This window comes from Rhinolophus hipposideros (assembly GCF_964194185.1).
Source record: "Rhinolophus hipposideros genome assembly, chromosome: 3".
NCBI classification, from domain to species: Eukaryota; Metazoa; Chordata; class Mammalia; order Chiroptera; family Rhinolophidae; genus Rhinolophus; species Rhinolophus hipposideros.
The window spans coordinates 66202136-66346314 of record NC_138049.1 but is presented as its reverse complement, the minus strand read 5'-3'; the positions used below and the strand labels follow the sequence as shown (position 1 = coordinate 66346314).

The following is a 144179-nucleotide window of genomic DNA, read 5'->3' as shown; positions in this document are numbered from 1 at the left end:
ACCTTTCCTCGCGACAGGGGCTTATCCAGACTACGGGAGAGGGGCAGCGTTCACAGAAGAGTGTTCTACAAAGCTCAGCTCCTCTTGGTCTTGGCGCCCTGGAGCTGGGGACGCGGCCCCCGCACCCCGCACCGCCTCCGGTCGGGAGCGCGCGTCTCCGCCCAGCGCCCCGCAACGCCGGGAGCGGCTGGCCCGCCCCGGGCGGCTGGAGGAGGCAGCGCCCGCAGTGCTCGCGCACCTCGGAGCAGCGGCGCCGGAGGACTGGGGCGCACCATCCGGTACCCAGGGGCGGGAGGGGGCGCCCTGGGATGCGCAAAGCTGGGGTGCGAGGTGCGGGGGTGCGTGAGGCTCCGGAGAAGGCAGTTGGGTTCGATTGGGTTTGGGGTGGGTTTCAGTTTGGGGTTTTGGGTGGGAGGAGGGGAGGACTGGGGTTTGAGGGTGCCCAGGGTAAGAGTGGGGGATCCATGGAAAGCACCCAAGTTTAAAACCTTCTTCGCAGCAGCCGGGTGATGTGAGTTTCCCGCTGGAGGGCGTTGGGAAAGGCTGGAAGCAGCGGCGCTTGGGGGTTTGAGTGTGTTTCTGTCTCGCTGCTTAGGAGGGGCCGAGTCACACCTTCTCCGGAAGGTGAGAAACTTTCCACCCCCTGCCTGCTTGCCACCTTTGTGTCCTGCACCTGGGAGACCTAGGTGCGGGGTCCCTGCCAGTCCAGGCGAAATGCACGGTCCTCTGGCCTGGGATTCGTGGCCCTGCAGTGGCAGGATTCTCAAAATGAACCCTGCTTGACAATGAATTCATTTTGTTTCCACTGGGGAGCCTGCCCACAGGTCATTTTACTGATTAGAGGGAAATACTGGGTTTGCTTTTCTCCCTTCTCCATCCTTTCTGGGCAATTAATTAAGGAAGACAAAGAGAGTCACCTCTTTAGAAACTTGTTTTGAGGTTCTGTGGTTTCCACAGCGGTTTCGGTGACGTGAGGAATCTGATATTATCCTGGATTTAATCTGACGGCAACGTAATACTCAATGGTGTTCTGAAAGCAAAGGAAGCTTGGGGAAAAGCATCCGTGCTACTCCAGGGAAGAGAAGGGAACTCCCAAATATAACTTAATTCTTAAGAAAACCTCAAAGGTAAGTGGTAGTATTTCTAGTTTACTCATGAAGAAAATTAAGTTGAGCTAATAAGTTTTCCAGCTGAATCCCCCAGTTAATAGTGGGGAGTAGCGGTCTAGAAACTAGGACTGTGCGGCTTGTGTCCCTTAGACACATCAGGTAGGGTGCATTTAAAAGAACACAGAAGGACAGTGGCCGGGGCCTGAAAGGATAAGGTCCAGAAGGCAAAAGGCCGCCAGGAGCTGGGGTGCCCACAACAGGGAGTTTTCTTCTGATCAGCAACATAATTCAGGTTTACAGAAGATATTAACAGGTGACAGAAGACAGGGTTGCTCCTAGTCTGTTTCTTTCTTTTCAAAAGGGAAAGACCAGCCCAAACCCCTTTAAGAGAGTCTTGAAGCCTGGCACTGAGCTGTCTTGTTCAAGACCCATGTAACAGGCATCCTAGAGCGGGAACGCGTTCACAATAACCTTTGAGCAGGCTTGAGAGATGAGAGCAGAGCCAGGAGACTTCAAAGGAAGGAAACCTTAAATCCAGGCAGCATTCCAAAATAAATTCTTAAAGAAGATAGCGCAAGATCACCTCAGAAAGAATTTATGAAGACAATTTGTGGCAAACTAACTTTTTATCTCTTTTCTAGCGGTCTGTACATTGGGGCATGCCATATCCATTGTTTTTCAAATGTGGTTTATGACGCGTTAGGGTAATGATATCAGTGTAGTGAGTGGCATCAGCATTTTCAAAACATAAAATCAATAGAGGGGAAGAGAAAATATCAGAGTGTATTGTATGTGCAAGGCTACGTATTGTTTTGTGGTGTGTATGTGTTGTTTTGCATTGTTTATCCTGCTGCCTCTGCTTGGGCATGCATACCTCTCCCTGGCTGCCCCCTTTGGTCCTTCCAGGCTAACCCCACTTTGCTCACAATGGGAGTCACCTTCTTTTACCTTGCAAATTATTTCATCACCACATTCTGGAAAATGTAGCCTTCCTCCTCCCCATCTTTCTAGGTCCCCAGATGTTGAGGTAGTTTGCCAATCAGAATTCATCTCTGAATCCTTTATGTTTGACCTTTTAATGTCTTGGTGTGACAGCAACTTGGCTCACAGCTAGTGGCTGTTGTTATTTATATTTTACAAACGGAGGTTCCACAGTTAGGGACCTACAAAGAATTCAGTCCCTGACCCCCTCCCCATCCTGGGCAATCTAAAGCCTGTCCTTCCTTTGCAGAGGCATCTGATGAAGTCTTATACTGTCCCTAAGGCAGGGGAAGAGTGGACAGACAACAAGGCTCTGTCCCTGGTCTTCCTTGGTATCCCTCATCAGCAAAAAGACAGAGGGGAAATTTATCAGAATTATAGCAACCACAAATCTGGGAGGATACTCTACAAGACCCATTTTAATTGGACAAGAAATGCTAGTAGTGGAATGCGGAGCTCACAGTAGGCTTGAAGGTCTAGTTCCGCATTTATGTTCCAAGAGTCAATTTAAAAAGTAAAAGGTGGAGTGGCCTCTCTGAGCAGTACTTCACTTCACGTGAGAGAAGAAACCTGGGGGTTTCGATAGCCCACCAAGTTCTGAATGAAACATAGTGTGAACTAGCTTCTACATAGCAGACTTGGGTTGTACTGATAAGGACAGGACTATTTAAATCGACACTTATGTGGAGCTCATTATATGCCAGACATGGTTATGCATGTTTCACAACTTTATCTCAATCCCTGTAACAACCCCATGAGTAGGGAATATAATTATCACCGTTCCTATTTATCAGATGAAAAGGCTGAGGCACAGAGGGATTAAGTAATTTTCCCAAGATTATATAACCAATAAGCAGTAGAGTTAAGATTAGAACCTGAGCACATAATCACTATTATCTGCCCTCAACCTGTGGCATTTGTATCAAAGGAGCCTTGGTCCACTCAGTGACTGATTCTGGGTGGCCCCTTTATAGAGGACAGGGACCAACTTCAGGGTATCCAGGGGAAGGTGACCTGAACGACATGAGTCTAAATACCAGACCATATGAGGAATAGGAAGCATTTAACTTGGCAAATAGGAACATTGGCCAGTTATAAGGCCAGTCTTCAGACATCTGAGGAAGAGGAAGTAGGTTTGTTCCTAGAGGCAGATCAAGCTGAAGCTGGGTGATCTTTTTTTAAGGACTGAGGTGAGGATTCTGTGCTGTAGGAGGAGGTGTTGAATTTTATGTGTCTGAGTGCCCCTTTCAATGCTCAAATTCCTCAATTTTATTAGATATATAAGAGCAAAATGAATTTTAACAATAATTGGAAATTTTATGTGTGTATAAAAAATAGGGTACTAAATCAAAGATCAAAGTTTTGACTGAGATACACATCCAAGTTATGTGAAATTCCAAAGAAAAGTGCCAGACCACCGAGAAGAAATTTCAATGTAGATATTTGGGAACTTTTCCATAACTCCCAAACCATTGGTCACTTCAAGAATAAAGAAGAACAAAGCATCTGAGAGCAGAGACTTTGTTAATGACATTTCTTCGAAGGGATCTATTGTCACATCTTTTGTCCCAAGTCTCGTGTGGGTGGGGGTCTTTTGTGAGACCACAAGTTGAGCTGTATATGTGTTTCCTGCATTGGGGACTCATGTGTCCTGGGCAGCAGGGCCCCCCACTTTCCCAGAGTTTGTCAGGAAAAAGGATGCCTGCGGCTATCCTAAGGACCAGGTAAAACCATGTGGGAGACAGGGCTGGCCCAGGGCCCCTCTAAGTTCATCACAAGGGTGAGGACACTCCAGCAGCTGGAGTTTCCAGAAATCCAAAGGCTAAGATAGGAGTGAGCAGTCAGTTGAAGGAAAGAAAAGGAGTATCAGTAAAGCACCCATAAATAGAGTCTGTGAAGACAATTAACACAGACCCATCCTCTTGCTTTCATCTCGGTGGGGTGACAGACTGTTTAGCAGTTGGGCATCAGGTGGAGAAAGAGAAAAGAAGTAAACTGTCTCCCAACCCCTGCAGGAGACAAATGTGCAGTGGGACCAAGCTGGCATAGGACAGGAGATTTAGTGTTATATCCAGGTTGGAGTTCTTTTATTTCCAAACTACACATTTTCATTCTTCTGGGACTTTGAAGGGGATGCTTGAGCAGAAAAATCATGGGACCTGCTCAAATGTTCATCTGAGGGCAGGGAGGATGAATCCACTGAATGCATTTTAAGGGGTAGTGGAAGAGAAAAGTAAAATTTGGTTAAATCCCACAAGTTGTGCTAGTTCAGTATATGGGTTATATATGATTCGATTGAAATAGTAAAGAGTAGCAGTCCGTTTGCTTGATATTACCTGTACTTGAGACAGTGGAAGAATTAGAGGTAGGAGCATTCAGAAAAGGAAAGGAAGTGTTGACTTGATGAGAATGCGAGGGAGTCAGGCTTCAGAAGCCAGGCTCATCAGATAAAAACACAATCACTACTTGAAAGAAAATACCCCATAAAATCAAGTGCATGTTAGTCTGTTGTTCTTAGTTGAAAACTTTCTCACATGATTATCACATTCCCCAAGCTCATGACTTATCTTCAGACATTCCCATAGCATACAATCAGGGGAAACATTGCTTTTTTTTGTTTTGGTTAGGGAATCCAGGCTGATGGGACTTATTCAAGGTTTTATTATTTTGGAGACCAACTTTTAGACAGGATTGTCATATTATTTTTAGCTTCTTTCAAGGTGCAAACTGATATTTTTCCTGGACTGAACTATGAAAAGTGCTTAGTCTTATCAGAAAGAAGGGAAAGTATGTTTCTTTTTTGCTTTTCCTTTCTCCTTCTTCTTCTTCTTCTTCTTCTTCTTCTTCTTCTTCTTCTTCTTCTTCTTCTTCTTCTTCTTCTTCTTCTTCTTCTTCTTCTTCTTCTTCTCCTCCTCCTCCTCGTCCTCCTCCTCCTCCTCCTCCTCCTCTTCCTGCTCCTCCTTCTCCTTCTTCTTGCAAATGTCATTCTTCAATCCATTATGGTGCTGCTGAAATGTGAAGTAAAAAAGTACAAATTCCGAATCTATGAGATGCTAAAATTCAGGATGTTAAAGTCGGGGTTTAATTACTGTTTGTATTTGTGTTACCAAGATCTATGTAATTTTTGCCTGATTAGAGAACATTATTAAGTTTCATAGCCCTTCAAGTGAAAATGATTTATAAGCTTCAAATAATGATTCTCTTCAAAGGTGCACTTGTTTTCCTGATGTATATCCTCGGGAACAGTAAAAGGGACAGTTAAAGACAAAGGTGGGACAGGCGGAGGGAGCAGCTGCTTGCAGATTGGCTCTGGGTGATAAAGCCGACTGGTTGTTAAAGTAGCAAGAAAAATTAGGAGGTGGGTGAGGATGTGTGCTTGTAAATGTCACCGGCTTTTCTATAAACCCATGTGTAGATTTTCCCAGAAAATATAATTCTATCTTGTGGAAAAAGAGAGAGAGAGAGAGAGAGAGAGAGAGAGAGAGAGAGAGAGAGAGAGAGAGAGAGAAATTTAAGATGAAGATCTGTTAACTGTCATGTAAACCTACATATATTCCTACTAGAAAGTCTTTAAAATTTCCACTAAATTACCTCCACAGGAGAAGAGCGTGAACGTCTATTTCTGGGAGTCTGAAGCAGAGGCCAAGGCTTTCAGAAAAAGGTGTATGATTATCTTAAACATTCATTTGATATTTGCAGTTTATTCTGTAACATATCTGTCCTTACTTAATATAAAAATAGTCCTCTGAGTCTTCTCTTAAAAGTGGTGCTCCAGGAAGACGCATCAGGTATGCTCGAGGCTGTGAGGTTTGTTTGGCCTCCTCCGTCTCAGGCAAGCAGACAGGGAAACCTGCTTTGTGCCCCTCGCTTTACAAGGCCCTGTCTGGCTCTCTTCTGGCAGACTCCTCCATGCACGCTGAGGAGGTTCCCGGGTGCCTGGAGCGTGGCCGCCCTGGCTCTACCAAGCTCTGGTTTTCAGGACTCGTACTAAGGTGCCAGTGGGTAGGGGAGGTGGAGAAACTAGAACAGACACACTCCCTAGTTTAAAAATCCCAGACCTAGAAGGATAAGATAATCATTAGAAAGTGTAACTTTCCTGCTGCTCTGTTTCCGGCTCTTAAATAAATCACTGCCTTGGTTTAAATTTCCTTTTCTGTAGAACAGCAGTGGAAATTCCCAGTTTTTCTCCTTTTTTCTTGGTTGTCAAAAGAATGATTCCACTCAGGGCTATAAAGAACAGTGTGTGCTGCTTGGAGACAGAGCCCATGAGCAGTAACTACAAAGTCGGCTGGTTTGCCAACTCATCCTCTGGGTGATCCAAGAGGCTGCCAGTCTCACTCTCCTGAGTCTTATTGTGCCAAGCGTTTCAGAAAAACTCCACTAATTAAAATGGAAAGGGTGGATGTTTCCCTAGTATCATTAAAACGCTAATTCACTGGGCTATGATGTTTTATAATAGCAGCTTGTAAACTTCTGAGAAGGTTCAGTGAGAGGCAAAGTCTGATCCTTAAGGGAGTCTGATTTATACTCTCTCCTTATTAAAATGAGAGTTTCAAGTAATCCATGTGACACAGTTTGAAAGAAGGGACAGAATCCTTGTGGGCTGAATAGTTGGGTGGGTCTCTGTATGGTGACTGCGCCCTACCCTCACAGGTAGACAGGAATCTGGAGAGGGCAGTCCAGACTGGCAAGTGGAATAGAGTGGGAAGGTCTCAGAGGACCATCTTGGAGGGCCCCTTCCAGTTTCCTATGCCACAATGAACCCTCCCTTTCATGTCATCAGGCTTTTGTGTTGCTCCTTAGTGCGCACACGTGTGTGTATTTGAGTGTGTCAAGTTCAAGGCGGGGAGAGGATGGTTCCAAATACAAGCCTGAATTCTTTGAGGGTACAGGCTTTGACTTTTCAACCTCTAATAAATCTTTCATAGTCAAGCTCATCGTGTTCAGAATATTTGGTGGGGCTGAACTGACTCTTCCTAATTTTAGCATGTTCAAAACTAGTGTTCTTTCTTCTTGAAGGATATGTTGATGAGAATGTAATAAATGTATTTGCTGAAGGGGGCATATACTGGAATAGATTAGTGGCATTTTGAGAACAAGTTTTCCTTACCAAAAAAAAAAATATATATATATATATATATATATATATATATATATATATATATATATATATATATATATATATATATATATTGTTTAGTTACAGTAAGAGTCATTGGCATAAAGTAAGTCATTTTTAATGGACTTTCTTGGACAGTTTATATAACTAATTTATTAAAGAGAACATTGTTGTTTAAAAATTAATTTCAGCAGTTGTATTAGTTTCCCAGGGCTGTCATAATAAAATACCAAAGAATGAGTGGGTTAAGCAACAGAAACTTATTTTCTCATTGTTCTGGAGACTGGAAGTCTGCGATCAAGGAGTGAGCAGAGTTGGTTTCCTCTGAGGGTCAAAGGTGAAGATCTGTTCCAGGGCTCTCTCCTTGGCTTGCAGATGGCCATCCTCTTGCTGTCTCTTCACCTGGTTGTCCTGCTGTGCACAAGTGACCCTGGTGTCTCTCTCTAGTTCCTCATCGCCTCTTCCTATAAGGACACCATTCCGATTGGATTAGGGCGCACCCTAATGACCTCATTTTAACTTAATTACATCTTTAAAGACCTGTTTCCAAATAGAGTCATATTCTGAGGTACTGGGGATTAGGACTTCAACATATGACTTTTGGGGACACACTGTCCATATTGCACCACACACACACTCACACACACACTCACACACAAATTTTTTACAAATAGACTCACACCACTGAGTTTGTAATAAAAGTAGAAAGCAACTTGGTATTTTATTAAGTTAGAGTCGTAGATCTGGAAGGGAATTTCACTACATCCCTTTCAGTCCTTTCCCTTTGTTATCAGAGAGAATGATGTGTATACCATTTCTGGCAGCTGTCGTGTGAAAGCAGTTGACAGAGGCAAGGTAATGCAGACCTATGTGGAAGTATCGGCCTGCAATGACAATATTGACGTCAGAGTGCTACTCTCTTTTCTTCCAGACAACTGCCTATATTATGACATTCTATCTCCCCAACTTGGAGGGTGCTTAACATGACATTTTGTCTAAAAAATGATAATTGTTAATGATAGTCGTTTTAGAAAAATGTCCTTATTTGGCAAAATAAAAATGTCAGCAATGCTGTTTGTTTTCTAGGTCCATGGATTCTAGCTGGTCTCCAGAAGACATTCCCCAGAGACTGGAGCCAGTTTTGTAAGATTAAGATTTGTAAGATTTGTTTCCTCTCTGTCATCAGGAAGCACCTAACTCAATGTAATCCACAAGAAGGCTCTGGACATTTTGGAATGATCACTTGTAATGAATTTCTGCTGCAATGAAGTGAACTAATGACAGGGACAACAGAAAGTGAAGCTTGTTAAAAGGAGAGTTTGGGAAGCAGTGTATTTTCAGGACTAGTCAGGGTGTGAGGACCCTGGCTGGCTCAGCACAGATGTTCTCCCAGCCGTCCAGGGTTCTCCCTGGTTTCTAAAAAGTGATTCCTTACCGCCCAGACAGAGTGAGTATTCCTTTTACATGGAAAGGAATCACCACAAGCTCTTGAAAAGAGCAAAGCTGGATCTTTGAAGGTTGGTCATGGAAGAAGGACCCACATGGGGAGGGGTGCCAGGATGTGCCAGCACCATCTTTGGCTTTGGGGAGCTCTCAATTACCCTCCCCCCAAGTACGTTGGTCAGGAAGTACTGATTTTTATTTTTTCTTATTTAAAAAAAATTTAGAGCTTTTTCAATTTTGGTAAAATATCCGTAACATAAAATTTATCATTTTTTAAGTGTACGACTCAGTGGCATTAAGTACATTCACCTAGTTGTGCAACCATCACCACTATCCATGTCCAGAACTTTTTTATCATACCAACTGAAACTCTGTATCCATTAAACAATAATTCTCCATTCCCTCCTTCTCCCAGCCCTTGGCAACCACCATTTTACTTTCTGTTTCTATGAATTTGAATAGTCCAGGCATCTCATATAAGTGGAATCATGTAATATTTGTCCTTGCATGCCTGGCTTATTTCACTTAGCAAAATGTTTTGAAGGTTCATCCATGTTGTAACATATATTAGAATTTCCTCCCTTTTTAAGGCTGAATAATATTCCATTGCACATACATACCACATTTTGTTTATCCATTCATTTGCCAATGTACCTTTGAATTGCTTCCACCTTTTGGCTATTGTCAATAGTGCTGCCGTAGATACCGTTGTACAAATGTCTATTGGAGACTCTGCTTTCAATTCTTTGGGGTATATATCCAGAAGTGGAATTGCTGGAACATAAGGTATTCCATGTTTACATTTTTGAGGAACTGCAGTACTGTCTTTCATAGCAGCTGTACCATTTTACATTCTCACCAGCAACACACAAGGGTTCCAGTTTGTCTACATCCTTGCTACCACTTATTATTTTGTTTCATTTTTTATAATAGCCATCCTGATACCTCACTGAAGCACTGCTTTTTGATAGTTTGTTCTTGACTTGACTCTACCATTTTTAAAGATACTTTTACCTGAAGGCTCAGGAATAGAGCAAAAATAAATAGACAGTGTTGGGAATCCAGAAAATGTAACTATAATAGAGTGGTCGACTTGGGATTCAGCTGGAGTCCTCATCATGCCTAGAATTTTTTGAAGTCCAGATCAAGAAAAGCAAGGTCCAGAAGAAGAGAGGAGTTAGCCCTACGACATTTCTGTGATGGAAATCCCAACCCCACCATGGGCCTGACCTCGCTTTGTGGCTGCAGCAGGACATCCGTGTTGGGATACAAGACAAACAAGTGTAGTGGGGTAGCAGAGTAGAGCCCTGTTTTATTGTATTCCATAACTCCTTTGCCCTGATTCTACATTAACCAGCTGCTCCTCTGATCTTAAATATTGTTTTCCAGACCATGTAAGACATGTGCTCTGATCTTCCTGGCCATTTTATTCCTTCCTGTAATTCAACAAATTGATGCTCTAGTTGTGAATCATTCTCCTATGTTTGGTCAGTGTGACTCAGCTCATAAAGACTTTCTCACCCCTGGAGGACTGTGGAAACCCAGTTTCCTAAATCTGCAAAGCTGGGGATGAGATGTGCTGGCTGGGGGCAGTGTGCCTGCCATCCCCAAACATATCTCAGAGCCATGCTTCATCGCTTCTTGAGAAATTCTTTTCAGACGAGGTTTGACAGTTTCTTTCAGGGTTTTTGTTTTTGTTTTCCCCTGTGTGGGCATGATGTTATTCACGATGTCCAACTAAAATCTCTGTTAGAATGGGAGAACTCTGCTCTCAGGTTCAGGGTTGAAAAAGAGTAAAAGAAGATAATTTTGTGACTTCTCCACATCATGAGAAATTGATTCAACAAACAAGTATTTATTGCATGTCTGCTATGAGCCAGACCTTGTCTGGGTTTCTGGAAATACACCAATGAGCAAGCAGGGGAGGCCGAGTCTAGCTGGTGCTTACAGAAGAGAGGCAGGAGGAGAGAGATGACCACTAGAGGACTGGTCTGTGTAGTCCTATGATAGCCTGTACTATGGTGTATTGCAAAGATCCGTTACTGTCTGCAAATATCTCCAAATGGCTCAAGGACATTGTGTCCCAGCACTTAGTTAATGCAGTAAGCATTTACTGCACTGAACCAGGGAGTACACAGAGCCAGGAAGCGCTAAGTAAAAATTACTTTCTACCTGTTCGTTACTATGTAGGTGCCCAGGGCATAACTGGAGGAAGCGGATTTAGGAGTCTAAACTCATTCTTATTGTGACACAAATTCAAAGTGGAGGAGAAGAACACCTACTCATTAATTCAGCCTCTCATTTCAGGTTTTGGCTAAATATCTAGCTCTGCAAAATATTAAGTATTTTTTCTGGTTTTGGAAGTTGTCCTTCTATTGGCATTGATTCGGACTTTAAGACAGAGGAAATCTTCAGGCTTGGGAACACTTCTTGTCACATTTTTTGCACCTAGAAACAAATTGCTGATGTATAGTGAAGTGGCAATAGACAGGAAAATGTACCCAGAATTTCTCAGACAGCTGTCAAGTCTGACAGCTGGCTTATTTATTGAGATCTGAATAAATAAGTACCTTCTAGGAAATATCAAGGAATTGCATTAAACTTGGTAGTGTAGAGAAATTTGGGAAGTATGTCCATTGGAGAAGGGAGAAGGAACCCAGTGTGTGTATAGCCAGAGTGTCAGACTTCAAAAGTAAGATGCATACTCAGGTCAAAAGAGGAGGAGAAGCCTCTAGGGTCCTAGAAACATGACCTCTTTGTTTGGAGGAAATAAAAGTCTACACCCTGTGAAAGGAGTTGCTGACTTAAAATGGATTCACTGAAAAGGAATCTGCAAACCTGAGGATTACAGTGACAAGTGCAAGTACATGGTGGTGGTTTGCACAGAATTTATAAAAAGAAGAAGTAAGTTGGGGAAGAGACCATGTCAGTGCTTTTTAAGCACAGCCCTAGGAGGACACTGCAGAGACTCTGATTTCAGAGTATCAACTATGGTTCTTTGCTGGGATATGTTGCTGTATAATGCTTTAGAAAAATCCAATTGACTCTGACCAAATCATGAGCCCGACTCATCACCTTGCAGTCTCTCATTTAATCTCTGTGTGGTCCTACACACCTAGATGTAGGTAAGCTGGGTACTCCATCAGTTCTGATTCGGGTACGTGGTCACGTTTTCATGCAACAAAGGAATTAAGCTTCTAAAGTTGTGATTCTGGAGTTCTGAACTTGGCTTCTCATCCACCAGAGTGTGGCCTGGTGGGACTTTACCTTTGGTTTCTCAGAAGCCTTTGCTAGAGAGAAAATGGGTGACAGATCATCTAGGTGACTTCTCTGTGTTACTTTAGGGACAGTTGTTCCTGGGAATAAGGAATAGGAGAAAGAAAGACATAAGAACAGGTAAAGGGGCCTTTATGGCCTATGCCAGAATAGAGAGGTTGGTGTTCTGGGTGGCATATCCAACTTTGGAGTTTGCAGATTGAAGAGAAGGGAGATCAAAACACTGCAAATTGGGAATTTTTATCTCAAATCTGAATGGGTCATTAAGTCTTCCTCTGTACAAGCTGGTGACTGTGGGTCTTGGGACCTGTGACATTGGCTCATAGCTTCTGGAGTGCCTTTCTGGCTACTCCTTCTAGCTGTGCTGGTGTGTGTGTATGTGTGTGTGTGTGTGAGTGTGTGTGTGTGAGTGTGTGTGTGTGTGTATAGTTGTGTGTGCTCATTATTCAGAGTTTATGGGCATCTTTTAGATCTTTCTTTAATATGCTAATTCTGTGACTGAGGTGGCAGTCACTTGGAAAACTCATCTGCTGTTATTTACCCCTTAACATGGAAATAAAGCTCATCCAATTCCAAAGAAATGTCCTCCTTGATGTGTGTACCCATCATAACCCACCAGTGATACTGATGAAGAGCCTTTATTTACTCCATGGAAGGTTCCATGTCTCAGGACATCTCCCTAAATTCTGGAGATGGATAGAATTCCTTGAACTGTCTTCAAGAAGAAAAGAGAGTGGTGTGGAAGCCTGGGTTGGAAGAAGAAAGATTAGACAGTTGGAGGAAGGGATGAAAGTGTTGGGAACGTGGATAGGAGAAGGGGTGATGTTTAGATGGCTGTGAAAATTGTCTGGTACCTGCTAATCGAGCTTTTCTTTTGGGGTTTAAGATACCTTTGCCCCCTCTACCTCTACAGGCTCGCCTAAACTGTTCCATGTACTGGTAAACCTCCTTTTCAGGTGTGACTTTGGGGTGTGGTCATAATTTTTCATTGTTGTTGTTGCCAAATGTGCTTTCAGCTGCTCAAAAGAGCAATTAGTCTCTCTCTCTCTCTCTCTCTCTCTCTCTCTCTCTCTCTCTCTCTGTAATTAAAGTTTATTGGGGTTAGTAAAGTTAGTAAAGTTACATAGGTGTCAGGTGTACAATTCTGTAATACATCATCTGTATATCACATTACTTGTTTACCACCCAGAGTCAGTCTCTCAATGCTGCTCTAGTCATCTTGGTTAGGATGTTTCCTCAGGATGAAGTTATTTTTAATGATGCTGATATCATGAAGAAGTCCAACATTAAGAAAATCTGAGGAAGGGATGCTCAGAAAGCAGCGGCTCCTCCAAGCGCTGCATTTCCTGTTTGCTGTTTTCAGGAGAGAGCAGCTGCCTGCTCTTTAGCACCCCCGTGAGTAAGCCTGTGCTGGGCGCCTCTCCCTCCCTGCCTGTTAAGACCCAGATGTTCCTCAGTGTGGTGAGGATATGAGACTGTGAGGGCTGCTACCCAGACATGCTGGCTGTTTCCAAATGGTGAAACAGTGACAGCTTAGACGTTTCTGCAAAATTCAGAAAGACAACCTCGGTCTTCTGTAATGGACGTTATACAAAATACCACCTTACTACAGCCTTCTGCTTGTTTGTCATTGTGTATTTGATGGCCCCGTCTGATTAATTTGAAACTTGGATGAAAAAAATATTGCCTCATGGACTTTTTCAAGGGTGTTAGGTGACTGCTTTAAAGGAGACGCCAGAGGCTTTGTCCTCCAAACCTATCTTTAGAATTAAAGGACTGAGAGGAAATAGTGGTAGAAACAAAAGCCCTTGAAGGCTACCAGAATAGTGGCTGCTCCAGGAGAGGTTGTCGAGCATTTCCTTCTGCTTCCTTGGAGAACCTCTGGTAGCCTGTTATTCACTCACTCTTGTTTCCAGGTATTCGTTTGTCAAGTCTTTGCTCCTCTCTTAAAGGACAGGCTTTCCACTTTCAGGACCTTGGCACATGTGACTTTCATTACCCTTTGATCCTTAAATGGTTCATGAATAGGAATGGAATAAGGGGGGAAAAAGAAGGAATGAAGAAACACTTTCTGTATGGTAGGTGAGTGGTTGATATTTTTTGATAGCTGACTTCTTTCACAGATATATTTTATTTGCTAGTTCCTGGCCAGCCCGGTGAGGTGATGTTAATGCTTCTTTCTGACCTGAGAAAGGAGCAGGGAAACCTGATGGTCCCATGGGCCTGGGCTGCCACTGACGGGGGTCACCACTGTGCACAGATGTGGAGAGCATCAGAGCTGTGGGGACACCTGCTTAGACAGGACATGGAAAACACTGTCCCAGCTTCATTTTCTTCATTGTTTTATGCACTTTTTGCTATTTTCTGTTATCTGTTTTGACACTAGATAAAGCCTGGTGCTTCCCTCTGCTCTGCTTATTACATTGTGTGTAATGTTGATTTCCAATAAAAATGAAATGGTGAAACCAGATTTCATCTTATTTCCCTTAAACAAAGAGAGAGAGAGAGCGAGAGAGAGATTATTGCCATATTTTTGACTTGATAAATCCATGAATTCCGTGGTGTATATGTTTTTCATTGTAACTTTTAAACAATCTAAATGAATGCCTTCAAGTTATTTTTTATTATAATTTTATTCATTTGTCTAGAGCCCATAGATTAACTACATGGTGAATATGATAGGAGCTGGCTGACAGGGGAGCTGGTGATGTCTAAAAACAAGCCCAGGCTTTTCTATCTCAGGCTACCCTTTTCTTAGCTAGTAATCATACTGCTGGCTACTAGTTATTGTTCTTAACCTGGGTCCTGGCTACTTATATTTCCTGCAACATCATAGTTAATCTATTTATATTTCATGTAACATTAAAGCAATTCCATGAAGCAGGTGCTAAAATCATATTCATTTTACTGATGGGAAAACTGAAGCTCAGATCTGCCCCCTCCCCCACCACCAACCACTACCATGACTCTATAGGTAGGGTTGGCAAACTCTTTCTGTAGAAGACCAGAAAGTAAATATTTTAGCCTTTGGGCTACACTATCTCTGGCACAACTACTCAGCTCTGTTGTTGTAATGCTAGAGAAGCCATAAAAAATACAAAAACAAATGAGGGTGGTTGTGTTCCAATAAAACTTTATTTATGGACACTGATATTTGAATGTCATAATTTTCTCATGTCATGAAATATTACTATTATTTTGTGGTTTTTTCAACCACTAAAAAATGTAAAAATCATCCTACACTTGCAGTCTGTACAAAAACAGGTGGTGGGCCAGATTTGCCAACCCCTGATGTAGATGAGGAGAATATACAGGGGAGGAGGAATGGGTCAGGATGGTGAGGTAGGAAGGACACTCCTGCCAGAGAGAATAGCATGCGTGCAGGTAGCAGAGAGCATCAACTATGGGAGGAAATGCAATCAATAGAAGTGCAGTTTGATAGGGTATATGGAAAAACAAGAGGAGACGGGGGGCTACCAGGTCATGACCTGGTAGGACATTTTAAGGATTTTGGACTTTGTCCATAGAAGGCATTAAAAATATTAAGTAAAGGAATGACAGGGGCAACTTGTCTTTTTAAAAGATCATTGGCTGCCCTGTTGAGATTGGATTGCAGTTGCTTAGTAGAGTAGAAGCAGAAAAACCAGTTTCAAGAAGTGGGCCAGGTGAGGGTTGATGGTGGCTGTTAGTGACCATAGCTAGAACCGTTGCCTGACCACAGCATCTCTGGGTAGCCTGGATGGTCAGTTTTGCAGATGAGGAAAATGTGTCTGGGAGAGAGGAATGTCTTCCCTGGCTACACAGCAAACGAAGGCAGAGCAAAAGATGAAGACTCTGGTCTCCTAACTTTAAATCCAGTGCCTTTCCCTATAAATTCTTAACTTTCTGAAATGGTAATTACGGTTGTTTTAATCAGCCATTTACCTCTAAGCCCTACAAATGAAAAGTTACTCCCCTCTGGCTCATAAAAGCTCATAAATGAAGACAGTGCTTCTTCGTAGGAGTTGTTAATTTTCATTTCCTGAGGAAATTAATTTTATTCTTGAGGGAAATAAGCCCTTGTCCAAGAAATAAATAGAAAGGCCAAAGACAATACTGTGGTAATAGTTTTATTTTTGTGCTGACGTCAGAAAGATTGCTAGTTTAATACTTACTTAAAGGTCAGCTTTTCTTAAAATCCGTGTAGGTCTCTGTCCCAAATGAGAATTGGTATATTCTCTTCTACCTTTGGAGAAATGAATCATCTTACTGGGCACTCAGAGTCATGCTCCATTTCTGACACTGGCACACATCTCTGGATCAGAGCACTCCATCTTTTGAATAATATGATACTGAGGGCTTGTTTGGAGTCTGTTTTGATGGGATCCAGGACTGGGAATGGGGAAGAAAGGAAGAGGCAAAGGTAAGACTCATGCCTTGGGGCAAAAGGGTGCTGATAATTTTGTCTCAGCTTGTCTGGGTGTTCTAGAGGCAGTGGTGGGTGATACTGACCCGTGGTGGGGTTGGGAGAAGGAGAAGTTCAGAAAGATTTTGGTGGGTGGGACTGAGTGATGGTAACTTCTCAGTGAATCTTGGTTTCAGCTGGTATTTCATGCAGATTTTCCCTAATATTACTGTTAAATTTCACTTTATATTCCTTCCCCATTATAAGGGAAGGTCTGTGAGGTCCTAGTCTGTGTCACAAGCATCTCCTCCTATCTCACACTGTACAGTGTTTTATATACAGTAGGTGCTCAGTTTTCGATACTGGCTCTGTTGAGTTGTTACCTTTGGCATCCATACTGCACACTGCAACCTCTTCTCGCAAGGCAACAAATTTCTAATCTAAAATCATCATAAAGAAGATATTTGGGACATCCTGAAAATAGGACAAATTTCAGGAGTAAACAGTGGGCGAGAAATGGACTTCCACTGAGGATCTTCTCCCATTATGCGACTCGTATTGTCCGTGTCTCTTTACCCCATTTCATTAGATTTAGGTTACATATCTTTATGGTTGCATAGTAGGTGCTCAGTAGACATTACTGAGCTATTTCACTTCTGATACTATTTGTTCTCTGTAGGCTCTTTACATACTCACACAGGTATAGGTGGTGAGGCTGAAGTTATAAACTCACAGTTTGATGTACTCTCTCCCTCCTTCTCTTCCTTTCTTCATCAGTTATTAAAAGTTGATTATGTGCCAGGCACTGGGTTAGGTTCTGGGGGACAACAAAGAAGGAAACTGTGGTGTCTGATTTCAAATACATTCCAGTTTAGGGAGAGATTAAAGGAAATAACGGGCACTTGGTCTGAGATATGGGCAGCTGGTGAGGGCCTCGTAGATAGGAGGCCTTTGCCAGCCGAACCCCTTTACATGGTCAAGAGCAAGTAGAGTACCTGTGCACTTATGGATGAATTAACAGGTTCTATACTTGCCTTTCTCCATTTGTGCAGGGTGGAGATGTCTGCCCCGAGGTTAATTTCTAACAGAACGTCTCAGCAATCTACATCTAATTCTGATTACACCTGGGAATATGAGTATTATGAGATTGGACCAGTTTCCTTTGAAGGACTGAAGGCTCATAAATGTAAGTTTTATACAATTCTCCAGTGTAAGCATAATATGCATTTGTCTTAACCGGTGAAATCCCCAGTAATCACTTTTTCTGAACATTCTATATTTTTACATAACTCCGCTCTCTACTCCCCAAACCCCAGAAAACACCCTTCCAAACAGGCTGATTGCTCAGTGATGGTATTATCTACATGAGGGCTTTGGTGATTCTGAGTGACAAAGGACTTGAAAGCTTTCCTTAGTGGGGGAGCGTGAATCAATGTCTTTCTCAAATTGAGATATTTTGTTAAAGCATTAACAATTCCTGCTCTGCTAAACTGTGTGAACATTTGGACCATCAAACATGTGACAAAAGTAGAATCTGGAACTATTGATTGAAGAACCTTCTTTTGTAACACATAGTCAACAGCATTCTTTCAGCGTCATTGGTTTTCTGGAGCTGTGGAGAACAGTGTGTTATACTGATGGACGAGAAGAGTCTGTGATCGTTCCTAACTCTGATGTATAGGCATGAATTGTGTTTCATGTTATTGGGGTGATTAATGATCCAGCACACAGCAAGGGAATATAATTCTGCGAAAGGTTCATGTGCATCTACAATCATACTGACTGGCCCGCACAAAGCATCTTCTTTTTCTTAAGTACAGTTGGCATAACAAGCAGGGACTGCTGTCCACTCCCAGGTCCTGTCGTGGCTACCCCATAAATATTCCAGAGATGTTTGGTTGTTTCAGAATGAATTATCTGCAGCACCACCAAAATTTTAGGTTGTTGCTGGTTCAGATTAAGGGGTCAGATTAGGGACTATAAGGGAGACTAGAATTGGAATGCAAATGTGGCAGAGGAAATGCTTTTGCTCCTTTGGTGTTTCCTGGCTGCCACTGCTCTGGGTGAATGGCTTGGCATTCATGATCCCTGACACCAACTTGTTGCTCCCTTGCAAGGAGGACTTTCTATATTTTTTCAGCTTTACTGAGGTATAATTGACAAATAAAATTGTAATACATTTAAAGTGTACAAAATGAGGGGTTGATATATGTATACATTGTGAAAGGATTTCCCCCCTTTGAATTAATTAACATATTAATCACCTCAGGTATTTCTGCCTATCTCTCTATTTGTGAGAACATTTAAGTTCACTCTTGCAAATTTCAGTTATGCAATACAGTACTATTCTATACTCACCATGTTATATGGCAGATCCTCAGAACTTATTCATTTTATAACTGAAAGTTTATACCCTTTTTCCCATATCTCCCTATTTCCCCCACCCCTCATCCCTTGGCAACCACTTTTCTAGTCTCTCTTACTATGAGTTCAATTTTTTGTTGTTAGATTTCACATATAAGTAATACCATGAAGTATTTATTTGTCTTTCTCTGTCTGGCTTATTTCACTCAGCATAATGCCCTCCAGTTTCTTCCATGTTGTCATAAATGACAGAATTGTATTCTTCTCAAAGGCTGAATAATATTCCATAGTGTGTGTGTGTGTGTATGTGTGTGTGTGTGTGTGTGTGTGTGTGTGTGTGTGTGTGTGTCACATTTACTGGATTAATTCACCCATTGATGGCCACTTTAGGTTGTTTCCATACCTTGCGAATAATGCTGCGATGAACATGGAAGTAGAGATATAATTTTCAAGATAGTGGTTTAGTTTCCTTTGGATATATACCCAGACGTGGAATTGCTGGATCATATGGTAATTCTATTTTTCATTTTTTCAGTAACCTCCACACTGTTTTTCATAACGCCTGAACCAGTTTATGTTCTCACCAACAGTGTATGAGAATTCTCTTTTTTTTTTTTTTTTTTTAATTAATTTTATTGGGGTGACAATTGTTAGTAAATTTACATAGATTTCAGGTGTACAATTCTGTATTACATCGTCTATAAATCCCATTGTGTGTTCACCACCCAGAGTCAGTTCTCCTTCCATCACCATATATTTGGAGAATTCTCTTTTCTCCATATCCTCACCAGCATTTGTTTTGTCTTGTGTTTTTGATAATAAACATCCTGACATGTGAGAAGTGATACCTCATTGTGGTTTTGATTTGCATTTCCCTGATAATTAGTGATGCTGAATACCTTTTCATGTACTTGTTGGCCACTTGGATGTCTTCTTTGGAAAAATGTCTACTCAGGTCCTTTGCCCATTTTTTAACTGGGTTGGGTTTTTTACATTTTTATTTATTTATTTATTTATTTATTCATTGCTTGCTATTGAATTGTATGAGTTCCTTGTACATTTTGGATATTAACCCCTTATCAGATGTATGATTTGCAAATATTTTCTTCCATTCCATATGTTGACTTTTCATGTTGTTGATGGTTTCCTTTGCTGTGCAGAAGCTTTTTAGTTTGATGTTGTCCCACTTGTTTAATTTTGCTTTGGTTGCCTTTGCTTTTGGTATCAAATCCAAGAAGTCCTTTCTAAGACCCATGTCAAGGAGCTTACTCCCTATGTTTATGACCATTATTTTGAACTCTGTCAGTTAAATAACTTTTCTCTATTTCATTAAGATACGTTTCTGGAGATTTATCTTGTTCTTTTGTTTGGAACATATTCCTCCATTCCTTCATTTTTCTTGACTTTCTGTGTTGGTTTCTGTGCATTAGATACAACAGCCACCTCTCCTAGTCTTGGTGGGGTGGGCTTGTGTAGGAGATGATCCTTGTCATTCAGCCAGGGCTGAGCTCCTTGTTCTCTTTCAACCTTTTATGATTGTCCAAGCAACCGTGTTTGTTCTTAGTGGCTCTCAGTAGCTGACGGTGTTTTAAGACCTGTCTGTGTCCCAAAGGGATGGATCAGGATCAGCACCTACCTAGATGCCGTCTGAGTAGAAGCCACATGCTTCCAGGCAGCAGCTGGAAAAGTATGTAGTTAAACCCTTTCCAGGGAGAAACTGACAGATGGGCATTTTGTCTGTGCCCTCTGTGCTGGGCCTGTTGTAGAGCCATGGAGGGGTGCTGCTGTGCTTGCTGGGAACTGCTTCTTTGTTTACTATAGTCCTATGAGACTCATAAATGCAAGCCCCATTTCCAGTCGGAGCCAGGAGATTGGTGGCCTGTCCCTTGGGTAGCCGCTGCTAAAGCTGGGGTGCCAGACCTGTGTACAACCTCCTTCTAGGGAGATACTGCTTTTATTATGGGGTGAAGGGAGTGGGGTAAAGGGAGAAGGCTGGAGAGGTGTTCAACAGAGCTGGTCTCTGGGAAGGAACAGTCAGGCTTCAAATGCCTGCTAAATTAGAAGTCTGGCCCTCAGGCAGCATTTTTTAAGGTAAGCATTTACATCCTTTCAACGAAACACTGGAAATGGGTGTTTTTGCCTGTTCCCTCTGCACTGAGCCCTGGGGACGTAGCCATGGGAAGACTCATGTGCCCTTTAAGAACTGCTTCTTTGTTTGCTATAATCTTTGGGTTCTCATGGCTCTTCAGAGCTAGATGTTTTAAGGGCCGATCTCTCTATGGGAGTCTTAAAAGTCAGAGCTCTAGATGTACGGTCCAAACCCTTCCTTCCTAAGGCAGAAAGTGGCAGTTGGGGGTTCCCTCCCAATTGTATGTTGCTGGGCTAGGGGTGTGGTTCATGGCAAGAATGTGTCTCTGCCTTTCCTATCCATTTAGCTGTGGGTATTTTCTCATTTGCCAGATATGTAGGAGTTAGCTGCTCAGCTGGTTTCTGGGTCTTTTTCAGAGGGAATTACTCCATATGTAGCCATATATTTGGTGTGTCCCTGGGAGAGGGGGAGGGCAGGAGCCTCCTGAGTTTCTATCTTGGTCAACTCCTCATTTCAGCTAATTGAGTGGTTTAGCCTTTGTCCCCTCTCCCCTGTTGCGGGAAGGACCATCACAGCCCAGGCTTCATGTGCAGGTCCCGAGGGCTCAGATGCCACTGTTTGCTGGGGCCTGTGACAGAGCATCTGATGGGGCAATTAGAGGGATAGAGGCAGCAATACTCCTGCTGGTTCCCACTTTCTGGTCTCCAGCAATGACTCTTAAAGGGTTTCAGAGCTGCTCATTTCCTGGATAGAGGGTTTCTATTTTTAGTCTTTAAAAAAATCATTAAGTACTTATCCTTTACCTCTGAAGTGAATAGTAATAATTAAATGTTTTCACTCGTTCCTTTATTGATGTCTGTCTGCTCAGTAGTTCTTTGTGGAAATTTAAGAAAGCATGTGGAATCCATTAGGATATGTTGTCACTGATTATCTGATGGAACACTGTTGCTGTCAGGGTGTGCAATCATCCTCCTGAGTGTACTTTAATTCTTTACTCTGTAGTTTTTCTGGAACAATCTTTAAGTAAGAACACTTGCTTGTTAAGATTTCAGTGGAATGAAAATGACTGGGCAAATTGCCATATTTCCCTGTAATATGGGTTTTTACATTTTGGTGACTCAAATTTTATTTTTGTGTCAGTTTGCTCTGGCCTCTTTTCCTTAGTTTAAGTGACAAAGAAGACAGACCTGATGCTGTAATTTTGGTAGTTATATTTCCAGAGATGAAAATTAGTATGTATTTTCATACTAATTTCATTAGTGTGAAATAAGTATATTTACATTCTAGAAATGATTAAAGCTAGAAAAAATTCCTGCAAAATATAGGCAAAAGTGTAACATATCACATATTTACCTACTATACCATTAATAAGGAGTGCTTTGGTTAGTTTTAGCATTCACACCAGGAAAAAACAAAAATGCCTGGGTGAGTCCTTACTGTTCTGATCTAGAAGATCTGGTTAAAGTAGAGGTCCTTAGCTTTAGGAACCTGACAATATATGAGAGACATAGAAAAGAATAAAAAAACAAATTAAAAAAAATCTCCCACACATACAGGAAAACAAAAAAAAATTAAGTCAACTATTACAATGTCTACTTTGGTATAGTCTCTTCTTTCAAGTGATATGACTCTGATCTTCAAGTGTGTCTCTTTGTTTTGCCAAGCAAAATTCCAAGCCAGTCAGGTACAAGTTCAAAAGAATAGAAGCAAGACATTTCAAGGTCAGGATAAGGATGACCACGCCAGTTATCTTCATTTGCTTTACCTGTAACAGATCATACTTGGCAACAGCTCTATCTAAGTTCTCCTACCTGCTGAAATTAAGATTCCTACCTTCAAAGGGTCTTTCATGTGACAACCTCTGATGGTATTTGAATTTTCCTTTCGCCGTCAGTTTTTAATCTGGTGTTAAACCTTATAATGTATCAAAAACGGGCATGGATATGATATACATTTGGTACCAGCAGAATGGACATTCATTCAGCACGTATTTATTGAGCACATGTATGTACAGTATTATTTTAATCACTGGAGATACAACAGTGAACTAAAAGACAAAAATACTTCCTTTCATCGATCTTGCTTTCTAGTGGAACACACAGACAACAAATTAAACAAATAAACTATGCCAGATGGTGATTTAAGAAAAAGGAAAAACAAGTGGAGTGTGGAGTGAAAGTATAGATCTCTATCTTTGAGTGGCCGTGGAAAGCCTTACTGAGAAGGGAAAATTTGGGAGAAGATTTGAAGGAAGTGAGAGACTGAGCTATAATACATTGGGGAAGAACATTGCAGAAAATACTCCATGGCAAGAGTGGAATGGAACCTGTAAGGAACATTCATTAGAGGTTGGGTGAAGGGTAAATTATTTTGTTATGACACATTCCATTGGGAATTCCCTGGGCAATGTGCTCTCCTCCCTTAGTATAAGGCTCTCTAAGTAGCTCTGTTTCTAGGCAGGACAGAAGTGGCTGATTGGCTCTGTTAGAAACCCCTTTGGAAGATTCTCTTGGTTTCCTTAAGCACTGGCCTCATTGGAGTTTCACTTCAAGGTAAAGCTATATTCTTACTTCCTGCCAAGAAAGGATGTTTTGAGGAAGATGAGCAGCTGCATGGTCACCATTTCATGACAGTGCCCATGCCCATGAAACCTGGCATATAAATAAAATTTCATGAGAGTTTGGATATTCCTGAAAGAGACTCATGGTGAGAAAGTGCCCTGGGGTTGGGCTACATGGCAGAGAATTAATGGAAATAATTTGAGGAAGCAGAATTTTGTTTGAAGGGTGATGTGAATAAGCAAAGCTACATAAATAAGCAAAGTTAAATGAAACATAGTGATGAGAAACAGAGATGCCACATTATCGAGGCAACATTTGGAAATGCTGTTGGATCATGGGGATTCTCACATTCTAGCCTACGCCTTCCAATCCACACTCTGCTCTCCCATGACTCCTTGAGGGCTATGACCCTCCCAGGCCCCACACTGTTGTTGCTTTTTGATCATCATCCTGGGGCACCAGAAGGGTACAGGGAAGGGACTGGGCTGCATTAACGGCACCCCTCCTCCACCTCTGCCCACCCTAGGTTTGGGAAGTGCAGGACTGATGGGGATGCAGCCATCATTTGCAGTGTGAAAGCTGTCCTTCCTAGTAAACAGATTTGAAAAATGAGCCAGTATGACCAGATTAAATTCTTAATTGAGGATTTAAGTATAATGCTGGTGTGTCATTTTAGAATTTGCTTTTACTGTGCAGGCAGGTGAAGTACAGTGTCCTGTCATTTTTCTGCCCAATGATGCTTTACCGTCTGTGCCCTCATAATTGACATATTCATTGACATGAATAGCTGCACTTGCATATGTGTGTTTTTGGTATTTGTCCTTATGTCTTCTTTAGTCCTCATTTCCATTAGATTATAAAACAAGGTCTACGATTTCTATTTCTTTGGCACTCTTAATCCCAGGAAAGATATATTAGTTTTGCATCCAGAGTACTGAATAAATGTTGTTAAATAAAAGTTGTTAACCTCTAGGCAATAGTACATGTAAAGTGAAAGTATCCGATTTCTTCACTTTAGAAAAAATGCTATGTATACATAATTTAACTAGAATAATGCTTTGCATTTAATCACCTTTAGTGTATATGCTGTATTTTTTTTTTTAAATGCTAGACATCCTCACTGTACTCCCACATAGGTCAACTTCATAGGCCAGAAAATGTAAAATAATTCAACTCTGTTGACTCCCCCAGATTTGAAACCCTATTATGTATGTGCCAGGTTTTGCAGATTAAAAAAAAAAAAAAATTTGTCTCAGAGACATATACTGTGTCACAGAGTCCCAGAGACTCTTAACCAAGTAAGGGCCCATGGAAAGAAGTACAGACAAAAAATGTCATGGGGCTCAAAGGAAGGAAAGAGCACATCAGTCGGGAAAATTAGTCCAGGATTGGTGAAGGAGATGGCATAAGGAATGGGCTTTGAAGGATGGATGGACTTTCATCAGCTCTTGGTTGAGGAAAGCTTTTCCAGCCAGATAAAGGTAACAGCCCCTGAAAAGGCTTAGGTTTTGGGAAGCTGTGGCTAATGGTCAAAGTAAATACAGTGACAATATCCCCTAGTCTGATTGGAAACCTAGGTTTTAAAGTAGGGCTGATCTGGGAGAAAATGATAATTTTAACAATAATGGAAAATGTGGGGTGCCTTCGTCTTAGATGCCAGACCTTATATAAAGTGATTTACGTATGGAATCTCTTTTAATCTGGAAAAGGTCAGTTCCATCTTTGTTGAAGAGTTTTTCATAAAACAGCAATATTATCAGAGCTGTGATAAAGCAGGCTCATACAGAGTTGAAGCACACAGAAAACTAGAAGACGGGAGGGCATGCAGGAGGCTGTTCACATGTCCTCAGCAAGAAGTAGTGAGGATCTGAACTATTCCAGCATGAACAGAATTGAAAATACAAAATTGGGTTGGTTTGAATCAGAATTCATTTAAAACTTTATATAGCAGTCTCTGCTGAAAACTGTATTCTCTAAATCAAGCCAATGCAATGGAATCTTGAAGACCTAGATGGCCTATGTTCTGTCCTAAGTTCCTCATTGGGATATGGAAACAAGAGTCAGTAAGGCCAAAGTCTCTCCATATTATTTGAGACAGAAACCCAAAAGTGGCCCAGACATTTCCCTCTCGCTCATTCCCTATATCTTATCTGTCCCCAGTTGATGATGGTTCAAGATTGTGTCATAAAATCACGAATGTTGTTGCATATATCAGCAGTTCACCCATTTATACTACAGTATTTTACTGTAGTATTTCACTGTGTGAATAGAACCACAATTTGTTCATCCCTTCACCTACTGATTTACATTGTTTCCAGTTTATTTGTTTGTTTGTTTTGTGGAGGGAGGGAGCAATGATGAATAAAGTTTCTATAAACATTCTTCTACAAAAAAAAATTGTCTCATAAGATTGTTGATGTCCTCTCTCATTTCATGTACCAAAAAGCTCAAATTCCTTGAATGTTCAAGTTTTCAGCTGCTATGAAATACTAATCCCAGTATTAACTGTCTTACAGATTCCATTGTGATTGGATTTTGGGTTGGTCTTGCAGTCTTCGTGATTTTCATGTTTTTTGTGCTGACCTTGCTGACTAAGACGGGAGCCCCACACCAAGAGTAAGTCTGTGCTCTTCCTTAATGGCTGGTAAGCCCCAGTGCAAACTGAAGAAACAGAAATAGCATCCAGGGCTGGTGTTACTTTTAGTGGGTAGAGAGAAGGGCCTGCTTATGGATTTGCTGCCTGGACCCAGGTTCCTGTGGTGGGATCCATCTTCTCCTGGCATTTTGCTTTTTGCCTCTGGGACTTGCTTTGAAGTGGACCCTTATGAACCTGGGTTTTTTGGTCCTTTTGTATAGTCTTAATGCTGATCCAGGCTTGATTTTTATATTGAGATATTTAGTAGTTAGGATGGATTTCTTTTTCGTCTCCAAAGAATTTAGATGACTCAGCAGACTAAAAACAGTAAAAAAGACAACAGCAAAACAGGATGAAAACTAGTTTTTAAAAACATTTCAAGGAACAGAGAAGTAGTCGTTGCTGCATACTCAACTGAATTAATCATTGGCAAAAACACTGAGTTCAACACTGAGTTTCCTTGAAACTACTATAAAAAGAGAAACACTAAAGATTACGTGATTCTTTTCTTTTCTTTTTAATTGGGGAATATTGGAGAACAGTGTGTTTTTCCAGGGCCCATTAGCTCCAAGACAAGTCATTGTCCAGTCGCCATTGAGCCCACCATCCCATGTGGGAATTGAACCGGCAATCTTGTTAAGAGCTCCTGCTCTAATCAACTGAGCCATCCAGAAGCCCCACTGGTAGCTCAGCGGTAGCTCATTGTCTTCAATCTAGTTGTGGAGGGTGCACCTCACCGGCTCATGTGGGAATAGAACAGGCAACCCTGCTGTTAAGAGCTTGTGCTCTAACCAACTGAGCCATCCGGCCACCCCAGATTATGTGATTCTTACAGCAGGATAAAGAATATTTGTGTTGGGCTTTGGAATTAAGGAGAAAATTATTATATGGGTCCTTCAGGAATGTTGAATAACATCAAAACGTGTTTGTTCAGTTATGGTCTGCAAAAATCTCGGAAATATTTTAGAGATTTTTTTTTATCCCAACTCTTTAAAAAGGGAATAATAACATGTTGAATACTTTTTTAGTTGGCCCCAGCAGGCACAGCTAGCACACTCAACTTAAGTCATTAGAAGAGCTTTTGATGGAGGGGCTATTCGCAAATTGTGGCTAGGGAGAAGGACAACCCCACAGGATAGGCGGCACCCCAGGGCTATCAACACTGAGGAGTAGCTACCACCCCAATCTGAAGGCGGCCTGACTGGAGCCCAGAGTCTTGCAGAGTGAGCAGCTGAGAGGAGCTGGGACACAGCTAGCTCCCTCAGGGAGGGAGCCATAATATAAATACCCAGACCTTACTTGACTCCCTCCTTCCCATCTCTCACCATTGCTCTCATTGGCTGAATACAACACCACAACCAGCAGCCAGAGCTCTGATCAAAAGTCTTTCCCAGGACACAGAGCAAAATGGGGAAAGGAGGAAAGGGACCTACTGGAGTAAACAGAAGAAATTTAGCACATATCTTAGCATTTTGCATTCACTGTCTCTCTTAATTCTTACAGCTTTGCAGCAAGCAATATTCTTATTGTTGTACTTCATCATACAGTCTCCAGAGTCTGTTCAGTCTTCAGCCTGCACTTGAACTATTTAACAAATGCCTGGATAAAGGGAATAGTTCTGCCCATAACTCAGCTGTTTCCAGACATCAGGGTCTGGGGGGAAAAAATTAAACACATTTTAAATGAAAGGAAAATGCGATTTTATTGCAGCATATGGAGACACATGGTTGAGAATCTCTTTAACAGCCATTAAAAAGACATGAACTTTCCCCTTTCTCCATGTCCTCATAAACATCTGCACATGCCTTTGCTTCTCTTATATTGGTCCATGGGATTTGGTACTTTGGTGTGGATTGCAATAGTAGTGAGAGATGCTGAGCACAAAACTCAGATTAGGGCACATCTCATAGAGTGGTCAGGTTATAAAAACACCCTATTATCTTCTTTTTCTTCAAAGGAACAGATGGATTTTGTCAGAGTTATTGAGATGGATTTGTTTGATGTAGGATGCCAGTGATTTTACTGGATGGAAACACCCCAGTCCAAAATAGAACATGACTTCCTGTGATGGTTAATTTTATGTGTCAACTTGGCCACGCCATGGTACCCATATATTTGGTCAAACATTTCCCCATATGTTTCTGTGAAGGTGTTTGTTTTCTTTTTTAGATGAGATTAACATTTAAATCAGTATTCTTTGGGTAAAGTAGATTGTCCTCCACAATGTGGGTTGTCCTCATCCAATCAGTAGAAGGCCTTTCTAGAAATAGACTGACTTACCTCAAGAAAAAAAGGAATTCTGGCAGAAGACCCTTCAGGGTTAGACTGCAACTCTGCCCTGGGCCTCCAGCCTGCCAGCCCCCCTGCAGATTTTGGATTTGCCAGCCTCTGCAATCTCATGGACCAATTCCTTAAAATAAATGTCTCCCTCTCTCTCTGTAGACAGGAAGGAAGGAAGAAAGGAAGGAAGGAAGGAAGGAAGGAAGGAAGGAAGGAAGGAAGGAAGGAAGGAAGGAAGGAAGGAAGGAAAGAAAGAGATGGATGGATAGATAGATAGATAGATAGATAGATAGATAGATAGATAGATAGACAGACACACACACACACACACACACACATCCTGTTTGTTCTGTTTCTCTGGAGAATCCTGACTAATATGTGTCATGGTGACCCTGGATAGCTGAGGCTTGCATTTCTAGTCTTTCAATTGGTAGTTCAGTCCTACTGCTTTTGATGGTATTTCTGAATGATCTCAATCAGAACACCGGGGTCATTGAAACTCTACATGCTTTCAGTGAGGTTAAATAGAAAGTCTAACCTTTTCTTACTTTCAGTAAAATAAGGAATCAGCCCTCAGGGCCACACCTTAAATGCCTTTTTGAGTCTGAAGCACTGTAAGATGGCATTTGGTTGTATTATATCATAATAGAAAACTGAAAGAAACAGACATGTGGAAAAATCTCTAAAGGGATCAGTTACAAAAGGCTTTTAAATCTTAGTAAATGACATTCATCTGGCAGGAATATTCTCTAACATAGACATTTTTTCCATTCAGCCAACTTTAATATAAAAACCGATTTTGAGTTTGCCTGTGATAATTAGGCATGAAGGAAAGAATGATAAATCATTGAGAAAAATAATATGAATCTTTTTTTTTGACGTTTACCATATGCCAGGGTCTACTAATAACTTTATATGAATAATCTTACTAAGTCTGCACAGGAAGATGTGGTAAAGCTTTTAAGTGTTCCCGCTTTACGGACTAGAAAAATGAGGCTGAATCACTTTTCTCAGGTCTCACAGGTGAAACAACGGTAGAGTGAGGCCTCAGACTAAAGCCTCTTTGACTCTGAAGCTCCTGTTATTCATCACTACATTAAATTAACTCACCTTTCTGATCACAACATATTGATCAGAAATTCACATAACACACGAAGTGATAATCCCAACAAGTCTGCTACCCACCCACCACTGTACATAGTTATCAGAACATTATTGACTATATTCCCCATGCTGCACAACGCCTCCGTGTGACTATTTTTTAATTGTAGTTGACATCCAATATTATTTTATATTAGTTTCAGGTGTACAGCTTAGTGGTTAGACATTTATATAATTTATGAGTAATTTCCCCAGTAAGTCTACTACCTATCTGACATTGTACATAGTTTTTACAATACTACTCACTGTATTCCCCATATTGTACTTTACATCCCCATGACTGCCCTGTAATTATCAATTTGTACTTCTTAATTCCTTCACCTTTCTCACCCAGCCCCCCTCCCATCTAGTAACCATCAGTTTATTCTCTCTATGTATGGATCTACTTCTGTTTTGTTTGTTCATTTATTTTGTTCTGTAGATTCCACATATAAATGAGATCATATGGTATTTGTCTTTCTCAGTCTGACTTATTTCACTAAGCATAATACCCTCTAGGTTTATCCATGTTGTAAATGGTAATATTTCATTCTTTGTAATGGTAGAGTAATATTCCATTGTATATATGTACCACAGTTTCTTTATCCAGTCATTTATTGATGGGCGTGTAGGTTACTTCCATGTGTTGGCTATTATAAATAGTGTTGCAGTGAACATAGGGGTGTATATATCTTTTCAAATTAGTGTTTTGGATTTCTTTGAATAAACACCCAGGAGTGGAATTTGCTGAGTCATAAGGTAGCTCTATTTTTAATTTTTTGAGGAAACTCCATACTGTTTTCCATAGTGGCTGCACCAATTTACAATCCAATCAACCGTGCATAAAGTAGCCTTTTCTCCACATCTTTACCAACACTTGTGTGTTGATTTATTGATGATGGCCATTCTGACAGGTGTGAGGTAATATCTCATGGTGGTTTTTATTTGTATTTCTCTGATGATTAGTAATATTGAGCATTTTTTTATATGTCTATTGGCCATCTATGTACATCCTCTTTGGAGAAGTGTCTACCAAGTCCTCTGCCCGTTTTTTAACTGGATTGTTTGTTTTTTTTGGTGTTGAGCTATTTGAGTTTTTTATAAATTTTGAATATTAACCCCTTATCAGATGTATCACTTGTGAATATCTTCTCCCATTCAATAGGATGTCTTTTTGTTTTGTTGAGGTTTCTTTTGCTGTGCAAAAACTTTTTAGTTTAATGTGTTCCCATTTGTTTATTTATTTATTTGTCTTTTATTTCCTTGCCTGGATAGTAAAAATATTACTAAGGTTAATAATGTCTGAGAGTTTACTGCCCTTGTTTTCTTGTAGGATTTTTATGGTTTCAGGTCTTACATTTAACTCTTTAATCCATTTTAAGTCTATTCTTTTATATGGAGTAAGAAGATGGTCCAATTTTGTTTTGTTTTGTTTTGTTTTTTGTATGTATGTATTCATCCAGTTTTCTCAGCACCATTTATTGAATATACTGTCTTTACCCCAGTGTATATTCTTGGTTCCTTTGTCATAGATTAAGTGACCATATAGGCATGGATTAATTTCAGGGCTCTTTATTCTGTTTCATTGATCTATGTGTCTGTTTTCATACAAATACCATACTGTTATTATTACTATGGCCTTATAATATAGTTTGATATCAGGAAGCTTGATACCTCCAGCTTTGTTCTTCTTTCTCAAGATTGCCATGGCTATTCAGGGTCTTTTATGGTTCCATTTAGATTTTAGAATTATTTGTTCTAGTTCTGTGAAAAATGTCATTGGTATTTTGATAGGGATTGCATTGACTCCATAGGTTGATTTGGGTAATATGGACATTTAACTATATTAATTCTTCCAATACATGAGCATGGTATATGCTTCCATTTATTTATATCTTTTTAAATTTCTCTCATCAATGTCTTATAATTTTCTGAGTATATGTGTTTGGCTTCCTTAGTTAAATTTATTCCTGGGTATTTTTTTTATGCAATTGTAAATGGGATTCTTTTCTTAATTTCTGTTTCTGATTGTTCGTTATTGGTTTATAAAAATGCAACCAATTTCTGAATATTAATTTTGTATCCTGCTTCTTTACTAAGTTCGTTTATCAGTTGTAATAGTTTTTTGCTGAATCTTTTTGGTTCCTTATGTACAGTATCATGCCATCTGCAAATAATGACAGTTTTTCTTCTTCCTTTCCAATTTAGATGCCTTTTATTTCTTTTTCTTGTCTGATAGCTGTGGCTAGGACTTCCAGTATTATTTTGAATAAAAGTGGTGAAAGTGAACATCCTTGCTTTGTTCCTGATCTTAAAGGAAATGCTTTTTGCTTTACCCCATTGGATATGATGTTAGCTGTGGGTTTGTCATACTTATATATGAACTTTATTATGTTGAGAAATTTTCCTTCTATTCCCAGTTTGCTGAAAGTTTTTATCATAAATTGATGCTGGATTTTGTCAAATGCTTTTTTCTGCATCTATTAATATGATCATATGATTTTTATCTTTCATGTTATTTATGTGGTATATCACCTTAATTGATTTGCAGATATTGAACCAAATTTACATCCCAGGAACAAATCCCACTTGGTCATGTTGTATGATCTTCTGAATGTATTGCTGAATTCGGTTTGCTAATATTTTGTTGAGGATTTTTGCATCTATGTTCATCAGGAATATCGGTCTATAGTTTTCTTTTTCTGGAATGCCTTTGTCTAGTTTTGGAATCAGGGTAATGTTTGCCTCGTAGAATGAGCTTGGGTTTTTATTGAGTTTTTTGGAATAGTTTGAGAAGACTAAGTGTTAATTTTTCTTTGAATGTTTGGTACAATTCACTAGTAAAGGAATCTGTTTGTTTGTTGGGAGCTTGTTGATTACTGATCCAATTTCATTAGCAGTAATCGGTCAGTTCAGATTTTCTGTTTCTTCTTGACCCAGGCTTGGAGATTGTATGCTTCTGGGAGTTTATTCATTTTGTCCAGATTATCCAATTTGTTGCATATAACTGCTCATAGTATTTTCTTTAAATTCTTTGTATTTCTGTGGTATCAGTTATGACTTCTTCGCTGTCATTTCTGATTTTATTTATTTGGATCCTCTTTTTTTTTTCTTGATGAGTCTGATTAAAGGTTTATCAATTTTGTTTATCTTTTCAAAGAATGAGCTTTTGGTTTCATTGATCTTTTGTATTTCTTTTTTTAGTGTCTATTCTATTTACTTCTACTCTGATCTTTATTTCCTTCCTTGTACTCACTTTGGGCTTTATTTGGTGTTCTTTTTTCAGTTCCCTTAGGTATAAAGTTAGATTTTTTAATATGGATTTTTCTTGTTTCTTGTGGTTCTACTTGGTAGAAACTACAAAGGTATATGCTATTAGTTGCTGCCTGTGTTGTATGTGGAGGCATGTGGGGGTTGCTTTACTATGGATCAAGGTTGACTGCCCCCAGTATTGGGCCTGGGGCAGCTTAACAAAAGATCCAGAGCCTCCCTAGGCCGGTTGCCACCTCCCGGCTGCCCATAGGACTCAGCGGCTGACAGAGCCTCCTTAGGTGTGTGAGCTGGGCTGGTTTACCTGGTGTTGACAGTGCCCCTGGTGATGCCACCTGAGTTGGGTGGCATAGGTTCCCAAGGAATCACAGGGTGTGGCCAGTGGTTTTCACAAAATTAATGCAAATTCAATTCTTGTGCCAGTACTGAACCTGTGACCACTCTGCAAAACGCCCAAGAACACCATGACCAGCTGCTATTTACCTCAGGCCCGCAGATCCTGGAGAGCTGCCCGAGAAAGGCTGCAGTGTCAGCTGGCGCTGACTGCCCACCACCAAAACTTTCCCAGGCTCCTGTGGGCCTACCACTGCTGTACAAGTCTCCCATAGATTGCAGGGCAAAGCTGGTTGCCCAAGAGCTGAGGGTGACTCGGGCAGTGCCACACTGCCTGGACTGGGTCCAAGGGAATCACCAACATGGTGCACACACAGTGGATTTTATCAGACCAATGCGATCTCAGATTTGGCCCTTCAACACAGGAAAGATGGCACCCTCCTGTAGGTTACATGTGAGGCAGGCTCCACTTAGAGATAATGGCAGCTGTCTGTAGCCCTCACCTTGAGCCACACAACTCAGCCTTTCCCTGTATGTTTCTGGCACCTCTTTAGTCACCATCCCTCTGCCGGAGCCCAGGGTGAATGCCTGTGAGCAAGTAAGTCTATGTGAACTAATGCCTGTGTTGCTGCTGGCATATGCTGGCCTCACGGTGGCACTCAGTAAAGATTAGTCCGCCCCTTTGATGCTTGTGGAAGTCTGGTGAGAGCTGAAGTGTCTAGGTAAAGAGTAGGAGGGAGAAGAAGAAGAAACCTATCCTCCCGTGTCAGAGCCAGGCCTTAAGCATTTACGTATGTAGCATCTACACTTGTCAAAATGTTGCCTCATTCTACCCCAGCTTCAGCTTGAGTATCTCTCTCAGTAAAACAGTAGGATGAATTTAGAAAGGAGGCTAAGTAGAGGACCTTGGTGATGGGTTGGAAGGACTGAAATGTTGGAATTCTGACTGCTTTGTATATCAGGTTCTCTGGGTAGTTTGTCACAAAGATCAGTTACTTCCCCAAGTAAGATGTCAGGTAGCATCCTTTTAGAATATGACTCCAATCTGGCTAAGATACCTGATCAAGTCTTCAAGCTCAAAATGGACTAGTACTGAATCTACTACTTAATTCTGTCTTTTTCCCCATGGGGGCATCTCAGGGCGGGGCTGAATGGCTCACTAGGATCTCATCACTGCTGACACCCTTTGATAGGAGTGAGACCCAAGGATGGCAGAGACTACCATCCCTGCCTCCACTCCCTATGCCCTGTCCATGATAGACATCACTAATTGATTGTATTCTCTTCTCTGGGTAGCCAAGATTTTACCTCAGAATCATTTTCAAAACACCACTGCAGGCAGCCTTCAGGAATCAATCACAATTTACCTGAGAGGGAACATATATTTGCCATCCCTGGCTGGACCTTCATTGAACAGCTTTGGATGGAAGGAGTTGAGATCCATTCAACTGTACAAAGCCAATGACATCACAATAAAATGGGCAAGTTTTTTTCACTAAAGTTTTCAACTTGAGATCATATTAAGATAAAAACTTCAATTCTGGAATCACTGACTACTCAGTGGCTTCTGAAGGAGGGAACATGCAATAATCAGACTAGGTTATGAGACAGTAACCAACAACAATCAAATCTCAAGTATAATACAACACAGGTTTATTTTTGCTCAAGTTACACATCTGCCAAGGGTTGGCAAGGGCTGGACACAGCCTCTTCACTTATAGCTTCAGTGTCTCCACAGCTGCACTGTGACTGGAAGAAAATGCCTGGAGATATCACCCCTGCCCTTCCGTTCTTCATCTGGGTAAAACACTTCCCCTCCTCTCACACCCACTTGACTGCCCAGGCTGGGAAGAACAATCTGTGCCCAGAAAAAGTGAACCAGGTATTGGTGTGCATGAGTGAAGTATACTGCAGAGGGAGAAGTACTCTTATAAAGCTGACATCACCTTTCTTAAAAGCTTTTAGGCCCAAGATATAACTTTAATAGGGATTATTTCCCTCATGGAATATTTGCTGTTATGTGTGCCGGGGACAGGGGGAACCTCTGACCTGGGTCCTTTATGGACAGTGCACATAAAAGAACCATTTCCCCTGCTTTCTCAGTGAAGGAGCACTTTATTCTCTTGGCTGTCTTGTTAAAGCATTGTAGCCCCATTATCATCAATCAGCCAGAGAGATAGAGTAATAGGAAAGGCTTGGATCACATTTTTATGTTGAATATGTTGGAATTCTTTTAAAAAATTATCCAACCCCAGACATCATATACCTCAGATACCCTCCTTTGTAGCCTTTGCTAAGTGTAGTGGTCCATCCAGGTGGGGATGTTTTCCCTTGAGGGCTGAGTGCAGGGTTGCTCATGACCTTGTAAACATGGAAATTACGTTTTACCTTGAGTTGTGGTTTACCTGACTATGGCACTTACTAAAGGATATAGTGCAACTAAAAACTAATAGCAGGACAACATCAGTACTCAAGGTGTTTGGTAATGACCCAGACCATGAGAACTAGCTAACACAATGCAGGTGCAGTAACCGGTTCCCAAGGAGTCCTGTCATTCTGAGGGCTCTACCACTATCAACAGGTAGAAAATCTGACTATTTTATATCTCTGATTCAATTTATACACCTTTGTTGAGGAGTTACTTTTAATTAGCCATCAGTTATGAGGTATTTGCTGAGTACACAGCCACAGGCTTGCCCAGGACTGTGCTGAGGGTTGTTCTAAGGAAGTGGAGTCTTCTTTGCCCTAGAGAGACTGACATCTTCCTGATAAGTTAGTGCTACCAAATAAAGCAACCAAAGGTGCTTCCACACACAGAGAAGTGTTTTGTTGGTGCCTCTGCTTGGGTTTGTTCCATGAGGTAAAGCTCTGAGCACAGGCTATGTTAATGGTTATCTCAGGTTGTTAAATATAGAAGCTTTCACTTTTATTAGGACTCTTTAAAAGTCCACTGGAAGTGACTGCTGGAAATACCAGGTGCCCGCAGCTGGTCTGCCCACTGATTTTCATGAGTGGGGCAAAGCAGAGGGCAGTTGTGGCCATGCGAAGACTCATACAGCAGCAGACACTTCATTTGAATCTGGAAAATCATTAGGGGAATAACCCAGAACATTGTGGGTATTTTTTGTCTGCAAATGGAGGTGGAAGGAGTCTTTCCCCCTGAACTGATTTGTCTTTGGGTCACACAGGAAGGAGTATTTTGCTAAGCACTGGAGGAGGCTGTGCCTCTCCCAGGAATCAGAGCTTCAGACCTCCCTGCAGATTCAGCCATTCGGTCCACTGATTGGAGGTCTAATGGCTGAAGGCCTTTTGAGAGATGCAAAGATGAACAAAATACAGACTAGCAGGATATAGGAGAGAAGAGACTGTACACAAAAATAGCTTGGACAGGAGGCAGGAAGGGATACATCCTGTAAGAGAAGGTCAGTAATATCCAGCAGGGCACAGAAAAGGGGCAGATTCCTAGCTGGTGGGAGATCAGAGAGTCTCCATGAGGCAGTGACATTTGAATTGGACAGTGAAGAAAACATTTGATTTTTATAGACAAAGAGGAATAGAAGTAACAGCACAAGCAAAGGCACAGAAAGGGACAGTCCTGAGTGCATTGGGGGACAGTCAGGCCCCATGTGGCTGGACTTTAGGAGAGGACTGGTGGGACAGGACACTAGAAAGCCCAGATGATGTGAGGGTGGAGGGTCTGAAATATCAGGCAGAAGAGTTGGAGGAGTCAAAGAAGGTTTGTGAGCAGGGGAGTATCACTGAAGTGAATGATAGTCCCCGAAGATGCCAAAGAACTGGATGGATCCTCACATTAGAGGCTGTCTATTCAGGTACAGATCGTTCTACAGGTAGAGAGAATACATGACACGATCCATGGTGAGGGAAAAGGACCAAGAATCAGAACAGTCTGAACAGTCTTTTTATTCTGGCGGGTGGAGTTCAGTGCTGTTGTAGTCAATAGGTTACGTTCAAATTGCATTTCTTATAACAAGCTGAAAATGAGGAGTACAAATTCTTAAAACAAATGAGTGAAACAAATACTTTCAAGTTTCAAGGTTCTATCCAAAGAAATAATTGTAACTTATGAAAATTTAGGGTGACACAGGAGAATTTGTAAACATACTAGCTAGATTTCAGTTTCATGATGGCAAAATATAGAATGCGTAGGACTGTGACAAAAATAATTAAAGGCGCTAATATTCTTGGTGAGTCTACATTTTCTGAAAAATTATCTTAGTCTGTTCAGACTGCTATAACAGAATACTATAGACTAGGTAGCTTATAAGTAACGGAAATTTAATTCTCACAATTTGGAGGCTGAGAAGTCCAAGATCAAGGTGCCAGCAGATTCAATGTCCGGTGAGGAACTGTTTCCCAGTTCATAGATGGCAATCTTTTCACCATGTCTTCATATGGAGGAAGGAGTGAGTGATCTCTCTAGGGCCTCTGGTATCAGGGCACTCATCCCATTTATGAGAGCTTCACCGTCATGACCTAATCACCTCCCAAAGACCCACCTTCTAATACCATCACATGGGGGATTAGTTTTTAACATATGAGTTTTGCAGGGACACAAACATTCATCTATAGCACAGATAATTCTTCAGTCTTCTTTCTTTTCTTTGTGATACTTCTAACATGGTTTTCATTGCTAGCTCAGTCAACATTTCACATTTTCTCGTTCTTGTAATGTTGCAGTTGTTGAAGTTTATGGCTTCTGGTTTTAACTACAATTTTAATCAAAATGTAATTTAAGATGTTTGGCCCTTGTAATTTTTAATTTTCACAGGTGTAACCACAGCACATTCTTTGTTAAATTTATTCCTAAGTATTCCAATTTTTGATGCTATTGTGAATGAAATTATTTTTCACTTTCTTATCGTTCATTAATAGTTTGTAGAAATACTACAATGAAAGGAAACTTTTTTTTTTAAAAAACAATAGTGCTGGGACAATGGGATAAACATAAGGAAGAGAATGAACCTTGACCTCTGTGTCAACGTAGGTCATACACCCAAAGTAAAAGCTCCTAGAAGAGCTCTGTCAGATAGAACTTTCTGTGATGATAAAAATGTTCTCTGTGTTGTCTAATTAGGTATCTGCTAGCCACATGGGGCTATATTGAGTACTTCAAATGTAAGTAATAAAACTGAGAAATCAAGTTTTAAATTTTACTTAATTTAAATTTAAATAGCCACCTGTGACAAGTGGCTACTGTATTGGACAGTATGGTTCTAGAAAAAAGCATAGAATATCTTTGTGATATTTAGAGTTGGCAGTTATTTCTTAAAGAGGATAAAAATGCAATAAACATAAAAGGAAAAATTAGTAAATTGAACTTAACTGAAATTTAAAGCTTCCACTCATCAAAAGACATCTTTAAGAAAATGCAAATACAAGTCACAGACGAAGAGAATATGTTTGCAAAGCATGTATCTAACAAAAGACTTGTATTCAACATATATTACACAACTCAAGAGAAAATGTTTGGAATACATATATCTGACAAAGGACCTGTATTCAGAATATGTTACCAAACTTCTACAAACCAGTAACCAAAAACAAACAACTCCATTTTAAACATGGTAAAAGACTCATACAGACCCTTCATAAAAGAAGATAAGCCAACAGCCAATAAGAAAATGAAAAGATGCTTGATATTATTAGACATCAGAGAAATGCTCATTAAAATCACAATGAGATTCCATTTCACTCCCCTGAGAATGGCTAACATTAAAAGGACTGATCACACCTAACGTTGGCAAAGTTGTGAAACAACTCTGATTCTCATACACTGTGGTGAGGGTGTAAAACGGCACAGCCACTTTGTAAAACTCTGTCGCTTCTTAAAAAATTAAGCACACGTCTACTATGTGACCCAGTAATTCGAAGGCATGTACTCAAGAGCAATAAAAACATATATCTACGAAGAGACTTTTCAAGAATAGCAGTTTTGCTCACAACAGCCCCAAACTGGAAACAACCCAAATGTCCTTTAACAAGAAAATGAATAAACAGATTGTACTGTATTTATACAATGGAATTACACTGAGCAAGTACAAGGACAAACTTGTTATGTGCAACAGATGAATCTCAAAAACATTGTGCTGAGCAAAAGAATCAAGGCTGTACATTGTGTGATTCTATTTGCATGAATTTTAAGAACAGGCTAAACTAACCTATGGTGACAAAAATCAAAACAGATTGCCTATTGAAAGTGAAATTGGACTGGAAGTTAATAAGAACTGGCAAAGCTAATCAATGGAAATAGAAATCAGAGCAGTGTTACCTAAAGGGGGTGGAAATTGAATGGAAGGATAAAGGAAATAGTCAGTGTATCTTGATTGCGGGTGGTGGTTACATAGGTGTATAGATTAATAAAAACACATTGGCTTTTATGCTTAAGATCTATGGATTTCAGTTTCAGTATTTAATTCTTACCCAAATGATAGGATGACTAGAAATGTCACTGAAGCAAGCTGTGTCTGTGATCACAGGTATTCACATCCCAGTCAAGGAAAGAAAAGAATAAAATATTTCATGTTTACCAGCGTCTAAGAGTACACAGATTAACGTTTCCCTTGTTCTTGGGGAGGAAGAATCAGGCAAATCGACCTGTTATCACACTTCAGGGATGACTGGGAGACAACGTCAGTGGGAGGGGGTGGGGCAGGGGAGGCATGTCAGTGGGGCCTGAATGCCCACTGCCATGGCTCTGCCCCGGGAGGGACAAAGTGGGTTCCTGTGCCTCCATTCTTCGGCAAGGGTGGTCAGTGAACCCAATTCTTAATCCTGAGAAAATGCAGCCTGTGTTACGGAAGAGCTGCTGCACACAGATAGGCTTTGGGGTCTGTTTTCACACCCAGCTGATGCTCCAGACAGGCAGAAAAGCTGTTACTCAGAGCTCCTCAGCCTGACCATTGGGGAATGTTGGGCGCCCCAGCAATCTTAATTATGCTTTCCGCCCCCCCAAATGTGTTAAGCCCTTCTTGTTGCCAGGTAAGATTTTAGGTCACAGGTTGCTGACACACCTCTGTTCTCAAATGTTTTAAACCTGAGTGAAGTGACAATGAAGGAAAGAAAATGACGTACTAAAAGACAAGACCACTTAAAGTTGCATTACAGCAGAAGTCATTAAGTCGCTCTAAAGTGATTTTTCTCTGAATTCTGAATACATGATCTACTGAATGTTGTACTCTTATGTAAATCAATAATCTTCACATCACCTTTGCTCAGCAGGCAATGAGATTTTTCTTCACCAGAATTAATACTCAAAAGGAAAAACTCAGGCTTCTGAGAGGAATTCTTTGTCTGATATCACCAGGTAATCACGGTAGGAGATGGATTTGATACAAAGGTCCCTCAGTTGGCTGGATTGCAAAGTTTCTGATCCCTGAAATCCAGATGATTCTTGATAATTTGGAGGTTTGTATACATGATCAGATTTTCCAGACCTATAAATTGAATCTGTACTTCTCCCAAACTATGGGAATTTGGTCATCAGCCCTTTAACCTAAATGATAGGATGGGAAGGAAGAGATTTAAGAACTAAAATCATTGAGAAGATTTACAATCTTTGAACACAGACTCGAGCCTAGTTTTTGTTCAGTTCTGTTATGGATTTTCAAACATGTTCAGACATGATTTGTGCCCTTAAGGAATCACTACTTGTATGTGAGCAACCTTTATATAAATCTGGGAAGGATGGGTATTAAAGTACATGGGATATAAGGTTATTCAATTTACCCACGCTCTTTCTTTTTTCTTTCTTTTATTTTTTTTTGGGGGGGAAGGGAGAGGGTGTGGGAAGTTCTCAGTTATCTCTATTTCTTTCATTGGGAAAAGGGTGTATTAAAAATAATAGCCCTGTAACTTTAGAGGGCTGTAAAGATAGCTATATAATTTAAATTTTCCTATGGCATTAACTGTGTTAATTTTCTGTTCTTTTTTTAATAATTACTTAGCATGTCATAATTATTCCATATATTCCTAGTACTGATGGTCAGAAAACTACTTCAAAGCAATATATTTAACTAATATTAAAAGTTTAGGACCATGCTCTTTCTTTCATGAATTTGAGGGACTAATTGAGTTATTTTATTCATTCATTCATTGAATTATTACCATTGAATTGCTAACTTGTTCCACACTAAATTAGGATTAGGAACCTGGATTTTATTCCCACTCCTGTCACTAACTGGTTGTATGACTCAAGTGGGCATTCTGACTGCCCCTTACTTTAGCTTCTGCATTTGTAAATTTGGTAGAGTGATTCTTGCCCGAAGTGACCGTACTTGTCAGTTTTGAGAATCGAATGAGATAAATGGATATGACAGTGCTTTGACAAATATGAAACTCACCTCTGTGAGGTAACACCATCATTGTTCAGGCTGGCCTGATGTATGTCAGTGGTTCTAAACTTGAACATGAGTAGTGCTCCTGGGAGATCCTATAAAAATACAGATTACTGGTCTCTACCTCTGGACAGTCTGGGGATCTGCAACTCAGGATTCTGCATTTTAAGAAACACTTCAAGTAATTCTGATGCAGAGGATCCAAGAGTCCCACTGAGAAAAACTAGTGTATGATGTAGAATATCAGAAGATTCTTCCGCAAGATGTCTCTTTCCAGGAAGCTCCAGGGGCGCTCATCTTGAGGGGTTTGCCTAGGGTTTATTTGTACATGTTCAGAAGTGATGTCTCTCAGTTCCGATGTTCACACATTCTGTACAGGGACTTGCACTAAGTATGTGCTCAGGGGAAATACGCCATGCTTCCCTCCATGCTGTAAACCACCGTTCTGTAGGAGAATGAGCTCGAGTGTAAGCAATCTTTTATTTCCCTTTTCTTTACAGCAATTCAGAATCTTCAGAGAAGAGATTCCGAATGAACAGCTTTGTGTCAGACTTCGGAAGACCGCTGGAGCCAGATAAGGTGTTTTCTCGACAGGGCAATGAGGAATCCAGGTCTCTCTTTCACTGCTACATCAATGAAGGAGAACACTCGGACAAGGCCAAAGCTTGTCACCAGACCACGGCCCTTGACAGCGATGTTCAACTCCAGGAAGCCATCAGAAGCAGCGGGCGACCAGAGGAGGAGCTGAACAGGCTCATGAAATTTGACATCCCCAATTTTGTGAACACAGACCAGAACTCCTTTGGGGACGATGATCTTCTGATTTCGGAACCACCTATTGTTCTAGAAAATAAGCCAGTTTCCCAGACCTCACACAAAGACCTGGATTGAGAAACATGCTCTGTAAAGTGTCTTCCTGAAGATGTTGGGTCTGTGTTTGTAAAACAAGAAATCTCCATTCACCAAAATTGTGTGTGTGTGTGTGTGTGTGTGTGTGTGTGACAGAGAGAGACTGAGACACAGACAGACAGAGAGAAAGACAAAGAAGAGAGCTGATTTCACTGAGTTTTTATGCCTTTAAACACATTTAGGGTTTTTTTGGGGATAAAGTGTTTACATGGTCTCATCTTCTTGTTGAAAAATTTGGCCACGTACTCAGTGTCAGTGTTCTTGAATGGGGGTTATCATACTGTGTTCCAATCTTGTTCCAATCTGGCCCTGCCACTACCATGCTCTACCTTTAGCAAGTAGCTTTACCTCTCTGGGCTGCCACATTTTGAACTATAAGGTGAATCTGGAGTAGCTAATCCATCCCATCTCTAATATTTTGTGAATTTATGAGTTTGCATCCAGATGACGCTGGACTAGACATAAAGCATTATCCACTAGGGCACTGCCTCCTAGTTTTTATTGGAGAATTCCCCCAAGTGTTTGCACATTCCAGTCATCCCTTTTTATCCCAGCTTTTGTCAGGGGCCTGCGTGTCTGCCAGGATGCTAAGAGATTCGTCTCACATAGTCACTGTGGCCAACATTTCTGTTGGTTGTGCTAAAACAGCTCTTCTGAGAACCCCTGGCCACTATGCTCAAACCTGGGGACAGACCTCCCCCACACACACTAAAGTGAGTACCAATTCATGCCACATCCCATGGCACTCCTGTCCCCAAGAAATGTAGGAAAGGTGATCAGCTGAGAGAGGTGACTTTTGTGTGTCTCTGTGTTGGTGTATCTGTGTCTTGTCACACTGCTGTGCCAATGGCTACTAAACAACAAAAGTGACATTTCCCATGCTATCTATTTACTTGGTAGATGTGTAAGTGATTGTCATCTGACTAGTATGTGGCTTTGAGCTGAGTTGGTGAATGTTGTAAATACCCTACCAACAGAATTCAGAGTGGCCTGGTGAAACACAGAGTTACACCTGCACACTGGCTTTGGAAACAGTTTGGTTTTGTAGACCCAGTCGGCTGTATGCATGGCCAGCTGTTAATCTCTGGCTGGCATTTTCATTATGAATTTGTCCACCACCTGTCTTGCTAAAGCTAAAAAATAAATGCATTTGATTGCACAGGAATTTTCTCTGGTTCTTTGTTTTCACACATCCAGTTTTTTCATTGCCTTCTTAAAATGATTCCTTATTTATAATGCCTCCTAACTTCTGTCATCTCTAGGGTCCCAGTGGTCCAAGTCATGTACCAGATTTCATTTAGGAATTATTCCACCAAAATAAATCCCTTTCCTATAATGTCTTTTGAGGAAAACATTATTATTTTAAGACTCTAATACTAACCAGAACAAGGAGTGTAATATTTCTTGTAATTAAAGTTGTTTTAACTCATTCTTGCAAATAGATACTTGCTATTTTTATGGATATTTTCAGGAAAGAGAGCAAGGGTAGTGAAGAATGCTGAATTTATTAACTTCTAACATGAATAGTGTTCATAATTTATTTAACCAAACATAAACCTTGGACTATTTCTTATTAAGATTTAAAGCGATTTAAATGGTATTTTATTTAGAAATAGATTTATTAGGAGACTGAAGGATATTTAAAAGTTGGGAAAATACCCATTATTATTATTTTTATGAACTAAATATCCAAACCTGAAGGACGTAGGATTTTACCCCTGTTGGCAAGCTAATAAGTGAGCCTGGCACAGTTTCATGGGTTCTGGCAAAAGACACCAGACTCCTGGGTCAGAGACAAAGAACTTCATTAGAGCACAACAGGCAGTATGTGCTTCATGTGCATATTGGTTCCTGAATTTATTTCCTATTGCTGTTGTAAAAAAAGTACCACAAACTTTGTGGCTTAAAGCAAAGCAAATTTATTCTCTTAGAATTCGAGAGTGCAGAAGTCCAAAATCAGTCATAGTGGCCTAAAATCAAAGTGTCGTCCGGGCTGCGTTTCATCAGGAGAGCGTAGGGAAGAATCCATTCCCTTGCCTTTTCCAATCTAGAAGCTGCTCACACTCCTCACACTCCTTGGAGTGTCACTGCAACCTCTACTTCTACTTCTACTTCACATCTCTGTCTCTGACCATCCTGCCTCCTTATAAGGACTGCTGTGATTACATTGGGCTACACAGAATCATTTCCCATCTCAAGATCATTAACTTAGTCATATTTCCCAAAGTGTCTTTGGCCATATAAGATAACATTCACAGATCCTGGGGAAAAGGACATGGACATGTTTCAGAAGCCATTCGCTTTCACAGTCTTTCCTTTGGTCCCAAAGATTCACATTCATTCCACATTCAAAATACATGTATCCCATTCTAACATCTTCCAAAGTCTCAATTATTACAGTATCAACTCAATGTCCAATGTATAGTCTAAATCATATCAGCACAAAAGTCCCAAATCTCATCATCTTAATCATATAAGTGAGATATGGGTAAGACCCTGGGTATGATCCACCTTGGAGAAAAATTTTCTATTTGTGGACCTGTAAAACTAGAAAACAAAGTGTCTCCAAATATGTGGAGCACCCAGAGCCAGAGAAAACCCACACATACAAGGGGAGAACTGCAAACTACACACAGTGGCCCTGGCCAGGAATTGATTTTTTTATTTTCATCAATCTTTGAACTAAACAATGTTGAACAAAATGACATTATTCGAGGACTCACTATATCTAATCATATTTCACAGGTGAGAGAACTAAAGCTCTGGGACATTCAGTATTTTGCTCAACACAGAGGTGTAGTAAGTGTCAGACCAAGCTGGGTTTCAAGTAAATAGGGAACCCATGGAAGGCTTGAAAAATTCCTTCTGTTGGTTAGTATTTATCTGGTATATCTTTTTTCTATCTGGAATTTTTGACCTGTGTATGTCATTCTTTTGAACTTTCAATCTATTTTAAGTTTTAATTTTGCTTTGTTTCAGGTAAACAAATAAAATCTGTAAATCTATCTTTCAACCTGCTAGTTTATTCCATCTTAACATATTGTGATTACTGATGTGTCATTTCTAGCATTTTATTTTGTGATTTTTTGTTTTTTTAAATTTACTTTGCTCTTTTTTTTTTCCTGTTTTATACCATGCAGTCATGGTCAAGAGCATGGATCTAGAGATAGTCTATCTGGGCTTGGACCCATCACTTGCTAACCATGCAAGTCCTAACCAGAACATCTAATCTCTTTGAGATTCAGCTTCCTTATATGCAAAAAGGGATAATATCCACCTTACAGTTTGTGAGTATTAAGTGATAAAATATATAAAGCATTTAGAATAGGGACTGGCTTATTCTACATGCTCCATTTTAGTATCTTTATTTTTATTCTCTTTTTAAACAAGTGTTTTTAGAGATTATTCTTGAATTTTTTTAAATTTATTGGGGTGACAATTGTTAGTGAAATTACATAGATTTCAGGTGTATAATTCTGTATTACATCATCTATAAATCCCACTGTGTGTTCACCACCCAGAGTCAGTTCTCCTTCCATCACCATATATTTGATCCCCCTTACCCTCATCTCCCTCCCCCCAACACCCTTACCCTCTGGTAACCACCAAACTATTGTCTGTGTCTATGAGTTTTTGTTTCTCATTTGTTTGTCTTGTTCTTTTGTTGTTTTCAGTTTATATACCACATATCAGTGAAATAATAGGGTTCTCTGCTTTTTCTGTCTGACTTATTTCGCTTAGAATTATACTCTCAAGATCCATCCATGTTGTCACAAATGTTCCTATATCATCTTTTCTTACTGCCAAATAGGATTCCATTGTGTATATATACCATAACTTCTTTATCCATTCATCTATTCTTGAATTTTAATGAATGTAATAGATATTGAAAGTTAGTCTATTGTTTAACATACCATTGAATTTTATATATCAATAGTTATATATATATATTTTCCCATAAGTTCTGTTTGGTTCTGTTAAAAAAAACATTGATCTGTACTTTTATCTTGATGTCCTAGCTTTTTAGTTACATTTTCTATGATTTATTTTTCAAATGATTCATCTGTACTTGCTTTATACTCTCTTTTAATTGTTTCATAATTTTCGGTTCTGGAATACTAATCATCCTGGGGTTTTGGAGTTTGCTACTTCTACTCCCGGCTAATTATATCCCATTGTTCTTAGTCTTCTAAGTGTGTGTGTGTGTGTGTGTGTGTGTGTGTGTGTGTGTGTGTATTGTGTGAGCTTCTCTTCATTAACTTTTTTTCCCTATGATTGTCCCATGCACCCTGGTTTATAAAGTTTCCCTAGAGAACAAATTTGTGCTCTTATCGTTAGACTCCAAGTGAATTACGTGGGGCCTGGAATTACATGAGTTGTTTTTGTTGTTGTTTGTTTTTTGCTTGAGGATTTCTGTATCATAAGTGGAGTATAAATTTGGATCCCACGTCCACATGAAGAACATGCTTGGAGTTTAGATTTCCTAAGGGAAACTATTATTTTCCTAGAGACCCTGATACACCACTTTTCCTCACCCCTTTCCTGTGTCAGTATATGGAGTTCTTTGAGTCTCCCTTTCATTGAAGTGGCAGCCCTCCCAATAACTTTCATGCAGGAGGTCTCAGTAAAGCAAGAGAATCTCTATATCTGGAATGAACACGTTTTTTTCTGAGTGGATATTATGACACCATTCACCATGCAGATTAAAACCCCTCAGCCCACAAGCTTCCCATTCTGTCTTTAAGTTTCTTGTTTATTTTTGTCACCTGGGAACTTCTATTTGCTTCATGATTAGCTCTATATTATTTTTGCTGTTGTATTTTATCCAGTATTACTGAAAGTTTTATTTTTAAAAGGGACCCAAATTAGCTCAGTTCACCATATTTACAGACTGAAAACTTCAGTTCTAGAGTATTTGATAGATTCTTCTTAAAATTACATCCCAACATATTTCTTTGGTGAAAATCTTTATACTTTCATCTATTTTGTCCATCATTACCTCTATTTTATTGAACATATTAAAAGTAATTACTTATAATCTTTATTTGTTAACCCTAATACCTGGATCATCTCTGGGTTTGTATTTGTCTAATGTTTCTTATTATCATATGATCAATCATACAGTCTTGACATTTTGCATATCTAGAAATTTTTTATTATTTGACAGACATTGCGAATGAAAAAATCTATTGACACTACATGTGGTGTCAACTTCCATGAGAGAAGTTTGTCCCCTTCTTGTTAAGCAGATAAGGTGAGGAGCTGATCTCATTCCAGTCCAGCATTAAGGTAAGTGCGAATTTAATTGTATTTTTTAAAAACAGCCTTGAGGTATACTTGACAAAATAATTTTTACATACTTAAAATGTGCAATTTAATATATTTTGACATATTTATACACCCAAGAAATCATCATAATCAAGATAATGAACACATCCATCACCCACAAAATTTTGATCATGCCCTTTTGTAATTCCTCCTTCCCCATCCCTTCTCCTGGAAACTATTGATCTGCTTTCTGTGACTATATACTGTTCTGCATTTACAAGATGATTGTATGAATGCAACCATGCAATATCTACTCTGTTTTGTTTCTTTCATGCAGCATAATTATTTTGAGATTCATCAGGTTATTGTATCAATAGTTCATACCATTTTATTGCAGAGTAATGTTTATTTTTATCAATATACTATACTTTGTTGATCAATTTACTTGTTGGTGGACATATAGGTTATTCGCAATTTGGCTATTAAAAATAGAACTGGTGCAAATATTTGTTTAGAAGTCTTTGCATGGACATAATCCTGTTAATTTTCTTAAGCGCCTAGAAGAGGAATGTCTGAGTCACATGGTGCTATAGTGTTTACCTTTTTAAAAAATTGCTTAACATTTTCCCCAAATGGTTGTATCTTTTTAAATTCCTCACAGTGTACATGAATTCTGGTTGCTCTGCTTCCTTGTCAACACTTTGTAAAGTCAGTCTTTAATTTTATCAATTCTAATATGTGTGTGTAGCAGTATCTCATTGTGGATTTCAGTTGCATTTCATTAACGACTAATGCTATTCAGCATCTTCTCATATCCTTACTTTCCATCCGGATATCTTTGGTAAAGTGTCTTTTCAAGTCTCTGGCTCATTTTTTTACTGGGGGTGTTTGTATTGTTATCGAGTTTTGAGAGTTCTTCTGGATATAAATACATCAGATATATGATATGCAAATAGTGTATTTCAGTCCATGGCTTGTCTTTTCACTTGCTTAATTGTCTCTGAAGAGTGGAAGTTCTTCATTATGATAAAGTCCAATTTACCAATGTAAAAAGAAATAGATTATACTTTTGGTGTTAAAGAAATCTTTGCCAAACTTCAGATCATAAAGGTTTTGTTTTCTAGAATTTTTATAGTTCTGTTTCCTATGAAGTTCTATGATCCATTTTGAGTTAATTTTTATGTGTGTTGTGAGATGTGGATCAAAATTCATCTCTTTGCTTATGGATAGCTAATTGGTCTAGCACTATCTGTTGAAAAGATCCTTTCTCCACTGAATTGCTTTTGTGCCTTTATTGAAAATCAGTTGTCCATATATGTGTTGGTTTATTTCTGATATTCTATTCTGTTCCAATGTTGTATTTGTCTATTTTATGCCAATGTCAGACTTCCTGATTACTGAGCTTTATAGTAAGACTTGAAATCAGGTAGTGTAAGTCCTCTAACTTTGTTCTTCTTGTTTGAACTCGTTTTGGCTATTTGCATTTTTTCCATTTCTATAGGAATTTTAGAATCAGTTTTTAAATTCCCTTCCTTATATCCTGTTTTGCCCCAATTCTGCCTATTTCTTAAGATTCATCTCCAAAACCACATTTTCTAAAAAAATCTCTTCAGATCTCAGGCGAAAGGAATTTTTCTTCTGTGTTCCGTTCATACTTCATAACACTCTTATGGTATTTATTCATATTCGGCTATATCTACTTGTCTGATCTTTTCTGCCATACAGTGAACCTCTCCAGATCAGGAAACTTGACTTGTTCCCTCTGTGTGCTGAAAAAACTTGCTTTGTATTTTAAAAGAGTTAGTCCTTAATTAAGAAAGGTCTGCGGAAGACATCCAGCTGATCTTTTTATGCATATTGTCAAAGAATAAGGAGATTTAGAATGGTTTATTCTGTTTTTCTGTTATCTCCAAGATCTCTCAGCCTGTATTATTGCTATTACTTCACTTTCAAAGAAAATGGGGTAATTATTTTCCAAATATCAAAATATACTCTAATTGCTTGTGATGATAATTATATGCAGCTGTGTCTTAGTTTATTTATTGTTTATATACTCCCTCATCATTGAACTCTTGGGCGAATGTCATATCTTTTAACATATCAATGATATCTTTGGCTACCGGGGCATAGGTACCTAGAGTCAGACCTAATATATTTCCTGTCTGCTGGTCGCTTCCAGCCCTACTGTAGCCCTCCACTGGGAGATGGGGGGTTGCAGTTATGCTCTTGCCTCTAAAAGCCTATATTCTGAGGAAGAATTTTTGTATAGAGTATAATCACTTCCTTTCTATGAGAGAAATTCAGCCCAGTGTTCTGGCAGCATGGGAATGAATGTGTTTAGGCTGCTTTTGTAGAGTCTAAACAGTTCCAGACTTATTAGGAACAAATACAACGAGGAAATTGTTTTAGCACCCAACAAATTAGCAGCCTAAATATATGAGTAGGAAAATCAGCTTTCTCATTACACTCAGGCATTATGTCATGTGACACCTTGGGTAATGGTTTCTCCTGTGAGCAATTTAAGGTTCAAGACACTTATGAATAGTTTTTGTTTTCCTTCCTTAGTCTTTCCACACTCATTACATCTGATGAGATTATACGAATCCTGTTTGTGTAGCACAACACTAATTTTTATTAAAGCATCGTGTGTTTAAAAGGCTAGTAGACAGTTTGTTAGAAGTTCGAAATCCTGTTAGATTTCTGTCCTAAAGTAGAATCTTGATTAGTGGTTAAACAGAATTCACATTCAAATCTTAAGTACAGTGACAAAATTTAAAAAATGATTAACTATTAGTTAATTGTATAAACAAACACTATAGCAGTTATTTACCTTTAAGCCTGTTTCTGTGACAGCTTTGCAATGATTCGTTCTTTATTAGGATGCTTGACAGGCCTGTGTCGTCATTGCCAATGTCATGATTGTCATTATAATGGAATTGATTCCTCTAGAAGAGCTTACAGGAAAAAAGAGATGAGTAGGTATAGGGAAAATAGAATTGGTCAGCCTCCCTCCCTAGCCATCTCCTGGCCCTGACCCAGTGACCTGCCGGCCTGATAAGACGGAATGTAGCGCAGGCCCCATTCATCCTGAAGATATACTATAAATACCCTTATGTAAGCACCCAGGCTGTGCGCCACTATTGTCTCTGCACAGTATAAAGGGGTCCAGCCATTTTACAAGGCAGGCTGCTGAGACATGGGGGGCTGCTGAGAAGGAGGCTGCTGGCTGATTGTGCCCCATAAGTCTGTGAATAAAGTATATCGACTCTGCCTTTGGCTGCACACATCTTCTTCCAGCTCCCTGAGTCACAGACACCTTACCCAGGGACCTCCACCCACTCAGACACTTGGCACAGTGAGCAGAGTCCCGGCCAGATAAAAGAACTGTCCATCCTTGGGCAGGAGAACATGTGGCTCTCACCCAGTGTGTGGTACCCGGTGTCCGCTGTTCTCATGAGCTGGGATGGGAAGACGTAGATGGTTCTCTGGCCAGCATAGAAAAGGCCTTCCCCATTTAACTGAGCAATTGCTGGAACAAGCAAATGTTGCTGCCAGCTGTGTGGGCTGGCTGTTCCTCACTGTGCTCGCTGAACTGGGCCGAGTGCCTGATTCTCCCTCCCCAAGTGGCCCGAGTGTGGGCCCGAGTGCAGTCTCAGGAGGAAGCGCTGGAGACCCCAGTCCGCCAGCTCGAGGAGGACCTCCGCACTGGGGGGTCTAAAGCAGATGCCGCCCCGGAGTTCCCGACAGAGGACACTGGGGAGGCCAAAGACGTCCCACACCCCCACGTTCAGCCCATTGTGCAGCAGAAGGTAAAACATGAACAACTTTTATGGCCTGGGGGTGTTGCTGCCAACAACCCAGCAGTGACTGAGTTCACAATTTACACTCCCTATACTCCCTCAGAGTTGTGAGACTTGGGGAAGCAGTGCCCGCAATGCCCCGGAGAACCGCTCCCGGCTTGGTTGCTGTGTTTGTGGGACAAGGGAGCAGACAGCATTCTCTGCTCTCCAGGTGAAAGGGAGAAACTGGCCTCCGAGAAGGAACATCCGTATCTACGGCAGCAGCTGCAGAACTGCCACAGGTTGGCTCAAGGCCAGGGCAACCTCTCCCTGGTGGAGTGGTTCACTGCTATGGTTCGCAGTGTGGGAAAATGCAGGCAAGCTGCCTGAGACTGTAAACGCATGACAATCATATGCCAAACTTGTGCAAATCATCCGTGAAATGCGTATGAGATATGCTACGTTTGACCCTGATACATGGGGGCCGGATGATGAGTGTTTTATGGCTAGCATGAGAGGTTTGGTTTTGGGACTACCCTTGCAAATGCCTTTGGGTCCTTGATTGTTACCTTTGCGCCCTATGTGGGGTGGCGGATCCACGAAGTTGCAACTGCCATGGCCACGCTGGGAGATGTGGAAGGCCGGCAGCAGGGGAATTTAGGGCACAAGGTCCATGAAATCAAGACAAGGAAGTCCAAAGTAGAAGTACAGGATGAGCCAGAGGGCCCCAAAAGGTGACACGCATACTGATGTGGAGGGATCTCATAGCAGCGGGGCTTGATCAGGAAAAAATAGACCGACAACCCAATGCAGTCTTGTTGGAACTTTGGAAACAGTTACATCCAGAATAGCAATTCCGGCAAAACCCCAAGGGGAAGTCCAGGAAGGCGCAAACCCACGGCTCTCCAAGATTTTATGTGGTCACCTGAGGTCAGCTCCTTCCAGTTTGATTAGCAGAGGGGCCAAGGTACCAGGTCAGAGGGGATGAGTGGGGACGGGAGGCCCCATGTGGAACTGTCCATACATTCGTGTCCCTCTAATGTGCAGAGGGTTTTGGCCCTTGTTGACGCTGGTGCAGACTGAAGTCTTATTTATGGGAACCCAGAACTGTTCCCGGGACCAGCAATCTGCATTGACAGCTACTGGGGAAAAGACTGTGAAGGTGCAAGCTGTTTCCTTACCACTGGGTATAGGAAGGCTCTCCCCACCCTCGCCGTACTCACACGGTGTATGTCTCCCCCATCTGGAATACATTCTAGGAGTGGGCGTGCTGCATGGCCTCAGGTTGCAGACTTCCATTGGATAGTTCCGCCTCCGGGTTCAGGTGGTGTAGGAGGTGATTCGCAGACATGCTCACCACTTCCCTCAAGTGTTGCCTCAGCCCTGGCGTGTGGTCACAGTGCAACAGTACCGCCTGCCAGGAGGACACGAGGAAATTGGCTGCACAACATTAGAACTGGGGAAAGCACATATTGTGAGACCAACGCACAGTCCCTTTAACTCCCCAGTATAGCCAGTGAAGAAGCCAGATGGGACCTGGCAAATGACTGTGGACTACAGGGAGTTAAGGTGACACCACCTTTGCACGCTGCAGTGCCTTCAATCCATGATTTGATGGACCACTTGACTGTTTGCTTGAGAACATATCACTATGTAGTGGATCTGGCAAACGCCTTCTTCTCTTTGATATTGCACCTGAGAGTCAAGAGCAGTTTGCCTTCACCTGGGACGGGCGGCAGTGTACTTTTCAAATCCTTTCGCAAGGTTATTTGCATAACCCCACTGTTTGCCATGGGCTTGTAGCCCAGGACTTGTCACAATGGGACCACCTATCCTCTGTGGCCCTATTTCACTATGTTGATGATGTATTACTAACATCTGAGTCTCTTTCAGATATTGAGCAAGCAACTCCCTCTCTCCTCTGCCACCTGAAGTTACGTGGCTGGGTGGTGAACCAGGAAAAGATCCAGGGCTCTGGCTTATCTGTCAAGTTTTTGGGTGTTCTGTGGTCGGGTAAGACAAAGGTTATACCAGATGCTGTTATTGATAAAATACAGGCATTTCCCCCACCGACCAAGGTCTCCCAACTACAAACGTATTTGGGTCTGCTTGGGTATTGGCAGGTGTTTATACCCCATTTAGCACAGAGGGTAAGACCCTTATATTCCATGGTGAAGAAGAGTGACCCATGGGATTGGACAGAGGTTATAGAGCAAGGCTTTGTTGCCACAAAACAGGCAGTGCAGCAGGCACAGGCTCTACAAGTAGTAGACCCTGGTCTCCTGTTTGAACTTGATGTTCACGTAACCCAAGAGGGGTACGGCTGGGGCCTCTGGCAATGGCAGGAGCATCTCCAGTCGCCAGTGGGGTTCTGGTCCCAATTGTGGAAAGGAGTGGAAGTCTGCTACTCCCTGGTAGAGAAACAGTTGGCTGCTGTGTACGTGGTTTTGGTGGCCACAGAAGCCGTCACAGGAACGGCACAGGTGTTATTTCACACAACATATCCTGTCCAAGGTGTGTCTGTACGTGGACCCAGGGACCCAAAATGGGGGTGGCACAGACCATCACCCTTGCCAAGTGGGGGGCTTACTTGAAGCAACATGGCACCCTCGATTCAAGCCCTATGAACACAAGTCCTGGGGCCTATTGAGCTCATAGCCCAGGCCACGCCAAGCACTCCACCCACTGGGGAGGACTTGGAGCCTTCCCCCTACAGAGAAGGACAGCCCCCAGTACCTGAAGATGCCTGGTTTACTGATGGCTCTAGTCGGGGGGGCCGCTGCCCTTTGGACGGCTATTGGAGTTCAGCCCAGATCAGACACCATTTGGTTTGATACTGGGGTTGGTCAGAGTAGCCAGTGGGCTGAGCTGCGGGCTGTGTGGATCATAATCAGCCATGAGCCCGGGCCCTTGGTTATTTGCAAAGACAACTGGGCAGTGTTTCAGGGCCTGACATTGTGGCTCCTCATATGGAAACACCAAAACTTGTTGGTAGGACACCGTCCGCTGTGGGGCCAGACCATGTGGCAAGATCTCTGGGATCGAGGGCAAGGAAAGGAAGTGACCCTGATGCATGTCACGGGTCACTCCCCTTTAATGTCCCCAGGTAATGATGAAGCAGATGCCCTGGCATGGGTCCTGTGGTTAGAACGGGCCCTTGCCACTGATGTGGTCCATTGGCTGCATAGGAAATTGCAGCACGCCGGAAGCTGTACCATGTGGCAGGTGAGCAGACGCTGGGGGCTGCCCTTGAAATGCAGGAGATAGAAGATGCCTGCTGACTGTGCCGTCTGTGCCCAGGACAGCCCTCAACAGTGAAAACTCCCTTGGGAGACACAGCAGCTCGCCTGAGGGAGGGTACCCCTCACTCACTGGTAAGTAGATTATATAGGACTCTTGCCCAAAGCTCAGAATGCCACATACGCATTCACAGCAGTAGACGCCACTACACGGTTATTGTTTGCTTGTCTGTGTCCGGCTGTGGATCCGTGGCATACAGTGGTCACTCTTACATGACTATGCACCCCCAAGTCATTGAAAGGGACAGGGGTACTCATTTTATGGGGCAAGAAGTGCAGTGCTGGGCTGCCAGGATGGTCGTGCAATGGTTGTTTCACACCCCGTACAATCCACAAGCTGCTGGCATGACTGAACGCTACAACAGCCATTTGAAGCAAGGCCTATGGGTGTCGAAACAGCCTCCCACGATGCACTACTGGGCCTCACGTCTGTGGGACGTCTTGAGAATCCTGAATGAGAGACCACGGAAGGGAGGACCCGCACTAGTAGTAGCTCTGCTACATCGAATGGCGGCTCCCATTCAGTTACAGGTTACCACCAGTGAGACTCTGTTAAAGCTGGCAGAAATGGAAACATTTTGCTGCCAGCACCTACATGCTTGAAAGCAGGGGAACGGCAGCAATGGACTTCGCCCTGGTGGGTCAAAAGCCCCCACTGTCAGTGGTTGGGCCTCATAGCCCCATAGGGGGCTGTTTTGACCCATGATTTACAGGTGATGCCAGAGGTGGTGGCCGAGTGGCCACCACAAGCAACTATGGTATACGGAGGTCCTGATTCCAGGATCATTTTGCAGGGAACCTGTGTGCTCTCGCTATGGCCTCGCTATTATAGGGTCCCCCTGTTCTGCTACATGTTGAGAGTACGCAAGGGATCCCAAGCACTGCCATAAAGGTCTGGTACCACACACCGGGAAAGGTGCCAGTGGCAACAACCCTCCTTTCCCAGGACAAAAAGCTGGCATGCATCCTTCCAGATGGAAGGGATTTGCCATTGTTGGTTCCTAAGGCTATTTCTTTCCGCCTGTAGGTAACTATAGGCTAATACGGCACAAGGCCCCTCATGGAAGGCGCTTGTCACGTAGATTGTGAGATTAGACTCTGGGGGATGGATTTTGGGGCCAGAGTCCCAGAGAGCAATTTCCAGGCTTTCGGCCCAAGATGCTGGCTCAGGTAGTAGATGGCCATCAGCTGTGACTAGTTGGCCATCAGCTGTAACCAGTTAGCCAATTAGCCATTGATGTAACTTCCGCGGCTAGGCTAGGCGTTGTTTATTTCGCAGAGAAGCAGACGGCAGGCTGCAGATCGAGTGACTCCTGCTTCCTGTGTCTCCAACCCAGTCGCCAGCGAGACTATAACGGTATGACTCCTCTACCTATGGCTCCGTGGGTGTTCCTTTTTAGCCTCACCATATTCTGTGTTCTGGTGCAGGGAGCAGGACTAGAATCCCTTGCATGACACTCCCAATGCCAGGATGATTTTGCGGGGAACCTATGTGCTCTTGCTGTGGCCAATTAGGGGACCCCAAGCAGTGTAACATGTTGAAAGGGACCCCAAGCACTGCCATAAAGGTCTGGTACCACAAACCATGAAAGGTGCCAGTGGCAGCACCTTCCTTTCCCAGGACAAAAAGCTAGCGTGTATCCTCCCAAATGGAAGGAATTTGCCATTGTTGGTTCCTATGACTACTATTTTTTTCCGTCCGTAGGTGCCTATAGGCTAATATGACACAGGGCCCCTCATGGAAGATGCTTGTCACGTAGATTGTGAGGTGAGACCCTGGGAGGGGGGTGAAGTGTGGGGACAGAGTCCCAGAGAGCAGTTTCCAGGCTCTCAGCCTCACGTGGAAAGGTGTTGGCTCGGGTAGTAGATGGCCATCCGCTGTAACCAGTTAGCCAATTAGCCACTGATATAGTTGCCGTGGCTGGCTTGGTTGGTTGGTTGATTGGCAGAAAAGCAGACGGCGGATTGCTGCTAGCAAGTGGATTACATTGCAGATCATGTGGCACCTGTTTCCTGTGTCTCCAACCCAGCCTCCAGCGAGACTATAGTGGTATGACTCCCCTGTCTATGGCTCCACTGGTGTTCCTTTTTGGCCTCACCATACTCTGTGTCCACCCGCTGAGAGTGGGAGCCAGACCAGAGACCCTGAATTACAGATAGAGATACAAATCCAATGTTATCCTGTTATCCTGGTAGTGGTAGTTGTGCTGAGTATGAGAGTAGATATGATCTCTGGGGATTGGAGGGAGGAGAGAGTTGTTTTTATAGACGGAGGTCAAGGGACAAAAGAAGGTGATTTGTTTACTAAACCCCTCCTCTGTGGGAGGGACTGGTCTGCTGTGAAGGCTCCAACCCCAAGCAGGAGAGTGAGCACCTGGCTTTCTATCAGGGTTCCTTGCATATGGCCATGATAATGAGCAAAACAGCTAAGACAAGGGCATGCATATGTGTGATTATTTACAGTGCCTGCAGCTGGTGGGAGCAAAACAAAGATGCGTCATTTCACTCAGTGCTCAATTTAACGCTTTTATAAATATTCTTTCTCCCATGACTTCTTTTGCCTTCCTCACAAATCCTTCCCCCAAATCCCTTCCAGACTTTTCTCCAAGGAGTTACACAGACCACGTGAAGTTCTACTTCTAATCTGTCCTCTGCATTAGAACCTTTTCACTGTAATATAAGTACCCTAAAGTGGGGCCCCATTGGCAGGCGAGGAGGGGTTCAAGTGCAGAGCAGGCTTACTGACACCAGCTCCACTGGGCCAGACTCCTGTTGTGTTCACTTCTGTGCTCCAAGGATGCAAACCCGGTACAATTGCCTTTTTTTTTGTTTTTGTCTGCTTCTCCACAAAGTCTAGTCCGTTTCTCTTGTTCTTAAATTTACTAACAACTCATTTTATTCTAGTAATGAAGCCCTATGTCTTTCTTCCTGCTACAGAATAGAGTTCCTCTCTGATTAATACTGCCCTTCCAACCTTTTTCTTAGAACAAGGTGTAGGTGGGAAAGAATGTTTCCTCCTATTCCTACTATTTAGGTGGCTGTGATTGAAGCTTTCAGCAAACCTGGAGAAATAAATGAAGCTACTATGGTTTAAACTAGAGAGGAGGAAATAGGTTAATTAGGGCTAGGACCTACCCTCACCAAGGTGCAAGTGGTGCTGAGAAGAAATGTATAAGCTTTTGATTAAAGACTTCTATATAGAGAATCCTCACCCTGTGGAGGGCAGGACTCCCTCCAGCCAATCGCAGCTCGCGGCTCGGCTTGGGGGCGGAGCTGGGTGAGTCAGAGGCCAGACGGAGAGGCGGAGGGAGGCTGGCAAGGCGCCTGCCCAGCACCAGAGGGTGGCAAAGCGGCTGAGTTCCAGCAGGTAGTCTTTGTGAGCCTCCCAGCTGAGGGGATCATGGTAGGAGGCTTGAAGAGAAAACACTCAGACTTGGGGGAGGAAGAGGATGAGAAGTGGGAGTCGGGTCCGGCAGGCCTGCGAGGCTACCAGCAAGCCCTGCTCCGCATCTCCCTAGACAGAGTCCAGCGAAGCCTGGATCCCCCGAGCACCCAGCCTCACAGGCATGTGCTCATCCACAACACCCTGCAGCAGCTCCAGGCCGCGCTTTGTCTAGCTCCAGCAACTGCCCTGCGGCCTGAGCTCCTTTTCCTGGGTGAAAACGTCTCCCTGTCGCCCACCATCAGCTCTGTTCTCAGGGAGCAGGAATTCCAGGGATGAGACCAAGCCCCCCTCAGAATCCAGTGGCGCCCCTCATCCCCAGAACGAAGGGCTGCCCTAGGCGATCCAGTCTTCCTAGAACCTCTGAGCTCCGATACCTGGGGGACTCGGGTGTGGTAACTTTTTTCAGGACCTGGACACATCCGCAGTGGGGAAGGAATCTGCACTGGCCCCACTGGAGCCTTCTCGTCACCTCTTCTGTGTCCCAGGGTGCTGGAAGTGGAATGCATACCCGCTAGAAATTATTCTGGGATCCGAAAACTTTGATGGTGGGTGCTGGTGAGGCTTCCTCCACATCTCAGCGTCAGTGGGCTGGGTCCCTGGATACAACTGTGTGTGTGCGCGGGCGTGCACGCGCGTTTTGGGGGGTGCTCTAAGCAGTGACTATGGCCTCCTTTCTTCCCGTTTCAGGGTTCCCCAAACTGTCTCGTGTGTGCGCGCGCGTGTGTTACCGCAGACTTCTGTGAAGGTGGGTCTTCCTGAATTAATTTATCTGTTCCAAATGCCTTAATGAGACTGTTTCTGGGTCTGATTTCCCACTGCCACATTTCTTCTGCTTTGCGCTTCAGTTCCTACTCCCCTTGTGACCACTGGGGCCTCAAGGAAGATAAGCTGGGCCTGTCAAAGGATGACAGGGATGGGCTGCCTGGTTGCTATGGAAACCCAGGCTCTGCCTCTTCTACCTCTAGTGTGTACCCTTTCCCCAAAAATAAGACCTAGCCGTACCACCAGCTCTAATGTGTGTTTAAGAGCAACAATTAATATAAGACCCGGTCTTATGTTAGATAACACAGGGTCTTATAGTATAATAAATAAATTTTTGCTCCATGGTAGGAGGAGCTGCCTCCTCCCCACCAGCTGAACCCCACCTCCTTGGCAGGACCACAGTCCCAGCATCCTCCTGATTCATAACCAGGCCAGAACATGTGCAATAGGGTGGAAACCAAACTGCTTCATGCGGCATTATTTAAAAGAAAGGTGGGTTTTGTGGTGTGTTTTTTTTTAATTGTAATTATTTTTTAAATGAAAGTATTTTTTGGGGGAAAAAAGACCTTCTATCGAAACTGAACCGGAAGGCTATAATGGTTCAAATACTAAAACAATTATCAGTAACTTGGAAGGATTAGAAAATACTCAGAACTTCACTCTTCCCCATTCACTAATGAGCTCTTCAAAGCAAGATGGCCACTGACTAGCTGTGTAACTACAAAGTGTCTTACTCTGAGTAAGATTACCTGTTATTTCATGTGCCTGCAGATCTTGGATGTGCCTAATTAGTCCTTAGTAGGTATGGGTGGGAAAGAGGAATGTTTTCACCTTACAGGCCTGTAGTCAGAAATTTAGGATGTTTCAATATGGAATGGGACCCTAATACTAACGCCTGGATTTCCAAGGGTTGATAGGTAGATACTAGCTATAGAATGCTATAGGCTTACTGGTAGTAGATCTGATCAGAAATCTCTCTGCACAAAAGCAGTGATGTTGGCTGCAAACCATATATTCTGATAAGGTTCCTGTCAGGAAGGCCTGTGGATACAGGTGTCATATGACACTGAGGGGATGGAACTGGTAGGAGAGGATTGGTATTTTCTGGAGTTTAAATCTTCCTAAAAACATTCCTATTCAAGATAGTCTAAATGTGTCTATCGTCTGTGTTCTCATCCTGGACCCTTAGTGCGATGACTAATGAATGAAGTATGGTTCCTGAGGTTTTCAGTTGTAATTGATAGTTTTGATAGTACTAATGCATCTTTAATCTGTAAATACAATTGAAGAACTGCCATGTGCACAGCTTATTCCAAAACAATACAGAATCCTCATCAAAGCAGAATGTATGTTTGCTATAAATAATTGTCTGATGCTTGCACTGCCATGTTTGTGCCTGGAGAGAACAGCCCAGGAATAGTCAAAAGGACAAAGGGAGGGATGGGTGTAGCTATAAATTAATAGGCTTGCAGATTAAAAATACACAAAGCACACTCAAAATAATAACCAAAATACTTTATAACTTAAATAAGATTTTTCACATAAAAAAATAGCAAACTATAATTAACTAGTACTTTTTCTACCCTCTCAAGAAAAGGACATCATAAAATGCTGGACATTAAGACACTGCATTTCTTATATTTAATATCTACAGTTCACATTTGCCACCCATAATTTCACTGAGCTCTGTCACCTGTCCTTTATAAAGTATTTCACTTTATATTATTCTAGAATTGCATTTATTAACGTGGTTATTGAGCACTTACAATGTGGTTAGTACAAATTGAAATGTACTATAAATGTAAAATACATCAGAATTTGGAGACTTAGTACGAAAAAAGGAATGTAAAAGCTCAATTTTTATATTTTGGATGTATGAGATTAAATTACCAAAATTAATTTACTTTGCTTTTTTTAATCTTTTAAAATGTGGCTACGATAAAATTAAAAATTAATGTGGCTTATATTATACTTCTATTGGATAGCATTAGGCTAGAACATTTGGAAACAAAGTGGCTACAGCTTTAATTACCAGCATCTTATATACTCACTCTCTGCTTTTGGAAATGGGAATTGTAAAATAAAATAACAATCAGGCTACTTTTATGCACACTTTTAATTTTTTCTAATGAACATGTTACTTTTTAAAGAAAAAGTAAAAATGTTATATTGTTTATAATCTTAGTTATGTGCCAAAAAACTGGCATTTAAGACATGTAGCATAAAAGATTAAAACAATGAATAAATCAAATTCCCCTACTACTTATGAAATATATTTCGCACCTACATCAGGTGCAAAAATGAGGCACCTAGAGGTAGGAATAGAAATCTGGGAAACAAGAGTTCACCGTCTACCTGTACAGAAGGTACAAATTCTCACTGAAATTATTGTGAAAGCTCCTACTTGGGTGTCAATGTGACTGTCAATGTGATTTTCCAAGCCTCCGGGCTCAAATTCCTTTCTGTGTCTCTGTAAGAGGAGCTGTTTTTCTGGCACCAAGGAGGAAGAATACACTTAGTCACCAATGGCAGACTATGCGCAATTCTCTTTTCTTTCCGTATCTAGCATATACGTGAGAATTTTACAATAAGTCTCACTAATTCTAATCACCTGACATAAAGGGACTTGTCCATAAGTTATTCAAAATGTGATTGGTTAATGCTATTCAGTAAAATACACCATAATGTTTTTGGTTTCTTTCTTTTCTTATTGGCTAAGGGCAATTTATTTTGAAATGTTGCTTTGTGTTGTTTGCTTTTGGAAACATACTGGAACACTTGTTTTCAAAAGCCTCCTTCTGACAGTGGCACAATCCCAGCCATCATCCACCTTCAGGCCTTTCCCAGAGGTCGCATGAAACATGAGTTTCTAGTAAGACTCTGGTGCATTCATTTCATTTGCTAAAGCAACAGGTACAACCACCCCCTGCCGGTGCAGCTCTCGGAGAACATCTAGTATTGAGTCTAATTCCGTGCGGAACTTGTCCAGCTCATGATTCTTCAACTGTGCTAGTCTTTTCCATTTCTCAATTTCTTTGTTTTGCTCCGTTTCTACTACTTGGTGTGTTTGCTGTATTACCTGTAAATATAATAATTGCATTATTATTGTTACAGTTCATAGTGGGGGTGAAGAATATTTAACAATCTCAAAAAGCTAAAGTGGGACAATGCCGACTATGGTAAACCAGTGGCCTATATATGTCAGCAGGGAGAGAGGGGAAGGTGGAACCCTACCTAACCATCTCCATTGTGTCAATGAACATGCCTGCTGGTGAAGAGGGTAAAAAGTGGCAAAATTGGTATCTAATTCTAATAGGGAGTTAGGGAGTTTTACAGTCTTTATTTATTTTATATATATATTTTTAAAGCTGTGAATAGTAAGAGTACCATTTAAAGCATCAGACTTTCTTTTTCTTTTTTTTAATTAAATTTATTGGGGTGACAATTGTTAGTAAATTTACATAGATTTCAGGTGTATTACATCATCTATAAATCCCATTGTGTGTTCACCACCCAGAGTCAGTTCTCCTTCCATCACCATATATTTGATCCCCCTTACCCTCATCACCCACCCCCCAACCCCTTACCCTCTGGTAACCACTAAACTATTGTCTGTGTCTGTGAGTTTTTGTTTCTCATTTGTTTGTCTTGTTCTTTTGTTGTTTTTGGTTTATATACCACATATCAATGAAATCATAGGGTTCTCTGCTTTTTCTGTCTGACTTATTTCGCTTAGCATTATACTCTCAAGATCCATCCATGTTGTCACAAATGTTCCTATATCATCTTTCCTTAACGCCGAATAGTATTCCATTGTGTATATGTACCACGACTTCTTTATCCATTCATCTATCGAAGGACATTTTGGTTGTTTCCATGTCTGGCCACCGTAAACAAAGCTGCAGTGAACATTGGAGCACACGTGTCTTTATGGATGTTTTCAGATTTTTTGGGTAGATACCCAGGAGAGCGATTGCTGGGTCATATGGTAATTCTATTCGTAATTTCTTGAGGAACCTCCACACTGCCTTCCATAGCGGCTGCACCAGTCTGCATTCCCACCAACAGTGTATGAGAGTTCCTTTTTCTCCACAGCCTCTCCAACACTTGTTACTATTTGTCTTGTTGATGAAAGCCATTCTGACTGGGGTGAGGTGATATCTCATTGTGGTTTTCATTTGCATTTCTCTGATGATTAGCGATGTTGAGCATTTTTTCATATGTCTATTTGCCATTTGTATATCCTCTTTGGAGAAATGTCTCTTCAGGTCCTCTGTCCATTTTTCAATTGGGTTGTTTGTTTTTTTTGTTGTTGAGTTTCATGAGTTCCTTGTATATATTGGATATTAGCCCCTTATCAGAGGCACTGTTTGCGAAAATCTTCTCCCATTCAGTTGGTTGCCTCATTATTTTGTCAATAGTTTCTTTTGCTGTGCAGAAGCTTTTCAGTTTCATATAATCCCATTCGTTTATTTTAGTTTTTACTTCCATTGCCTTTGGAGTCAAATTCATAAAATGCTCTTTGAACCCAAGGTCCATAAGTTTAGTACCTATGTTTTCTTCAATGCAGTTTATTGTGTCAGGTCTTATGCTTAAGTCTTTGATCTATTTCGAATTAATTTTGGTACATGGTGACAGATAGCAGTCCAGTTTCATTCTTTTGCACGTAGCTATCCAATTCTGCCAGCACCATTTATTGAAGAGGCTGTCTTTCCTCCATTGTATGTTTTTAGCTTCTTTGTCAAAAATTATCTGTCCTTATTTATGTGGTTTTATTTCTAGGTTCTCAATTCTATTCCATTGGTCTATGTGTCTTTTTCCGCCAATACCAAGCTGTTTTGATTATTGTAGCCCTGTAGTACAAGCAAAAATCAGGGAGTGTGATACCTCCAGTATTGTTCTTTTTTTTTTTTTTTTTTAATATTGCTTTGGCTATTCGGGATCTTTTGTGGTTCCAAACAAATCTGATGATTTTTTGTTCTATTTCTTTAAAAAATGCCATTGGGATTTTGATGGGGATTGCACTAAATCTGTACATGGCTTTGGGTAATATGGCATTTTAACTATGTTGATTCTTCCAATCCATGAGCACGGAATGTCTTTCCATTTCTTTGTGTCTTCTTCAATTTCTTTCAAAAATGTCTTATAGTTTTCAGCATATAAATCCTTCACATCCTTGGTTAAGTTTATTCCTAGGCATTTTATTCTTTTTGCTGCAATTGCAAAAGGAATTGTTTTTTTTCTATCTCTTTTTCTGAGATTTCATTGTTGGTATATAGGAAAGCAATGGACTTTTGTACGTTGATTTTGTAGCCAGCAACTTTACTGTATTCATTGATTGTTTCTAATAGCTTTTTGGTGGAGTCTTTAGGGTTTTCTATATATAGCATCATGTCATCTGCAAAGAGTGACAATTTAACTTCTTCATTCCCAATTTGGATGCCTTTTATTTCTTTCTCTTGCCTGATAGCTCTGGCGAGGACTTCCAACACTATGTTGAAAAGCAGAGGTGATAGGGGACAACCTTGTCATGTTCCTGAACGTAGAGCAAAGGGCTTCAGCTTTTCACCATTAATTAGGAGATTAGCTGAGGGCTTGTCGTATATGGCCTTTATTATGTTGAGGTATTTTCCTTCTATACCAATTTTAGTAAGTGTTTTAATCATAAATGGATGTTGTATCTTATCAAATGCTTTTTCTGCATCAATTGATAGAATCATATAATTTTGTCATTTATTTTGTTTATGTGATGTATCACATTGATGGATTTGCGAATGTTGAACCATCCTTGTGCCCCGGGGATGAACCCCACTTGGTCGTGATGAATAATCTTTTTAACGCATTGTTGTATTCGATTTGCTAGAATTTTGTTTAGGATTTTAGCATCTGTATTCATCAGAGATATTGGTCTGTAGTTTTCTTTTTTTGTGTTGTCCTTACCTGGTTTTTGTATCAGGATAAGGTTGGCCTCATAAAATGAGTTAGGGAGTACTGACTCTTCAATTTTTTGGAAGAGTTTGAGCAGGATTGGTATTAGATCCTCTTTGAAGGTTTGGTAGAATTCACTGGTGAAGCCATCTGGTCCAGGACTTTTGATTTTGGGAAGGTTTTTGATGACTGATTCAATTTCGTTACTGGTGATCGGCCTGTTTAGATTTCCCAGTTCTTCATGATTCAGCTTTGGAAGGCTATATGTTTCTAAGAACTTGTCCATTTCTTCTAAGTTATTGAATTTGGTGGCATATAGTCCTTCATAGTATTCTTGGATAATCCTTTGTATTTCTGTGGTGTCCGTGATAACTTCCCCTTTTTCATTTCTGATTTTGTTAATTAGTCTTCTCTCTTTTTATCTTAGTTAGTCTAGCCAAGGGTTTGTCAATTTTGTTAATCTTTTCAAAGAACCAGCTCTTTGTCACATTAATTTTTTCTATTGTCTTTTTGTTCTCTATTTCATTTAGTTCTGCTCTGCATCAGACATTTCTAATACCTTGGTATGAATCCAAACATCCTCAGAATGCTGTTCCTTTTAAGAACAGCACTTGAAATGCAATCGAGACAGTTTAATATACAACCCATGTTACTACATTACAGCACTAGAAATGAGTTCTATCTTCTTGTTGGACTGGTCCCTTTATTATTATGAACTGCCCTCCTCTGTCTCTTGTTACAATCTTTGTTTTAGAGTCTATTTTTATTTTGTCTGACATAATATTGCTATTGCAGCTCTTTTTTTCATTTCCATTTGCCTGAAATATTTTTCCATTACTTTCTGTATGTCTTTTGATCTGAAGTCGGGTATCCTGTAGGCAGCATATGTATGTTTGTTTGTTTGTTTGTTTTTAAATCCAGTCACTGTAAGTCTTTTGTTTGGAGCATTTAGTCCATTTACATTTAAAGTAATTATTGATAGGTATGTAGTTATTGCCATTTTATTAATTGTTTTCTAATTGTTTTTATAGTTCTTCTCTGTTTCCCTTGTTTTCTTCTATGTTCATGACATTTCTATAGTGTGCTTGGATCCATTCTATTTCTTGTATACCTCTTGTACAATCTTGGTTTGTGGTTGCCATGTGCTTCATATATTACCAAGCTATTTTTACAGCAGTCTATTTTAAGTGGATGGTGGCTTAAGTTCAAACACATTCTAAATTCCCTGTCCACATTTATGTTTTTGTCATTATTTTTTACTTGTGTGTGTTTGTTTGTATCCTATAATTTATTGTAACTACACATGATCTTCCTACATTTGCCTTTTGACCTTTGTACTGTTTTATATAGATGGTTGACCCATTGCTTTTACTGTTTGCCTCTTTGTTAGTGAGAATGTTTTTCTTTTATTTCCTAACTCATATTTTTAATCTTTTCTATTTAAAGAAGTCCTTTTAACATACCCTGAAATATTGATTTAGTAGTGAACTCCTTTAGCTTTTTCTTGTCTGGGAAAGTCTTATCTACCGTTCAATTCTAAATAACCTTGATGGGCAGGGTCATCTTGTTTGTAGGTCCTTGCTTTTCATCACTTTTGAATATTTTGTGCCACTTCCTTCTGGCTTGCAAAGTTTCTGTTGAGAAGCCAGCTGACAGTCTCATGGGACTTCCCTTGTACATAACTAACTACTTTGTCATGCTTTTAGGATTCTTTCTTTATCGTTAACCATTGGCATTTTAATTATGGTGTATCTTGTCGGCCTCTTTGGATCATGTTGTTTGGGACTTTTGGTGCTTCCTGGACTATTTCCTTCATAAGGTTAGGTAAGATTTCAGTCATTATTTCTTAAAATAGGTTTTCAATCCCTTGTTCTCTGTCTTCTCCTTCTAGTATCAGTGTGATGTGAATGTTGGTATGGATTAATGTTGTCCCAAAGGCCCCTTAAACTTTTTAAAAATTCTTTTTCCTTTTTGCTTTTCTGATTGAATGTTTTCTGCCAGCTTGTCTTCCACATTGCTGATTCATTCAGTCTTCTGCTTCATCTAATCTGCTATTGATTCCCTCTATTCTTCATTTCAGTTAACAGTATTTTTCATTTCTGACTGGTTCTTTTTTATGGTTGTATTACTCTGTTGAGGTTCTCACTAAGTTCATCTATTCTTCCCTTAAGTTCATTGAGCATTGGTATAACCAGTGTTTTGAACTCTTTGTCTAGTAGATTGCTTGTCTCCATTTCATTTAGTTCTTTTTTTGGAGCTTTCTTTCTTTTGGGACATGTTTCTTTATCTCCTCATTATGGCTGACTCCCTGTGTTTGTTTCTATGTGTTGGGTACATCTACCATGTTTCCCGAAAATAAGACCTAACTGGACCATCAGCCCGAATGTATCTTTTGGAGCAAAAATTAATATAGGACCTGGTCTTATTGAAATATACAGTGGTACCTCAGTTTTTTAATGTTTCCGTTGATGAACATTTCAGTTTACGAGCACCGTAAATTTTATGGATGTATGGTGTCATTAGATAGTAAAATGCATGCTAAATTTGCAGTTTTAGGGGTTGGTTTTAAAGGTCTGGAATGGATTAATCCATTTTGCATTGCTTTCCATGGGGAAACCATGCCTTGGTTTTCGAACGTTTCAGAACTTGAACTGTCTTCTAGAATGGATTATGTTTGAAAACCGAGGTACCACTGTAATATAAGACCAGGTATAATATAATAATATAACATAATTAATATAATATATATTATATACAACACCCTATATATAATATATATTTATAATATATTATAATGTGTAATATAATTGTAATATAACATATATAATACTGGGTCTTATATATATTAATATTTGCTCTAAAAAACGCATTAGAGCTGATGCTCCGGCTAGGTCTTATTTTGGGGGAAACAAGGTATGTCTCCAGTTCATTCTGGAGCCTCTTAGGAGAGACTGTGGTGTATGTAGGCCAAGATCAGCTGCCATTTGTGCCCAGCTTGAGGCCACCTGGTAGGAGCTACAAAGTGATCTGTGCTGTTTTAGTCTTAGAGGCGCTTGGGAGAGGCTATGCTGTGAATCAAAGCCAGTTGCCCCTAGTGCCATGCTTGGAACCCTTTAGTGGGCACCACGATGTGAGCTGAGGCCAGCCACCAATTGTGCTGGGCTTGTAGCTACTTAGTTGAAAGTGTGTTCCAAGCCAACACTGGCCACAGCTTATGCCAGGCTTGGGATCACCTGATGGGAGTTAGAATGCAAGCTGAGGCTGGTTGATGCTTGTGCTGGGCTTGGGACTGCTCAGCAAGAGGTATAGGGTATGCTGCAGCCAGCTGCTGCTTGTTTAGCATTTGTGGATGTATGAGAGATTTTAGAAAAGACTTCAAGCATGAGCTGATGCAGGTTGCTTGAGTGGAAAAGCTGCTGGAAGTGTCTCGGGCTGGGTGCAACAATTGGGTAGGGTGGGGCCTCAGGGAATCACTAGGGTGGGTGAACAGTGTTAGCCAGGTTGATGGAGAGTTAAATTTAGTGCCCACTTAAGCCTGCCAGCTGGGTGCGATGGGGCTCAACAAAGGAGCAATAGTGTTTGCCAGAACTTCTGTCCCCAGATAGAGCTGCCCTAGCCCCTCCCCCTCCAGTCCTTGTCCTGAAGCTAGTCAATTCAGTTCCTGGCTATATGTCCAACATTTTTTGAGTTGCTCTGTCTGTGCTGGAGACCACAGTGAGTGAATTTGTGAGCCAGTGAGTCCATGTGTAAGCCCCTTAAGACTCTATTTCATGAAGATCTTTTCCGGAGGTTTCATCTTGTTTTTTCTTTTGGAATGTATTTCATTGTTTCTTCATTTTTCTTGACTCTCTGTGTTAATTTCTATGCATTAGATAAAACAGCCACCTCTCTCAGTCTTGAAAGAAAGTGTTGTGTAGTAGATGAACCCAGTCCTATCTTCTCTAGTTCTTGGTTCTATCTTAAACTTTGTAATAGTCTGAGCAGCCTATTTTATTTTTAGTGGCTCTGGGGGTTTGTCAAGCAAGACCTGTCTGAGTCTCAAAGGAGAGGATCTCAGTCAGAACCTAGATTTAGGTTTACTGGAAGCCAGACCCTCAGGTAGCAGATTTTAAAGCATGCAAATATATATTGTCCTGTGGGACTTCAAACGTAAGCCCCACTGGCCACCAAAGCCAAGTGATGTATAGGTGTCTCTTGGGTGTCAGGCACAAAAATTGAGGTGCCAAATGAGGGTACAAGCTCCTTTCTGAGAGATACTGGCAAGCTGTAGTGAAGGTAAGAGGGAGAGTGCAAAGATGGTTCCTGCTATCCTCCATCCCCAGAGAAATTTTCAGTAGGCCCCTAGATGTGTGTTATATTAAATGCCTGCCCCTCAGGCGAATGCTTTAAGATAAGCAAATAAGCCTCTTTCACAGAAAATGTGGGCACTTTCTAGTCAGTGGTCTCTGCACTGAACCCTGGGGTAGGTGTATAAACTAGCCTTTTAAGAACTCTTTCTCAGTTCACTGTAGCCTTGAGGGTCTTGTGGATACCAGCCCCATTGCTTTTCAAAGCTACATGTTTTGGGGGTGCTAATCTCTCAGCTGCAGGTCTTAAAAGTTAAAGTACCCAATGTGGGATTTAAACTCTGCTCAGGGAAAAGCTCGGGGATTTGAGCTCCCTATTGATTGTGGGTCCAGTGCACCAGAGGTGGGGAATTATGGTAAGACTGTGTTTCAGCCTCTCTTACCCACTTCGATGTGGGTTTTTCCTTGTTTACCTGATGTGTAGGAGTTGTTCAGCTAGTTTTATTTCCCCCAGAGGAAATTGTTCCATATGTGGCTGTAGATTTGATTTGGTGTGTCCATGGGAGGAGGTGATTTCAGAAATTTCCTATGTTGAAACCTTGAAATGGAACCTATCTTTGACTTCTGATGAATTAATCACAGTGTCTTGATGTAGCCCTTTTTGGGTTCTATTTCGGGTCCTTTGGGTCTCATGAATCTGGATGTCCCCAGGATGTCCCCAGGTTTTGAAAGTTTCAGCCATTGCTTTAAATATACTTTCCATTTTTCTTTTTCTTCTGGGATTTCCATAATGGAGATACTGTTTCTTCTGATGCTGTCCCGTAAGTTCGGTAGAATTTCTTCACTTTTTCATTCTTTTTTCTCCTCTGGTTAGATAATTTCAAATGACCTATTTTCTAGCTCACTGATTCATTCTCCTGCTAGGTCCAGACTCCTGTTAAACCTCTCTATTGAATTCTTCAGTTCTGTCCTTGTATTCTTCAGGTGCGGATTTTTTTTTTTTTTTTTTTTTTTTGTTTAGTAAAGTAAAATGTAGGGTTTTGCACGCCCTTTTGTTTTTAAATATTTTTAAGGTTTAAAAGTGTTTAAAGTTTGTAATTCCTAGTAGGAAAACATTATCTGAACAAATACCCTGTGGCAAACCACTGTAAAACGTTACAGCTGCATTTGGGGCAGAGTGGTAAGGATTCTCTTCAAAGCACCCCAGCTTTCTTTATGAGAGGGTCAGAGGTACACTGGTTTGTATTACTGTGACACCCACTGGGTGATCTACATTGCTTTTCCTTCAGCAAGGGCTTTATTTGTCAGAAGGGCATTATGCTTGACCTCCAAATTTGGCGGACAATTTACTGATGAGATTCATTACCTTTGGTTTGCTCTGATATTTTGACGGGGTTCTGGGCCACATCCTGGAAGGCCACCATAACTTCTGGATCCTGCATGGCTGCAAGAACCTCTGGATCACTAAGAATTTCATTGAACCCAGGCATTCCTGCCATTCCAGGCATGCCCCATCCCATTCCAGGCATTCCTCCAGGAAAATTAGCAGACATTCCCCCAGGAAAGCCATACTGAGCTCCTGATTGTCGTCTGGCTTCTTCCTCCCTCTGGGCTCTCTCATGTTCTTCCCGAGCCTTCTTAACCCTTTCCCTTCTTTCTTTGATCTCTTGCTCTTCACGTTTCCGCTCATACTTTCTCCGATGTTCTGCAATTTTTCTGGGCCGTTGGCTGAACTTCAGCACCGCACTGGCGTCTTCATCATAATCCAATTGACATGCAAGGGCAAGATCGTGGGCTGCTTCTTCCCAATGACCCAGAAGTCTGTGTGCTTTCCCTCGCCACCTGCAGGGCTGAGCTGAATCAGGATTTATTTCAATAGCTCTGTCACAGTCTCGATAGGAGCATTTGGCTTCTGTAATTTGATGAAGACTCTGGCTCTCTTGGCATGCAGGATGGCCAAACGAGGATTCAGTTTGATGGCATCTGTGAACAAGTCAATGGCTCTCTATAGGTCACCATCATTTAGGGCATCAGTGGCAGCCACTTTTTTATCATTTGCCTGATCCATCATCTCCTCGGTTATATATATTTTCATCTCCTATTTCTTGAGGGGCATCAATGTCTGGTTCAATCACACCTTTACTGTCAATTTCTACATCACTTTCCTCACTTGATGGTTCATCTGTCTTAGTTTTCCTCCGCCTTCCTTCTTACTATCTGCTTTTTCTTGATATTTTCTTCTGATTTAGTTTTACGAGTAGCAGCTACTTTTTTACCCCCTCCACCCACTGCTCTCCACTCACTCCCTCAGGAAACACATTTCCTTGATGTGCAGAACACTCAGATCTTGCTTACACATTTTCACGAAGGCTTCATGGTCGGGAGGCGGCGGGCATGGCTGAGGCTATGGCCCGAATCCAGGCCTGGACACTAGCTTGGCATGAACATGTGGAACTAGAATTTGTTTTGATGATTTCTATTTCTTTGTTGAGCTTCTTGTTTTGCTAATGCATTTTTTTCCTATTTTGTTAGTTTACCTTTCTGTGCGTTCTGTAGTTCACTGAATTTCTTTAAGAGGATTATTCTGAATTTTTGTCTGAGAGTTCACAGATCTCTATTTCTTTAGGGTCAGTTACTAAAGCCTTATTAGTTTCTGTTGGTGGTGTCATGTCGACCTGATTTTTCATGATCCTTGATTTTTGTGTGTGTGTGTTGGTATCTGTGCATTGGTAAATGGTCTCTTCTTCAGTTTTACTTTGGCAGAGACAGTTCTTTGTCAGTCAGCTAAGCTCGGGGTTTTGTACAGGTCAGCAGGTAGCATCCTTGCCAGGTAGGGCTCACTATAGGGGGTCTCTTTTTTGGGTGAAGTCCTGACCTCATAGCTTGATTCTACAGATGGACATAAGTCCTGGTTGGTATCTCTACTTGGACACTTGTTCAAGGAAAAACTCAGTTTTCCAAGATCTCAGAGCTGGTTGCTGCAAGCCCCACCACCCTTTTTCTGTCATGATTTGATCTTCAGTGGTTGAGCCCTAACAGATTCACCCTAAAATCCCCATGATGTGAGACCTGAGTGTGACTCTGGTTAAGCAACCTAAAATGGTGGGCAAGTTACTGTTCTTAATGCATTCCTTCTTGGTCTCTGTGGTCCAAATGGGGACTTTAGCCTCACCTCTGTGTTCTGAGATTTTTTACAATTGTCTTGTTTATGGATGGTTGCTAGTTGGTCTTCTTGTAAAAGGAACTGAAGTTGAAATGACCTATGTCACCATCTTGATGACATCCTAATTTAGCATTTTACCATGCTGTATATGAAAGTGAAATCCATCACCTTCTCTATAAATCAAGGATGCCCTAAAAGTCCTACACTTTTGCTTGGGCAAATAAAACAGCCAAATTGAAATAGTATATACATTATTTATATACACACACACACATCTTATTAATCACACTTATTTATAACAACACCACAAATCATTTGTCATAAGGCATAATATAGTATGTGCTTATAACAAGTAAGGAAGTGAATATTAAGCATATTTATCAACAATTTACAAGCATTTTCTAAAATAGTTATTATAAAATGACATATAAAGGTAGGCTCTGGTGAAACAGTGATACATTGTGATGTCTTAATTCTATGGATGATGGTATCTCAATATACAATGTGTTTTTAAGAGAAGTCCACAAATAAAGGTCAATAAGTAAAAATGAAAAAAATTTCATTAATCTCTTTGTTCTCCATTTCATATTGTAGTTCCTATAATGATTAAAAGCTGGAATCTTGATATGATTAAATTGAGGTAGGGTTTCTTTGTGGAATTGAAGTCTACCATAAAGCTTCGCTTGTATGTAGTATTTTTTGTTTTCAAAGAATATATAAATTTACATTGTTTTAGACTGAATGCTTATATGCCCCCTCATCAGATGTTGAAGCCCTAATTGTAGTGTGGATGTATTTGGAGTAAGGAACTAATTAAGGTAAATGAGTACCAAGGGTGGACCCCCAAACATGATTAGATTATGGTAAGATTAGTGTCCTTATAAGAAGAGGCATCTGAGATCTCTCTGTCACTCTACTTCCCCTCCCCTACCTCACAGTGCACATACCCACGTAAGGCCATCTACAAGCCAGGAAGAGAGCTCTCACAAGAAAATGAATCAACTGGAACCTTGATCTTGGAAACCTAGTCGTCAGAACTGTGAGAAAATTTTCTGTTTTTAAGAACACCAAGTTTATGATATTTTGTTGTGCCAATCCAAGCCAACTAATACAATTTTCAAGCAGTTAAACATCAGCACCAAGGCTAATGCCTAAAACACATCATGCCCTTCTGCCATTTTAAATTTCTATTAATTTCTCTGTTGTAATTAAATATAGTAATCATACTACTAGTACAAGTGCTAGGCACATAATTTAAATGATCACGTTTTAATGTAAATTTATTTCATATGAATATTTAAGAAGTAAGTTTTACTAGGGATGACAAAATTGTAGCAATCTGGAAGTACTTAAAATGTGAAGAACAATACAAATGTTACATGTGATTTACCACCTTACCTGTTGAAGTTCCTGCTCTCTTTGTTTATGTCTCATTTCCATCTGTTTAATTTTCTTTTCTAAGCCCATGAAATGTTTCATCTCTGGTGTATGGTTTTCTTTGGCCTCTCTCAATTCTTCTAAGAGTTTTGTAATCTAAAATTGAGGTATAAAGTATGAGAAACTATGATAACAAGGAATTAATTCATTTAAGAAGAACGTTTAACGCATCTTCTTTAGATAAGAGGCTCTTGCTAACAAGTATATCTTGAGTTTTTAGAATAATTAATAGCTTTCATGCCCTAGGTTCAGGAAGTAAAGGCTCATTTTAGTTCTGAACTGACCTCACATTCCAAAGGATTTCAGATAATTGGATCAACTCCTCCCTCCCGTATATGTCAGGCTGGTTTATGGCCCTCAAAATTAAGCTGTGCACTTTTCTTTGGTGTATTCAGCTTTGCTACAAACTAATGGGGTGATTATTTTTAGGACTCAAAATACATTTTGTCAGTTCCCTATAATTCTATTTGTAATCTTCTGGCTCTTATCACATTATAATTTATTACACAAATGTACGCATATAAAATAGACGCAGTGAAGTCATGAACTCTTCCTGTGCTTGCTGCTGACACAGCTCCTGAGGTTGCAGAGGTGAGAGACACAGGCGTTGTCTTCACTGAGGTTGCATCTAGTGCAGTCCCTCCTTTTTCATACCAGGGCCCACAGAGAACATGGTAATATTTTTATATCACCAGGGAGTTAAATGGAGGGGATGTGAGGGATCTTTATATTGGGCTTGATGAAACAATTGTACCTTCCTTGTACCATATAATTTGCAAACTGTTAACATCAAAAGGCAAAATAACTTAAAAGCTAATGAAAATGGATAAAATTAACAAATTCAATAATGTTTTACATGGAAACACCCAGTAGCGAATAACTGAAAATACTACATATATGTGTATACACATACACACACACACACACTCTCTTCCTAAATTAGATAATTTGTCTGTATTTTTAAGTCAGAGGCTTAAATATTTTAAATGTGGAACATCTCTGACAAAAATAAAAATATGCAAGCTTTAATTGGATGATTTGTAGAAAGGTAGGGAGAGCCTTACAGAAAATGCAGTGGTGATGGGTGCTGGACATAAAAATCTTGTATCACAACGATTACTAAACATTGTAAACAAAGAAACAAAAATGGTTCTGAACTACAGAAGTTGCCAAAGGCATTGTCATACATGTAATGGTCAAATGTCACCAACTTCTGTCAACTTTCTAATGACTGAAAAATCATTTTGAGTTTCACAACATACCAGCATAACTATCTTGTGATCCACAGGTAAGCATTTTCTGGTACACTGCCTGGGAAGGTTTTGTTCAAGTGAATGAAGGAGCTGAGTGAATTAGAATTCCAGTATTATGTGCTATGATGGAGAGATGCCCAAGAAACAGTGACAAGTGAGAGACACATAACTTAAAAAAGAGCTAGGCAGCAGGGTTCTTAACCTGAGACGTGTATTTGAATCAGTCTTAAAGTACAAGTAGTAGTGAGTCATGACGTTATCATGTACTAAGCACTATTAAGTACTTTATAGATGTTGTCTTAGTTAATTTTATTTATCAATCATTATATTTACTTACTGTCTGATTCCCCAAATAAAATGTAAGCTCCATAAGGGCAGGGATTTATCTACTTTGTTCTACTCACTATTCCTAGCACCTAGAGCTGAGCACAACAGAGTAGGTGTTTAACAATTATTCAACAATTAATGAATTCACCTTTCAATGATTAAACATTCATTTATAAATTACATAAATTCAGAAATTTGGTTCTAGACAAAGAATATAGAGAACTTCCCTTCATTTGTATTTATTTAATAGCACCTTTAAGAGTATAATTAAAATTAAATAACTTTTTAAAAAAATTCTTGTATTTTAGTGAATTTATCCTACGAAGGCAATTGGATACCTAAGCAAAGATGCATGATCGATAACGCTTCCCATTTCTTGAATACTACAGAAAAAAATCGTAACAACCTGAGTGTCCAATGATAGGGGCTTGGTAAACTCAGGCAAGTATTTCATTTTTCTTCGCATCAATTTTTTCATGTATAAAATGGGAAAAATAGTACGTACCCCTTGGGGTTATGATGACAACCACACTGAACATATATTACAGTGCCTTGTACATACTAAACACTTTTATAAATGGTGTTAACAAAAGTGATAATAAAGATATATTACTGACACAGAAAGAGTGATGTCACCAACCTAGTGAGAGGTGGTTCCTGACTTCGCTCCTCCTCCTGAGAACAACCACCAACAACTCTTCATGGACAAGAAACCACTGAGAGAATTGCAGAATGCCAAGGTAACTCTAAAGCACCCTCCACTCCCAACCATAGAGACCAAGACAGATGGCATTAGGAGGGTATGAGAATAGCTACATGTTGGGTACTGCCACTCCCCCAGGCTGGCGCAGCACCACACCTAAAGGACTCCCTGACTGAGCCTACGGTTCCTCCCGTGGAACAAGAGAACTCAGGGTGGACATCCAGCTACCTCAGCACGGTGAGTCACTTCTTGGGAGTCTCCACTCCAGTCTGGCCCCACGGGGATCGTAGGGGACTGTGTGGGGCTTGGACACTGGGAATCTGATTGAGACAAAGAAGCAGGACGGGGTATGTCACAACCAGCACTCAGACTTGGCAGATACAGTTCCTACCTGCCCAGCCCAGGTAGGAATCCCAGCCAGCAGTTCTGCTCATATGCAGAGCAGGTCTGACTAGGGAACCTGGTGGAGTGCCAGTCTGCTTGATGGAGAGCATCAAATCAAGAGGTTTGCCAGCCCAGGAGCCTGGTCTGTGTCCGCCCAGGCAAGAGAGCTGAGTCTAGGCTGCCATACCGTTAGGTGAAGCCCCACCTAACCAGAAAGCCTGACTAGAACACCTGGAAACCTGTGTAGCCCAGCCATAGGGCAGACAGTCTGGCAGGCAGAGCTGATGGTCCACAGAGCAAAGCCAGTGGCCTGTTTGGCCACGGAGCTTGGTGTACTGACTGGCTAAGTCAACACCATAAAAAGCTTTAGCAGTACTGGAGCTGGTTCTCCCACTGTGCCTAGGCAGGTATACTAATTCGCAGCCCCTCCCACTGCTGAATTAAACAGCTCTCAGTCCCTCTGACCAGGAAATCTAACCAGAGCACTGGCAACTGAAGAGAGCACAGCCTGTGGGTCTCCCTGCCTACACAGTAAAATAGATGGCCCCATCTGGCCAGAGGATTCAGTGCGCAGTCTTGTCTGATTTGGATCCCCAAACAAAAAGCTGAGCAGGCCCTGGGGCCTGTCCTGCTGGCCTGCCAGGGAAGAGAAGCTAATTCGTAGGCCCATCTACTGCTGAGTATAATATCTAGTCCTGAGTAACTAGTAAGCCTGACCAAAGAACCCAGGCCACCATGGGGCCCCCATCCTACAGCCTGGCTTTTACAAGGCCAGCATTATCCTGAGAACAGCCAGAAAAAAAAACTACCAGACTAATGGAATAATATTCATCCACAAAAAAGGAGAAAATCCTGGCATTTGTGACAACATAGATGGACCTTGAGGACATTATGCTAAGTGAAACAAAGCTGACAGAGATAAATACTTTAGGATCTTATATGTAGAATCCAAAAACAGAAAACAAACAGCACCCCCCCCCCTCACCCCATCCCACTCAGAAATAGAGATCAGACTGTGGTTACTAGAGATGAGGTGGAGGGAGGGGAAACTGGATGAAGGTGGTCAAAAAATACAAACTTCCGGTTATAAGATCAGTAATGCACAACATGATGACTATAGTTATAGTTATAAGTGAAGCTGTTAAGCAAGTACATCCTAACAGTTCTCATGACAAGGAAAATAGCACTACTTTTACTGTTGTTGTTTTTTGTATCTATGAGATAATGGATACTAACTAAACTTACTGAAGTAATCATTTCATGATATATGTAACTCAAATCACTATGCTGTACACTTAAATTTTTACAGTGCTATATGTCAATTAAATTTCAATACGAAAAAATGAAAAAAGATACTGACATGGAAATATTTATACATACAATATGCTTTAAAATCATATATGCATACATACATACACAAATAAACATGTATTTTGCATGTGTGCATGTATGAGCACACACTCACACTATTTCTATATCTCTATATATGTATAAACAGAAAAAACCTGGAAGGATATATAGCATAATAAACATCTAGGTGGTGGGATCAGAGGCAATTTTATACCTTCTAATTTTTCTATGTTAATATGTATTAATGTTAATATGCAAAAGAATATACTGAATATTGAATACATGCTCAACAGGAATAGAAATGAGTAACACTAACAAGAATAATTTGGCTGTTTTTCTGTTCCACCCACTAGAAAGCAAGGTCTTCAGGTATTTTATTCATTACTATACCCCAAAAGCCTGGAATAGTGACCAACTCCTGTTCACTGAGTACTTAAAAAATGCTAGGAAGTGGAGCATATTCCATTTAATAGCTTTAAAAAAACCCTGAGGCTGAGAGTTTAAAAACACCAGCAAGTTAGTGGATATGGGTAAAGGATAAATATTCTTCCTTCTGCATGAGAGGCTGACTTTGATCCAGTTAACTTTCTAGCTCTGTTCTCTCAATAAAGATGGATGTCTGTGTACCAGGCATACTGCTTGTGGTAACAATGCCCCAATTGGTAAAATTACTTGGGCTTGGAAGACTTTGGACTTCCAAGTCTTCAGTGTGGACTGAAACACCTGGTGTGGAAAGGATTACTCTAAGATCGTTTCGATACCTGGATCAAATCAAAAGGATCTTAGAGTAATAAAAATGGTGAGTTTCCAGAAAGATGTATTTCATATAATATTACTATTGGTGATCCAGCATTAATGTCATGATTGGTTTACCTATTTCTTAACCAAAAGTCTTAGTACTTAATGTAGAAATGGCTTTAACCATCCAATTTTACTGACAAAAAAATTAAACAAAAGAACCAAACAATCCCCATTTCCCCACTGCCTAGAAAGTACCTACAACAAATACAAACATATAATTTAATATCTGAGCTTCATCTGGGAAAAGCAGATTTTCCATAAATAAGTTAATATTGTCTTGACATGTGATATATTTTCATGTCTACTTGTACATTTCACTTAAGAAAATTATGAAATATGAATATGATTGAAATGGCTAAGATAAGCTTATTTTAGCCCGTTTTCGTTATTTCTTACCTCTTTCTGTAGGATTTCTTCTCGAACTTGAGAAATAACAAGAGACTCTTGTTTACCCTGCAGTTCATTAACTTGATTTTGGAAATGTTTTATAAGTACCTAGGAAATTATGTTAGAAGTACTGAGTTAATAAATCTCTTCCTTGAATATTATTTGAAAACCATAAGAAAGCCAGCTAATAATTTTTGTTTGTACTAAAAAGTAAAAAGGATCCTAATGTTTTAAAATCACAAAGTTTTAACATAAATTCCCATAGGAATTAAGTTCATTGAATGAATTAAACTTATTGAATAAATGCACTGTTTTGTTGTTTTCAACATTTAATATAAAGTATCATACATATTACAAATTAATGACTATGTAACTAGTTGGCTTCTTTAGTACTTTTCTTCTGAAGACCTGAAAATCACCTTTTAAAATAAACCTCTATAAAGTCAAAGCATTTTAAAGAAAGTGGCCAATATTATCTTTACATTTTGTCATTAAATAGAATAGTTTTTATTAAAGACTATTGACTAAGTAAAGATAACACAAGCCTAATATCTATGAAATATCAGTCTCATATTTTTAGACAAAGAAACTGAAATACATAAATACTTCCATGAAGGAACTGTAAAAACAGGAAAAATTCATATCTTTTATCTCTAATACTTTACTTTTATTGTTTTTATGATCAGACTATACTGACTTCCATTTAACTCATAATTTCCAATATGACATTTAGAATTCTGGGGAAAATAACATATTTATGGCACTATGACATAATGATACCACTTTTCTCACCTCTCCTAGACTGCTCCTTATTATACAATCATTTGATGTAATGTTTACATTGCCCACTGACACTCCACTGCTATTGGGGAAGAAATCTAGAGAGGTTATCTGGAAGGCTGTATAATGGTTACTTTTGAAAAGCACAAATCTTTTTCATTGAAGTATTAAAAATAGTCAAAATTCTGTTTCTGAGCTATCTGAGATTAAATTACAGACCTCATTACATTTCACACTTAAGTAATCCCAAATAATAAGGGCATTTTCTCACAAGTAATCCCAAATAATAAGGGCATTTTCTCACAAAACCACAGTAACATTTTATACCTAAAAGTTTATAATTTCTAATATGCAGTCCATATTCAAACTACCTCAACTGAAGGATTTGTTTTTAATTAAGATGCTATTAAATAATTATAGGTAGGAGAAGTGGTGGTGAGATAATTATTTCTTGAAGTTTTTCCCCCTCAGCTTGTTTGTAAAATTAAAACCTATACAAAAGATGAAGAGCAAAAAGAACATTCACATATTCTTCAACTTGAATTACCAACTGTTAACATTTTGCCATATTTGCTTTATCTTTTTTCTTGGATATACCTTTTGAAAGTAAGATGCAAGTTCTATTTCAATGCTGTTTGTTCAACTTACAACCACCATAGATGGGTCACACAGTAAATATTCATAGATATTCCAAGTAGCCATACATAGTATCCAAGAAAGACACATGAGGACATGCAGATGAGCTGTCAGCATACCCGGTCATAATTCTTAATACCGGGTCATAATTCTTAAAAAATTATGCTTCATATCTTAAAAGATTACACATCCAAGACTGGCTTGGGATGTGTATTTCTATCTCTCTGTCATTATTTTATCCCCAGTGCCTGACTGTCTATAGGTCCAAATCATTGTTTGTTTAATGAATAAGAGGTAAGGAGGCAAGAAGAATGACTAGGATAATTACTTGGCACTTGGGACTTTGGTTGGAGGGAGACGGTTCAACATTCAAGTACTAAGGTCCCAATCACAGTAGACCTACCTCTCAGCCATCCATTACAATCTATTTAGATGAAAATCTATTTGAGAAATGTAGGGACAAACCTGTACAAACACTTATTTAGAGGTATAATTTAAAATAGTTAAACACATGATGGCATCTTCTCATATAAAAGCAAAATCAAGACAACAATAATTTACCATTTCTATCACCAACTTCAAAAAAGTGAAGTTAAAATATTTCCAAATGTTGTGTTAGCAGTAACTGAAAAAAAAAAAATCACATTCAAGGCATCTACCTCTTGAGTTGCTATTTTACGATTTAGTTCAGCTACTTTGGAAGAAGAATTTTCTACTGCATTTTGGCAAAGGAGTTTCTCTACTTCCCTCTGGTGAGATTCTTTGAGAGATGCGATGTGTGCTGCAGTATCTTCCTTGATCCTTTAGAGCAAACAAAAGAAAACCAGATATACACGGTTTGAATTCACAGTTAGCACAAACATAGTGTAAGAAGCCTGGAAATTAAAGAAGGGAGGGACAGGACCATTATCTATCTACCGCAAAGACTTAGGGCTTTTACATTATTGCCTGTGAGTTCTTATAACCACTCCCTGAGCTCACTATTGACTGAACTTTATAAGGGCAAACATGAGTTCACTGATGTACCCAGGGTCCCAGATCAGTAAGTTGCAGAGCTGGGGTTTGAGCCCAGCCAAGTCTAGGCAGGGCATTCCACTCTACCTCTAGACTGCGCCTGCACTTCCTGAGGGAATCAAAGGTTCTAAATGTTCTATTAATACTTGAAGTTAAAGCAAAGGACCTGTCATTTTGTCTTTTAAGATAAACTCAGATTTCTTGCCCAGATTCTTATTTGGATAATCAAAGTTGTTCCCTTTAGAATCTCTAATGCTTTGTCTCTAGGCAACATTCTCCAGTTTTTCGTCCATATGACTCCAGGCTCAGCTGCAGGTTGTGAGAATAAAATGATCTTTCCAGTAGTTCTTAGGACACAGGGTAACTGAACCTAATTAATTTGGGGCATGACAGACTATTCATTTGTCTCTGATAAAATTTATACATTCAAAGGCAGTTTAGTAAATGATAAAGATGACTAAAGAGTTGATACATTTGTTATAGGTATTTCCTGTCTTATTGGAATATTTTAAAATGACAGAATTTTAATCAAAACAGATATTTAGTAAATCACTGTTGATACTTATTAATACAACAATTCCCAAACTAGAAACAAATGTTAGCTGCTTATTTGACTATGAATATTCACAGAAATAGTGTGATTAGGGTCCTAAAAAAGATCTAAAGCACCCATGATATAACTAACAAAAAAAAAAAAAACAGCCTAAATCCTGGGACTAGAAAAGGTTATTACTCACTTCTCAGATGCAGAGAAAAAGATTAATACTAAAAATTTATGTACAGAAAAATTTATAGGAAAAACCTGAATTTTAAATTATTTTTAGGAGTGAATGTGATTCTTTCCAAATAGCTTTACTGCCTCTATCTATCACATTCAGGTCTAAAGAAACAAAGTTTCAATTTGGAAGCAATATGGTTCCCATGGTGACTCAATGAGACATGCTGCCAGTCAATCAATAAGCATTTGTTAGGCGCTTCCTATACTCATTCTTCTAGTAGAAGCTCTACCAGGTCCTAACTATTCCTTCCTTCAGGCACTCATTATGTAGTATTCTGATGCCTCCGACTCTGTGTGCCTTTAGTTAGTCAAATATACTGAAGTCCTAGCCTTTGACAGGCAGAATGTTATATATTCTCAATATATGTTATATTTTTCATTTCATAATATGTTGCCTCACAAACATTAACTTACACGTTTTTATACACCCCAAGGTATTTTAAATCTCACAATCAAACCTATAATTGTTTGCAGGTTGCAAAAGAAGTATAATCTTATATCAGTTCTCAAGGAGCTACAAGGCAGTGTTATGATTAGTGCTTTCTTGGTGCATAAATTATATAGGAGTTGGAGGTAGAAACAGGAAATTTCCTGGGAAGCTCTAGGAAGTATTTTGTGGTAGGACTTAAAACATGAATGAGCAAAAGGCAGTGAAGAAATTTGGCAAGTTAGGCACAGCAAGTCAGATTTTTGAGAAGAGAGAATGAAGAGGAGTCAGGAGTCAGTTAAAAGGAACAGAAATAAAGTTTACTAGTCAGAGCTGCCAAAACATGGACGTTAGGGAGGAAACCACTTAAGGAAGGCAGTATTATCAATGATGTCAAGAAAAATGGGGATGGAGAAAACTCCACTGGACCGGGAAAGGTCATTACTGAGAGCAGGTTTAAAAGAATACTGAGGATGACAACCATATTTAAGAGGAAGTGAGATGGAAATAAAAGAAGAGGCTAATTGTGGAAAAAGTACAGAAAGACAAACAAAGAGAACCAAAACTGGTTTGATCAGGTGAAAAGGCATGTTAGAAGGCTCAGAGGAAAACAGGCAGTAGATAGTACTTGGAGATTCTGAGAAGGAAAAGGATGACTTTAAAAGTTCAAGGCATGAAGGGATGTGATTAACAGGTTAATTTGAAGAGGTATTTTGGAAGAAAGGACCCCTTCTTCTTATAATGTCAACTAGTTTTCAAAATAGCTGTTTTCTGACAGCACTCTGTCTATGGCAATCGAAACTAATTTGCAAGGAGGCCCACTGGATCAGCTTATTAACACCATTTGGATACATGCAGAAAAACAAGACTGGTCAAACCAAGGACATGGCTTGGGTTGACATGGAGATTCAGGTTCATCAGAATCTGGGCTTCCCACAGGTAGAGAATCCAAAACAGATCTATGCTCAGCGATATAATACAATTTCTTAAAATTTGTTTATGACTTCAGTTCAGGGTCAAACTAATTAAACAGAAGAAATACATCTTGTAACCTTTAAACTTTTTTTCTTTTTATGTCCCCATATATTTACAGATTCACACTTTACCTTTTGATGGAATTCTCAAATTGGTTCATAGCTACTTCAGATTTCATCTTCAGCTCATTCCTCTCCACAATTAATCTTTCCAGTTCGTTTTTCAATCTGTAGTTTTCTTGTAAAACTTCTGAAATATGGGAATCAGTAAAAGTATGTGGATGGTAAAGCTTGCCACCCAAGGTTCCAGGGAAGGAGACAGCATCTCCTTTACCTGGATGCAAAGCATCTTTCTCCACCCTTTTCGCAGTCACTTCCTCCCTACCCTTAGAGTTCTGATTAGATAGCATCGTTCTTCTCTCCTTCTGAAGCCTCTCCACAGTTTTCAAAAGGTCCTGTATTTCTCTTCCCTTTGCAGCCAGCTCCTCATTGAGTCTCACCAGTTTAGCTTTAGTATGAGCCTGTTCCACCTGGAATTCGATAGACTGGAAATCTTTATCATCTTTATCATTCTTCTTGAGTTCCAATTCAGCATTCTGATGTTTAAGAGTGTCTATTTCAGCTTCAAGTTTTCTTACAGTGATTTGATGGGCTTCCTTAGTGTCGTCGAGTTCCTTCTCTAGTGCTTTAACCCTGTCATTTTGGTTCTGAGGTGCTTCCTTCAATTTGTAGGCAAGTAGCTGCTCCTGCTCCTCTAGTCTCTGTTCATACTGAATCTGAAGAAAAGAATCCATGTAATGCCAAAACAGCTGCTAACAAAGCTAACACTGTTAACGAACCCCTGCATTCTACCAGGTCCTACCTATTTCTTTGTTCAGGCATTCATTACATATTCGGATGCCTCCAACTCTGTGTCAGAATATTGAAGTCCTAGCCTTTGAAGGGCAGAACATTATATATTCTCAATATACGTTATATAATTTCATAATTAACATGGTGCTCATAAACATTAATTTACACATTTTTGTACACCCCAAAACTTATTTTTAAGCCTCACTATCAAACCTATTATTGTATATCCTTCTCTATGCAAACTGACAAACTATATACACTTTGCAGATAAATAGGGAAAGCAACGGCGGTTACTGAAGTCTTTAAGAAACAGCACACTTGCAACTTTGTAACATCAATTTAGAGATCTCACAGGGAGCAAATCAGCTTGGAATTTGTATCCTGGAGATTTAGTATTATAAATGAAATAACCTAGTTTATTTTACTCTGTGGAAAGAGACACCAATAGTCTCTGTTCATTCATTCAATGAATACTTATTTAGCTACGACTGAGTGCCAGGCACTGGGCCAGGCCAGATTCACAGATAAAGAGACTCAGTTCTTGACTTCAAAGAGTTCATAGCCTGGTGAGGAGAGCAACATGGCAAGTTTCAATACCCTATGACAGCTGTGATAATGGGCCTATGAACATGTACATTTCAGTGAAAATATTTTCAACCGTGGTAATTAAAAAAAACATTTTATACTGAATATATATCAGAGATGCTGTACTCTGCGTTTTCATTACTTAATTTTCACTAATTCTGACGTCACTGAGAGGGGCTTATGTAAAGATTATCCTGTGCTTGATTATTCTATGTTTGAAATAAGAAGTTACTAAAGAAAGACAAAAAGCTAGGATAAATCTAGGTTCCCTTTGCATCTGATACTCATGGTAAAGGTTTTGTGGGAAAGGATGGTTAGAGCTATTTGTTAAAATGAAATCTAAGAAGTCCCAGCCCCGATGGTCCATCTCTGAGCTCCATCTCCATGGCTACCTGGCACTTACTTTCATTTTCTGAAACTGTTGTTCCATGGTACGGAGGCTTTTCTTTGCTTCTTCATCTTTGCCCTCCAGATCAACTTCTAGTTTTTTTATCCTTCTTTCCATAAATTCCACTGTATTTCTATCCACTGTATCACCACCAGCTGCTGATGCAGCCAATATTAAAGCAGGTAAAGAATTAGGATATCTTCTCTTTAGAATTCCTTCCATTTCCTTAACCTATTAAAATATTTTTGTATATATGTAAGGTCACAAATATGTTAAAATTAAGCAGTTTCATATAGATTATGCTGTATTAATTATATCTGGATTTCAAAGAGATGTTTACATCATATGTAAGGACTGAATTGAATGTACAGAAGTACAAATTAATTTCAAATTTTATATACTTAGATTATATAATTAAAAAAAACCCTACAGTATAATGTCTAAGTACTGGTTAATTTACAGAAATCCTCTTACTTTCATTTGAAATAGATTTTGGTACAATTTCACTAGTAATAACCATTCTTTCTGAGGACAAAGCTCTTCCACCTCCCTTTTTCCCACAGAGCCCCTAGATAGGTAGTGTGTGTACTACCTACTGACTGAAAAATTACTTACATGCACATTAATGTGCAAATTTATTGCAATGAACATACAGCTGCCTAAGCACCTGCCCTGCCTACAACAATCACCACCCTATTTCAACCTCCCTCCAAATGATGTTTAATGTATTTTGAAATGACTTCTTTCAATGAGGAAAGAGGATTAGGTAACAAAGACTAATTTTCATTTAGTCTGTAACACAATAACATATTACATGGTCTTTCTGTAAGAAAGAACCGTATCAGGGTCCACAGAAATTAGAGCTTGATATTATGTATGCATATCTGTGAAACGCTGCTTTGGTAAAGGTATCATGGTTAAGATAGCTTTGAAAAACATAAATGAAAACATTGAGTTCCTTTGTCAAACAATTTTCTAGCCTCTGAGAGGCAGTCAGGCGCAGTGGTCAGAACACATTAGGATTTAGACTGTGGCACCAGCTTTACGACCTGGGTCAATTCCTCAATCAAAATCTCTTTTCCCTCATCCGTAAAATGGGGATGATAATAATTTCATGGTGTTGATACAAGTAAGTGAGGATCAAATGACATTCATCTTGGTAGAGTGCCTAGCAGAGTGCCCAGCAGATAGTGATCAGGTCTTAGAAACTACCTTTCCTAAGACAAGATGGGTGGCTGGTGCTCAAAATCCTGTTTATACTGAACATTGTTCATATTGGGTATTTAAGGGTCACATCACTTGCAAAGTTAATAGCAAACATTTCCATTCATAAAGACTGCTTGCACTTCACAGGGGTACCATAAACTGGGATATAGCAGATACGAATATTAGTAACTTATGTCATCTGCAAAATTTTCAAAGCTTTGCTTCCTCTGGGTATTTAAAATCTAGTTATTTGAATTAAATGTACATAGAGGTATATACATACACACCACAGATAATTTTTAAAAATGGATTTAACATATTCCCAATTAATGCATTCATTTAAAATCTTAAATATTTTCAGTCTAATTTTGGTGTCTTGAAATTTATGTATTTTTTGGGAAAATTAGATTTCATTTGTATCTTCTTTAATTTTGATTTTTAATGTTATTCTTTGATACCAGTGTGGCTGTTATACAAATAAATGTGTGTGTATGTGTGTGTGTGTGTGTGTGTGTTTTTAATTCTCAATGGAAATCAAACTATGGAATATTCCATTAAATAACAGCATGAACAAATGCATATAATCTGAAATTTTCATAACATGCATCTAATTGGCCCCATTTTTACTTACGTGCTATTTAGAAAAGGAGGTATTTTATTCTATAATTTATCTATTTCAGAATATGGCTCCAAAATGATTCTGAATATATTATGATTATATATTATATTCTGAATATACTTCGATTATAAAATATATATTAAATCATTAGTTCAGAAATGTTCGTGGGAATAGAATTAAATAGATCTGAAATGTTCATGCAGCAAACTACACAAAATGCTGTTAATGAATAATATTCTAGAAAGATATAATCTACGATGATAAACCAAAAAATTTCAATGAAAGTGTTCACAAAAGAAAAATTACTTTTATAAACTGTTGTATTTATGGTCAATATTGATCACCATTTTTCATCTTAATTTTGCTATTAAGCATATTGTTACCATGTTTCCCCCTAGACCATCAGCTCTAATGCATCTTTTGAAGCAAAAATCAATGTAAGATCTGGTCATATATTATATTAGACCCGATATTATTATATATATTATATTATATTATATTATATTATATTATATTATATTATATTATATTATATTTATATATTATATTAATTATACCCCATCTTATACAAGACCCAGTCTTATATTAAAATAAGACTGGGTCTTATATTAATTTTTGCTCCAAAAGACGCATTAGAGCTGTTGGACGCATTAGAACTAGGTCTTATTTTTGGGGAAACATGGTATTCTCACACATCAGTTCTACATTATTTCTCTTAAAATCGTCTGTTAGAGAAGTAGTTCCTTTGGTGTTTTTTTCTCTCACAATTCTGGATGGCTTCTTCTATGTTGACTCATCTAAATCTTAAGCACTGAAAAAACGCCAAGCAATCCTGGACGATAGTTACTTCAGAATATTTCTAGCTCTTCAAGTCCCCTTTGTAATCTCTTTTCCTGACCACTGAATTAAAATACCTTTTCATATAAAAATGGGTCCTGTAAAAGTAACAAAGTTATCTTTTTGCTTAGTTTTCCTTCTCATAAAACTGGATAATAATCAGCCCAGCGATGACCTCACAGTTTTGGGTTTGTGATGGAATAATAGCTGTACATTTAAAATGTCACAACTTGACTACAGAATCACTCTCCCTTATGAAGAGGGCTGGAAATTCTTATTTTGTTTTAATATTCCGTTACGAATACAATGCTACATTATAGAGAGTTTTAAAACAGCGAGAAAAAGTTAATTATTCCATCCCACAAAAAAATTACTTCAAGGTAAAAATAGTTTTATCCTAATAAGTGTCATCACAGGATTTTTGAAACACCAGCCCCCTTGACTATGAAATGAGTATCTCTAAGCTTAAATACTCTAAGAGCTCAAAATTATGGCCAGCTCTTTGGGAAGCTGAATGTTGTTTCCAAGATGTTTTGCAGTACTTCCCAATCATTACTAATGTATTTCCTACTCAAGGATCTCCTTTCATGTACTCCTCTCTCACTTATCTTTCATCAGGAGAAGAAATACTACCTCTACACCCAGTTTCAAAATTCTGCTTCCTTCTTCCTAGATGTCTAATAGGGCTGTGATGCAAAATAACCTGTCATCACTAGGTCTATCATCTAATGAGACACATTAGTCTAAACATTTTTTATGCATTAAACATTTTAAGCTATAGATTATATAAAATGGTGGTATGTGCTCCTTTTATTAATGTTACTTTAAATACAGAATATCAAGTATGTTTAAAGTAGGGGCAGTTCTATATTAAAATAAATGAATAAAGACAAGAATTTCCAGATTGACTATATCTTATAGGAACTCCTGAAAACACAAATGCACTGTGTATAAAATATCTTAATGAAAATTTACCCTGAACACATACTTGTCGCTCTAGATCCTGAATTTTTTTGGCATCAGCTGCTCTATCTTTTAAACGTATCTTCTGCTGAATAGATGGATTTCCAGATTCAGCTTTCAGTTTTTCAACCTATCGATAAGTAAAAACATGTTAAGAAGCATACGTAAAATCTACCAGAGAAACACCAGGAGGGAAGCATAATGGGCGTTCATTCATTCATTTATTAATTCCCGGATATGGCAGCATGCTGGATATGGAGGGCAAACAAGCTGAGCCTGGTCCCTGCTTTCGGGGCTTATGCTCTAGTAGAAGGAGACAGTTATAAGCTAATAAGTAAATCAGTAAGTAAATAACCTCAGATAGTGACAAGTGCTATGAAGAAAATAAAAGAGTGAAGGAATGGGAAGAAAGAGTCAAAGGGGGAGGGACTGGCTTCTACATTAGATAAGGAGGTCAGCAAAGGTTAGTCTGGGGAGTAGAAATTAGAGCTGAGCCTTGAATGAGGAGTGAGCCAAGGGAAGCAGCAAGGCCAGAGTGACGAAAGCCAAGGCAACAAGCAGAATGAACTTGGCATGTTCAAGAATGAGAAGAGGGGTGGGGGGGGGGGAGGGTGTGGCTGGAGGGGAGTGACTTGTGGGAGTATGGTCAGGTGAGGCGGCGAGGGTTCAGAACACGAGGTGGCCTGACAGGTCGTGATAAGGAGCTTGGATTTATTCGCTGTCTAATCTAAAATAAACCACACATCTGAAAGCAACCAAAAGCAAACAAAAACCAAAACCAGGTATTTTAATTAATAGAGTTTAGTACTGATTCAAGCTAAGAAGAAATGCCTGCTGAAGAGAACAGAGTTCATCTACAGAAATACATTCTAAAATGATCCATTACCTCAAGTTTGAGCTTCTCAATTTCTTCATTTGCTTCTTTAAGCCGAACTGCATCTTTATCCAGAAGTTCCTGATTTTCAGCATACCATTGTAATCTTTTTTGCAGACGACTGATTTCTTGTTTATGTGTTTCTTCTAAAATTTTTATCTCATATAATTTTTCACCTGTAAGATAAAGTTACTTAGTAACTTAATTGTAATTTTTCAAAATAAATAAAAGATTTTAAATGAAAAACAATGCCTATCTAACAAAAAACATAAGAGGCATTGAAAACATAAGAGGCAAAAAACAACTGATATATGCAAGGTAGTGTCTAGTTTAATTTATTAGGAGGGAAACAAAGGTATGCTGTAATCCAGATGCTCAAACTCATAGCAAACCTGGCTATGTAGGAGTTTTGATACTTCAAATTGTTTTCCCACTGACTTTCATTACAAAAGTAAACTTGTTTCCATGGAAAAATAAATATTGGATTCAAGAGATAATAAAGAATTCCTAGAATTATAATAAAAGGTAACAATAGCAACTATTAGTGAGTGTTTACCAGCACGATTTTATTTAAATACAACAAATTTATATGATGGGTACTAGTATTGTTATTCTATTTTACAGATGAGGAAAGTAAAAGTAATTTTCTTCCAAACAGGTAAGTGGATTTTTATTGTACATATCTTACATGGAAGATGGTAACATTACAGAGGGTCAGTCTTCACTTTGGGAAACAAGAACTCTGATCTACCTTCCAGGCCTGTGTTCTGCTGTCCTATGCTCCCACCCATGGGCGGCGCACTCAGTAAAATGTGTGTGAAACACACCTGGGCAGCCACCCTATATTCCTTCACCTCTGAATCTCATCGTTTGTCAGGACTCAGCTCAAACACCACTCCTCCCTGAAACCCTTACTTAGCACCCTGTCTCATGGGTATTTGTAATTTTTTTATATATTAAACTTTTCTATATTCTCTTTTTCTCCTTTGTTTTCCCTGGTGGGAAATGTCATATTGATCCCTGTGTTTTCTACAGAGTGCCATGTTATTTGTTCATTTGGCAAACACTTGAGAGTTACATTTCAGACCCAGATATAAAAAGACAGAACACGTTCTCAGGAAGGTCAGAGTCTAGCTGGGACGACAGACATGTAAGCAACTAATATAAAATGCCATAAATACAAAATAATCCTTGATTTTCTTTGCTTTGATCTTGCGATTATTCTTGCTAAAATTAATCAAATGCACATACCTATTAGTAACAAATGTTTACAACAATGTTCCTAAAATTATAATACACTTAAAGGAACAGCATTTTGATTATACTATCCAATTGCTACTGTATTACTTAAATTCAAGATTAGAAGAGGTATAAATATAAACTATTTTAGCTATGTTTTACCTGTGGCATAAGCCATCTGTTCTTTGGCTTGATCTCTCTCTTTCTTCATTTTTTCCAAGTCTACTTCAAGGGCCTGTTTGTCTTGCTTCAGTCTTTTAATGTCTTCCAATAAACTGTTCTTTTCTTTCTTGATATTCAAAGAAATAAAAAAAAATTATTTCTAACCACAATAAATTGTGGTATAGTTTTTCTTTCACCCAGTCCATCATAAATACTGCTGCTAATTATTTTTCCTAAATTTTAGCTATGATTTCATTACTCCCCCAAATTACTAATAGCTACTCATAGCCTACTAGAATCAGTTCTAATACTCTAACTGAGCAGAGCCTAGAAGACCTTCAAATTTACTGTTCTAACTTTGCCTGGATTATTGTAATAGCCTCCTATTTGGTCTGTCTCCCCCACCTTCAGCACTTACAGTCAGTCTATTCTCACAGTAGTCAGAGGAATTGTTTTAAACAGTCAGTTAATATCACTCCTTTGTTTTAAACTTTCTGGTGACTCCCATCCTTCTCAAGGTAAACCCAAAGTCCTTACCATGACCTTCAGTGTCACATAATCAGCCTTGCCTGCGTCTCTGGCTGCATCTACTACAAATCTTCGCCCTCCCACTCCACTCCAGCCGCAGAGATCGCCTAGCTATTCTTTGAACACACCCAGCATACTCCTACCCCAGCATGTTTGCACTTATTTCCCCTGAGCACAGCATTCTACCCCCAGGTAGCCAGGTGGCTTGTTCCTTCACTTCATCAGGATTTCTGCTCAAGTAAAGCCCCAGGAAGATGTTTCTTGTTCACTTTCTGAAACAGCAACCTCCAGCCTGGCCCCCAGGTATGTTGCTTTATTTTCTTCTCACAACACTCATCACCACTTCACATATTATATATTTACTTGAAAGCAGGACTTTATTTTGCTAACCCTTCATAAATGCATAAAAAATGCTTGGCACATCAAAAACATGTGGAATGAATTCATAATATGCCCTATATTCCACACTACTCTCAGTGGTCTACATTTTTGCAGCTTGGCAAAATCATACTTGTCCTTCAAAGCTTAGGACAAATGAGGCTATTCCTGATAATCCCCTCCTCTGTGCCCCCACAAACTCTGACTGTAGCTATAGTACAGCCATTGTTACTTTGTTTCATATGACATTGATTTGTGTACATGCCTCTTCTCTTTATAAGGCTGAAAGCTCTAAGGGGACCAAAAATGATTTATTATTACCTGTACATTTTTGAGACTAAGCACATGGGAGATATTCAATAAATGTACTCGTACATTGAAATGAACTTGTAACTGCTGAAGAAACCCATGAACTCATGGCTGTACACTTGGTATAATTAAGTTTCAAAATAATAATTCTTACAAATTGTTTTTATACTGCCTTACAATTTAAAATCCAGTCTAGGAAAACAATCCATTCATAAATTACTGTATAATCTTGGTTTCTAGCTGCATCACAAATTTAAGTGCATCATTTTTTTGTTTTATCTTCTGTAGATGTCTTTTCAGGAGAGCACTGAGTGTTTGAATGCTCAGGTATCTTTCTGCAAATACCTTTTGTTTAATTAGTTCAATTTAGAAATGTTCTCTAGCAGTGTGTACTTCACAGAAATACAGAATTTTAGAATTCAAAGGAACTTGACATATCTTGAGTTCAAACACGTAATCACTGTTTAAATGGATGTTCACTTTATTGCATCTGCCCAGGGATGGAGACTTCCCACCTTTAAGAAAACCAGATGTCCCACGTCAGTCCTGTGGGCGCAGGGGTTTTGGCTGGCTAATACTTTCCCTCCCTTGTAAGTTGCCGTGAAGGCATTCAGAGCTAGTCTCTGCCTGACTCTCTGACTTTATCTTCTACCTCTCTTGTCCTCACTCACCCACTTCTGCCTCAGAGGCCTCTGCTCCTAGAAAGCAGCAAGCTCATTCCTGATTCAGGGCTTTGTGCTTTCCCCCTGGCTGGAAGAATTGATTTTTTCTGCACAGTTAGCTGCTGCTTCTCTTCAGCTCTCAACTTAAGACATCACTTGCTCAGAGGGCCACCGTGACATCAGTACTGAATGCTGCCCGACCCCTACCCTGCCCACCATTATCCTCTATATTTTCTCCAAAGAAGTGACCACTGTGTGTAATTATGTCATTAGTTTACTTATTGTCAGTCTTCCCCCTCTAGAATGTATGTTCCCAGTGAGCAAGGTCCACACCTGTCTTGTTTATTTACTGTTTTTCCAATGCCAGGATGCGTGCCTGGCACCTGGCAGGTGCTTGATAAAGACCGACCAAATGAACGCAGCGCTTCGCCTGAGCAAGGGCTCAGGACCTTTGCTTTTAGTATGTGTCCATCCACAGTTTATAAAGAACTAACTCACATTTTAAGACTAAATCAATTTGTGTTACTTTTTATGGTACAAATTAGACTGTACGTCAGTATACTTGATAGGAATATTATATTGTAGACTTACCCCAGTATGAGTAATTTTTGCTCTAAAATTATTTAAACTCAGAATACCGAAGAGAATAAAGGTGTATTTACATTCCATTCTTCAGTATTTGCACAAATAAACAAATCCCTAAATAATTTTTGCTAATTTTTATATTTAACACATCTTTTTAAAATTTCTTTTAAGGTTTTCTCTGCCTTTGGTAGTCTCACCGTGATGGAGTTAGATGTACGTTTTTACTTATTCATCCCCAATAGGACTCACTGTGCTTCCTGAGTTTGAGAAATCTCCTTTATAATTTCTAAAATATCCTCAGCCATTACCTTTCAAAAATATTTAAACATATATTATAGCATCTCATATTTCTGGTATTTTCCATTGCTCTATTTTTGTCTCACTTTAAGTTCCTTAAATCTATCATCTAGTTCACTAATTTTTTTCTTAGTTGTATACGACCACCTATTTAACTTTTCTACGTATTTTTTAGTTTCCAGAAATATATTTCCAGAGCTTTTTTTCTCTGAATTTGCCTAGTCTGTTTTCTTCCTTTCTCATACTTTCTCATTTCTTTTGCATATTTAATCATTTTAAGTCAATTTATTTTAAGTCTATTCATTAATTCTATGGGGGTTCTAATCCTACCATTTATTAACTGTCCCATGCCTGCTCATGGTGGAATGTTTCTCTGGGTTTTGTGACTGCATTGTGAGCATATATCAGCACTATTTTATCTGTGCAGATACTGTGTGAATTGCATTAAGGGTGCATACCTCTCTAAGAGTTGTTTTGTATTTGTTTCTTCTATACTCACTAGAGGTTGTTACTGACTCGGGACCACCATTTATGTTTTCGTTTTTAAGTTAGAGAACAATCAACCCTTGCAGGTAATGTCAATTCAAATACTAAAACACAAATAAAAACAGAAGGGATGACATTTATATTGAACAACCAATAAAGCACGGGTACCAAGCAGATGAGACTTTTTCCCCCCTCCTTATCTGGAGATTAAGACAGAAAAGCTTTCTCGATAGCGATAGCCCGGCCCCTTACGAAGGTGGGTGGTTTTTTCCTAGTTCACTCTTTCACTGAAGCATGTGGCCCTTTGACCTCCTTGTGCAGGGTCTCCACTTTGCTGTTAAAGCTCAAGCCCCATGGTTACGGAACTGACAGCCTAGGAGCAGATGTTTCCTGTGTTTTTATCCCTGTTCATGTCTGACTCCTACAGATTTCCCTTGCTTTCTGGAGAACTTGGTTATGCATTTACAAGATGTTTATTATATTAAATTCCAGCATTTTCCAGTGAGTTTTGTGGCAGTTCTAGTTTACTATTTGTCAGAAAAATATGTTCCAAACAGCACTTTTAAAAGGTCACTAATAACTACCTTCAAATGAAGATAATGCGATGCTTGAAATCTTACCATGTTTTTCGAACTCTTCATAAAATATGGCAATAGTAGTTTCTCTTTTAACTTGCTAATTTTGAGGCTTACTGATAAGGAGCAGTGTTCAATCACGTATTCTTTCTTTCTACCTTTCCGCCTACCTATCTACCTATCTAATCATTCTGTACAAACATGCATCTGAAGAAAGTTCTCTAGTGGATTCATATTTGAAGCTGCATCTTATAGACTACAAAAACCTGTTAAAGATCACTTATTAAACGATGGTATGTTTAAATGTATATGTAACCTAATTTTCTATAAAAAAATTCTAATTAAAAAGTGGTATGTAATTGGAATTTTTCTAATTTACGTAATCATTGAAATAGACTGGAATGGCTTTTTAGTTTAGTGCTATGGATCTTAATGGGAGGGAATGGGGAGAATTAACCGCCCTCCCACAGGGGATGTTTGGAAATGTGGCAGTGGTTTTGACTGTTACCATGACTGGTGAGTGCTATGAGCACATGGTTCCTGGGGAGAGAGATGATAATAATCATGCAATACATGGAACTGTTCTGCTTAAAATAGAATTAACCTGCCCCAAATCGTCTCCTATTGATAAATATTGCTCTAGAAAATTCTAGGGCACATTCTTTCTAATACAATAAATAAAAATGAAAAATTAGGGAGCAGTTATTGCATTTTACCTTTGTATTAGGCACGTCAGATACAAATATTTGTAGATACAGTCTCTGGCCCCTAGAAGTGCATAGTCCACTTAGGAAAACAGGTAAAAAGCCAACTAACTTTTTAAGGTGAACAATATCTTCAAATTATTTTCCTATTTTAGATGTACATTTTCAACGAGGAATTTGTTTGAAAAAAGGTATATATGCCTTGAATAAGGTGCCTCCAATATGGCTCCATGTGATAAATGCCTGAAAAGACGTTGGCCTATAAAGCAGATGTCATCTAAAACCAGTATTACACTTTTTCCGATATTTTAAAGTCAGATGTATACTGAACACTACTCTTTGGTATTTCTTAATTTTTAAATGGTATGAAATTTATACATAGATCTTATTTATTCATAAATTACAAAAAGAGATTTTTTTTTTACACATATGGGCAATTTTATAATAATCTTTACTATCACTAATAGTTAAAATCCTTATGCAACTTACCTGTGCCAACCGTAGTTCTGCTAACAGATCTGTAAAATTCTGGTTTCTGGTGGGCTCCTCAACTACTTGAGACAGGAAACGACTTTGCTGCATCTGTTCTCTGATTTATTTTGAAAATAAAAACATGTTTTTACAAGATACTCTTTTCAATACAAAATATTCTATTTTTAAAAATTAAAAATGCTAATGGATGTCGGAACTATGTGAATCACTGAAAATAAAAAGTTTATTTAATCTGAATAAAATACCATTTAAATGAAAATATACTTTAAGGGAAATGTTTATGTTTAAAGAAATTGAAGCCTTAAGATTATAATGATTTATTTGATATATAGTTAAATATTGTAACTAAAAAAATATTTTCCCCCATTCTCTGAGGAAAAAAAAAATCAATGTCCTAAGAAGATAGGCTACATTTTTCCTGTGGTGCTGTGTAATCCTGGTCACATTATTCTAGGTTCCTTTCTGAGACACACAAATTGTCAATCATACACATGGAAACTAACAAACAAAATCAAACACAGTCTATTTGTACCTTACAATCAATTTTTCTGTTTTTCCAGAAACATTATATAAGGAGTTTAAGAATCCATATATGATCATCTAACCCTAATGTACTAAAGAAACCATTTATTTCATTGTATAAGGCAGGGGTGTCCAAACTGTGGCCCGCGGGCCAACTGCAGCCCGCAATCCATTTTTTACTGGCCCGCAGCAAATTCCAAAAATATATTTAGTTTACTTAAATAAACCAGGTGAGGCAATATGTACTTCACCTCAAGTGAGTGGCCCGGCTGTTCGTGTATTTTACCGCATATGGCCATTGGTGAAAAACGTTGAAAAACGTTTGGACACCCCTGGTGTAAGGCATTTAGAGTTTCAGTTTTGGATCCTGGAATAGATCTTCTCTTTTAAAAGCCAGGCAGTGTAAGATGTGACATTTTGAATACTTTGTTGAAGCATCTAGGAAGAAAGCAGCCGTAAATGCTTTCAGGCCCCACAATTGTAGATTATTATCCTTAGCCTGGGATCACACTTACCAGGAGAAAGGAGTATGAGTGTTTTTCTCTAATTTATACAAAAGTGCCCTCGCTTACCAACCTATGCACCTTCTAGCTTTGTGTGCTACAAGATACTATACTTTTTTCTATTTTCTATGAAAGATCAGTAGCCTGTAACAGCAGCCATACCTCTTACACCCTAGGTTATCTAACTCTAACAACAACACATACACAAATGAAGAGGTATGTGAATATAACATTCATAGCCAAAACAACTTCCTCTGATAGCAGTCTTGAGTTAATTAGGTATTTATGTGAAATGATGCACAACCAGTAGTCGTTTCCTAAAAGAAGATAGCACCCTAGCATACCCATGTTTGTGGGTTCAACCTTTTTACTTAATGTTAAAATTGGATGTGTAACATCCAAAAGACCTTATACTCTGAAATACGATTCCTAAGTAGGTTTTGGTGCTCCATCAGCCCACCCTGGTGAGTGCTGGTTAATAACAACTCACAGGTTCTCCTGTGGAGAAAGCCTCAGCCAAACAGCAACTCCTAATCCCTGGCCCAGAGGACATCCCTCAGCTGCTTCCTGGGGCACACCTCAGCCACTGACAGACTGGCTTAGGGGTACACAAGGCTGCCCCCACACAGGATATACCCCACCCATATCCTGGGGCACCCCTTAACCAGTCTTCTGACAGGCTTGGGGGTACTGGCCCCTCATGCCTCAAGTTGGGGACCAACTATGTGATGCAATCTGTTCTCCTGAGCTATATGGTGAGAGTAGAACGAAGCCTGTCTCCAGTCGACACCACATTCTTACTCACCTTCCCTCTGTCTACCCACCCCTCCCATCTTGCTTCTCTTGCTCCCATTCTCTTCAGAGTTAGCCTTCAGGAAATCACCTCTGCAAGGATCTCCATCTCACACTCTACTTGTATGGAACCTGACCTAAGACACTAAGTGATACCGTATGGTACCTTTTTTTTAACATTATTACTAAAAGCATCGTTACTAAGATGCATTATTAATATAAGCATCTCAAGCTTAACGATCGATCAAGAGGAATACTACATGTTCAGTTTTCTGAAACTGATCTCAAACTCAAATGTGAATATGCTGAAAATACTACAGAAAAATCTACTGAATATAAAAAATATAAAGGTTACAAAACTGTAAATCAATTTTGAATGACAATTTTGTCATTTCTAAGTATAATTAAATGTATTACTAACATAACAATAAAATGCTTAGAAACAGTCTAAGTACGTTTGATTTTAAGATTTAAAAAGGACTTACTTTAGGGATGCTAACTCACTGAATAAACTCTGGTTTTCCTTGAACATTCGTTCCTCATTTTTCTTGTTTTGTTCTTGGAGATCTTTCACCTGATTATACAATCTTTCATTTTCCTTTTTATAAATAGCAAATTACATTTTAGTTAAAAGTCAGTAGTACTTAAATAAGTATATATACTCATAATAGATATATCCTTTAAACATTTTAAAGGTTTTTAAAATGTCTTAAGTTTTTGAGTAAGCAAAATCTTTTTCAAATTCTTTATATGCTTTCTGACAATTAAGTTCGCGAACTTATCAGACTTCATATTATCTCAGAAGAGAATTTATTAGCTAAAAAGAATTCTTTCCAAAAAGCTTACTTGAAAAACAAAAGTTGCAAAAATTCCCAAAGCCAAAGGGCCTAATGTCAGTTTAAGGTGCTGCGTTTCACAGGAGTAAACAGGTGAGTGAATACAGAATAACCACATAACTGTGCTCCAGAATGGAAAGGCCAGTAGGGCTGTATGCACTCTCTTTTTTCTGTTTTTGACTTGGCTTCCCATGCTGAGGTAATGTGATGTAGCTACAATGGGGGTCCATGCTTGTTTCTGGAACTTTCTGTGAGAAGGGAATTACAGATTGGGTGTTTCTGAAAGATCGGGACAAAGCAGAGCAGATTCTAGACCCAATTCACCACAAGGCTTGAGCTAAAGAGTGACTCCAACATTGAGGTCAGAAGAAGAAAGTACCAATCTGTACTCTTTAAAATTAAAAATCTGAGGCACACCAAAGACCTTCGAGGATCTAATGAAACTAGGAACCATCTCACTGTATCTTGCCTAGTGCCTGGCAGATGGCCTGTGCTTAAATATCTGCAGAATTAATGAAACCCAGAAAAATACATAAATATATACCGTGTTTCCCCCAAAATAAAACCTAGCCGGATCATCAGGTCTAATGCGTCTTTTGGAGCAAAAAATAATATAAGACCCGGTCTTATTTTCCTATAACATAAGCCCCGGTCTTATTTTGCTATAAGACCGGGTTTTATATTAATTTTTGCTCCAAAAGACGCATTAGAGCTGATGATCCGGCTAGGTCTTATTTTTGGGGAAACAGTACATTGATACACAAATTTTGTGTTATCTTTGTGGGAGGGAGGGCTGGCAAACTTACAGGTCTGTGAGATCCTCCTTAAAACCCACGCTCTATCCTGTACGACCAGAATGGCAGGCAAAGGGTTTGGAAGGGTCTCACTGACACTAGGGCAATGTGTCCTGCAAAATCAGTACTACTTCACTGATCACAAATGCTGTAATCTCGTGATGTGGTCATCCTTTCATTGTCCCTGGATTTGCTTGCTACTGGTAGGCTCAATGCTTAGGCTGTGGTTGTCAAAAGGAAAAAAGGTACTGTGGGTGCGAGGGGAGAAGAAACTAAGATGAAGTCTTATGCTGAAGATCACTAAATCTGTCCTGGCTGCCTGTCAAGTAAACATCACCAAGGTTCCATCACACATCACAAATGTCTGCCTCGGGGGGCATGCAAACTTTCTCCCATTTAATTCAATTTTTTTCACTCAATTTCAGATTCATATCTTTGAACATAACATCAAAACTAGCCCATATTATCTACTGAAAATCATTATAGGAAGCTAAAGACAAATAGGAAAGCTTCTAAGGAAGATGGCCACTGAAAATAGCAACAGGTAACACGCATTGATTGGTTACTCTGAACCAGGCACTAGACGATGCTTTGCACCATTATTTTCATCTCATATTATGAGACAGGTACTATTATTATCACCATTTCACAGATAAGGAGATTGGCTTAGAGAGGTGAAGCAATTCGCTCAAGGCTGCACAGCAGGTTGTGGGGCTAAATCTAAAACCAGATTCTTTGAATCCAGAACCCATGCTCTTAACCACTTTAATTCTGCCCAGGAGAACTATGCAAACTAGTCAAAGTATTACTTCCTCACATTTGTGAGAAATTCCCTTATCTGTTACATGAGCACATAAATATTTTAATATGCCTGATTTTTATAATTGAAGGATCTCAAGAACAAACTCACTATGTGCTGAAGAATCACCATACCTGCTGATATCCTTGAAGAAGTGTCTCTTGTTCTTGTATTTCCTTTTGTATTTGCTTCAATTTTTCTTCAGTGACAGGATCAGTTGTTTCTCCAAACTGTAACCACCTTTGTTTTTTGTTTGTTTCTTCAAAGCTATTTAACTTTGAGAAAATACAGAAATTATTTTATTTGGGAAAGGAAATGAAAAAGTGCAAAGTGAGGAAAAATAACAGAAAATCCAAGGTGCATAGACCTAAAACTATCTTATAACCACACTGGAATTAATACCAATTACAGTTAAATCATTACAGTGTTTTATGCTAATAGTACTGATGATGGAAGTAACTCAGAAATGCTACATAGTGTCATTCTCTGAATCTAGATCTTCTGTAGCAGTTCTTTCTGAACTGTCTTTGAAGATTATAGTGAACTAAGGGAATTTTTTAAAAATGACTGCTAACAGAAGAAAACTATCAAAATGAGGCAATTTAAATTTCAGTTTTTCCCCCCAGAGTGTTGGATTTAGGCTCTTCTGTAACAAGACACTCTCAGGAACCTTGTTCATGTTTTATACAGCAAATACATCAAGCCAAACAGCCCCAGGAACCAAGGATGACAACGCATTTAGCAGGGAGTACAAGTTCTTTTTTAATCAATAAAAGGAAAAATGGGGTAATGCGCCTAGTACCTTAACTTGAAGAATATAATTGTCTTGATTAAGTTTGAAGAGTTCCTTTTCCTGTTGTCTCTTTAGTTCTTCCATCTTATTTTCCAGCTCTCTCTCTTTTTCTGAGAATGTGACTTTAATTTGCTCTATCAGGGCTTGTGCACCCCTCCATTTTTCCTCTGCTTCCTGAACTCTTTTAAACATCATTAATTCTGTCTCTGTGTTCCCACCATGGCATCCTAAAGAATCCTTTTAAGGAAAAGCATTACTTCATTACAGATTTATGTATGACTCAAACACAGGTGGTTTAAAAAAGCCATACACACAAACAATAAAACTGACAAGGTTAACAAAGTCTACTAAATAAAAAAAAAAGACTAAGTGTTCAATATGAGTGATTAGAATATTACCCTTGAAGCAAAGGAAATTTCATATATTTCTTATTTATGATTTAGCTTTCATATGACTTTAGAACATAAAACACATTACGTATATTAGTTTAAAATTCAACACTTACATTCTGTAACTGAAGACAGGAATCAGTTTCTCTAGGGTCTTCAGACCTCTTAGGAGTAGCCAGGTAACTGTCAGTTTGGGGAGCTGGTTTACCCAATGCTGCAGGCTTGATGAGCTTTGTTTCAGATAAGATCTCTAAATATTGTAAACAGTAGATAAAAACACCACAAATGTAAACAAAGTTGAATGTCTATTCAGTAATTATGAAACAGTAAGTATGACTACAATAGAAATAGTAAAATAAATTATTTCAAAATAGGCTGATGTATAATACTAGAATACAGCTGTTTCACTAAACTCAGAACTTTGCCCATAATCAACATACTACTCAATTAGACACAGAATGCTAATTGACCTGAGATTCATGTCAAATGAAGCTAAATAAATGTGAGAATGTGGATTGGGATTACTTTATTATTTTTTTAAAAATTATTCTTTTAAAGTTCATAGCAATAACAAGAAGGAAAACTTGAATGAAAGAGCAGCTGATAACATGAAGCATTTTAGTTGAGAGGAAGTATGCTTTCAAAGCACTCTTTTATAATTAGTGTATATCAAGACAGTATAGTATCAGTGGAATAATATAAATTGCATGGAAATTTTGTAACAGCTAGTTTAAATTTGATTTATAAGATAAAATTACAACACTGCTTTAATACCCTGATAAAACATATTAAATTAGAAAATAATGTGATTACTGTACATTCTCGTCAAACTTTCAGCTTTTAAAGTACCTTGTAAACCCCAAACAGCAGAAATAATTTTAAAGTCAATAAATCCAGTTAATAAAAAATGTTTAAGGGAAATACCTAGAAGAGATCTTGAGGCCCATATTCTGAGCTAACCAGGTTCTGAGCTGAACACTCAGTAAACATTTGTCCAACTGCCTTAGAGGTAAATGAAGAATTTGAAATTTACATTTTTAATGTAATTTCGTCAAGATGCTAAATTTTTAAATGTAAAGTTTACTTTTTCATTATAAGTGAAATACATGACTGTTGAAGATTTGGCAAATAAGGAAAAGTCAAAAGAAGAAACAAGTCACCAACAGTACCTCACCCAAGATTTTAATCTTTATCCCAAGCATGCAAAAGTTTTCTGTATAGAGTAATAACCACATTTAAACGGATAGTTTGATGTAGGTTTTCTGGAGAAATTTCTTTAAGTATTCATTAAGAAATACTGAGAGTCACTGAAAAGCAGGTGTTAATCCTCCCACATCGCTAGAGATCCATGAATGTGGTCAATGAATGGGCTGGATCTGCTGCCCTGTGATTCTGCCCAGGACACAGCAGCCAAGGGTGGCAGGTGCTTCTTGTTCAAGCTGTAGTCAGTCACTGCTTTGAGACCAGAGTTTCCCTTCCTAAGTTCTTAATTTTGATTTTGCTAAGTAACTATTTTCAATAATGGTACATGAACAGCATTTTTTCCCTTTTCACATGAAAGAAAATTTGCTTGGATATAAAATTCAAACATGGAAAGGTTGCAGAATTCGGAGCCCATAAGCCCTTCTTGAAAAAACAATGGATTAAGAAAATTCAGGCAAATAAGAAACCAGTCAATAATTGCAGAATCAAGAAACTATAGCTGGGGGACTGGTGAAAAGCATTCAATCTCTTTAATAATCACAACCAAGATCTAAATTCAAAAGCTGAGGCACATTACAGTTGCAGGAGAGAATATAACAAATATATCCCAAACAAGTAAAAATCAAACCAGCAAAAATGGGTAGGAGGCATGTGAGTGGTAAGATGTAAGAGTTTTACTATTTTATATCTCATAGAAGGGAAAACATATTAACATTGGAAAATGCAATTAAAAACAACACTGTTTTGAGAACCTTTGAGGAGTTTTCATAATCTACTTTTTAAAGGGATCTTTTGGGATATAACATATCATCAGATAAACTTTTTCTTCTTACAGATTTAAGCAAAACTAAATCTAAATCTAATATTTTATTTAAAAAGAACTTGTAAATTGTGATCCCATTCTCATAAAATGTTTTCTCCATTTATCCCTATGTGTGCCTCTCATCTTCCCTACTTGTCCATGATACTCATGTAGTATGACACCAGTTTTTTCTGGCTAAGTTGCATTTTTCTTTTTTACTTTTTTGTATTTTTGAATTTAAATAATGAGCAACTATTTCTTTCATAATAAAATTCTTAGTCTCAAAATAAAAACACAAGAGTTAAGAGGCACAGAAAATTAATACAGAATAAAAGGGTAAACAACCACAGAGCAGGTATCAATCTCCTCTTCCTCTCTAATAACAAAAACCTAATTTTGCCCATAGCAGCAATGTGCCCAGTTGAAAACAGTCATCTCCCTGGACTCCATGCAACTGGGGGTGGCCACACAATCCAAGATCTGGCCAATAAGTTGAAAGCAAAATTTTCCTACACAGGGCTTCCAGGAAAGCGACTACTTTCCTGATTAAGAAGTTGATGATTTAACTGGCATGTAACTTTTACCTTTCACCTTTCCTCATGACAGGGCCTGGACGGAGGTTGAGTAACCATCTTATGACAATAAAGACAAAAGTCCCAGACTAAGAATTTTGCAGGAGCAAAGAAGGGATCTGGTCCCTTGCACAGTTGCACCAGCTCTGAACTGCTTATCTTTGGCCTCTGCGTTACATGAAAAAGAGAAGCCTCTTATTTGGGTAAGCCACAGTAATTGGGCTTCTTTTTCATCTTAAACAAGGTTGATCCCAAGTGCATTCTCTAGACTTTCTGTAGACGAATCTCCACATCAGAGTCTGCTTCTCAGAGAACTCAATCTGTAACAACCATTCCAAAGGAATTACAGTTCTGAATAAAACTAAAATTGCTTTGGGCAACTTTTCAAGAAAAATATTTTAAAAAATCATAATAGTCTAATGAACAAAAAGCAGATCAGTATAAAAATAGACAGCCGTAGTTTATCATTGTACTTTAATAAAAATTTTAGTGATATATTTTATTTTAATTTTGGTAATTCATAAATACCATAAAATTTTGAAATAGGAAAAAAATACTCACAAAAATATTGTTGCCTTCATCTATCAATCTATCAAAAAGAATCCCTCATTTCTTTTCCATTTACTGTGACATTACTTCTGTCGACATCCTTAGTTATTTCAACATACTCACCAACTCCTGGCTTTTGGTTCCTTATACTTCTCTCCACCTCTGCTACCTACTCCCACCTGGCGTACTCTACGACTTTTTCTATTACCAGTAATGCAATCACTCCCGAATCTCAGTCTTAGGCATTTGCTCTCTATCAATCCTATCTCCCACCTCCCGCCCCACTGGGACTCCCAGTTTGCTGATCCTACCTATTTCAAACTGCACCACACCCCTTGATGTCTTTTCTTTCTTCGTTACTCGCCTTAACGTCCACAAACAGTTCATTGTACTCATTGGGCAAAAAAAAATACTCCTTTTGACAAATTCAGCTACACAACTACCTAACACCTGCAATCATGCAGCAAAATGTGACACACACACACACACACACACACACACACACACACACACACACACACACACACACTGCCTGGTCTCAATTTAAATTCATGATCACTAACTTCAAGTAGACTCTTCCTGCTGCTGGCAGCCTAATCCTCTAGGATAACTATTTCACATCTTCTCTTCTCTCCTCTAATACCCCTGCCCCATCCTCACTGCCAGCTACTGACATTGTGTTTTATTTCTGAGAAAATGGAAGCAAGCAGAATAAATCATCCACATTCTTTCACCACTTCTACCCACCTACCAGTATCTGTACCCACAACTTCCCGCTTCCTATCTGCTTCCACAGATTACCTGTCCACATTCCTATCTAAAGCCAACCCTTCCAATGTACACTAGACCCCATTACAGTTCCTCTACTGAAGGACAGTGCTCTAGTAATCCTTCCCCCTCTCCATCATGAATTGTTTCCTGTCTACTGAATCTTTCTAAAAAGCATAAACATACTAGTTTATACTATTATTTCTCCCACTAAAGACAAAACAAAGCAAAACTAAAGGCTTCACGTGACTCCACTTCCATATCAACTCCTGCCCATTTTTTTTTTCTATAACTTGAAGTATCCAATTCCACTCCTCCTTTTCCTTCCTGTTCCCACTCAGTTTTCCATTTACAGCCATGTATCCACGGAAACTGCTTGCCTAACAGACCAATGACCTCCTTGCTAAACCCACAGGGCAGTTGTCAGTGCTCATCTTTCTTTATCTCCTGGCGGCTGCTGAGAGAGCAGATCAGTTCTACTTTACACACATTCTTCACTTATATCCCGCACTCAGGTTTCCTCCAGCCTCACTCCATCTTCTTTGCGGGTACACCTCTTTGCCCTGACCTCTTAAGGTTAGCAAGCCCAAGACTCAGGCCTTGGCTTCTTTTTTCTCTAGCTATGCTCCCTTTCTTGATAGTCTTCATCAATCACATGGTTTAAAAAACCATGGCTTAAAAATTAGTTTTTAACATCTCCCAAATGGTATCTACAGTTCACACCTCCCTCTTGAACTCCAGAGTTTTATATCTAACTGCCTCCTTGTCATCTCTGCTTGCATATAGAACAGACATCTCAAAACGATCAACAGCTAGATTTCTGACTTTCTCTCTACCCCGAAATCTACTCTACCTTAGCCGTCCCCACTGCAGCTGGATAGTAACTCCGTTCTTCCTGTTTTCTTAACCCAAAAACTGTGGCATCATCCATGCTTCCTATTTCATAAACCCAAACCAAGTTTTTAGATTTTTGGTTCTGCCTTCTAAATATATCCTATCCAACTACTTCTCATTAACTCCGCTGCCACCACCTTGGTTCAAGCTCCATTACTTGCAGCTTGGATTCCTAAAATCCCCTTCTAACTGGTCTCTGTGAGTCTTCCTATGTTCCCTATGGTATGTGTAATTTTATGTATGTGGTCTATTACAAAGCAGCCAGAGAAATCCATCTAAAGGGTAGGTCAGATGAGGTCACTCCCAGGTTCTAAACTTTTCAGGGACTCACCTTTTCACTCAGAGTAAAAGCCCAAGTCTTTAAAATGCCCTAGAAAAACCTCTATACGCGTACACCTGTCCTTTTGACTCTCTGATCTCACTCACCTCCTACACAGTCTTTGCTCACTGTGCCCTCGCCACAGGGGCTGCTGTGCTGTTCCTTGAACATGCTAGGCATTCTTCCCCCACTTTAGGACTTCGGCACTGGCTGTTTCATCTTTCTGGAATACACTACCCCCAAACAGTCACACAACCAATTCCCTCACCTCCTACAAGTCTTTGTTCAAATAACTCTTTCTCAAGGAGGCCTATTCTATCTTGTTTAAAATTGTGACCTGTCACGTCCCACCACTGAAACTCTTGCTCTACTTTCTGTTTTTCCTTAGCATGTAACATAATTTACTTATTTATTTTGCTTATAGTTAAATAGCTCTCTCTCCTCATCAGAAGAAAAGTTCCACAAAATGGGGGAGGGGAGATTTCTTTGCCTGTTTTGTTTACTGATGTATCTAAAGAAGCCTCTATTAGTGCCTGGACTAAGGTAGGTGCTCAAAAAATATTTGTAAAATGAATGAATTTGGATAAATTAAACTTCAAAAGTGTTGATGGTTAATTTATCTAAAATAAATATACAGAGTAAATATTAAAAATAAAATTTCATTTCCTTGCTCCCAAAAATACAAAACAAATACTCCTTATTTATGAAAAATTTTCACTCCTCTTTGATTCTAAAATTTGAGAAATGTTCCAAGTGTTTTTTCTTAACATTAAGAACTAGATGCAATGAGTGATTTAATTATTAATAACTGAGTATATGACAATATCACAAACAAATGTTCCATAGAACATTTGAGAAAAAAAGGTAATATAAAAGACTTCTTAGGGGAAAGGATTAGAGGTCCCTGGGTTAAGAGCAGGAGGAAAGGATGATTGTATTAATCCAAAAGAAGCATATTCCTGCCTCTCCAGAATAACCAACACCTAATGCTGTTCTCCTTCACAATGACATAGGTTAGCCCTAGCCCTTCCATCTTACGTGCACAGGTTGCTGCAGCGAAAACACACCCACACAGACAGAATGAGAGAGTCTTTAACGTTGAAAGAATTTTAAGTACAGGCATTCCTCAGAGATATTGTGGGTTTGGTTCCAGACCACCATAACAATAAAATGAGTATGAAAATATAGTAAATTGAGTCATAATCTTTTTGCTAGTGGAGGGTCTTGCCTTCCACTTGTAAAAACCATAACACCTGTGGAGTGCAATAAATCAGCTCACAATAAGACGAGGTATGCCTGTATGTATAGTTAAAGTGGTCCTGGAACTGACAAGTGTAGGGAAAGGCAAGGGAAGACACTTTAAGCTAGAAATGAATTTTCCAATGACGACAGTTCTCCTCTGACAACTATCACCTATTCAATTCAATCACAAAGAAAAGGACAAAATGTTTCTGGCTCTATTATTGCTCTCCCTTCCCAGTGGAGTCTAAAGGCAGCAGAAATGCTGGTCTGACCTGAACATTTCCATTTCTTTTAATAATTGCATGAGCTCTAAGTTGGAAATTACCCTTCCTATTGTCAATATAAATGACTATTTTATGTATTAAAAATATGCATTTTGTGATACATAAAACATCCTGCCTCTCCAAATCTATACTGAACTAATATCAAATCTGTCAACCTTTATTTGTAGGTTGTCATGTGCATTTTGAATATATAGCTCTTCTCTCATAAACAGTTTGGATATTACAAGAGCCAACTAGATGAGGAAGGGTTTGACTCTCCTACCTTATATTCACTTCCATACTTTTTGGGTCTCATTCAGGAAATAATGACAAAAAAAAAACCCACCCTCCTGTAAACTGAATCATTCAGAAACAGAATGCATACTTTAAGGTTAATGCTTTCTATGAATAAGTAAAGTTGATAGGGAAAGTAGGCAACAAGTAAAATAATACACTACAGTTGGCACTTGAACAATGTGGGGTTCAGAGGCACTACCCACCCCCATGCTGTCAAGAATCCATGTATACCTTGACTCCCCCAAAATTTAACTACTGATAGCCTACTGTCGACCAGAAGCCTTACTAATAACATAAACAGTCAATTAATACATATTCTGTATGTATTATATATTGTATTCTTAGAAATTCTGAAAAATTTTTCTTTTTCAGAAGAAAATTTTAAGGTAATCATAAGGAAATACATTTGCTACAGTAATTACTGAAAAAATTGGCATATAAGTGGACCCATGCAGTTCAAACCCATGTTGTTCAAGAGTCAACTGTATATACACAGAATTTTATTATGAAAAGATGACATGATTACCTTTTTTCCTAGCTTGATTTGAGGTGGAAATGGACTTTAAGTTTTTGCTTTGCATAATGTCCTTTGAAGATTTCTTTGCAAGAGTAGAAAATGTCTGGAACGGTGAACTGGGTTTTCCATAGCCTGAGCTCCTAACTGATGCATATAATCCACCCTGGGGTTTGCTTTTAAGTAAAGAAGGTGCACTTCTGGCCTTCTTGTACGGTACCTGTTTACCAATGATAGCCCCTTCTTCTCCAGAACTGAGCTGAGATCTAAAAGTCTGTGTACAACAAGCACAAACTCTTTAGAACTTAAATGAATTTCAACTACAGTTGTAAGTGAAGATTTAACAGATTACAAAACTATCATGATTACTAAATAACATAGTTTGTAAAGCACACCACTATATTCATGTTCTCTAAGTCTGATTCATTGGAATTTTAGTATTTTGAAGAACATCTTCAAAGTCAGAAGTAAAACAAAACAAAATAAAGCAAATAATAAAACAAAATAAGCTTGCCAGAGAGCAACATGTATAATTATTAGAATGAACATGGTGTAGGATGGAAAGAACATATTTTGAAATGACGTAAAATTTTATCTTCGTTTTCCTCTAGGTTTCTCAAGATAAAAAAAATTTTAATACCCTGCCTTATTCCACAAAGAACAGGTGATGGTTTATGGTAAATACATCATCAAAATTGTAAAGCAAAAATAAAATATTAGCATCATGAAACTATACATCAGAATAGATCAAGAACAGGAAAAAGGAACCGTGAAACATAAGTTTCTCAACAGGTGCTAATAGCTTTTATATGAAATCCAACTTAAGCTACTTTTGCAGAACCCAGACTATTGGAACAACTGATCGAAAAGCACTAGAATGATAAATAGACTTTATTTTCTTACGCTACTCAAATTCTCAACTACGTTTACTAAAAACAAACAAAAAAAACCAAAAATTGTTTTAATATAAAGAACGGCTTCTAAAAGAAAGCTAATTCCATAGAGGTTTTTTTGAACTTGGGGACTGCAGGGTGTAGTAATAAATATTGCTCACAAATATCCAGGACGTAGGTGGAGGATAGTATGTAAGCAATCCCACTATCTCAAGAAGTACATACTTATCAACAATACTTACATAACATCATTTATCAGTATGTCAAATCAATTTAGATTATAAACACTTACTTTATGTATTTTGTCATCCGGAGGTAATAACGAATGACCAACAGATCGTTTTTTCCTCAAAATATCAAGGTACATTTTATCTATATGTTCTTCCGTACTGTTTACTCTGGCACAGTTATTTTCTATACCCTCATTTGTTGTCTTTTGTAAAACCACATTTTCTTCATTTTTGTCAAAAAATTGGTTCACATTTTGTGGCTCTTGAGACATGACATTTGGCTTCATCTTAAAGGGTAAAGGACTTAAAACTTCAGTTTCTGCACTAACAGTCAGTTTCTTATAGCTGTGAAACAAAACAGGACACAGAGAATAAACCCCATATGACTCCTCAAATATCACTTTTACAAACACTTGTATACATACATATTATGTATTTAATACTTATTAACTATTCAAATCAGGTCATTAATGTTAAAAACATTACTTACACTTCTGGTTAACGGTATACTCACAAAGTATCATGTTTTTGAATTTCAGATAATAATTTTAATGCAGTATAAGAGATTACATGAATGACTTTGAGGCCTACTTCAATGGAAAGCCAAACCAAATAAGACTAAAATTGCTTTGTAAAAAAAAAAATTAAATATGAATTTCTAAATGAACTTTTTGTATCTTTTATCCATGTTTTATAAAGTTAATATCCATTTGAGGCAGAAAAAACATTGTATACATTTCTAGAAGAAACTGAAGAAGTAATCATAATTTATGCCAATGAGGCATAGAATGTAAATAACAAAAAGCATAAATCTCATCACAGTATAGGAAAAATTGTAAAGTAAAATAAAAATCAAAAGGATTTCTAAATAAAGTATCTGTAGTTTTAAACACTTAAATGCAAACTAACATTTCAGACCATTAGATTTGAAAAATCTAATGCCTAAAGAATTTTAAGTACAGGCATTTAAGTATAGGGGAGGAGATATATGAAGCATAAAATGGAAATTTGCTATTAGAAGAGTATATTCTGGTTGAGAATGGCTAAGTACCTACCACACTCACTTATTTCTCTTTGTGGACCACAAGCAAACTGTATTTCCCAGCCCTCTTGGATCTTTTTAGCCAGATGTGCTGGTTCTTACCAATAGAATGGGAGCTGAAGTGATGTACTACTTTTGCACTGAGGCAGTTAAAACATGCTAAACCATCCTTCTTCTTTCCTCATTGGCTGCTTCGTTAAGGCCATGACAACCTTAAAACTATGTGTTCATGGTAGAGGAAGCCTGAGTCCCTAAATGTGTAGAGCACAGTCCCACCCTAACCCCAATGACATACATGAGATTATGATGTGGGCAAGACATAAATTTTTGATGATATTCAGATATGAAATATGGTTATGATTTCAATGATTATCTCTTATAGCAGCTAGGATGATTTGCTACAGAATTTTTGGATATGTGTACTAAAGTTTGTAGTACTGACATTTCTATAATTACTGTTATGCCTTTAATGTAAGCAATACTTGTTTTCAACTTTTAAACACAAATGTAATAATCTATGTTTTGGAATTCATATTACTAAAATGGTTTCACTTATGCCAACTAAGACACAAGATGCTATGGAAAAATCTCTTCAGTAACACTAACATATCCCCAAACATCACTGGTGAGTGAGCACAGTCTGCCCTTTAAAATAGTAACTAGCACTGCAGATCAGTGGGAGAACATCACACCTAGCATTCAGGTAGATGGGGTTATTGTAAGCTGCACTAGATCATTTTTGCTCAACTAGTACAAATGTAGAAATAAGGCTAAGAAGTCACTACAAGTGGATTTACATGACGAGGATGTAGTAAAAGAAGGAGCTCAAAATGTGTCTGTTGAAAACATAAATGAACAAGTGAATAGTACACGAATGGATGATAGGCTTTTCACAAAATATTTCGTGGACATCAAAGATCTGAAAGTGTAAGTGGCTAATTACAGGGACGTCCTGTGTTGCCTCGTCACAGTTGTATGACCTTGGACAATTTATTTAACCTCTTTGGGCTCAGTTTTCTTATCTACGAAATGAGGGTAATGGAATATACTTCACGGAGTTGCTGTAAGATTAAATAAAATAGTGTAAAGAACTTTGCATAGTAATTGGCCCATAGCCAGCTGTTATCAACACCATCGCCTGGTTTTTGTGAGAGCCCCACAACTACAAAAGTTTATTATAGTTTCCTCACTTGAATGATGGGGATTAAGAATGCCTTCCTAGTTGTTAAGAAAATCACGTGAGATAATGGATGTGACACTCTAAGTGCTACATAAACGCAAAGCTGTCTCAGAACAAGGTTACTGAGAGGTGCTCCTGTCTATTGGAGAATGACAATGAAGTCTCACAAGCTTCTGTACTGAAGCTGGAGCATTTTCACAGAGCTCATCTCTCTTGTGCCCAAAGAACACACTCTGTGAGACGATGGCCAGTCTATGGCGAAGTGCACAACAAACTGGTTTATAAAGAAACAAATCCATGACTCATATACACAATGAAATTCATGTTCCCTCTTTGTTCGAAATCAACTATCCCTGAGCAATTTGAAGCTGCAGAAATTATACTTTTCAGTGACGAGATTCAAGACTGCTTAATGACAGTAACTTCAGTAGTATTTGCTTTTTCCTTACTTTAGCACTAGAAGAATACTGATGAACTATTTCAGTAAGAACTAATATAAAAAGAAGACAGCAGTGACTCAAAGGTAGTTGAATACAAGTTATACATATCCTACAAGTTTCCAGTGACAAAACAATACAAAAAGAAACAAACAACCTGCAAAATCATTCTACAAAATTCATACCTGATAGGCTGTAAATCCAAACCACCACTGATCTCAAAGGAATCTATTCTGATAGGTTTCATCAGCTCCTCTACTGTGGGCAGATCTAAGAGGGGGCATAAAAGTAAAAATAGCAATAACAAATGTTATGTAAATTGCTTAATTTAATGTCTAATATTAGTAAAATATCATTTTCTTTGATTGAGAGAGTTAACAAAATGGCACTTACAATAAACCCAATTTCCCACTGTAAACTTGTTTATACCAAGACAACCTCCACTGACATTTATACTTGAAATATATTATCTATATACATCTGATATAGATATATATATATATATCTCAAATACAGAGGGTGCCAAAAACTGTATACATATTTTAAGAAAGGAAAAAAACTATTAAAATTCTAACACTCCATATATACCAATAACAAAAGAATACAAGTCACTTGTATACATTTTTTTGGCACCTCCAGTATGTGTGCATGGGCACATCCACACACACACTTATCTGCTAAATATGTGTTTAGTTGATCCCAAAATACTGTTCTCTTTTTAAAAAATAACTTTAGTATATGTACATGTAAAAGATTAAAAATGTGAAAACACTAAGTAATTTCTTAATTTGGTCAAGGTATAATGGAGGAGAAACTGAAATTTAACCCCATGTTCAGCTCTCCCTTTATAGATAACCAACGATTTCCAGAATTCATCTGAACAAACCCTTTAAATAAATTCAGAGACTGAGAAAAATTCACTACAGTAAACTGTATCTAAATTAACTAAACTGTTCAGAGAGCATCTCAAAATAAGCTTTTACCAGATTCTGTAGTAGAGATGTTTCTGGAGGACTCTTCATTTTCTTGAGGATGACCTTTCACTGGGCTCTCGGTGTTTTTCACGGCAGTACTCTCAATTCTTTGTTCATCTGCATCTCCCAAAGAATGGGCTATATGACAATAAGCCTGATGTAGAGCTTCAGTGTCACTATTGCTTTGTCCATAAGCAACACCTATGGAAATAAATGTAATCGCCAGTATAATCACACAAATACATGAGAACTACAAAACATTAATATTATCTCTTAATCTGTTAAAAATGGTGAACAAGGCTATAGGACAATGATCACATTATAAAGATAAGAGTTAAACACAAAAGTAGGTAATATGCAGCTATAGCCTACCAGTATGAAATCATAGCAAGCTCAAAAACTCCTTTCAGCAAGTTAAGATGTGTCCTGACATGGTAACTACAAAATGTGACTAGACTACTTATTGGCCTCTCTTTCTACTACCCTTAATAAACCCCTCTGCACTGGATAAAACTATCTTAAGTTTCCCAAACTGACACAATCATTTCAAGGTTTCTGTCGCCTCGCCTCGCCTCACCTCCCCTCCCTTCCCCTCCCGCCTCCTTCCCTGTGCCACCAAGCATGTTGTAGGCTGCATTTCTTCAACTGAAATTCACTCCTCTAACTTTGCAATGCAATATGTGTTCCAACATCCTGCTAAAGTTCCTATAATGAAAAGCAATTTCCTAATGGCCAAATCCAGTTTTTTTAGTTCTCTTCAACACTGTGAGAAACTGTCCTTTTCTTGGGAACTGTTTCTTCTACATCCCTTCTTCTCTTTGCTCTCCCCACAACTCTCATGGCTACTTCTCCATCTCATAGTAAATGGCCTCATCTCAGGGCTCCATTTTTAGCCCTCTTTTTTAAACCATATATAATATATATGTTATATATATGTTATATATATATATAAAACATGTTATATATATTACATATATATATATATATTTTTTGCCTAACTTTATCAAGACCATTAGCTTCAACTATTATCCATATGTTCATGACTCTCAAACCTGAATTTGTCCTTAATTTTTCTCTGACTAAAGATATTTAGATTATTCTTTAAGTATATCACATCTAACATATCCCCAGTGAATTTATTATATTTTGCAACAAAACCTGTTTTACCTCCAGTATTTCCTATTTTAGCTACTGGCATCACTACTCACCTAGTCATCCAAAACAGAATTGTTCACTCTTCCTTCCCTATTAACTTCCTCCTCCTCCCACCAACTGATAAATAAATTGTAGAAAAAAGAATTCCAAGAATCTAATGACAACAATCATCTAAGACTTTTATGAATATTTTCTGACACATTTTGCAACTTTGTTTACTAAAAAAATATTTCAAAATTAGGAAAAAGAATAAGAGTCATAAAAAAGTGGAAAAAGAAAAAGAAATCGAGTGATCAGTCTTCTTTTCTCTTGATACCCATGATTAATTAATGCTTAAAAATAAAACAGTATATACAACCTCATCTTCCTCTATATAACCTGTAAGTTGTATAGTATGTAACTCTCAGGGGCTATCTTTTCAACTCTGAATGCAAGAAGTAAAAAAATGCCACATGTAAGATTGTGTAAGAATGCCTTACAATGGGATATCTTCCTATCTAATGTTTCAGGTCACCACTGCTATTTGGAGCACACCCAATAAATAGATTTACTTAAATTAAAAACAAAACAGTGGGGGATATCATTAGAGCAGAATCATTAACAGTTAAGCGGCAGGGATTTTGCAAGAGGTCTTGAGGAACAAGATCCTTTAGGGTAAGCCTAACCCTTTCCCTAACCCATCTGTCAGAATTCAGAGTAGCAATGACTGAAGGAGGAAATTAATCTTTCTGAAGAAAGGAAAACAACGGCACAGGTGTTTTCTTCCTCCTCTACAGAAATATCAGAATACTTAAGTATCTGCTGAGTGCATACAAAAGAAATGACCCCAATGTTAAGTAGCACAGCAGTACTGAATGCTCATGCCTAATTTATCAGGTGTGCGGTGTCAGAAACAAGAGATTCCAGGCTTAAAGCAAGAGCAGAGCAAATGTGCACTAAAAAAAAAATGACCTGAAAGTTAGAAATTAGAATTGGAAGACAGAGAGGTATTAGCGGCTGCTTGGAAAACTGAGCAGGGAAAAGATACTTTCCTCCTAATTTGAATCATTAATCCAAGTGATATTAAAATAATTCCAGAGTCATATAAGTCGACTTTTTTCATGCATTTTATGAAAAGTAAAGGCCTGACTTCTCTGCCTTACACATTAGAAAGAGAGTACTCTATGTAGCTATTTTACATACGTTACTACAAGTGAAAACTCCGTATATTTTTCCACTTAAGAAAGTTGAAACCTGTCCAACCCTATTTTGGAGAGGCTAGGATCTGGTTGTGGAGCAATGCTGTCACCCTGTGACCGCTCCAGGCATGCAGCCATAGCACAAAGTACCCGGGAGTCAAGTGAAAACAGTGAAAGGCTAGATCTGCCCTGGTGTTAGGAAAACCGAATTTTTATAATTACCAATCTTGTTAATACAATAAGGCACAGAGAATTTCATAAATAATATTATTTTTAAAAGATGATCTTTGACAATGTAGCACCTAAACCGAGTCTGCTTAACCCTGGAAGAAACATGGTAAAAAAGAAACATAAAATAAAACAAAATAACACTGATCTTTTCAGTTCTTAAACCAAGTTTGAAGATTTTCAAGTGTAGTTCTGAAGAATTAGGAAAATTCAATGCCCGACAGCCAATCAGATTTATACTGTATGCCCACAAGGTCTTTATTATAATTTGTACCATTAACAGACGATTGATAGGAACTATAACAACCATAGAGTTGCTATTGCTTATTGAATCTTAACAATGTTCTATCCTGTTTCCCTGAAAATAAGACCTAGCCGGACAATCAGCTCTTATGCATCTTCTGGAGCAAACATTAATATAAGACCAGTATCATATTATATTATACCTGGTATTATATTACATTATATTAAGTTCATACTCTACTATCTTCCAGAACATTTAAGAAATGACACCAAAAAACTACAGCTTTATGTAAGTACTTGGATCATCTTAAAAGAATTTTTACTTTTAGCAATACATTTTTCTTATTTCTAAGTTTTTCTTATAACCTACAGCAGTGATTTTCATACTGTATTTCATAAAATCATAGTGTTTCAGAGAAAATCATGGGTTCCACAGATGCTTGTCTGAAATTTCATTTCAAATAGTGCTTTAAAATTTAAAAACTGTAATAGAAGTTAATCTGCACACTCAAATGTACCATTTGTGTAACTATAATATTTTGAAGACCATCAGAGTGATATCTTTTCCTTCTGCTTTGTTTTCATGCATATCTTAGAATAAAGTTTCTCTGGCCATACTGTACATGTAGGAACTTCCTATAATGTATCACTGATTAGAAAAACTACAGCTCCACACTGGTCTTTTAAAAGAATGCATGTCTGCTTACTGAAAACTGTGCATGTGGATCGACTATCAGAAGTGACATGTACTTAAATAAGAGCATTCAACTGAGGATATGCGCTCTGCACATAGTTTCATCACGGCTGAACACTCAGCTGGGTAGTAACAAGTAAATGAATAATAAACATGTGTCGATGGGAAAATGCTGTTGTATTTTTTTTTACTTTTATACTTTAAAATGGAAAAGGATGAAACAAATCAAGATAGTGGTGACTCTTAGAGAATGGCAGTGACTAGAAAAAGAGAGCTGAGTGGACTTTTTGTGGTTTGGGGCATGTTTTCTTGATCTGGTTGCTGGTTACACGGGTGTGTTCAGTATTTGAAAATTCATCAGGTTACACTATTACATATGAAATAGGTATATTATACTTTCATATATTATACTTCAATAAAAAGTAAAAATAAAAAAATAAAATTCAAGCAATGTTTAGAGTTGATTAGTGATTTATCAATCCTAATGCTCTTTTTTTCCTAGGGTTTGGTTTAGTTGAGACTTGCAAAGCAAGCTGATTAAAAAGTTCCCATTTGCAACTATTTATGTGGTAAATCAAGAATATTTTCATATTATACAACAAAAACAAAATATACAAACATATGGGAAGTCTGATAGTGATATGAGAAAATAACAAGTATCTGTAACTTCTGATTTCAAAAATTTCAAAAGACCATCGTTCTAACTTTATAAGTAAATCTTACATTTATATTTATATCAATAAAGTACCATTCCTATCTACATAGAGCTCACTACATTAAGTTTTTATTTGGAGATAAGGATTCCACTACTTTAAAAAAGTTTGAAAAGGCATTGTCCTAAAGACCTTTACCACTTTTAGTAAAGTCTAGATGGTCCTAAGCATTTCAAAATTTGGGGTTGTGATACAGCTTTTTCCTACATGAAGGGAACTATGGAAAAGCACAATAAGACTAAAGTTCCATTTTTCCTACACATGGCAAATCTTAACTGAATACTCTGCAGTGGTACAAAAAAGTAGTTAATATTCACCTACAGTATTATACTTTCTATCAATAGCATGCATTCATTTATTAATAAGTATTTATTTAAAAACACACTTTACTTGGTCGACTAGCATTGTGTCACCATCAGCAAGTGCAGATTGTTTAAGTTGTTAAATATGGTAAAAACGTGAGATATAAAATTTTATTGTCAATATAGTTATATATATATATTATATGTAAATGAAGTCAATTAGTCATAAAATATTACATATTTAGAGAATTGTGAGTTCTTTAAACATTTGTACCTGTTCCTGTCATTTCATTATCAGTCATTTCCGGCAGGGCCTTTGGCTTAGTTGGTGCTCTATCCTGTTCAAGGTTGACCTCTGCTACAGAGTCTAATGAATCAAGCAGCACCACTGGAACAATATAAAGGAAAAGATATTAGGAATGTAGAGGAATTTTTATGGTTCCTTTAGGAAAATATTTTAATCATATTCAATCTGTATAAAAACAAAGATAAATGTTTGCATATAAAGAGTATATAATCATATATCTATAACAAGTATGATTGTCTTATGTATAAGATAATAGGAATGTATCAACTTATGTATCTATGCTTATATACAGGTCCAATGTACATTTATGTGGGGAAGGCAAAGGGCTTGAGAAAAATAACAAAAAAAGGAATACTCATTTTCCCTCCAACTTTATTAAGGGAGGGTATTAATAAGTTTTATTAACTCCAACTTTATTAAGGTATATCTGACAATTAAAAACTGTATATGTTTAAGATGTACAACTTGATAATTTGCTATACGTATACATTGTGAAATATTCACCATCAAGCAAATTACCATCCATCGCCTTGCATAGTTACCTTTGTGCCTGGTGAGAACACTTAAGATCTCCCCTTAGGAAATCTGAAGTACACAATACACTACTGTTGACTGTAGTCACATCATTGCACACTAGATCTCCAGAACTTACTTATCCTGCATTAAGTGAAACTTTGTACCCTCTAGCCAACATCTTCCCATATACCACTCCCCCAGGCCCTGGTAACCATCACTATACTCTGTTTCTGTGAGTCTGACATTTTTAGATTCCACCTATAAGTGAGATCAGGCGGTATTTGTCTTTCTGTGTCTGCCTCATTTCACTTATTATAATGTTCTCCACGTTCATTTGTTGTTGCAAATGGCAGGATTTCCTTCTTTAAAGTTGAATTTTGTATATATATATATATCTATATATAGATATATATATGTGTGTATATATATACATGAATCCACATATATATGGAAAAGTCCATATATACACTGAATAGTGATTTATTCAGAATTTAGATACAATTCTGAACAATTTTTTGCTAACTAAAATATATGAATACACATAATATTTACCTTTAGCTAGCATGCCAGTATTTTCTTCTTCCTAGATTAAAAGAGGAAAATGATCATATCTTTTGAAACCAAAGTTATGAAACATGGCCACAATGGACAATTAACAAAATCTGAAATTTATACCATTATGAAAAAAACAGGAAATGGTTCTTTCTAGGTTTCTTTATCACCCTCAGTCACCAATAATTCTACAACACTAGAGGTTGGAACTGTGAAAGAACTTCTAAAAGTCTCTTCAGAACCTTGGCAATTACCAGTAATTAATTTAGGCCTCATAAGCCTTGTTTAAAGTGAAGTAGATGTCATCTACTTTACTCATAAATTCTTTATTTTGAACTCTAGGACAACATGTATACTTCACATAAGACTCTTGCTATTATAATATCAGTCATTTTCCCCTTATTTTTAAAAAAATTAATGATCAACTATAACTTGTACTCATTGGTCCATCTACATTTTGAAAGAGAAAATTTTCAAAAAGGCAGGCCACCATATAGTAATACAGTTGAAATTCATCAATATTATAGGTTCCCTTAAAATAAGTTTTCTAATTAGTGTCACCTATGTTCTCCACTTGGATAGGCAGTATGTAGGATTATCCTGTTATAACAGAGCTTTATTTCCTTCCTATTTTGATCCTCACCCAGACGACTCTCTCCTAGCGACTCTCTCCTAGGCTCCCACATTTAGGTTGATACATGCTATCAAACTATCTTTTTTCAATATACCATATTATTGTGTCTTTTACTGACCTATTTATTTTTCATAAAATATTGTAACTGCCATATTCCAAGTACAAATCACATTAAATTTCTAAGGATATTCATCAGGTCTCATTTATCTCTGTGTATTTCTAAAATAATCTTGTTTTTCCACTCATACTGTGTGATACAGGTACCCAACAACAAAGTACTAGGTAAGAACAAGATAGTTTTCTTTAGAGTACTTATTAATACCTTACTTATTTTTAGATGTAAGTGTTCCTTCTTTTTAGAAAGTTTATGGTTTCACACATGTTCAAAACATCTAGTCCTAACTCGCAGTCCCTGAAGAGACAGTATCCAGATCAAGACCAATATAACAAATAGTAATTGCTCTACTATTACTATTAGATAGCTCAAGGATAAGTTCTATCAGGCAGGTAGTAGGTTGTAGTACCCATAGCTAGTCTTGGTCACAACAGAGAAATGAGATAATTAGAGTATAGCAATGCTGAATGTGAAAAGAATTTAATTCCTGACCTCAGCTAAGTAAATCTGAAACAGTAATGTTACTATTAACATAAATACTAAGGGAGGGGCATTTATTGTTCATAGGGACAAGACCTACCTAAGAAAAGTGTAATTTAATATACCTGCTTAAAATCAGATTTGAGAGTTTAATTAAGTTTTCAATTCAATTTCTAAAGCTTAACTTAAGGAAATCACTTGCCATAAGAAATCCTTTAGAAAAGGATTCAGAATCCTTTAGAAAAATCACTAATCGCCATGATATTTCATTGACTTATACTACATTGACATCCCAAGTTAAGAAAATGTCTGAGTATCACGAGACCTATAGCTTTATAACAATGACCAAAACTATAAAAACCCCATATTTAAAGCTCTTCAAATAACAACAGCTAAGGTCATGAATGAAGTTTCAAAACTGTCAAATATGTATGTAATTGCTGTATACCTGTTTGGGTGCATTTATTTTTCCTGATTTGGAATTTTCTTTGGAATTAGTCTCTTCATCTTTAGTAGTTAAAGGTGCATCAATATCCTCATCTTCAAAATCATCACTGTAATTTTCTGAATAAAATAATTTAAAAAAATACAAGGATCACACTGTCAAAAAAAGCCAAATTCCAGGAAAAGACTGATTTCCAAAAGAAAAATTCTGTATAAGAATAATTTATTGAAATGTTAACATCAAAATACTGTTAGAGAACAGATTTTTTTTGCAAAGATTTAATAATTTAATTCATTAGAATGTCTTAGGTTTATTTCATTTTGTTTCACTTTCAAATAGTTGTAAGTTTTATATGTTTAATCTTTTATATAAATTGACCAAAAATGTCTAGAGCTATCCAAAAGATTTTGTATCTTTAAAACAAACATTAGGATTTGTTTTTTAAAGACAAAAACCTCAAATTGCTTACTTATAGAAAGGCAGCACTTTTGTGAAATCCTGACACTCTTAAAAGATTGGATTTTGCTCATTTTTTTAAGCTGACTTTTTTGGTCTCTATAGGTATCTCTATTATAAGCCTGAAACAGTACTTATGAGAGGTCTATCTCTGATACCTCCCTTAGGAAATAACTGGCCCAATATAACCGTCACCCAATCCTGGGCACTTCTCAGCTAAAGGCCCAAATTATATCTCAATGGCTTTGCAGCAGAAGGGAAAGGTATGTCAATGTTAACATGACGCTGTCAGACTACTTATGGGGAAGATAGGGCAGGAACTATTTGGCCAGGATGTATTCATCAATTTTTAACTTGTTTACAGTCCTCACCAAGGGTTGACTGAGATATACAGGCTGCAAAAGGGGAATAAACTTTATAGAGTGGAATCAATCATTCTAGAAAGAAACGCAGTCTTATTTGTATTTCAAAAATTAGGTCACTTTCAGAAACAGGTGCCCTGATGGGAGAAAGACTGCATGAGGTACTAGAAAGTCTGCTTCTGGAAAGGCTGCCCTTTCGTCTTCTCTTAGAATAGAGGGGACAACTTGAATGTAATTTTTGACAGAAGTTTGGGAATAAACTTGACAGGGCTTAGAAGTTAAACAGAAATGATTTTAGTGAGATCTGCCTACAGAAACATCTCCATTTTAGTTCATAAGGAATACGAGGTTGGGGCAGCATGGTATCGCCACCTACATAGATAAGCTAGGTTACGTGGTTAACTATGTTGGTATCTATATACCAACTATGTTGGTATCAGAGGCTGAGAAGCTCACCTTTGTTTCTCTTCCATATGAGAAAGAACACTGGGATTTTCGAAGTACCAGTAGACCCAAATAAATTCACAAAACAGTCACTGAAAAATTACTTTGTATTAGACATCGTTCTAGGTTCTAGGACCAATATAAAAAAAATTAAGATTCTAATATTCTAGGTGGGAATTATTGAATTTTAAGTAACCTAAGAAATTCGATTTGCTTAAAAAAAGATGATGAACAAGGAGAGAGTAGATATGGAAGGGTATGACAATGAACTTAAGACAACTACTTGGGATTTGGAAACTACTTGAAATCAATGGAAGGGGATGTAATGTTTCTGCAAATGCCAACAGGTAGTATAAGAAAAAATGCAGGTAGTATATAGCCTAGTGCTTAAGAGCATGACTAGGAGCCAGAAGGCTGGGATTCACTACGTGGTTCTGCTACTTTCAGGTATAGAACTGTCAGCAGTGGTATAATGATATTTGAAAATAAACTCTAAGATAAAGATGCATATTGTGAATCATAGGGCAACTAAGAAAAAAATATAGCAAAGAGGTATAACAAACCAAAAGAAAGAAAAATGGAATGCTATAAACCAGGGGTATCCAAACTGCGGCCCGTGATCCATTTTTAATTGGCCCGCAGCAAATTCCAAAAATATATTTAGTTTACTTAAATAAACCAGGTGAGGCAATACATACTTCACCTCGAGTGAGTGGCCCGGCTGTTTGTATATTTTACCACATATGGCCCTTGGTGAAAAACGTTGAAAAAAGTTTGGACACCCTGCTATAAACAATCCATAAGGATGAGGGACAAAAGCAATGAAAACAACAAAAAGATGGAAAGATAAAAGATAAATGGCAAAACAATAAATAACCACTCTGATGATAAATATATTTTTATAAAGAGTAGAAACACTTCAATTAAAAGTCAGAGATTGTCAGATTGGATAAAGAAAGCAAAACCCAGCTATATTCTATCTATTAAAAAACATTTCGAATATAAAAACACAGACATATTAAAAATCAAAAGATGTGAAAAAAATATACCTCCCCAATCATTCTTTGGAGTTATCTGACTTGGCTCCACAGATTTCCCAGGTCCTAGGAACAAACATCCTTTTTTTTGTCTTCCCAACTGGTCCACTGCCCACTCCCAACAAATAAGGCAGCAGTGCACTTTTTAACAATTTCTTGGTAGCTCAGATTGTAACACAGGCGACTCACTCTACCTGTTCAAAGCTGTTTCCAGGACAATATGATTTTCCTTTTAATTATTTTTCTCTTTAATGTCTTTATTAAAAGCTATATTATCTTTTCAAATAATGTAAATTTTAAAACCAATGTAATTACCTGCCAGTTCTTCATTCGATTCATTCTCATGCTTATCTTCAGTTAATTCTATATTAGCTTGATTACTGGAAAAATATTTACTTAATTTAGTATGACATTTTAATAGTACATTTCCATGCAATCCTTTATGTACATTTTTTAAAGTCTTGAACATCATGTAGTTCTTCTCAAATACTCTCGTTCTATCAAAAGCTAAAATTATGGGAACTATAAGAACATTTGGAAAATAAAGATTTCTTAAAGCTTAATTGTAGTTGCCATGATAATACAAAGCAAAAAAAAAATCCGATATTTTAAAACTTTATACACATACACAGTTTTATACATAAATGTGTGCATTTACATGTCTCAGGATGCAGATATCCCATCTACACTAAAGATTAGGAATTGACTACAAGCTATGAGAACCAGTGAAATCTATATGGAGGCCAGAAAAAAATGCCAGGGTCATGTAATCCTGGGATGGGAGCTGAACAGGAGCCTTAAGCCAGGAAAAACTCAGCAAGGCTACAAAAAAGCTTGAGAAAATTTGAATTATATTGGCTATATTAGTTCAGACACTGCTTTCTTTCAAACCCAGAAATCTGTTCTTTTTTCAGTCCATCAACCTTGTTTTTAGTGAGATCATTAGCGGATCCCCAAAATTATAAAACTATAATAATAAAAATAGCAAACAATACTGCATACTTGATACTACGGGGTACTCCGACTAGTCAGTTTTGGAGCAGAAATATCAGTAGTTAAGAAGAGTGCTAAGAAATCAGAGAAAAGTTAAGAAATATTGCAAAAGGACAAAAACTTGTGACCAACAAAAGCTTGTGACAACTATGCTGTCACTGTTGGGAGAAGCAACCACCATGGGCCCTGAGTGTCTCTGCATGTTCTTGCTGGGTACGACAAGAATGTGGGACACGGACCACTCTTTCTTGGGTCATTTCTCAGGGTTGTGTTTGAAGCAAGCAACCTTCAGAGATGATGCAATGTTTCTGCCTCAAGAGCAGGCTTGTTTCCACTTTGCTATAGAAGCAATGGATTCCCCATGCTCAATGATCCTCTCCTGTAGAGCAACCTCTCCTCTCCCTCATGCAACCCAGTACATGTGCAAACAGCCATCATGGACCTTTTGTGTTGCCCCTGTGGGCCTTGGTGGGGCATGGGGAACTGAGACAAATAAACCTGACACTCCAGCACTGCTTTGAGAAATAAAGTCCTTTATTGCTGACCCAGGAATCTTGTGTCTACTGTCAGCATCCATAGAGCTGGCAGGCTAACTTGTGCAGCTTCCAAGTAGGGTAAGAATCTCATACCCTACCCAGTTCATGACAGGCACTGTTTTGTGTACCATCTGTAAGAAACTAGGCATCATGCGGAGACCAGGTGCTCTAATAACCAGAGACTAAAGTCTCCTGACCCTTAACATAATCACAGTTTGATGTTCCTAACATCTTAAAATTATAATCTTTCATTTATAACTTAAAAAATTAAATGACAAATGAAACTGAGGAAATTAAACATCCCAGCTTTCACAAAGGTCTTAAGAATGTCAAAGGTCTACCATACTTACAGAGGACCAGCTCAGTCAACCAGTATGATTTCCAGAATAAATGAGGTTTTCTGATAATCATTAGAGTCAAATATACACAAAGGCAAGAAACAGACCAAACCTGTGTTTGCTCGCTGGTTCCCACTTCCATTTCTGTTCCTTCATTCCTGAGTTTATAACAGCTACCTGGATTCTCTTATTTACCTAATCAGTGGAAAATCACTTGATAAATTACTTTCCTAGTAAGGTCTTTTGGCAATGTGCTATTAGTCTCAATCGTATCTCAGGCATGAAATTGTAGGCATCAGGAGGCAGAGTGGGCTCTCAAATACTAATCAATGTAGTCCATTCATATAAAAATAAATAAACGAATCCTGACCAACATAATGAACAGAGAGTAGAGTTAAAAACAAGATTTAACTTTTGCCTGTTATTCTATCTACCCACTTAAGCCCGTGTATATATCAGCCTTCCACAAATAGAGAAAAACACAAAATCATTCAATGATTAGTTTATGTTGTATTTACATTACCTACGTAAAGCTTTAAAACGTGTGGAGTCATTAGAATCCAATTCCTTATTTAATCTTGAATAATCAATGGAAGATGTTAAGCCTTTCTCAAGTCTGGCAAAAAACTGCTCTTTTTCCTCTTGTTCTTCTAATGTGTCTAATCCCACAGCGAGAGGACTATGAGTCAGCTCAGAAACCGCTATCTCTACATGGAAAGCACAAATACATTTTATTAGCATACAGAATTTCAATAAAATTTTAATGATGAATTTACTGATATTACGTAGTAAAATTAAAAGATACTTTACTTAATCTTTCACCCACCAACTTAGATTTATATTCATAATCAATATGCAAAGTAATAAGGCTCCAGAGGTGTAATTCTAGACCTTCTACAGAGGTATTAAATCTATGTGCTTCATAAAGGAGGCTCCAAGATATTTGTGAGTTAATGTTTGTAAAAATTCTGATTATAAGCATAGTAATTAACCTGGCAATTCACATGCTTCACATTTCTTACCATTTGTTTCTAAGCTGTCAAGACTTATGATAGAGGTTCCACTGCTCTTGAGAAATTGAATCCTTTCAGCAGCTTCCTCTTCTAATTCCATAATAGGCTGAGAAGTCTTCTTTGTTTTCAAATAGCTTACATTTGTTCCAAGCAGTCCTAGGGATGGAGTTTAATAGTTGGATATTTATGTTCAGAAAACTGTTTTGACCACTATAACAATACCGTAATACTATTATACTAATTTTGTAGATTAGTTGCTATAAAATAAATCTAGTCTATTGAATAAAAATGTATCAGACCTAAAATTCACAAAAGAAAAACTATAATTCTATTTGTTTGCAGTGTATCTTACTAAGTAGAGTATTTCAAAATTTTGTACGAGGGTGACAAGAGACAAGATTTAAAAAAAATGATTTTTAAGTAGTGTACTTTAATACAGGATACCATGCCACTTTAAAGAGTGTCTTCTGCCCTGTGTGAAGGAAGGATGGGAAATAACAAGGTGACCTGGAAAATGGAGACAATTCCAGGCAGGGGGAAGAACAATGGAAGATCCAACAATGGAAGGGGCAGGCCACATGTGAGGATGCAAGCAGGTGGGTCTAGAGGGGGAGGGTAAGCCCAGGTACAAGTCAGCCCAGAGCAGGAGCCGATGGTCAGACCACGCTCATCCTCACAAGCCAGTGGTAGGGTCTGCTCTTTATTCCAAATGCCGTAGAAAACATTGAAAAAGTTATGCAGTATCACAATTTCTTAGTACATATTTGTTGTAAAAAACTGGTATATGCAAAAAGTAAAAAATTATGTGATATAAACATTCAGATTAGTAAAATACCACTTTTGCTTAGAAGGAAGCTTTATTAACAAGTCACAAATTCTGACTTCAACTTCCTAATTAGTATCGTCTTGGATAGGGTTCAAGGATCTATTTTATGGCTTTGTGTGAATAATAATTTCATAGATCAAATAACTTCCACAGCTGCAGAAAATCAAGATGTAGACACTTCAAAGGACAAAGTGCGTGACAAGGCTGGGGTGCTGTGCTGGTGTCTATCCAGGGCCTCACTCTGGCTCTGAAGCTGGACTCAAGGATGGCACCCACACTAACTGAGCTCATGAGAGACTGCTATAACGGAAACCGAGATCCAATTTAGTTCTTTATAATGAAGAGTAGAACCAACAGGAGGATTGGATAGTTTCATCCCCAGGCAGAACATTTTACCTTTATGGTGATCAAAAGAGAAAGCAAAGTGACAAGGCTGAAGTTGCTCAATGCTGATGCTGAATGGTGTCTATCTAAGATGGGTAATGTGTTCCTCTCCTCAGGAGGGTGTTCCCTTCTCCCTCAGAAGCTTCTACACTCTTGATGGCAGGAACCATATCTTTTCTTTGTATGAGTATACTAGTGCCCAGGACTCAGAACATAACATGAACTCCATAAAAGTTTGTGGAATTCAAAAGATTGAACCAGGGACCAGCTTATGCTCTTGGAAAGAGAAACCCTCTCCCTTGTGATTAAAGGAACGTTGTCAGAGTTCGTTTCTTAAGTATCCTTGTTTACACCCCTTATTAATCAAATCCATTTCTTATTGACAAATTGTTATTTTTTAAATTATTAATCACTTTAGGCAGGTTACATTCAAGTGTTGGTCTAGGACCTATTCTTTCCCTTTGGGATGAGTTTGCACGGTCCATCACTGATTGATTACTTTCTACAAAAGAGACTTTAATGCTAATTAAGTCTCAAATCTTTGCCAACAATTCCAAATTTGGAGTACTACATCATACAACACCCTCTGCCAGCACCAATGGAGAAAAGATTCTAAGAAAGAATTCTTCACATGCAAGCTTTAGCATTGTTGCATGGTTGAGTGACTTACAAAAACACTGAATTTTTCAATAAGGCAGTCACTTATTTTACGCTATTAAGAAGAAAAGAGACAATCAAATCCACTCTAACATTCACTTGTTGAACACATTTATTATGCATTACTGAGGGTCAGGCGATACAAGGAAAAAGAAGTGTTTCCTGCCCTCACAAAGCTCCCTGCCTCGGGGGAGCTCTGTAGGTTATAACTGGCAACAGGATGTGTAGTGCTACGGTGCTGTTCTGACATGGAAACAAAGGAGGAGGTATTTGTAATTACACGGTAATTACACAGGAGCTCGAAGGGTTTGGGAAGGACTGCAAAAAGAGGTAATGCCAAGCTTTACTGAACAGAAGGAGAGCAAAGGCATTCTGGTGGCAAGAAAGCATGAGCTAATGCACAGAGGCATGGAGCCAATGGTGTTGCCAGGAGAAAGGGAATAAACGAGTGTGGCTGGAGCACATGAGGCTAGCAAGGAGGGTTCCAGTCAGGTTATGTAGAGCCTTAACTGTCAGATTAAGGAATTCAAGGTCAATTTTATGGGGAAAAACAAAAGCCCTGGGGAAATTTTTCCCCTGGAGAAGAGACACAGAAATCTCATCAGGTTATAAAACGACCCACAGTGTGACCCACATAGGTACTTCACAGAAGTAGTCTCGGGTTCCTTACAAATAAAGCAATATCATATATAGTACCTCAAAGAAACATTCCAGAGAGCAGTTTTCTATTAGTAAAGATGGGACAAGGGATAGTTCTACGAAAGGTTTACACATGTGCCTCACAGGATCAGCAATGAGTTCTCTACCATTAAGACAATAAATTATGTTTTTTACTACTGTTATTAACAGATTGCGATACCAATATCTATAGATTTGTTAAAATCTTCCCCATGCAATGACATTAATATAGTCAGAATATTTTATTAAATCACCTTAAATCAACTTACCATTAAACAGGGAAATATATAAATATACCTGTATTATTCATCATCTTAATTTGAATAAATATAAATTATCTCAATGTAAAATAACCTAATAATGCAGAAACATAGATTCTCAATTATATACTATATAATAAAGTGAAGTAATATGAAAATCAACTCAAACCTCAAAAATTCACAGTTAGTATTTCTGTATATACCAGGGGTGCCAAAACGTACACATTTTAAGAGATGTTATCTATGTATTACTTTTCGAAGTTGAATTGAATTACAGTAACAAAGTGTAGTATGACATTCGCTCAAAAGATGGCATTAATCAAATGAATGCTAGTGTCATTCACTGTATTACAATTTTAATACAACTTTTTCCTTTATTAAAATGTGTATACATTCTTTTTGGCACCCTCTGCATTTATAGTACAGTAACAAAATCCAGAATTAAAAGTCTTTGACTGACCCCTTGTGGTCAAATAATTTGAAATGAGAAATCAGCAATATTTACCATCATCTTCAAAATCATCTTCAGTTATCCACCACGGCAATGTATCTTTCTTTTTCACTTCTCTTTTGGGTTGTCTATGTGTTTTGCTTGAATTTTCAAAAGAATCATCTGAAAGCTGAATCAGATATACGCTACTCAATTTTAAATTTGAAAATCCAAGATTCATCACTAAAAATGTTTCTTAGTTGTCTCACAGTTCAGCAATATTTTCTGCAACAATGTATAAATTCATATTTCTAAACCTATGTGGCTAAAATAAAAATTAAGCATATATCTCTGAACATCGATTATATACCCAGAATTAAACAAGTAAACTAACCAGGGAGAAAAAACATCAAAGATAACAACAGAGAAATAAAGAAAACTTGATCAAGAAACAATCAAAAAAGGAAAAGAAGAAAAATACAATCCTCTTCCAGACATTCTGTATGGTCAAAGAATAAATAACGATTGATAACCAAATAACCGAAATTACTTTAGAAGAACACAAAATTCTAACACCATGAAGAACTGAATTTCAGGTGTTTATCAGAGAAATTACCATTTTGTCACAATGATTAATAAACTTGAATAAACATTTATTTGTCCTTTCCCAGTCCAAATTTTACTACAATGCTAACAAACTCCTTTGCTCCAACCCCAATCTACCCGCCTCACTCTCAGCCAATAACCTGGACTCTCTCTTCACTGAGAAAATAAAGACCTTCAGTAAAAAACCACCTCCTTCCCCTTACTCCACCATTAAACTCTCCTGTTAAGACACTGCTTGCCTCTCTCCTCCACTCCAAGGAGAACCTGCAGAGTGATCACTTCCCACCTTTCTAGGTCCTTACTTCCTTGGTTATCCCATTTCACCTTTGTACCTACACTCCCTCCTCTCTCCCCTCTCCTTCCTTCCCTCAGATTATAAACGTGCTCATCACTTCATCCCCAGGGCCTAGCACACCTGGCACAATTGTGGAATTGAAGCATCAACACTATGTCTACTCTACTTAAAAAAAAAAAAAAAAAAAAAAAAAGGCAACATAAAAACAAACAGGAAAACTTCCCTATTCCTACCTCCCCTTTACACTATCCATCGCTTTCCCTTTATATACCAACGTCGAGTTCACTGCTCAACCCCTTAAAAACTGGTTCTCATCCAAAACAGCTCTCCTCCAGGCACCAAAAGCCTCCTAAATGCCACTAATAAATGGCCACTGTTAGTCATCTTCCCTGATCATATGGAATTGGATATTGGTGACCAACTCTTACTTCTTGAAACCTTTCCTTTGACTTCGCAGTTATCACTTCCTCCAAGTTATACTTCACATCAGTGAACCTTCTCACCCACCTATTTAAATAGCTCTGGGCTCTTTTACCCATTTCTTTAATACTAGACTTCCCCAAGATGTCCTTTTTTCTGGAGAAGAAACCAACATTTATTTCATACTTGCTCTGTCAGGATCTACTCACAGGTTATCTCAATCTTTAAGAAATTCAGTAGAGATTTACAGATGGGGAAACAGGCTCAGGGAGATTAAGCAACTTGCTCAGGTTGCTCCTGTTGGTGTTACAGAGCTGGGATTCAAACTGAGGTCTCTGTAACGAAAACCTGTTCAATTTCCATGACACTGTGTAGTCCCCCAACTAGGACATTGCTACCAGAGTTGACCTTTTAAACTTCCAAGATGACAACACACATTTCCACCTGCCAACCAAACAGCTCTACCTCAATGACTTTTAAGACCGTCAACTTTAAAATATTCAAAAAGAACTCACTGCCTTTCCTGAAAACCAGACGAGAAAAAGGAAAAAGGGAGGAAAAAAATATTCCTTATCCCATCTGAATTTCAGTTGCCTCACCTTCCACTCAGTCTCTAAGCTTCACTGTCACCTTGAAATGTTCCATTTCTCTCTCCTCCCTACATCTCACTGTTTACCAAATTCTGAGAATCTGCCTCTGACTCAGTCTACTCCTCCTAAATCCCATGGCCACATAAAAGTATGGAAGAAGGAGTATAGGTTTTGGGGGCCTGACAGACCTGAGTTCAAATTTCAACATTAAAATATGCTAGCTCTGTTGCTTAGGGAAAAATTAGCATTTTTAGTTTATTCTTCTGTTAAAAACAGTCACAGTAGCACCGACTTTCAAGGGTTGTGGCAAAAATCAGAAAAAAAAAAAAGGAGAAAGCCCATCCTACTGTTTAATACATAGTGGGCATTCTCACTTTTGACAACCTTCCACACTACTTTCCAGATTACTATAATTAAAAACAAAACAAAAAAGCTGGTCCCCAGATAGTAACAGTGCCAGTGAGGATATGAAGAAATTGGAATGCTAATATATTAATATACTGCTATGGGAATGTAAAATGGCACAGCCACTTAGAAAACAGTCTGAGTTCCTCAAAAGGTTTAAAAATAAAGTTATCATATGACCCAGCATTTCCGCTACTAGGTATATACACAAGAAAAATGAAAACATACATCCCCACAAAAACTTGTGCATGATTATTCATAATAGCCAAAAGTTGGAAGAATTCCAATGTCCATCGATAAGTGGGTAAACAAGATGTTGTAAAACCAGATAATGGAATATTATTCAGCTATAAAAAGGAATGAAGTACTGATATATGCTACAACATTGAAAATATTGCTAAGTTGAAGAAACCAGTCACAAAATACTATATTTTATGATTCCATGTCTATGAAATGTTTATAATATACGTATCTTCAGAGGCAGAAAGTAGATTAATGGTAACTAAGGCTGGGAAAGGGGGTAACTGCTAATGGGTACAGGGTTTCTTTTGGTGTGATGAAAATGTTCTAAAAGTGACTGTGGTGATGGCGGCGAAACTCTGAGTATACTAAAACTCACTGAATTATACATTCTAAATAGGTAAAGTGTATGGTATGTGATATCTCAATAAAGTTGTATGAAAAAAAGCTGGTCCCACTAATCTCCTTAAAAACAAAGATATGTAAATCTTATCTTTGAACAAACTGCTTGAACAATAATTTATCAAAATCACGAAAGAAGTTAGCATGACTCTAAAATCATGATTTCATAGTTAAAAATGAGACAATGCTTTACCCAAATCTATAACATGAGGTAAGAGCTTTTACACGTTGAGGTTGAATATGAGAGAAAGAAAGGAAGAGAAGGAGGCCAGGACAGAGGGAGGGAGAAAGACAGGGAGTGTTGGAGGGGTGGTAGATGAGGGGTAGAAGAAAAAAAAAATTTGACCAGTATTGCTTTTTATCTTTTACAATGAAAATACTTCCCATAAATTTAATTTTTTAAATGTGCCCATCTTTGATATAAATAACAAAAAAATCAGTTTTTCAAATGGGAAGTGAGACTCATATCCTGAGTATCTACCACATCCTGGCAATTGGTGCACGCTTTTAAAAATCCTTACAACAATTCCACCAAATAGGCATTATTTTTCCTATTAGATAATGAAAGTAAGATTCTTTCTACTGTATCATACATCAGGCTCCCTTTATGAACAAGGTTAGTATAGTTTAAAATGTGACTCTCCGTTTATATAAATACATACTCGTACGATGTGGTGTAACCCTCTAATTCATTCATTCAACACTTATTAAGCACCTATTAAGCACTGCAGGTATAGCAATGAACATATAGCCATCACGTCATAGACCATACATTCTTACAATGGGAGGCAGAAAATAGACCTACACAAGTAAAATAACGAATGATGCTAAGTGCTACATAGAGAATTAAATACACGGCATACTAAGAAGTGACTTGGTGGTTACATTTTTCCTGGATAGACAGAACAAAAACCTCTCCAAGGCAGTGATATTTAAGATGAGATCTTCACCAGCCACGTGAAGAATAGGGGACAGTACTGGCCGATGGAACAGCTAGTGCAAAGCTCCTAATGTGACATGAGCTTGGCATGTCCAAGGGAGAAGAAAGGCCACTGCAGCATAAGTAAATAAGGAGGAAGAGTGGTATAAAGTCAGTGACACAGACATGATCAAAGTCATCCAGCGCTTTGTAAACGATGGGAAGAAGTTCAGAATTTTATTCTATACGCGATAAGAGGCCAACAGAGTATGTTTTACACAGAGGAGGGATCGAGTCTGACTTATGTAACAGATCGTGTTGGTTACAGAATGGGGAAGGAATGCGAGGCAGTACTTGGGGACTGTTGCAGCAGCCCCGGTGAGATACTGGTTCCAGGACTAGGTGGCAGTGAAAAGGGAGAGAGCTCGAGTTGACAGAGCTTGGCGATGGACTGCTTGTAGCTTAGAGGTGAAGGAGAGACCTGAAGGATGAGTTTCTTATGAGACAAATTTACAACATAGCTTTTAAAAATATAAACTTACCTCTTTCATGAACTGTTCAAACTCTTCATCCAGTTCTTCTTTGGAATAGCGAGCCATGCTCAATAATTTTCACTTCCCAAAGTAAACATTCCAAAGTATGTACAACATTGGAAACGCTAAATATCGAAAGATGATAAATATCTTTTAAGGAAATTCATATCACATCATGAAAACACCCAGACTTAAACCTCAGACATTTATCTTATGCTTTAGTATATATGCACAATTATGGACCAGTAAGCTGGACAAGATTCCTAATTCATTCATAAAACTGATTTGGAAAAGCAGCTTTCAAAGTTTACCTTGTACTTAGGATCCAGAAATACATTTTTATTGTTAACATCCAATTGTTAAAGGGTGGCCTCCACCCTTTCCCTTAAATCTTACATATTAGTAAGCGTGTGTGTGTGTCCAAAAAACGAAACACAAAAAACCAGGCCTTCTCATGGCATCTTAAAAATTATAAATTAGCAAATCCAAAAGGCTGCTTTTTTGTGTGTAAAAACCCAGGATATAGTTTTTTTGCTGTCTTAACATTCAGCTAGTTATTTATCAATCCACATTAACAATATTGCAAAATAGACTGTTTCCAGATATGGGGACGTTTCCAAATACAGAAAAATTAAACCTATTAAGATTCAAAGTCTACCTAAAGTTCATGGCGTATACAAATCAATCAGAACGAATCATGTTCCTTCTGGAGCGAGGGAAGGCCAACAGGCACGATGCAGTCGTGACCTGTCACGCAAAGCTCTCCCCTGTCCCGCGAAAGCACGCCACTCCAGACGCCCCAGCTTCTGGGCCGTAACTCCTAGAGGCCGCTCACCCCGCAGTTTCCTCTCGCAGAGGCGGGGGTGGCGAGAAAGGGAGGGGTGCGTGGGGAGACCCGCACAACACTTGGCTCAACCTGCGGATTAACACCTCCCCCCCCCAATTAGCATCACTGATCAGTACAGGGTGCGTGCGGGGAAGGCCCGGGTCCCACATCCTCATTCAAGCCGGAACTCACCGACAGGGTCCTCAGCTCGGCCGGGTCCCTGCTCCAGGAAGCACGGGTTCCGGAGTTGGCGGGAAGACAAAGAAGCACTTGCGGACGAGTCCAGGCGGAGGGAAGGCGATGATCTGTAACTAGAACTCTGAAGCCAGTCTCGGCAGATGAGTTGGAAGCAAGTGGCCACCCCTCACCTACTTTGGTCTCCGAATTCCGCGCTTTGCCGGAAGGTCGGTAGAGGTCCATCAGTTGTCAGGGTAACAGACATCAGCCGCTGGGCTCCACAGTCACATGACCGGGACTAGTCACGTGGCCCATGGTCCGGCGAGACACCGGTTATTATCTTTTTGCCTCAAAAAGCGAGGCAAAGGTTTGAATAGCCGCGGCTCAAGATACTCTAGTAGGTAAGAGCCATCGCTGCTGCACCAGTGGAGACCCCGCGGCTTTCTCTGCGCTCCCTGGGAAAGTGGATCCACGAACCGGTCACCACAACAGGAACATAGGCATGATGGGGGTTGTAGGCCCAGCGCGTGGCTTCCTGGGAAATGTAGTTTAGCTCCCCTAGTTTATGTATTTCCGCACTTCCTATCCCCTCTTCCTAACCTTCCTCACTCTTGTCATTTCAACTCTCAGCTTTCCGAGCGGAAGTTTTGAAAACTTTTAATTTATTAGATTTCCTCCATGTGCAAAGTCTCGTGTAGGAGTTGTGAGAGAAACTCAAACCTGTGAGAAAGAACTTGTCAGGATAAGGGACTGTTCTCCCAACTAGTGGACAAGAAATTCAAAATACACACACATACCAACTCTCTACACCTCTTTTCCCGCCCGCCATCTATAGTGGCATCTTACAATTGCTTTATTGGATTTTTATTTTATTTTACTTTTGCTATTTCTTCCTCAAAAAAAGAACACAAATTGAAGTTTTAGACGACAGCATTTAGGATAGTGAACGTAAAATCAATAGCAGTTGAAAGGATTGCTGCTGGCCGACACAGGATAAGGACCTCATCATCTCCGGCCTGAAATTTTAATTCAGCATGTGTTTATTGTAATGCAAATGTATACATGCCAGGAGCTGAGTCCTAAGATAAAGATTTAAATGATAGAGAGTTTTTTAAAAGCTACTATTTATTGAGCACCTGTTATGCTGGGTCTCTGCTCCCGCTCCCCGCATAAGAACACAGGACATGGTGAGTCCAAAAAGGAACACCAACGGAGCCAGAGATAGCAGAGTCATACCACTACATTCTCGTTGGCGGCTGGGTTGAAGATACAAAAGCAAACATCCACCAGTACCCCAATAAGGGGTCTTCCTACCCCCCAGTCTTGCTGGCGCCAGCCGGGCAAGACACACGAAGTAGGACCCACACAAGATCTGCAACCTGCCACCTGCTTTTCTGCCTGCCAACCAACCAACCCAGCCACGGCAGTTATATTAGTGGCTAATTGGCTAACTGGTTACAGCTGATGGCCAACCAGTCACACCTGATGGCCATCCACCACCCAAGCCAGCATCCCTGCACGTAAGGCTGAGAGCCTGGAAATTGCTCTCTGGGACTCTGTCTCCACAGCACCTAAGTTGATAGGAGTTTCACATGCAGTATTTCACCTAATCCTTACAGTCTACAAATCAATTCAATTCAGTTTATATTTTGGTTGACATACATAGGTACAAGATAATGATAGGTTCCAACTCCATAGGCCAGTAGTTTCCTTTCCCACCCATCTCTACTGCTGTGTTTCCCTGAAAATAAGACCTAGCCGGACAATCAGCTCTAATGCATCTTTTAGAACAAAAATTAATATAAGACCCGGTTTTATATTATATTATGTTAGATAAGACCCGGTCTTATGTCATGGTAAAATAAGACCAGGTCTTATATTAATTGCCCACTGGGAGGATTTCCCTTCACCACATTCCTTTAGGGATACCTCTGAATGCAGCAATGGTGTGACAACAGTCCATTTATGGCTGCTATCAATGTATCACGCTAACCCATATGTGAAGAAGTCCAGAGCTTTATTTTTCTTTCATCAGTTGGCACATATTTCTAGCCACCATCAGATCTGCTGGGTCAGATGGCTTAAGCTTCCAGCAAGATTACACAATTGCCTGGACCTGCTGCAGGCTCTTCTATTGCTCTAGGTAACATTCAAATCCAATAAATGGATTGGTACAGTATTCCTAAGTACAGTATATGCTGCCTCTAAAACCTAAAGAGGCCCACCAAGCACTATGCCTCTTTATTGGTGGTAGGTTCCAGTGTGTAACAATTTGTTCTCCACCTTTATCATTTTGGTTCCACCATGTCTCAAACAATAGGTCACCTAAAACTTCATCAATATGACAGTATCTTAAAATTTTATGAGGTTTATCTCCCACCCTATGGTTTTCATATACCTAAGTAGGGCATTTAGGAATAATTTATACTTCCTGCTCACCAAGTACAATTACTATGATGCCATCAGTATAGTAAACCATAATGGTTGTCGTGGGGGGCGGCCTGCCGGGTATCTGGTCCGGCTCCGCACACAAGAACGCAGGATATGGTGAGGCCAAAAAGGAACACCCACAGAGCCATGGATAGGGGAATCATACCACTATAGTCTTGCTGGAGGCTGGATTCACACGACGTGCGACCTGCTGTCCGCTTTTCTGCCAAACGACCGACTCCCCTTGCTAGCTGTAATCTGCCATGCTGACTGCAATCCGCGCTTGTTAGCTGAGCCACCATCTTCTTGCTAGCCCCCATTTTCCTGCTAGCGTAGCCACGGCAGTTATATTAGTGGCCAATGGCTCACTGGTTACAGCTGACGGCCAACTAGCCACAGCTGATGGCCATCCAATCACAGTTGATGGCTATTTACTACCTGAGCCAGCACTTTTCTATGTGAGGCCGAGAGCCTGGAAACTGCACTCCTGGCTCTGTCCCCATAATGATGTTCTATGAAATGTCAAGATAATACTCTTAATGAAGTTGAAATAATAAATAAATACAAATAATTCAAATCTTAATTTATAATTTATAATTATTCATATATTCATTATTCATATGTACAAAGATTTAGGAAGAGTGATGATTTTGTAAATTAAAATAATTGTTTCAACTTTTCTAAAGTTTACACTTCATTCAATTTACATTTGAGAGCGAGTAGTCACAGTTGCAAGTCGCTATATCATTAAAATGTTCATGTTATATAAAATGTACACATATATTTAGAGATTTAGACTGTGAATGAGGGCTTTTTTGTGCTTTAAAGTAGTATGAAATTGTCCAATATTTTTTCTACATTGTTGAGTAATTGATATTACATTCTCAAGGCAAATAAGTGTGGAGAGAAGGGGAAGATTCTTCAATAACAAAGTAAATGGAATTTGGGGCATTATTTCTGTTGGTATTTATAATGTCAGTTTACACTTTCACCATCAGAGGTCATGAAAGGACAATGTAGAACAGAGAATTTGAGCTTTGCTGAAAATAACTTTGAAATTTGAACTGTCACTTTCTGAGAAGGCATTTTAAGAAAGAAAAATCATAATCTACTTAATGTCATTTGTAACGGAAAAAAAATAATTTTTAAGAATAAAATTATCTGGTGGCTTACAAGAGCATCAGGCTATTATCTAACTTTGGTGCTCTCAATTTTTAGTTTAAGAATAAAATTTAAATGCAAAATTTGATGACTACTTGTTTTGGAAATATATAAGATTTCATTTCATTTGACTTTCTGGGGTCTATAATTGACAAAAATAAAAAAAGGAAATAAGTAAAATTAAAATTTAGAAGTGTCAGGAATGCATTTTTTAGTGAACGCAACTCATACTTCATAAAGCATAGTCAAGTATGTCTCATAAACTTTGAGTCTGAAAAACTGACAATGAAAAATATATCAAATATCTCAGGACAATAATGCATTTTTTTGAAATATCTACTATTGATATGTATTTTGTTTGTCATAGTGTGTGTTGATTTAAAACTTTTTTTGCTCTAGGTAAAAAAGAAATGCAAAAAACCAATAAGTTAAAATAATTTGCATTTGGCTTTAAAAACACACAAGTTATCAGTTGTCATTGCCCCTGTTTTGTAATAATAATAAAAAATCTTCCTTATAAAATGATTGTGAATATTTTTGCATTAGCATAGTTTTTCATGTTTTCAAAAATTCTGTAGCACATACAATAAGTGAGTCACAAAAAGACAAATACTGTGTGATTCCAGATATATAAGGTATCTGGAGTAGTCAAATTCATAGAGATAGAAAGTAAACTGGTGGATTTGTAGGTTATTTAATGGGTACAAAGTTTCAGCTTTGCAGGATTTGAAAAGAGTCCTGGAGCTTGGTTGCACAACAGTGTGAATGTACTTAACATTATTCAACTGGACATTTAAAATGGTTAATATGATAAATTTTATGTTATGTGAATTTTATGACAATTTAAAAAAATAAACAACGGGGATAAAAAGATACTATAGCACATGAGTGGACATTGGGCAATCAAAATCCTTTCCACTGAAGCTGGAATCCAATGTTACTAGCACCTGTGGTCACCTGTGTGCTCTGGATCTGACCAATCAAAGGAGCCACTAATGGGCAAAGGAACCCCTATATGATGAGGGCCTGGTTGAGAGAAGTTATTATATAATTGATTTATACTAGAAATTTAGATTAGAATGTAGCACCATCCATCCCAAATTCCTCATTGAATCAATAGTCACAATGATATCACCTATACCACACTGTTTTGAAGAATACATGACTTAAAGTATATAAAAATTTGAATGGTAACTTGTACATCATAGCAGTCCACGTTAACTATTGTGTTGTTAATTTTTGGAGCATTCATATAGTGTATGTGGTAAACAATGATTTGATACCAATTCTTATCATCATTATTATTTGTTCAATTTTTCCAATCTAGAATATAAGAAGGCATTATTTTGTTTCTGTCTCTTGGAGCCCCATAGTCATCACAGCTATCAAAAAGCCTTAAAAATAATGAAAGCAGAACTCTGTGACTAACTAGAGGAATCCAATTTTGTGGACTATTTAAACAGCCAAACCTTAGCCTTCACTCATGACCATGCAATTAATTGTCCCTCCACTCACTTCTAGCCTCTGTTTGGAGTCAGTTCTATCTTACTGGATTTACTCTTTAATGTTCCAGCGGCTCCCAAGTTCTGGAAGCCTCCATGCTGCTCATGTGTGTAGGCTGCTCCGACCTCAAATCACTTTCTTTACCTGCAGTGACCACAGGTGTGTGGTGGTTGTCAGGAGGCCACTGAGCACCGATCTAATCTGAAGCTTCACCACAGATTTTATTATTTTAATTCATCTTCCTTTTTTGATAATAGTAACTATTCTAAAGTCATTCTTTGGGTTTTTCAAAAATTAATTTTAGACTTTTTGTTGCTCACACCTGCTTGATTAATTAGTAAATTTAGGGTTCATCAATTTTAACATGAAAACAGGCATTTGGATGTGAAAATAAATCTGCTACCTGTGCAAATACTGATGTGTTCTGTTAGTTGAGAAATATTTTACTCATTTCTTTTTGTTTTCGGTAATATAATCAATTTTAAAGGAAAATGTAAATTCATATTTGATATGAAATGGGAGAAAAATTCTGTATTTTTCTTGAAGCCCTTATTTGAAGAACTTTTTTATCCAGAAAGTCAAAGCACACATACCATTTCCTAGTCACTATATAAATCTTATTGATGGAAAACAAGGTTTCTATGAAAGAAAAATAAAATATAAAGAGACTCTTTCTACAATTCCACCAAACCTTTCACCAATGCTTCTAACAAGTTCCAAAATGAATTTCTTCTCCATCCCCTCAATTGTTTGGCCCTTGAAGGAGGTTTTAATGAGCAATGAACTGGTTCTCATGGTGAAAGCCAAAGAAAGAAAAATGCGGAATAATCCACCATCTGCATTATTCCACATTCAATAATAAAAAATATTGAGAGTAACATTGGTTCTCTCACACCATTGCCTTATTAAAGAAATCCATTTAACTTTGCAAAAACTGCATAAGGAGCAAAAGAACATTGAATTCAGATTTATTTCATGCTCACACCCAAGCCTTCAGTGACCTTCTGATACTTCAAGTTGGAAAAAACAGTTTTTTTTTGCTTGTATCTCTAGGAGAAAAGTTATTTACCTTTGTTTTAAAGTTAATTAATTAATTTATTTATTCATTCATTATTTTAATGCCTGCTCTTTCTTTTTCTCCTTTCTCCTGCCAAATCATAAACTCTTTGTAGGTGGGTGTTGTGTTATTAGTATTTGTATGACACCAATGGTTTGCACAAAATAGGTGTTAAATTAGTGGTTGTTGAAACTATTGGCTTAATTGTCTCTTGCTGCCATTTTATTATCTGATGGTTTATGTTATAGTTTAACACTTTTCTAAGTGTTAATATTTCCTGGTTTTCGTAGGTATGGGGGCAATGGTCACTCCCCACCACCACCTTATGGCCCACCCTTGTGTATTAGAGAGATTATCCTTAGATCTGGGGGAGGGCAAGCACATGATTATAGGCAGAGCTAATTAAAATGACAATAGAAATGCTGTGGTCCATTGTCTCTCTGATTTCAATGATAACCAAATGTCTAGCTGTAGTGTGTAATGAGAGACAGGAAGTTGTAGAATCTCCTCTATCAGCTCAGCAGTTGCTCAGAGTCAATCCACAAGTTCTCTGCCCTCCCAGGGGCTAGTAAATGGAGGAATAAATTGCTTCCTTTAATGTAAATAACTATTGCATCAATGATAAAATTCTTTTGTTTTGTGTCTTAATTCTGAAGGGCTCAGAACAAGTAAAATATGTTGATTAATTGTTTACTGCTCCAGAAGAGGGTTCCTCACGGTTGTTAGAATGAGAAAGACTTGGTGATGACCTTCGAGATAAGTTACCTGTCCTAAAGTCTTTGAGAAGCACGAAGAAGCCCTGCTATATTTACCACACTTTTCTCATTAATTAATAACTTAAGTCACTTTCTTCAGTGGTTTTATTTCCTTCCTTTTATAACAATAAACACATTTAGGCTGTTCACCTACTCTGAAAAGGTACTTTGTAATACATAGGTAAAGATGCAGGATTTAAGCTCCCTCTTCCTTTCTCCTCCAGGCAAGAGAAAGGTGTTAATGCTTTGTTTTCCTTAAAAAAGAGAATGAAACCCATGAGATTACGACTTCCCAATTTCAAGGTTGTTTCTGAGTTCTTGATACTCTCTTATAGGAGATAAATTTGATTTCATTTTAGTTGAAATTCAGTTTTTTATTTAAAAATATGTAAAATGAGTACTGCAAGAAATAAAGAAGAAATAAAGTCACATACAAATATTAACATTATTAACATTAATTTTGGGTTTTAAAACATACTTTTCTTGGAAATGTCACCATCACAAATATAGTTTGTTTGAACCAAGACATAGAGTGGGTTTGTTTTGACACTTGGAAAATGGCAGACGGACGAGATAACGACCTTCATGGAAAGATGAAGTTGGACCATCTGAGAACTCCCAGCTCTTTTGAGTAGATCCATAGCCCTGTGAATCATAAGGGTAGGGAGGAAGGGATCCCAGGGCTAGCAGGACACGAAATGAAAACCAATGATGGACAGGTACTGAGAAGGTAATATCTGAACATTAGAAGAGAATTGTATGCTTTTGGCTTAGATCAAAAGCCTTTTAATGTCTGGATTACACAACCAGAATATACTGCTGATCTGAGTTTGTTTTACATTTTTAATTCTAGCATCTCTTCAAGAACAAAAGACTACTTTCTTTTCAATTTTCTTTTTAATTTTGAAAAGTTGCCCAGTATTTAAAGAATAAAATAGTAGGACATGGCAGAATTTCAAATAGTACAAGAATTGTATTTCAAATTTTGTCAAAAACATACGCATTTAATCTCACAGCAAGAAATTGCATAAGCCATACATGAAAATTATTGGTCCTGGGGGGCTGTATTTACTTTGTTTTGTTTATACTTTATTATATTTTTCCAATTATCAGCATTAGAAGTGTAGTCTTTTAAGAGGTTTGAAAAAAAAGGAAAGTACAAGGTAATATATGAAACATGAAATTATGTACTACCCTTGCTTACGGTTTTAAAATTTTTGATTCAGATTTTTTTGGGAAGAAATAAATTAGAGATAAAATTAAAATTCTCTATTTCAATTTAAAAGTATACTAATAATAATTTTAAAAAAGCAATAAAACCTTCAATTGTCTGAGAAGTTATTGTTAATATGGTTGCATTTCACATATTTATGCCTATTTCATGGGCAGTTCCTAATGTGAGAGTTTGATGTTTTAAGAAATCCACCAGAATATAGAATGGTCAGTGTACTTTTAAGGATACTTAGCTTAAATGAAAATAAAGTAAGTTATTGTATATTTATAACAAATATTTCATGTTGTAGGAGGGGTCTAAAGTAACAATGTTCTAATAATAAAGTAAATAAATATTAAAATAGGAATAATAGATATGCAAGTTGAAACTTGCAACAAAACTCCCTCCTTCCATTGTTATTTCTTTTTTCTTTCTTTCTTTTTCTTTTTCTATTTTTTTTTAAGGAGGGCGCAGCTCACTGGTGGCCCATGTGGGGATCAAACCGGGCAACCTTGGTGTTATTAGCACCATGCTCTAACCAACTGAGCTAACTGGCCACCCCCATTGTTATTTCTTCTTTATCTGTTAGGGGTGTCCAAACTTTTTCAACGTTTTTCACCAAGGGCCATATGCTATAAAATACACAAACAGCCGGGCCACTCACTCGAGGTGAAGTATGTATTGCCTCACCTGGTTTATTTAAGTAAACTAAATATATTTTTGGAATTTGCTGTGGACCAATTAAAAATGGATTGCGGGCTGCAGTTGGCCCGCGGGCCGCAGTTTGGACACCCCTGCTCTAAGGCATGGTGAATCAAAATATTTTTTCCTAAGGCTGAAAACTTGCATTCTTTGATTTCTTGGCATAGTGGATCAAGTGCAAGGTCCCAAGGTG

General features: G+C 38.6%; 2 protein-coding genes and 2 pseudogenes across 14 annotated transcripts; 2 read left to right on the top strand and 2 right to left on the bottom strand.

Moving 5' to 3' along the window:
* The first annotated feature begins 32 nt into the window (after positions 1-32).
* On the top strand, positions 33-43410 carry MRAP2 (melanocortin 2 receptor accessory protein 2). 11 transcript variants are annotated; one of them, XM_081039758.1, is made up of 7 exons: positions 132-278; positions 503-624; positions 958-1127; positions 8296-8352; positions 17365-17498; positions 25843-25942; positions 41839-43401. In XM_081039758.1, exons 4-7 carry the CDS (start codon positions 8300-8302, stop codon positions 42227-42229), a joined length of 678 nt encoding a protein of 225 aa, XP_080895884.1. In that variant the 5' UTR covers positions 132-278; positions 503-624; positions 958-1127; positions 8296-8299; the 3' UTR covers positions 42230-43401. The 11 variants fall into 11 exon arrangements, with proteins under 11 accessions (XP_080895882.1, XP_080895884.1, XP_080895886.1 ...); XM_081039760.1 differs by having other exon boundaries at positions 500-624; XM_081039759.1 differs by lacking the exon at positions 503-624.
* Positions 43411-57993: 14583 nt separating this feature from the next.
* Positions 57994-58597, top strand: LOC308494312 (SERTA domain-containing protein 3-like; annotated as a pseudogene). Its single transcript has one exon. The product of its transcript is annotated as an SERTA domain-containing protein 3-like (transcript).
* A 1703-nt stretch (positions 58598-60300) lies between these two features.
* CEP162 (centrosomal protein 162) lies at positions 60301-135630 on the bottom strand. Its single transcript, XM_081045187.1, has 27 exons — positions 135181-135630; positions 134172-134287; positions 129828-129942; positions 126527-126673; positions 126028-126211; positions 123953-124017; positions 121342-121457; positions 119665-119695; positions 118564-118677; positions 113786-113977; positions 112988-113072; positions 110206-110488; positions 109033-109294; positions 101714-101847; positions 101218-101445; positions 100550-100690; positions 98472-98584; positions 96167-96266; positions 91154-91280; positions 89765-89928; positions 88904-89008; positions 85269-85484; positions 83561-84204; positions 80895-81036; positions 78829-78927; positions 73576-73710; positions 60301-61879 (listed from the first exon to the last, which is right to left on the bottom strand). The coding sequence occupies exons 2-27, from the start codon at positions 134226-134228 to the stop codon at positions 61670-61672; spliced, it is 4209 nt and encodes a 1402-aa protein (XP_080901313.1). The 5' UTR covers positions 134229-134287; positions 135181-135630; the 3' UTR covers positions 60301-61669.
* Positions 70330-71683, bottom strand: LOC308490870 (hsc70-interacting protein-like; annotated as a pseudogene). Its single transcript has 2 exons — positions 71651-71683; positions 70330-71418 (listed from the first exon to the last, which is right to left on the bottom strand). The product of its transcript is annotated as a hsc70-interacting protein-like (transcript).
* Positions 135631-144179: the final 8549 nt, after the last annotated feature.

What these genes read in the sequence shown, in the direction of transcription:
- MRAP2 (XM_081039755.1), top strand. Translation starts at nt 16,128, where the DNA reads ATGAGAATTGGTATATTCTCTTCTACCTTTGGAGAAATGAATCATCTT. An exon ending in GAAGAAAGGAAGAGGCAAAG is followed by an intron (nt 16,331 to 17,364) that starts GTAAGACTCATG and finishes CCATTTGTGCAG; the next exon opens with GGTGGAGATGTCTGCCCCGA. An exon ending in ACGGGAGCCCCACACCAAGA is followed by an intron (nt 25,943 to 41,838) that starts GTAAGTCTGTGC and finishes TTTTCTTTACAG; the next exon opens with CAATTCAGAATCTTCAGAGA.
- CEP162 (XM_081045187.1), bottom strand. Translation starts at nt 134,228, where the DNA reads ATGGCTCGCTATTCCAAAGAAGAACTGGATGAAGAGTTTGAACAGTTC. An exon ending in TGACAGCTTAGAAACAAATG is followed by an intron (nt 126,212 to 126,526) that starts GTAAGAAATGTG and finishes CTTTCCATGTAG; the next exon opens with AGATAGCGGTTTCTGAGCTG. An exon ending in ATTATATTCTTCAAGTTAAG is followed by an intron (nt 100,691 to 101,217) that starts GTACTAGGCGCA and finishes ATTTTCTCAAAG; the next exon opens with TTAAATAGCTTTGAAGAAAC.